The 144,179-nt window shown below is 44.9% G+C and overlaps 1 protein-coding gene and 2 long non-coding RNA genes across 4 annotated transcripts; all 3 read right to left on the bottom strand.

Annotated features, from left to right (window-relative positions):
* Positions 1 to 23,840: 23,840 nt before the first annotated feature.
* On the bottom strand, positions 23,841 to 24,967 carry LOC134141326 (uncharacterized). Its single transcript, XR_009958590.1, has 2 exons — positions 24,865 to 24,967; positions 23,841 to 24,360 (listed from the first exon to the last, which is right to left on the bottom strand). It is a non-coding gene; the product is annotated as an uncharacterized LOC134141326 (long non-coding RNA).
* A 19,796-nt stretch (positions 24,968 to 44,763) lies between these two features.
* On the bottom strand, positions 44,764 to 77,863 carry BMP4 (bone morphogenetic protein 4). 2 transcript variants are annotated; one of them, XM_062577785.1, is made up of 5 exons: positions 77,773 to 77,863; positions 74,286 to 74,409; positions 50,522 to 50,724; positions 46,726 to 47,102; positions 44,764 to 45,833 (listed from the first exon to the last, which is right to left on the bottom strand). In XM_062577785.1, exons 3-5 carry the CDS (start codon positions 50,527 to 50,529, stop codon positions 44,992 to 44,994), a joined length of 1,227 nt encoding a protein of 408 aa, XP_062433769.1. In that variant the 5' UTR covers positions 50,530 to 50,724; positions 74,286 to 74,409; positions 77,773 to 77,863; the 3' UTR covers positions 44,764 to 44,991. The 2 variants fall into 2 exon arrangements, with proteins under 2 accessions (XP_062433769.1, XP_062433770.1); XM_062577786.1 differs by lacking the exons at positions 50,522 to 50,724; positions 74,286 to 74,409; positions 77,773 to 77,863 and adding an exon at positions 47,577 to 47,712.
* Positions 77,864 to 85,299: 7,436 nt separating this feature from the next.
* On the bottom strand, positions 85,300 to 112,450 carry LOC134141518 (uncharacterized). Its single transcript, XR_009958628.1, has 4 exons — positions 112,312 to 112,450; positions 110,368 to 110,456; positions 105,070 to 105,152; positions 85,300 to 85,393 (listed from the first exon to the last, which is right to left on the bottom strand). It is a non-coding gene; the product is annotated as an uncharacterized LOC134141518 (long non-coding RNA).
* Between the last annotated feature and the right edge of the window lie 31,729 nt (positions 112,451 to 144,179).

The raw sequence follows: 144,179 nt of genomic DNA, 5'->3' as shown, positions 1-144,179 counted from the left end.
ATTTTATTGCCCGTGCTTTGTATTCATGCACTTTCCTTCTGCTGTCCTGTTTTCCCTGAGCTGCTTGATGAAATCTCTCTCTGCGCTAACTTTATTTAAGCTCAGCATTGACATGCGAGCTTGTTCACACAGCCCTTCCTACGCCCAGCGCAAACTCTCTGCTCGTTCTTCTCGGCTCCCACAAACCTATTCCAAATTAGTTCCTGTTTCAAGATGTGAGCACCACTCCAGTCAGCCATGTTGGGCTGCTGGGCAGTATATTAGCAAATTATTTCTCCAGACTCCTGATTGACATTGTTGAAAAGATACTTTTCATGCATGTCAGTCTTTGTGGGGTGAAAATGCCTTTAACATGCTTCTAGGATTTACATGGGCTTCCCTGGGCTGCTGCTGCCAAGTTCAGATGTGGTTGGAGCATGTGTCATTCTTTGTCCTACTCTTATTACATTTTCCTTTTTATCCAGCCCTGCTACATATTTCATATTTTTCATATTTTTGTCCTGTGATGTAAAGAACAGCCAACTGCTAAATTTGTCCTTGTCACGCCTGTCCACTCCAGCATGAGCATTTGAGATCCTGCTGCAATCACTGCTTTCTTCTTTCTGTTTTTTCTTTTTTTGGTCTTCATCATTTATCTCCTTTTTCAATATTTTAGGACTTAGACCTTCAAACAGCTAAGCAAGGTACTGCATGTCAGCCAAGCCATGGTAAGAAAGCACACGTGTGCTTGTAGCTGGAGACAAACCTGGAGTCACATACATCTGCTTCCACCACAGTTAGCAGAGGTCAGGCCTCATTTCTGGCACTGCCTTCAGCATTCGAGCCTGAGAGCTAGAACTGAGCTGTTTCCAGGCTGTTTTCCTTCCTTTGCAAATGTAAGCTTTTCTGCTCAAGCACATCCTGCAACCAGTGTTCCACATCACCGGATACACCACCATACCAACAGCATCCCTGCAACCTCATTAAAGCCACCTGCAGAAGTGTGGCTGAGGGCTGTGTGTCTCAGACCCAAGCAGGGGAGGAAGGGGAAGAGAGAAAGCCTGCAGAGGTGATTACCCAGGTAATAAAACATCATTGCACTTCAATGAGTGCATTTGGAACAGAATATTCTGGAAAAATTGCCATCTTTTGCACATAAGTTATTTCTCCAGGAGATGGTCTTCACATGGTCAAATGCCTTTGGAAATCAGCAAATGCCAGACTGGTTCTCTGAGAACCATGCCTGGGAACGGTGTAATACCTCCGAGACTGGTCAAGTGTATTGCCCAGCGTTTGCTACCTGCTAACGTAGCTCACTTGAGAAGTGATGTCTTAAATGAAAATGTGGTCTTCACACTTGAAATACATTTATCTTTAGGCTCCACAACATCCCCAATGACAGATTGCACAGTCTCGCCCATTTCCCTAGAGCGCACCAAAAAGCCTATCTGCAGATAGAAACCGAGGTTCAAGCCTCGAAGCACTTGAAAATAAGGGACAAACAAATCACAGAGCAGGAAGGAAAGTCATATGAAAAAACGTATTGAAACACAAGCATTTGAGTTGCAGTAATCCCCATGTTCACTTGCCAATCTCTCTCAAAAAAAAAAAAATCACCTGTTTCTTTGGCAGGCAGCAACTGGAGAGCTTTGTTAAATTTCCGGCGGTAGAGTCCACGCTCAAGTTGCTCTGCTGATGCAAAGCCAGCGATCTTCTCCGTCACTCTTGTGGGTAGAGGATGGGCCACCAATGGGAATAGTTTCACAATTGCTTTATTGGAAGCATCTGTAGAAACCATAAAACAACAACTACAACAACAGCAACACAGAGCCATGTTTTCTCACTTCTTTCTGAGCAAGGAGAGTGCCAGAGTGTTTTTTTTCCCCCCACTGCTTGGTGGTTTCCTTTGTTCACATTTCACTGCCTGAATCCAGCAAGGAGATTTATGTTCTGGTGCTGAGCTCGGGTCTCTCACAGTTCTGGCCTCCCAGAGCCTGGGCTCGACCATGCAGAATGGGGGTGCAGAAAGGTGCAGCTTTAGGGAGGAAGAAATTTGAGGGAGGAGGGTTATTTTGGGCCAGATTCCAGCACCTTCCACCAAGCAGCAGTTACTGAAAATCAAGCCAGAGACAATCAAGCTGATGAGAGTCTTATGGAGAAATGCTGTCACTCCCTGTCTGCTGGGTATCGCACTCAGGGACACAGTGCCTGGATCCGAACCGACATCCCTCATGCTCCTCTCAGATCTTGGTCACCATCCCAGTGGTGAGTCCCTTTATTTTAATGCCAGATTATTTTCCTACAATGAACTGTGCCAAGAGCACTTGTTAGTCCAGCTAAAGTGGCGTTTTGGTACCCTGAGCTCTGTTGGCACTTGGAGTGGGACTGGACAGAGCAGAGCCAAGCTGGGAGAGAGCTCAACATGTAGGAGGGATGGTCATGTGCAAGATCAGAACTTGAGATGCCTGGGTTCACTTCTTGGCTTAGGCACGCTTTTCTGGTGTGATTTTCAGTAAATTACTAAATCAGTCCTGAGTCACCATATCCCAGCAAACGGGGGACATTGAGCTTTCCTAATTTTTGGGCTCTTAAAAGGAAAAAGAGTTGCCTGATTGGTGAAGGCGGCCAGAGAAACAAAGTGGAGAAGGAGATAAAGAGCCAAAGCTGCTCGATTCTGCAAAAGCAAAGATGCTCTGAGCACGTAAGGCTGCACAAGGAGGAACATAAAGGTTCAGGGTCTGTCCAACACATCTCTGCCCAAACCCCAGTGGTGGCCAAACAGCACGTAGGAACTGAGCTCTAGTGCTTCTAAGCGAAAGCGAAGCTTCATGCCCTAAGTGAATTTTTTTCTCAAAATCTCTCAAAGTGTCTGAGGTAGAGCCTCTCTGCATCTCAGAGAACAGTAGAGTTAGCAGCTTTGTGGTAAAGCTAAAGTAGAGTTTACTATCTCAGACATGAGTCCAGGCAAGTACATCTGGTTCTCCCAGACCCCTCCTCCGAGGTGCAGGCCCAGGATGCCTCCAGAAGCTGGTTTAATTGTTGCACAACACCCAGCATCACCAGACTCAGAGCCAAAGTGGGGCCACATGCAAAAACAGTGATTTCTTAGACATCTTGTCCATGCACATTTTTGTGATGCATGTGCTCATGATAAACACATAAATAATACAGGTATTATAATAATACAAACTGAAGTAAAATACAGACTGGGAAAAATGTAACCTATTAAAGCCACGCAGAAAGTTTATTTCCTATTCTTGCTTTTTTGCAATTTGTCTAAATACACCTCCAGGCTCTTTCTCTTGGTTTAAGCATGCTCTTTTGTGAATAGTTTTCAATGTACGTTAAAGTCACTGGTTGCTGCCAGCTCAAATTTTGCACTATGCATCTAGGCTTTCTGTTCTATTAAGACAAAGTGCTGGCACTGCTCATCGGCCAAGTACATTGCTCATAGTACTGAGCAGTGATTTTCCATATCTGCCTTTGGGTTCACCCCAGGAGGAAGGGTGAGCCTGGCTTATTAAGTTTGCGTTTCTCAGAGAGCAGCAGCATCTGGAGCGCTGAGCAGTTTGCTGGCACATCTCAGCAGAAAGGAATTCTGCAAGGGGCAAGATTTGCCCAGCTCCAGAGGTGCCACTGCGATCAGTTCTGCTGACAGAGAAGTAACGAAGCCCCCAAATAAACAACATGAGAAGCACAGTTTGAGCTGTCTCATGCCATTCAGGGATTTTATTTCCCTTCAGAGGGAGTCAAGAGACCTGGGAACTGAAGCACTTCGCTCCCTGTTTTACATGATCCTAAGCTACGTTTTCTTCTTCTGCTACATGAGATTTTTCCATCCAACAAAAGCCCTGTTTTTCCTACGGTGCCTAACTCAACGGGTTAACAAAAATCAAGGCAATGTGGAGGATGAAGTCTAACACTTGATTTCAGTGCCACATTTGCAGCTCCCTCTGAGGCACTCCAGATAAGGCATTACCAGTGCAACATCCCCCTGCATGTCATCGTACAGAAGCCACCTTTGGCTGAAGACAGGCAGCACGTGCCACTGAGGATGCCTACATTGCTGGCCATGCCTCTGTTGGACACGGGTGCCTCTTCTGCATTGCTCTCAAGGGCGGAATATGGTGAGACGCTCTGAAATAAAGGCAATGGTCATTCTGTCTTTGCAGCTGATGTCTCACTTTGGGACATGGGACCCCCCAGATCTATACATGAAGCTCCTCGAATGCAGCACCTCCCAGAAATATCTTCCTTTTCTACACGCTTTTACACACTCCAGAGCTCATCTTTTCCTAGAATAGGCACCTTTTGCCTTTCAGTATTCCTGAAGGGCAAAGAGCACAAGATACCTCACTAGAGTGTGCTTTCCTAATGGATACTGTGAGAGCTGGTAACTGAACATCATCCCACTAAAATGTTTATGTCTTTGGGTCTTCACACGCTTTTGCAATTGTGCTTTCTGGAAAGCCAGTCCACCACCACAAGCTCTCCAACATGCAACTCCTAGAAGTTTATTTTGGCTGCCCAGCCAAATGTGGAGATAGTCTTTAATTAGAAGTGTTGCCTCTGCATCAGTGCAAAGCAATAACAACAACAACAACAGTGGAGCTTGTCTGAAGCATGTGCTCTCCTCACATGGCTATGGTGAATTAAGCAAAAATAGCAAACTCAGTCTGCAACCAGCAAATATATTCCACTTCCTTAAATGTTTATATCATACAGTAGCCTGACTATGAAGTATTGGTAAGAGCATGCATCTTAACAAGTTCTGGTGATACTCACGTTAATTTGAATTTAGACCTGGAGAGAGTGCCTCAGATGTTCCCCTCTCCATCTTTCCAGATTGCTGTGATAACAACTAAAAAAAAAAAAAAGAAAGAAAAAAAAAAAAGCAGACTCTGTAGCTAATGCCTGCCATCATTTGATTTTGGAAAGATATGCAAGACATTTTATCCAGAGAACCCCAAGTGCTGAAGAATTCCCAGTATGGGTAGTCCTCACTAACTGCAACATACAGTAGTTATTTAGAGCTGATTTATTCAAAGACCTTTATCCTTTGAAATATTCGGAAAAAAAATCAGTGTACTGACATAAAACATTTCTACTAAAACAAATTTTCTGTCTAATTTTATTCTTAAAGCTTCCGACCTTCCTGTAACGTACACAGAAATGCACAATGCAGTTTTCTAAGGTACCTGTCTATGTGCGTCCAGGAGTCACAGACACCACCCAACAGAATGCATGGTAGCACACTATCCCATCGCAAATATGCCACATTTCTTATGGAAAGAATAATATTTAAATGTTTTACGACGTTCTTGTTCAATCTACTATTATACATGCATGTAAGCCTCATGTAAAAAGTCCTTGAATTTTTGGAGCCAAAGAGTAGCACACCCCAATATCAGAAGAAAAAAACATTTAACTGGAGCCCTCCTGAAACTTTTTTAGAAACAACTTTTCCTTATAAAATGGCAATGTGATTTTAAGGTCAAAGGTTCTCAAGGCCTACCAGATCTAGAAAAAATGGCTCCATCAAATGGGGGTCTCCAGTTCAAAGCCTGGGGGACCAGGTCTGCTCTGAAGAGCGATGAAGCTATCGGTTTCCTCCTCTGTGCCAAAAGCTGTCAATACCCCCAGGCCAGAGCACATCGCCACACACCAGGCAGAAACGAAAACTAAGAGTGAAAACAAAACGGTCAAGGCCCCGAGGGCTCCGGCTGGAGCACCAGAGGGTCAACAGAGGCCAGGACATGCCTGGGCAATACATTTCTCTCCACCTGCAAGAATTAGTCCAATCAAATGAAAAAAAAAAAAAAAAACCTTCATGTGCATTTACTGCTACTTGCTTATAACTTTCTAGAAACCAAAGTGAGCCCGGTCCCCCACAAGTGACCGTGTCGGGTTACAAGCGGTAACTTCTATCTCAGCCTGGAAACCGCTGTGGAAATGTTGAAGCGCCGTATCTCCACCAGGAATTTCCCCTCTGGTAGTTAGCTCGGCTAACATGCGTTGAGAGCTGTGTCTGAAACACCTGACTACATCTGATTCTTCCCAGAAAAGCTCTGTGCGAGTAGAACAAACAATTTTCTTCCTAATAAAAGCAAGGCTTTCGAGACTGGCGGAGCCAACAAGTTAATCAAGTTTCCTACTAAACAGGAATTTGTGGGACTGTGGCAAGAGCAGCAGATCTGTATTTTGGCTAGAGAAAGAGCAGAGATGAATAATTAACTACTGTTGGGTTTTTTTTTTTGTTGTTTATTTGACAGGAAAAATACCCTGCAAATATGCCTGTTTGGGCAATGCACTGTTTGATAAGACAGGCAATAAAACGAGAGCAAGCTACAGTGGCTTCAGAAAAGGGAAGGGTAAAACACCACAAGCATGAGAACTACTCATAACTAAATCACAGTCCCACGATTACTGCTCCTTATGATTGCTGCCGTGATAGTGGTTATTGCTGTTAATGAGAACGGCAGCAATATTTGTCCTGCAGCAGCGTTTGGCATTTCTGTCCTGGAACAGAAGCCCACCGTGCTACCTGCTGCTCTAACGTGGAACAGAACAAATAGCCCCTGCCCCCAAGGAAGGTTTTTGTAATATAACATAGCCTTTTGCAGGAACTTATGAAGGAGGATAAACCCACCGCTTGCTCCATTCTCTTATGCGTAAGTCAGCTTTCAGTTTTAGGGACTTGCATGTTTTCCTGTTGTCTGCTGGCAATTAGTCCAGTGCATCTCACAGTGGTGGCAATAGACCAAATCAAGAGGAACAAAACAAAACAAAAAAAAATACAGAAAAAAAAAATACAATCGTGTAATTTCTGCAGAACATATGACCCCATTTTGCTCCTAGCTACTACGTAGTACTATGGGACATGTGATTTTAAGGGAAAATAAGCCCAACTAGTCATTGAGATATATACAAAATGCATGATTCATCATAATTATTACACTGGAATTACTTGACAAAAAGACAGAAGCTGCTGATTTCCAGGTACCTCAAGGAAGGTCACAGATAGAGATAAATTTTAAAGTCATTGTGAATGTGTGAATTTGCAGCTGCAGATTAACAGGTCTGTGAAAAGAAATGGAGAAAAACAAACTTATTGTCATTAGATTCAAAACACTGGAAAAAGTTGAGCATCTACCAGTTGAAAAAGGATGGAAGTCACCAAATCACAAACTGAGATCACTGCATAGGTCAATGACCAGCACTCATGTGTCCTTATGGGCACAGCCCCCTTTATAGCCTTGATCCTTTAAATCAATCAACTCCCAAGGCAGAAGGGACAACAGAGAAAACATATAGATCACATGCTAAGTATGATTCTTCAAATCTTTGTGATTTATCCTTACTCAGAAAAAGCAGTCTGATTGGATCCTCCATAGGCTGAGCAACTTGAAAGTGTAAGTATTTGTTGGATCAAAATATGCATTACTTAAAAAGCATGAAATGCCTAGATATTGAAGGCAATAAATCTTTCTCTGTAAAATATATGCATATATAATTTATATGATAAGCTTTATACTGAGATTTTTAGCTTGGCTTCCAAGAGACATGTGTACAATCATGTTCCCTAAGAGTCTGTCTGTCTGTCCCCTCTCAGTCCCAAAGAAAATAACTTCAGAGTCCATTAGCCAATTTCAACCAATTTTGGCAGAAGAATAGAGGTCTTGAGGGTATTAGGTTCCCATATGTTTTGTGATAATAGGTGGCCAGGTAGGAATGGCAGACTCATTAGCGCATGCCTTGAAGGAATGGCATCAGCACAGACACAGGCTCAGAGAATCCAGAAGGACCTCATGATGGACATGGAACAGCAACAACTTCAGTCAAAATTCAGTCTAACGAGGCACTGGCAAATCAAAGCACAAGACAAAAAGCAAACTTTGCTGTGTTGATGTCCTGCTCGTGAAACCACGTCTCTCCTTCTCTCTTAGTCCTGAAGGCAGCTACCTTGCCTTTAGAGCACCTTCACATCACCGTGGCAGCTAGCAGTTCTCCACTTAGTGCTTTTGTGTCTTTTCATTTAATGGGAGCCCCACTGCATTTTTATGCCTTAACTCTCTGCTCGTAACTGTCAGGCTATCTCCTAACATATGGAAACAATTCATTTTCTTTGTCATCGTTTGGATCTGAAACTAGGGTATTCTGAAATGTAACTATACATGAATTTCCCTGAACTAATTACATAATATTTATCCTATTTTCTTTAAAGTAATACTTGCTAGCTAAGAAATGAAGAACTGCATTGCTTATAATAAACTCTGCATGCTACATTGTAATCTAAACTGTACAGTTATATATGGTGAAGAACTAAAAGGTTTGAGTTATTCCCCTTGGCAAACATTTTTTTAAGGATTGCTTAAATAAGCAGTACAGAAACCAGATGTCATTTGGTAAGAGTATCTGAATGACCAAAAATTTGCTGTCTGGGTATTTTTTTTTTACTTTATAAAAACATGAGAAATTCTTTGGATTTATATCATATTTAGCAGCTGTGAAACAGTGCAAACATCTGTTTGTACCTATAGGGAGCTGACCTGCAGGGTCCTCATCTCTTAATCACCAAGCAACAAGCTAGTTTCATATACATAGTTTATTGTTTTCTTTTCAGCTGCCTCTTGCACTTCAAAGTTTTTACTCTCATGTTCTATTATCGCGGCAAGAGGGACAGTCCATTCATTATAAGCTCAGATCAGTGCAACAACTGATCAAAAATGCCATAAAGCACCACAGACCCAGAAGTGCCTTCAAACACAGCCATGACCAACTTTCAGTATGTCATAAAAAATTGTTGCTTCTTATTTTTTTTCTAGAATTTAAGACTTAAGGATCAGAAGAAAAGAAGCTGAAAAGAAGCAAAAGTCTTTTGTTATAGTCAATCCTGCTGTGCAAAGAGGCCCTGACAAGAGAACTCCATGAGGACTCATCCACTCTAGTTTTCCAGGCTTCTGTACTTGCCGCTTATGGTAAGATTTTTTTTTTTTTTTTTTTTTTTTACATCCACACAGCATCCCAGCGACTAGAAAAGTAGGCAAATAAAGCAATTTTGTTGAGCGTAGCTTGCTTTGAAATAAACTTTGAAATTGGTCTGAAGCACTCTGTTCATGGGTAGTCCTATGGAGACAGCATTTAGAAGCAGCTTCTGTTCCCCAACGACAGGAGAAGATCCAAATGGTCCTGCTCGCATGTCCTCTGTCCATCCAGGCTCTTCGATTAGAGATAATTCCCCTCCAAAGAGGTTCACCTGTTAGATATATCACATCTCCAGTCAAGACTTTTACTGTAATACAGGGGGAAAAAAAGAAAATTGCTCAAGAAGAGCATTTTGGCTTGCTCTTCACAGTGTTACACACACACAGGCACACCATCCTTTAGTGCTTCAGCCAGGAGCAAAATTTTTCAGCCTCTGTGATAATCTCTCCCCTTTTTTCCCTAATGTAATATTGACCTTGGGACCTCAATTTTTATGCACTGAGAGAAAGGTGCAAACAGCATGAAAGAAAAGATTTGTGGGCTTTGGACATGAGAGTGGAATCAGCACTCTTAAATATACTGTGAGAGCTTAAACTATATTCTGAACTAAGTTTGAAAACAAATGGGAAACACTGTATGATTCCATCCCATTACAGTACAAATAAATCATTTCTGGAAATCTAAAACAAATGGCCCAAGCTGAGCTCTATGGATGATCCAAATGCAAAAAAGCTGCTAATTCTAAAAGGCAGATACAAGTAACCAATTAAATAAGAATGCTGAAAAAAATAAGGCACATAACTTGTTTCGCAGGAAGATGTTAATGCCGTAGAAGTGGGTCTTCCAATCACCTTTTTTGGTATTCCTAAGCAAACATTCTTTTTTGCTTACGTTAATATGGAATGTATTATGACAACGTTCTTATGGATAACCATGCCTTTTGTCTATCAGTACTTGCAGATACATTCAAAACAGCTGCAAATATTTTTTAAATTATGTAAAAGTCCCAAACACTTTGAAAAGAATATTAATATCCCTTTAAAACAGCAGTGTATTATATTAAATTAAGGTTAGGAATTTAGAGAACAAAAAAATATGTTGTTAGCATTAACGTTTTCACTGCTCTCAAATGCAGTGATCTTAGATAAGGCTTAGAATTATTTTGCTTAAATTTGAAAGAGTTATGATGTTTGCACATTTAGACGACAACGCAGATAATCACACATATAGATTACAAGGAAAGGCTTGTGTGCACAAAGCTCAGCTGTTTTTTTTTTTTTTTTTTTTTTTTCCAAACTATCTGGGGAGGAAAAAATAGATGAAAATGCCTCTCCCTACATCTCTTGCCTCCTTTCTATCTGCAGACCATCATAGCTGCAACCTCACTCCTAGTGCACACAAAGAAGTTATTTCTCTCAGTGTTGCTTCCTCAGTCTTTGCGCAGCCCTAACAAATAATACCTTGGAGGGATTTTCATAAGCGATCCATCAGGGGAGGTAGCAGTAATTCTAACCAACCTCTCCACCATCTTGTTGCAATAGCCTTCTCACTTCTGTGACGAGGAGGCTGGGGCACATGGGGAAGCTAGGGGGCATGAGTAGCCCTCTGGGCCCCCTCCTCAGACTTTGGGGAGGTGAGAAAGTTACCTAAACTTCGACCTTGCCCAAAGCTCACTGCAGAGCTACCAAGGGGCAGTGCCAAACGTCGCTGGTGCTGAGGAGCGGTCTGCCTCCAAGCTCAGGCACGATTCCTTGCAAGTCTCGGCCAAGCAGAAACCTGCAGATGCAAAAGGGATTTCAACTTGGGAAAGTGCTTCCTGGCTTTCAGGCCAGTCACTGCTTTCACTTTTAAGAGACGCCCAATGTGCAACTCAGTGGTAGCATAAGCTCTGCAAGCTAATTCTTTCCTTCCTTTCTTTTGGCCGTTTCTTTTGCCACGGTGCGTGTAACGTCCGTTCACTTGGTCCAGTGCATGTGGATGTCCTATCACCGCTCTCCTCATATCGATAAACAGCTTCACAAGTAACCAGGAGGATGGGAAGAGAAGGAAGGAATAAAGCTGGTTCCCATGTGCTAACTGCTTTGCTGGGGACTTGTGGACTACTATAACTTCTCATTTTTTGCCAGGATTAAACAGCTAATAAATACAGACTTTGTGTCCCATAAATAACACTATGTTTGTCAGCTCACTCAAAGAATAATCAATAGTGTGTAAGACATTCCAGTACAATAAAATAAGCTCCGAGTTTACTTTTCGCAGTTGTTCTGATGAAATCTCTGCTTCATTTTGCCCCTACTAAAAATATAAGTTATACTCTCCCAACCCACCTCCACTGACTTAGCTGCAGGCAGCTGGGTGCCTTCAAAACTTTTGGATATCAGACTTAGGCCTGTCAGCCCCTGGGGTGTCTCTGAAAATTGTGCTCATTGAGTGCAGTTCCCACATGCGTGGAGGCTCTTGCCACAGGGTTGATGAAGGTACAAGCTGCAGTCACAAACTGCCTCCAGCCCTTGGCTGTCTCCTGGTGGTAAGTCACCGCCAGGACTTTGTCTTGTAGGAGCAGCACCGCTTTCAGATATGACCCTCTTGGCACTGTCAGCTCCTGCCAGAGACATGATCTGTCTGCCCGGGCCATGGAGTTACAAAAGCTGGCCCATGTTATTTCTTAATTATCTGGAGCATGTTATCTCTTAACTATCAGATAATTTTTTAATGCTTAAAACGACCAAATGTCGCTATGGGTTGGTGTTACTCTGGGAAAGGCTGGCGACTGGGGAGCTGGTACTGCCCAGTATCTTATCCTGAGAGCACGGAGCATTATTGGGAAAGTGTCTCAGGTCCATCTGCCATCTCTGGATGTCCTGTTTCAGAGCAGCTCAGAAGGTCACTGTGCACCACCCCAAACTCAGCATGCTTCTTCTAAATCAGTAGCACCTTTACGCCCTTCCTCACAGCTCTCTGCACCTCGCTCATCTTTTCTCCTTGACTTCTGAGTTTAGTCCCAAAACATTTTCAAGGAGCAATAAAAGACCTCATTCCTCGGGAGACAAAACCATTTACCTATATTAAAAGCTTAGTCGCCTCATTTTCCACACATCTAAATTTTAGTCAGAACCCCCCATTTTGCTCCACCTACTGCCTTGCAGGAACCAACAGAGGTTGAATGCTCTCTCACACCCTCTCCATAAACTACCTTTATAAGGCTCTAACCTCTCTCTCAATAGCCCCATCGGAGGACTTGCCTTGTCTCTCTGTGGCTCGGTGGTGGAAAGGTCTCTGCAGTGGACCCAAGCTGCAGTGGTTTTGGTGGAGCTGAACTTCTTTACCACCGGACAGGGAATCTTATATTCAGTTCTACAAATGAGCAAAGGAAGATTTAGTTTTAGTTTCCATTTTTTAACTACTCAAATATTTCACTACTTCTGATCTGCTTGCTTAGATAGAAGCAAAGCATCATATTCAATGCATTAGTTTGTTGCTTTTCATCTCTACCTTCTACCTCTTGGGTGGCACTTATCAAATCTGCTTTCACACCTGTATCTAATTTAAAGGTTATAGTCCATCCATTAACCCCCCACTTATACCACCCAAGAGGCAGAGCAGGAATATTAATTTAGTGGTATCTGGAACTCTGTCCTAAAAGTTAAATATTAAAGAAAAACATACTATTTGTAAATCAATAGAAAAAGCTTATAAACAGGGCTGCTAATTATATATCTCAGCCCAGAGGCACCATTTTTGGAGACCACAAACTCCTGTCCTGTGTTTCCCTCTAGCCGACCTTCTTCACATGTGTATAAAACCAGTCCATTAAGCTCAGCACTCTAGCATCAGGATGTTCTTTTGTGCTGCGCTCCCAGAGACCCCAGTAAGACCACTCTGGTCTTTCTCCCCCATCTGAATTATTTGCTCTTCTCTGGACATGCCACTTACAGTCCCCCTCCTCATCTAGGCACATTGTTCCCACGCCCAGCACAGAGTGCTGAGCTCTTCTCCCACCCCCACCAGTAACAACCAGTCCGCAGGCTCCTCTAGGGAGCCCAGCTGCAGGCAAGGTAGATCCACACCCCGCAGGATGCTAAGGCCTGATAGGACCCATTGCTGGCACCCAGCACACAGCCCACTGGAGAGAAGAGGTGGTCTACTGGGAGGACCTGAGGTTCGCTGTGTTTGCACATGGACAGAGCCCTGCTCTCTGTGCACATGGTTACCTGGCAATTCCAGCAGACACTTCTGGGATTATAATTCCATTACCAGCTCAGCTATCAGTGCTCACAACTGACAACTGCCTACAAAACTCCAGGAGAAACAAAATCTCTTGAAGCCCCTGCTCACAATGCTCCAACTCAGAGCTTGGCAGCTTCCTCCCTAAATTAAGTGATTAAAGCAGTGCTAACGAGATATTCATTACCTGCACCTTTTTACTTAAAATAAATATGCAGGGCTCTGCATTACAGGTGCATGTAAAATTGCTTAAATAGACAGCTTTGAAGCACAGTAAAAAAAAAAAAAAATCTGGCAAAATGTTCCCCAAATACTTGAAAATATAACTGAATAAATAACTCCTTTTTGGACTGAAATCTGCAGACCTTAGCAGATGTGTCCAAGCTAAACGAAATATCCAGGGAACTGGATCTCCTTTCTGATGAGAAATAATGAAGAGCACTGCACTGGCAAGGAGACAGGCTGGAGGAACCTACCGATCTTTTCCAATTCTGACTTCCGTGATAGCTAGGAGTTATCCTTAGGCATTGGCTTGATCCATCAATGAAGTTATTTATTGCAAACCCAGGCCCAAGGGCTGCCAAGCCTACATCCATACTGAACTGGAAGCATTCAAATAAACTCAATGAGTGAATAGGATTATTGGGTACTTACAGTCAAGCACGTGCCCATGTCTTTGCAGGAGTGGAAGCACTGTAAAGATGACTGTATATGGGGAGGGAGGAAAAATCCTCTTAGGAAAAAGTGGCTTTGGAAAAATATGGGGGGTCGTTTTTTCCAAGTTTCTTCCGATGTTTTAAAAATACAACCACAGAGGTGTCAGATTAAATTATTAGGCAAAATACTAAGGCACATAAAGAAATCACATTCCACAAACCTGCACAGAAGTGCAAAATGGATATTTTTCAAAATTTTTTTTAACACCAGGCTGTAACAGTACCTGCCATTGTATTTGCAAGGCAGGGTGTAAAATCTGCTTAGAGGATTTCTAGCTGCAGCGCTCTACTTTGCAGTCCTTTCTATTCCTGGGCTCTGCTGCTCCAACAGTGAAGTCCACAGCAAAACCCTTTTCATCAACAGCAATGGGAGCAGGAGCAGGCCTTGAGTTTGTAAATATTAACTTATTTCAAATGTCAGATTATTTACTCTCCGCTCCTATAACCACCCAGGCCAAATGGATGGGATCCAAGTTTGTTAACAATAGCTCTTGGCTAGGACAAGCTGTAGCAAAGGTTAAATCCTGTTTGCCTGACTCCGGCATGGAGCCCCACTGACTCGAGCGGCACGGGCAGCTTCGGGAGGGTAACGGGTGCTGGTGGCCAGGCCACATGCCACAGGGGGCTCCTGGGGGGACTTGCCCCTGTCCTGCAAAATGTTGGGCCCTCAGGGCATCCGCGATCTCCAGAAGAGCCCAGAGGTACCGGGGGGCTCAGTGCCAGGATGCAACCGATGCCTCCTGGCAGGACCAGTCATAGTACAGTGGCTTGGTCCTGGGGCTGAACTGCTGCCAGTCGGTGTTTGCTGCTGTGTGGACATATGTGTCTGCATGTGAGCGTGCATGTGTGATGCATTGGAGGTGGAAAAGTATGATATATAAACATGAACAAACTAGGCTCTTGTTTGTCAAGATAATGTTAATAAGATAAGTATATTTCGTTGCTATACACAGGAAAACTAAAAATGTGGCCATTGTCTTACAAAGGACCTTTCTGCATGGCATCTGTTTTGCATTCAGTGTGAGCTGCCACATACCCATCTCTGAAGGCCAGGGATAGCCCACAGCATCCGCACGGGAGGTTATTGCACTGGTACATGAATGCACAAGGGCCCTGCTGCATACTCGACCATCTGTAAAAAATCTCTCTCTGTCTGTCCCGCCATGGGATTTTTGTTTCAAGCTGTAACTTGTCGCATAACATCTGGATTGTTCTGTGTTACCTCCACTGCATTATATGGCCATTGCAAGGCCCTGTAAGGAAGGAAAACCAAAGAAAGATTTTCAGGGGGTCTATAAAGATCTAGGAGGGATGGACCTCCCTGCCCCCAAAATAGGAGCCATCCATCCCTGTTTGAGAGGTCTGGACTTGCTGGTCCAGACCGTGTTGCCTCCTTGCTGGCCTCACGTGCAACGGGCAGAGACAAGCAGCCACCAAGTGACTAAGAATCTCCAAATGTGCACCAGGAAACAAGTACTGGGTGGCAAGGATGCGGAGAACCATCCTGAAACACCCTTGGCATGGAAGAGGGAGCTGCTTGCTCTGGAAAAAGAGTGACTCCCTGCAGCAAGGTAGGACAGCAGAACAGTGTGTAGGAGCAAACGTTGATACCGACCCTGTGTGCCTTTCCCAGTCTGTGCAGCATCCTCCTTATCCTCTGGGATAAGAGGAATTCTGCCCTGCCCCACCAACACTGCTGTGACAAAACATGCTGAGCCATAAGGGCATGCAGTGTGCTTTGCCCGACGTGACCTGCACAGATGGCTTAGAAGGAAATGCTTGCAACAGAAAGCCAAGTGGCGCACAGTGCTGTTTAGCAGGGAGCGCTCATGTCCAGAAACATTCCTCCGTTGATTAGAAAGGTTGACCGAGTGCCAGGGGTGGGTCAGTGATCTCCTTCCTCCAGGCTTCAGCCATTCCCGCCACTACTTGAATCACACCTCACAGAGACACTCGGGTCGGGCACGGGAAGTTCGCAGCAGCAAACTTGCCCGGCGGGGAAGGGGGAAGAGAGAGGGGATGCAGGGGAAGTTCACTAAGGTTCAGCCTGAGCCAGGTCTGGAACAGCGAAGGCCTGATAAAAAGAGAGGATTTGCAATGGAAATGACCCTCAGGGACTCCACACCTCTTCTCCATCCAGGGCAGCTGCAAGGTGCTGCTCAAAGGGAGAACAAAGAGACAAGCTTTGCTCTGGTGAACTCAGCCTACACTAGTTTGAAAACTAATAAATACCTCCTGCTACACCTCGACTTGATCAAAAGTGAAGAATCAAGGTCAGAGCATGCCGTTTCTTACTCACCTCTTCTAGTACCTCTGCTGTACATCACCATGCTGGTCTCGGAGGGGTTTGCTTTGATGCACACACTGTGCACGCTGCAACGCAGGAAAGCCTAAACATATCTCTCCAGGCAGCCAGGGCCACGCCATATCATTTTTGTCCCTGAAGCCAAGAAAGAGAAGATTACACATTTTAGCAGGGAGAAAACCAAGGCGAAAAGAACAAGGGGAGCGTTACTCAAATTATCTCTGCAGCAAGCGGTGGGACCAGAGTCCAATGAACAAAGAGAACAGATGACCAGATGGGACAGATCAAGCCGACCACAAAGCCTCCATCCAATATTTTTTGACAACTGCCCGAGTCATATGTTCATGAGGATTTTGGAATTACTGAGAAGGGCGTGTGGTCTCAGAGTGAGCCTGACCGCCCTCAGAGCTGTGTGGCTGCAGGATCATTCGGACGCCCCAGATGTTAGCTGGAGTGCCTGTGGTGTGAGACCCAAATCACAGCCTCGTGCTCTGAAAAAAAAAAAAAAAAAAGGAGCTGATAGATCATTTAGCTCACCACCTTGCCCAATCAGACCTTCTCATACTTTTCATGGTGTTTGGTCCATCACTAATGAGCCATGGTCTAGGGGGAGTTCTTAGGTCATTTATTTTGCATCAGGGTTTATGCTAGCTGTTCATATCTGCTGGGAGAGGTAGCAAGACTATGGTTAATTAGGAAAACAGATAACGCAAAATAAAGGCAAGTACAGACAGAGCATGTTTGCATGAAGAAAAGGAACAACCTAGTCTGTCAGTTGTACCGTGAACTTTCGCATCCATGAAGGGCAGAAACAGCACATCCCAAATGGACCATCATGCTCTTTGTGCAACATCTTCATAAGAAAACACACTTTGCTCATTTATTTTGTCAGCTGCTCTCTTGATTATTTAGTACATTCCACAGCGTGCGAGGAAATATGACGGAAGGCGTTCTGTGAAAATAAGGGTGACAGTTTTCAAGAGTGAGTAGTAATGGCGGGTGCCACAGTAGAGATACGTGTGGACACCCAGCAGTCCCGAAAAAACATAGCCCCTCCTGGAAACATGCAGTTAATTCCCATTAACGAGTGGGGAGTTGCACCTCAGCTAGGCAGAGCTGGCCTCCTGCGGGGTGTTGCTGCAAGTGGTGATTTCAAGCTCCTCTTCAGCAGGGCCCAAGACTCAACCAACTTCAACTACAGCTAGTAGCTTTGGCCACTTAAAAGTGGAATGGGAAGAATTTAGCCCAATACTATTATTTCATTTTTCACCCAATAATATCTGTTTTAGCCTAGTATTGCTCTCCTTTCCCTTCTTTTGGTTACAAAATGTTGCCTGATCTTTAATCTTTATCTAGTAACAAGTCAAAATGTCTCCTTAACCAGGAGTGCTACTGAGTGAAACACTAAGCAGGGCTTTAGGAGACCTGGCACTTATTCACTCCTTTGTTTCTGGCCTTCCATGAAGAAATTCCGTCTTGTTTCCTTAAGGAGATAGACTCAAAAGTTGCCAGTATTACTGTCCTAATTTCACCAACTGCAACCAGACACAAAAGGGTCATTCAAGGAAGCCAGGTCTAAAGCATGGATTGCAACTCAAATTTTCCCTTTTTTCCAAATAGTTTTCTCTCAGTCTGCTCTTTCTGGCCCTACACTAGCTGTGCACATGAAGGAAGGTGTGAGGGGAGTTGCAGACACACAGTTCTGGGTCCTGGTATCTGTAGAGCACACCTGCCTTGCGTGGGGGCAGCAGGTATGCCCTCTGACAAGCAATCCCACATCAGATCTGCTCATCCCACCAGCTGGTCCAGAGCTAGGAAGTTGCCCTAGTGAAGCACAAATTCCAGATGGGCATCTAGCATCTCCTGGCGGTTTGCTCCCCAGGGCTCAGACTCACAATTACCTCCAGGAGCCAAAAAGCAACACATGTGGGCAGAGGTATAATCCTGTCTGCCCACAAAAGCTCATCCTCAAGCTGTTGGGTCTTTTGCCAACAGCAGAGCAACAGATTAATAGGAAACCTACCCCTACTCAGCAGCTGAAAATCGGAGCCCCCCCCCCCCAAGACCCTTCTATCTCTTCTTCCTCTACCACCTAGAAGCCCATAGAGATCCCACACCATTCCCTAGTCCCTTGGGTGGTCGAAATTTTACATACCCCTCCAAGAGCCCTGGACTCCTTCTCTATCAGCAGATCCTGCCTGTGCTCTGCACCTTGCTGTAGCTCCCAAAATACTTGCACGGAGAATACATCGCATATTGTTTCTCCTCCTGACAGGGCGGGGAGTTGCAGGGCAATGTCGCCTGAATTTATGATGTCCTACATACCGATGTTACACTGTGGTGGGCCCGATAGCTCTGTGAAGACACGTGAAGTCCTCAGCATTTAGCAGCCCTCCAGTGTCACGGTAACTTCAGCCCCTTGGTGACTTATGTGGTGCAGCAGAAAAAAGGGAAAACCCAATTTGCGGTGTGCAAGCAGGAGCTTTCACGCTGGGCTCTCCCACCCGAACCGCTGCAAAGGGCTCGGGCGCAGCGCGATAGCAGCAGGACCTGCAGGGAGGCAGCTCCCAGCACAATCCTGCCCGCTCTTCTCCCTCGCTGCCCCACGGGCTGGAGGCAGCTGGAAGCGGCAACCAGGTTAGCAAATGCCACCCGAGCCCACTCCCCGCCGACAAATGTAAACAGGGCTGTCGTGCCCTGCAAGTGCTGCGAGCCTTTGATCAAAGCCATCTGCGCGGCCGGCCAGGTCCGGCTGCTCCGCGCTGGCTGCCCCACGCGCTCCCGGCGCACCCCATTCCTCAGCGTTTTGGAAACTTTGGGGGGGGGGGGGTGATGAGCACAGACATAGCTCAGCACTGGTAAAGCCAGGGAGGCAGGTTAGCCTGTTCCCGTCTGCTCCCAGATGACTCCTTTCCCCTAGGGAAATGATCTAGGTTAAAAAAAAAATAACAACTGGGGGAGCGAAGGGATTTTCCCGGGGCTGGATCGCGCCGGGGTCTGGTCCACAACGCAGCCTGTAGAGAGCTTCATTGCCCAGCGAGGGCTGGCGGGATGGGGAGGGGGCACCGCACCCCAGCTTACATCCGTCTGCACTTTCGTACCCGTGAATTCAGCTGTCGCCTGGTACGGTGCTGCTCAGCCGCATTGCTTTGGCCGCGGGCCGCCAAGAGCGAAGCCGAGCAGAACCCCCAGAGCTTCCCTCCTGCCCACCCAGGGGTGCGAGGCATGCGCTGGACCTGAATTTCACAAGTAATCATTTTCAGATTGTATTTCCTGGCTTTTCTCATCTTGTCTTCCCTACAACATTATCAGGACCTTTTTTTGCCCCAGCTGGGGCAGCTGCATACAGCTCTGCTCTACCTTGTATGATTCCTGCAGGCCGATAGGAGCAAAAGAAAAAAGCGCCCAAGGCTGGAAAACACCAATATTTTCTGCAGAAACCCTTCTGAAAGTGGCAATAACTCAAAGAAGTGGTTAGGAGTTTAGAAGAGCTCGGAAAAAATTACCTCCTTTTAGTAACTGTTAATTATATGACTAATTAAATAGCGAGGAGGCTGAAACACTCTCCTAGTCATAACCTGTGTGCTTACCGGCTGGTCCTTGCGTGACAGAGAAAACAGGGAATGAATCCTGTTTGGCCTTCATGGCAGGAAGTGGCTACTAAACCAACTCTAACTTCTAATTTATTTATCTGGAAAGCTGTAAGGAACTGTTTTAAAATTGACCAACATCTCTGCTACTTAAAGAAAAAAAGAAACAAAACACCAGCCATTCAGTAAAACGTATTTGGAACAGCTCAGGTTTTAGGAAAGAGATATAAAAGGCCACTGTGTTTATGTTTTTCAGCAGTGGTATGCTGGCTTCTTTTTTTAAGTGACGACGAAGAAAAAAACATTATGTTAAATCTCTTATCTTCACACAAAGTGGTTACGGCTATCATAAAACACACACATTGTGTCATTTCCAAACACAAATGGGCTGGTTGTCAAACATTCTCCAGATTACCTCTTCTCTCGCTCTCATTTTTTTTTAATTTCAATAATTTTGTGGACATTAATAAAGTTTAGCGTATTAAAGCGAGGTGCTCTGCTTCTCCGGTCAGGTCTTAATGAGGTCCTTCTGGAGAAGTGCAGAGAAAAGTGCAGCTCCTGCAAAGTTCCCCACACCACGTGAGGGTACCTGGTTTGACCTGCCCCAACGCAACATCACGGCCATGGCGCTGCAGAAATGATGGCACATACAACGTGCTTGGTGCCACGATTCAAATAGCTGGGGCCGATGCAAGACAACTGATGAAGCACCTCTACTTGGCTGCAGGCTGCCTGTGGGACTTTTCCAACTTGGGTCAGTAAAACAGGCCAACAAACGTTCTTCTACCAGGGATCTTCTCCACTCTACTGGACTAGACTGTAAACGCTTCAGGCCAGGGTCCTCAGGAAATGGTCGAGTTTTACACAGTCCTGGGACAATCTGAGAAGGAGAATTCGCATGAACTCCCCGTGCTTTCATCTGCCCAGCTGCCATAACCAGGCTTGCAGGCTGGCTGCTTTCCATCCACCTGGGAAGGACCTGCCGTTCAAGGGTAGGGCATAACACACTGAGCCAATTCCAGTTAGAGAGTATTAGATGGGCCGAACACCAGAGAAGCCCTGCCAAAAATAAGCTCTAAATGTAACAAATACGTGGAGGGGGGGAGTGGAAAACAAACAGCGCCTGTGAAGGTGTGCTGTGTCTCCGTAGGTTACTTGGAAGAGAGGGCAACGCAGCTGCAGGCTGACTTGATCTGCTGCATATGCCACAATTCAAGAACAAAGTACTCCGAGCGCAGCCGGAGAGATGTTTTGGCGAGGCTAAGTCCTTCTGACAGGCGCTCTTAATGACGCCGGTGCCATCGGATACCTGCTGGCCACCTGACGAAAGGGAGGGACACACCATTTCCACAGAGCACCTAGCGCTTTGCCTTGGCACCGCCGCCATGGAAGAAAGCAGACGTTGGAGAGCAGAGGTTCACCTCCTGGTAAGCAAGGTCCCTGCCAAGAGGGCCAGTGTCGGACACGCAGCACTCTTCCAGCAAGTTTCCCTTGGAGAGATCATGCGCTCCAGAGACCTTGTCCATCCCGGATTCCTTCCCGGAGGAGCCGGAGAGCTGTTTGACTTTGAGGTTTCTGTGGTCTCTGGAGAGTTGTTCTTGCCCAAGGCGCGTGCTGTCGTCCCCTGTTGGTTTTTCCTCCCACATCCTGCCAAGCCGGACAAAGTAAATAGCAGAACGACTCAAACAACACCAAGATGTTTGATCTGAAGGATCATGTTGTACCTGTTGAAGCTACAGGTGGATTTTCCAGCCATCCCTTGCAGTGGTTTCCACCTCCTCCCCTTTCCCTCTCCCGCTTGTTACCTTTTAAGGCTCAGCAGCTCAAGGCGGCTGGGAAAAGGCCTTGGCAAGGGGCCGTGACAATGGGTATTGTTGAAAGGGGAAGTGTCGGAAGGGAAAGCAGCAACGCCATTACACGGGGCCCGTCGCGCTCGCCGCAGCGCGCGCCAACAGCAGCAGGTGCAGAGATGGGCTGTGTGGGGAAACCACAAAAATGGGGGGCCGATGAGGATGGATGAGTAGGGTCAAGATTGGAGAAAACAGGCTGTGCAGGGAGCTGCTTGCAGCCTGCATGAATATAATGAGCGGGGGAACGGGGTGAGAGCCACGGAGGGAGAATGGCCAAGTGTGGACAGCATGCATGTGCAGGTCTTTTTCGCCTGGCCATCCTGGACTGTGCTGGCCTTCATCTTCCAATCAGCACCAGGCAAACCTCTGATTAGAGGTGGGCAAAGCGCTAATGCATTAAGGAAGCCACAAATATTGGGCTCATAGCTTTTATTTTGAAGAAACCTGTCCGGAGTTGGCCAGATGAGAACATCCTGGACCAGGAATAGAGACCAGAGAAAGCCAGACACAGTTGCCAAACAGAGCTGGCCAGAGCATGTCCTGAGCAGTAGTGCCTGGTGGGCCTGCACACCCCGCCACAGACCACTGACACCTGCACCTCCCACCCTGGGAAGGACCATGGGAGAGAGCAGCCTAGGGTTGCGATCATGGGCATCGAGGACTCAAATCCAAGGCAGAGCAGGATCTGCATTTACACCACCATCTAACCAGCGTCCTGACTGCATCTTCAGGGTTGGGCTTAGCCACTGGGACACCTTAGGGATTCAAATGGAAACTGTGAAACCACATTTTGGTAGGGGAGAGGTACCTCTTCTCGCAGTGACGGGAGCTCAGAGGACACCGGTGCTGACCCTGAAGTCTGGACCCACCAGCCACTCGGCCCCCAGCAGCTGGGAGCTGGATGCTGCCGGGCTCAGCACGCCCCAGGCAAACTGCTGCCCCTCCGTTTCTCCTCCTGCCACGACTGTTTGTGCCGCCGCTCTTCCAAACCCCTCGATAAACACAAGACATTGAGCACCGGGGGCAGAAGGAGTAAATGAGTAATAGACGCTTGGATGTTGGACCTATAAAAGCTTTAAAATAACGTGGAGTCTAGAGCCGAGGGATTTCACTTCAAAACTGAATGCACAGTTTCAGGGGAACTTCAGAAAGTGATCATTACCCCTAGTGCACTGACACCGATGGGTTTAGCGAGCTCGTACCCCCAGCGTGCTGGAAACGGCCCTGGCCGGAGCCCGTGAGACACCCGCTCGGTGCGGGCACCAGCCCACGGCTCACGGCCCGGTGCCTTCCCCGCGTGCCAGCAGGCAAACAAATGCCCCAAACAAAACAAAACACCGATAAAACTTTCTCAAGGCAAAAAAGTAAGGACCTTTCAGCAGCTATAACTAATCTATTTCCACTGTCACGCTGTATTACTTCAGAGACAAAGTGCGACTTTTTTTTTTTTTTTTTTTTTTTTTGCTGTTAATTAACGTTTGTTCACACACAAAATGCAGAACTCGATGCCAACCGGACATACCTAGATAGAGCCTAATATTAGATTTCACAAAGGCATTCATCCTGTCTGAACAAATATCCTCCATACAATATTAACCTTAAAATCTGTGCACAGTCTACGCTAACAGATGTTCGTTCTCCTCGGCAGCGTTTCCCAGGGCGAAGCAAGCGCTCGACATCCATGACCGTACCCACACTCCGATGAGCCAGGGACACAGGCATTGACAGGAAAACACACTGCTATTTTAGGAGGCTCTACATAAAGCTCGGTTTTGAATTTAAAACCAGATCAGTCATCATTAGTCTGTACCGGAGACTTCATATAAGGTTTCTTCCTTCGGCTTTATTGTAATGCAAAGTTACTCACTTTTTGTTACAGCCAGAGACAAAGTCTGGCTTTTAATAGCTGAGAAAATTTGCTGGCAAATGATATATAATGTTGATTAACTAATAATACAGTTCAGGTCTGGTCGAACATGCAAGCAGCTGAAATAGGAAAGCAAGTTTTTTAACAATTTGTTATACACAGTAGCAAGAAAAACAGGAAGTAGGTGTTTATTAGCAGTTTCCAAATATACCAGCCAAAATAAAACTCCCCATGCAGTCTGAGGTATTCAAAATACAGCAACGACCAGAATTCCTAAGATTATAAAAGGGTAATTAATCACAAACAGTGTTCACAGACCAGTGATTTGGAAACTTCCTTTTTATTGAAGATCTGGATCAAGAGCAAACTTCAAAGCAAAACTAATTGATCTGAGATTCATTGCGTCTGGTCGATAAACCAAAAAAATAAAATATCATTCTACGAAGCCAGTTCTACGGTTTGCATTCATTATGCCCTGACAGCACATAAAGCACATTAAAAAGCCATTTTTCAACAAATGCTGTAGTGCTGACCTATTTCAACATAAAAGCTATTCATACACGGTAGACTGTTGCTTCCTCATAATCAGTGTATTGCACCCAAAAGCCAGCCGTGTTATTCCAGGCTTGTTTCTCAGGAATGTGAGCATATCTTGGAGACTGATTCATAAAAGGAAGAGAGCAGCCCACTTCTGGGACAGGCTCACATGCTTTCTTCAGGAGCAAAATTTCCGAATTTTGTTTGGACTTAAGAAAGCTGTTAACTCTACTGGAGCCGGATGGGCAACTTGCAATGAACAGCTCAGCCACCAAAGTAACCTTTTTTCTCCTCTTTCTGAAATTGCCTGAAAACAAAGAGTGATTTTTTTTTTAACCTATTTGTTTGCTAAAGGTTGTATGCAAGCAAATTCCAGCCAGGGGATGACCCATGTGCTGGCTGCCAGCCTGCTGCACAAGATTTGTGGTTTAACCTATGTAATTTGTCATCTCAGTTTTCTTCCACTGGAGGATCCACCATCCCCAAGACACGCTCATGAAATCACAAATCACAGCCCACCTTGGGCTTACTGAGCCCGTCCTTTCCAAGGATATTTGCTCCACGTTTCCCCCTTTCCATCCCAGATGCACGCTCCCGGCCTCGGCACCAGTGGGGACCAGGGAAGTCAACAGCAACATCCCAGTGGGATCCTACCGGCATCTTTCAGGGCCAAACCCAAGGCGCTGAGGCAGGGTGGGAAGGAAGGCTCAGGGAAAACTCTGGGCTCTTTGCAGGTTAATTTTCGTGGCTCGCTGGCATGGAGGGGTGTGGATTTTGGCAGAAACACAGAGCAATTTTCTGTTGTTTTCACCTGGCACAAGTCATCCCAGGCTGGATGTAAGATGGTCACTTGCACCTGCCAGAGCTTTTCGAGGTAGTCCATGCCTCGCTCCTTCTCCTCTTATTTGTTTTTTTGCAAAGCCTGAGGAGATGCAGACAAAAAGGTGGTAAAGTTATGCCCCCTCCAGCCCCCAGGTTGTGCAAGCAGGGCGATGCAGCCGGAGGACGTGAAGGGCACCTGCTAGCTCCTGCTGCAGAGTTGCACCTCGTGAGAGGTGGAAATTGCCCCATATCGAGAGAAGAAATTCATGTCTCGGCTACCCGCTCGGTGTGGAATTAGCCCTGGCTGTTCCTTCGCGGGAGCAGGGCAGGGTCTCCTGTGCTGTGACGAACGCAAAGCTCTCAGCTGGGCCAGGGGCCGGAGAGCGCCCGCATAGCGCACCAAACCCTCCCAGAGCCAATACTTCCCACCTCAAACCTGTCAAAACACGGACGGAGCGGACGCATCCAATTTATTCTCAGTGGATTTTGCAGAGTTGAATTTTGCTTTGCTTCTTTCCTGGAGCCAAAGGCAGGCATCTCCGAGCTGCCAGATTGCTCAAATCTCCAATAAAGATTTTGATCCTCACTGTAGGCTACGATTTTCTTTTTTTGACTATTGTCTGCTGATGTCTTCACCTGTGTCATCCACTTTCAGCAAGTAAGACTGTTGCTGTGAACAGGAAAGAACGCTGTGAACAAAACCTTTTACAAGGGATTAAATTTCATCTAAAAGCATGTAATTCTACATAGCCAGAAGCAGTTTCTAATCTTCATATATAGGAACTTACAGGGCAAGGAATTCAAAGCCACCGGATTAAATGAAAAATGTGAATGAAAAGCTACATGCTGATACTCAGCTGACCCAGGCAAGTTACTGTACATTTTTCAAAGTTTTAAATTACCGCTAATGGAAAACGTAGGGAGTAAGTGTGAGGTGGCTCTCTGCATCATTATTTTTTTTAAAAAAAAGGCCTAAACAATGAGTGAATACTTACAGAGAAGGCCACGATGCTCCCCAACGCAGCAGGCCTCACTGCTCTTACTGTATAGATCCGCAGGTACCATCTGATCAGATTAAGACCAGCTGTTTGTTTCCAGTAAAGGAATTTCTCAAAAAGGTAAAATATAATTCAGGCTTAGAAGCCTAGATACTTTGGGAGAATGAAACCTCTGCTTGTGACTGTAAAAAGTAGAGAAAAAGACATTATAAAGCATTTAAGAGCTTTGGTTTCAATTATTCTATATTAAAGGATAGGTAAGCCTAAATTGCTCAGACTCTTTAAAAAAATAAAAAGGGATTGTAAATAAAATTGGAAACAGATACACAACAGCCAGCTCCCCACAGGTGCATTTTCTTACCTTGGAAATACCCGTGTGACTTTCCAGGTTCCCATCATGTAAGGGGAGACAACGAATTCTGAAGTTACCCCTTTTGCGTTCGGACTTAGCCGCAGAAGAAGCAACCTCTTGTCTGTTTAGACTGTCTGAGTATCCCAACGTCCCTCCGCGCGTCTCACACCAAAGCGAGGGTCTGTGCCGCCCGCCGGGGCTTGCCACGAGATCAAAGCTTTGGGCCACTCACAATAAAACAAGAGGGTAAAGCCCAAAGAATCAAAGAAACAAAGGAAAGGTTTAAGAGATAAGGATCAGCCCTCAGATATGATATTTCATCCCGATCAGATCCGGTGCAGAAGTTCAATTCAAAGTTCATAGGACAAAAATACAAAGAGATCGGCCTTAGGGCTTTGTTGTGCTGTATCTCCCCGTGTTCCCAGCGTTATTCCCACCTTCCAGGCCACAAGAATTTCCCCCTTAGCTGGGTGCCACCGTATCATTTAGCTCATCTTTTCCTCAAGGCTTTGTATCCACTCAAATAAGCATTTCAGTATCTTCACTGAGCCCTGAACAAACCAGACGCATCTCTCAAACAAGGTGTGAAGCCGCGCTGGAACCAGCAGACATGCTCCCTTCCTCGGAAAAAGGGGCTTCTGCACGCTGAAGCTCATCAGAAACCAAGTGGGTTAAAGACAAAACCCAATCCAAGGTGCTGAAATGTGCACAGTTAAATCTTTTAAAGACAAGGAAAAATGCAAGGCAAAAATTCTCTGTCTTTACATTTCTCCGAAGTGCCAAGCTCTTCTGAAAATCTGGCGCGTGCTACGTTAGCTTTTAAGGACCCTGGTATAATTTTTCTTAGCTTACAGGCAGATTCTTTGGAATTATTTTGCTGAAAGAGTCTGTTTATCAACAATTTGGGGACAGGAGGGTGAATGCTGGGGATGTCTGTGGGTGTTTCAAGGCAGGGAATGCAACTGGGAACAGAAATACCATTACTCTCTGGCAAGATGTACACTTGGCATGGTCTCCCTTGGGAGCACCTCCTTTAAACGATGCAAAAACATTACCGCTGATTCTCAGAGAGCTCCAGACAAGATTACGGTGGTTGCAAGTGAACAGTTCTGCACTCCAAAAAACCCTATAGCCTTTTTTATATTTATAGGATTACGTATTATACAGTGTATTCCTTATAGCATTGCAGGCGCTTACCTTTCTTCAGCTCCGTTTTTGCCTCAGGCAGGTCTCCACCTCTTTATCACACGTGGTGAGATGTTCACCAAAGCACAGTCAGAGCCATCTTGTGTCCTGCAGATGGATGGATGCTTCGGGCACACGGTTCTCCCGTGACTTCCACGAACAGGAGAGCAGGGCTCTGAACTACCTTGCAGGTAAGAAGTTCAGGTGGGAACCTGAACTCAGCTCTAGCAAAGCCTAGGCTTGCAGCTTCCCTCCCCTGTGGTCATTTTCATCACCCGCCTGCTCCGACACAGTAACTTTGTATTTCACAAACACTCCTCCTGAAAGCCCTGGGCTCCCTGCCGAGCCTGGCTCTCCCAAGCAAGGATGGCACCAACCTGGTCTCTGGGAGAAAATAAGAGGGGATATGGATGTGAACCCATCAAGAAGTAGCTAAGAGAATTGAGTGCAGGAAGAGGGGATTTTCTTGCAATCGGACAAAACTTAAATGGTTGGATAATAAAGATGTAAGTGGAAAAAAACCAGCAGTCTAAGCCTAAGGTTGAAGGAAAACCTTCCTGTGCTGAACATGGTCTGAGCCCCTTCTCAGGTCAAAAGGAACCTAATCTCTGCAACGACCATAGCAGCAAGCAGGATCGTCAGGGAGACACCGACTTCCTCTCAGTCTGGTGGAGTCACCATCTGGCACGCAGGTGGTAAACATGGCATTTGCCACCTTGGGGGTGCCATGAATGGAGCCAAGCCCCTGTCCAGCCCACAGATTTCCCACCTGCATCACAGAGCCTGTGTCTCATCACCCCTTGAAACTCAAAGGGCTCCTGGAGGAAACACTGATACGGAGAGAATCCCTGGGTGGAGGGAGAAATGTTGGCCGAGTGAGTATGCATGGAGGCAGGCTACCTCGGAGAACCGTTCCCTTGGAGTCATGAGTGGGTCTTGAGGGGTGTAAAGAGGATATCTGTCCCCAGCAGGACTTCCTCAGCTCTAACTTCCACCCAGAAAGCAGCAGGCAGCCCCAAGCCTCCTCAGGGTGCAAGAGATGTGGCAGCCACCCTCCCAGTGCCTTAACAGTCTCTGCAAGTGCCAATGACCAGCAATTAAATTTAAGGGCATACATGGCACGCAGTAGAGACATGGCTAAATCCAGTCCCAGAAACCATGATTTTCGGTCCATACAGGTAACAAGAAGATCCTCAAACAGATTAAATGAGGAGCATGCCAAGCGGCAGCCTCTTTTGCAAGCCATCTTCGTGCAAATGCGTTTTGACTCACTGCAAATTCCCACTGCCAGATGCCCTGCGAGTCCAGAACGTGCAAAGCAGCCAAACTGCCAGATTTCACTGCCTTCTATGTTCTTTCCTTGCCAAGCATTATAAAAATGAAGTAATGGGTACCCTGCGTTCACTGTGCGAAGCTCTCAGACTTTCCTCTCTCCCCATCAGCAATGGAAAGTTGTTAGAAATCGACGGGCAAATCGCTTCCTTTTGAAAGCCCTTCCTTCTCCAAACACATTACTGCGCTACTGGAAACTGTTCAATTTAGCTAAGTCATTGAGTCATCTGAGCACATTTTTGCAGTAAGAGGAGACTGCGTGGTGGGCTGGTTTCGGAGAACGCTTGTGCATGAACCTCCCCAGGGGAAGCAGACGCTGAGGACACGCTGCTAGCTAGCTAGCTTTATGGCCCACGACTCAGCAGTCGGCACCGTTTTTAGGAGAGACAGGCCCGATTTGGCCATCAGGGCAGCATCAGGAACAGTATCAAGCGAGAGTGCCCGTAACTGAAGCGCGTCCCTCCGTTCTCCGTATGAAGTAATTCAAACTGGCATTAAATTATTGTCGTTTTGCAGAAAACCTGAAGCATCTTCCCTGCCAGAGGTTTGCAGCATGCATGAATGTGCTTGTGCTCCCTTACTCGATGCATACAAATATATCCAAGACAAGAGGCTCAGCAGAGTCAATATACCACAATCTAAATAGCAACCTTAATTAGCAGCTCACCTGCCCCCAAAGCAAGACTTCTCCAGCAATTCCTTGAATGTGTAATACAGCAATGTTTGTTGAATAAATAAACAGGAAACCCTTAGATCTGATGATGTTGCTCAAGAAAAGGACAAAAGCAAATTTCTACTTAATGGAGCAGCCTTCCCAAATTTGCTTCCCACACAACCTTTTGGGAGATCACGTTTGCATCAGTTTCTTCAATTACTGCTTCTATCACCGGGGTAATTCTTCAAGTGACCTCCCCCGAGTCCCACAGAGGAGAATCTTGGGGGTGGGAGGAAAGGGGGTGTAATAACACAGACCTTGATTTGTTGAGCAAATGCAAAGCAGCAGGCAGTGAGGTTTCAGCTTGTGGCACGATCTGACTGATTTTCCTGGAAAGTTGGTTGCTCATACTTTCATCCTACTCCTTCCTTCTAAACGCAACGTGATCGCATCTCTCTCCAGGCAGGGTCCTAGTACCCGGCTGTACGGCATGTAAGTCCTTAAAGCATGATATTCTCAAGTCTGAAATGGCAGGAGCAGGATTAATACAATGAGGACCAGAAAGGCTTTGTTTTACTTCTTGAACGGCTGGGGATGGTCAGTGTGACATTTATCTCTTCCAGGAGGTCTCTCAGGTTAACATAGAGAGGACTTCAGCTGTTTGGTGCTTTCTATAAAAACCATATTTCCTGGGGTCTTGTGATTATTTGGAATTTCCAGCTTTTTTGTAATGAGAAAGTCATTTTGCTTTTTTATTTAACTTCTGTCATTTAGAGGAAAAAAAAAAAGTAAATGCAACCAGACAAGCATCCTACAGACACAGAAGCTGGAAGCCAACAAATAAAAAAAACAAACTCCACATATGTTATGCTCATGTTTTCTAAACCTACCTTGTGATTCTAAAGGCCTGATTTCAAAAGCTTCAGATTAGCCACTTTTTATTTTTCACAGCATCTCAAACATTTCTTCCTTGTCCTGCATATTTGCAGGTAGGGGGGCAACACCTACCAGCACGATCAGGTCAAAAATATCCCTCAGCAACTCCAAAGGCACAATGAAAACAGGTGGAAGAGGAAACTTTGCATATAAAAGCTGAGCACAGAGGATGAAATCTCTGCTGCCCACTCCGTGCCAAGGTGTATGCACCACAGCAGGCCAGGCTGGATGCACCGGAGAGCTGCTGAAAGCCGAGTTTGCTCCTCGTTGTGCTAACAGCAGCAGCAAGACCCCAACTTTGGCTGGTGGAGAAGTGACAGCATGAAATGGGAGCAGAGGATGGAGAATCGCAGAGCACAGCCCTGGAAAAAGAACCAAGAGCTGGCAGGGCTGCAGGGAAGAGGCACAAGCATCAAAGAGGCTGAACATCCAGGTGCCCAGGAGCAGAGGAAATTTTCACAATCCCAACTGCAAGCAATTCAACTCTCCCCATAGCATCAATATCCAGCTCACCCAAGACTGCATCCCAGTGAGTTGTGGCAGCCCTGAAAGCTCCCACTCCTTCTCCTCTCCTGCACAATCGCTCCCTGGGCCCCAAAGCTGGAATGCAATCGCTGCAGGACTAACTCATGTCTGGAGCAGAGCACTTCAAAAGGGAGCTGCTCGGTCACTGGAAGGGACAAATTTGTACCTCGAGTCTGGCTGCCAGCCCCAAAGAGTTGCAGAGCATCTGCTCCGCTTCCCATCTGAAAGCCTCATGTGTGCCACGAAGCCAAGGAAATCAGAACATAAGGATGCAAGACTGCTGGAAAGCACTAACCGCTCTTTACTGAGCCTATTTAAAAATCCCAATATACGTATACACATACAACCCCAAACAACACATTCACCCCCAGCTAATGGCACTGAGTGGGAGCTGGACCAATCTAAAGGCTTCAGCGAACTCCCAGTCTTCCCTCGTTTGTACTTTTCCTGCACAGGCTCCTTCCGACCTCTTAAAATCCCACCCCAAATACAGCCTCCCACTTACCCTTCAATGTAAATAAATCCTGCATGGTGGGGATCACTGCTAAGAAGCGATGGTGTTGATGGAGGAAAGCACAACCTGCAGCAGATACCAGAGAAGAGTAAGAAAGCAAAGCACTCACGGGCTTCAAGAGGCTGAAGCGTGGAAGCAAGCGTGTCACCCATCAGGATGTCAGAGCCTGGGCACCAGCTTTGGTCACAGGGGCAGGGAATCTGCCCTATGGGTATTCCTCCCAGCACAGGGCAAAGGGAGGGAAAGAACCTGTTAAATCCATCCAGGCTCTTTGCTCCTCCTGAATCTGACCTCTAAACATATCTTCCTCCTGCGGGTGCCTGACCCACATCCAACCTCACCAGCAACCTGGCCCAAACAGGTTGCTTCCTACCACTGAAGCAGTTTGATGGCAAACCAAGTGGAGGCAGCAGTTTCCATGCGAGTCATCGCTGCCTTTTTGATTTCACACCATTGGGTGCAATAACAGGTGAGGCTGGTCTTGTTTTTCAGGATGCTGGAGTTTGGGGGTGGAGGAGAGGGATGGTTTGTTTGGGGTTTTGGATTTTTTTCTCAATTGTGGGTTTAATGCAGGGCTCATCTACTAATCATTAAATAATTGCCCTGTGGTTTGAAATTGTTTTTAGTGAGAAAGGACTAAATGATCTTATAATGTCCTGGAACTGTCAACATGATATATGGGGCTGTATTCAGCATAAATTATAGGCAGTTTCCATGCCACAAAAGCCGCACAAGTTCACAGATCGAGCCAAAATATTCAGCAGAAAGTTCTGCCAGGCCGCAGAGCCCATTTTGCCAAGACATGCAGGTGTACTCTGCTGAGAGCAGCCCCACCAGGGACCCTGGCAACTCCACATCTCTTCCCAGCCAGGCTCGCTTGTGCTGGGTCACCTGAGCCAAAACTTTATATGATCCCACCATCTATGGAGGGATTTTTAAAGTGTTTCCAGCTCCAAGATACCATGTTCTTTCATCTGCAGGTGCTGAGGCTGCGATGGAACCCTTTGCAGGCACTTTTGGAGAGGTGTCCACCACCTGCACACTGTGCTCACACGCAACCAGGTAGTTTGGCATAACACCCTGGACATTGTAGTGACCCAAGGGTGTTTCCTTCATGCTCTTGCGTGGTTGCTCACAAGGCAGCATCTGCCTTGCCAAGCGAGTAGGTAGTTTGGAGGTAGCAAGGGACAGTGGTCATGCGTTCAATCTTGGACAAGATTGTCCAGCTCATGTGCATGGCCAAGCCCAGGCCCAATCTGAGGCTCTATTTGCCTTCCTCAAAATACTGCTGCAGACTGAGGAAATCAGATCCACAATCCTGAACACTGCCAACTTCCCCAAGAGCTCAAGGACTGCAAATTGCCTGTGTGAGCCCACTCTACTCCTCCCAGAAATGAGGAGCCACCCCAAAGGGCATGCAGAGAAGTAACGGGTGACCATGGGCAGGTGATGCTGCCCCGTTGTGCTGCTTCTCAACACACTTACTTCAGACCAGTTTGGAGAAATGGTGACCAAGTACTTCATCATTTTGGGTGCACAAGGAGTGTTCGGTTCTCCTCGTGGCCCAGTGGGCACATGGTACAGCCTAAATGAGCACTACGGCTAGTGACTAGGCCTCCCTGGAGCCCAGGGCAGCTGACAGTCTGTGGGATGTCATCTCCTGCTCCACAGACCCTCCAGGACAGTATGAGATCTAGAACCCAGCTCAGGGAGGACCAAAGACATGCTCTAGATGGGTTAAGGGAGGTCCATGGGGCAGTCATGCTTGTGGAGAAGGCTTTTCCTCTCCCATTTGCTACTGATTTTAGTACCACAAGTTGAGTTCCATTTCCCATCACAGCCCAGTCCATTTCAGTACCTTCCCTGCCCCTCCCCCCGCAGTGGGCTCAAACCCAGCCAACTTACTACATCTCTTACTCAGCTGGGAGCTCCCTAAACCCCCTTAGCCACTGGCCACACTGTGGGGCTCTGCACCCTGCTGCACACACATGCACCCCTCCTCCAAGTCCCCCTCCAGACCAAACCTATCTGCTGTTCTATCACTTCCCTCTTCTGAGCGTATTGCAGGGATGGTGGACTCCAAAGCTGGACTGAAGCCCCATGATTTGGAGATGTGTCTCACCATAAGTGCCCAGTAGATGGGGAAAGCGGTCCTGCAAACGTTGAGCCTCAGGGGCCACAGGGGTGCATTGGAGTCCCACCAGTCTTTCATGGCCAACTTGTCTGCTGAGTGGTAGGTCCTCCAGGTGGAGATGGAGGATTTACCATGTGACAGGACAAGAGGCAATGGGCAGAAATTGAAGCACAGGAAGTTCCACCTGAACGTGAGGGGGAATTTCTTCACTGTGAGAGTGACGGAGCACTGGCACAGGTTGCCCAGAGAGGTTGTGGAGTCTCCTTCTCTGGAGATCTTCAAGGCCCGCCTGGATGCAACGCTGTCTAACATGCTCTAGGTGATCCTGCTGAGCAGGGAAGTTGGACTAGATGATCTCCAGAGGTCCCTTCCAACCTTACTGATTCTATGATTGAGGAGCATGTTGTAGGCAATTTCTGCACTGCTTTATCTGTCTGTGCTTTTTCCAGGGGCAAAAGGAAGGCTTCCATGTCATCACACATGAACAAGGCCAGGAAATACTTATTCCATCCGTGCTCTTGGTTTTGCTGAGTCTGAACAGAGTTGTTCAGAACAAGATAAGAAACCATCAGCAACGGATGTGTGCACAAGGCCTTGGGCTCCATGCAAAACATCCTGTCGGCCTCTTGTTGTGCAGTAATAGGGCACAAACACACAGCAGGACAGAGTGGAAGCTGAGCAAACGCCATCCCATTTCTGCAGCCGCCACGTGCGACCTCTTTTAGGATGTAGAGCTCTTTGTCCTGCAATCTCTTTGGGTCCCCACAGCCTTAATCACTGGACAAGCTGAGTGAGTATCTGGAGTCTTTTGCAAAAATTAACCCTGAAATAGAGACAACCCTCCTACTGCAGGACCAGCGACAGGGCTGAGAGATCAGGGAGGGGAGGACCCAATCCCGAAGGCTCAGGGATGCAGTAGGCTCTTGTAGATGTCCCGTTTTGCTGCACAGATGACACTTTCCTACAGAAAACACTTGCCGGCCCTTCGCTTCAGCACTGCGAGTCGTCAGGAGCCGTTTCCATTTACTCTCCCAGCCTCTGGATCAGGCCCAAACCAATCACATCTGCGCCCAAAGAGAACACGTCCGCTTGCGTTTCATTTACTTTTATGGAAGCGTTAACGCATTTCGGTCACATAAAACCTCCATCTTCAAAAGCGAAAGGGGAAAGGCAGAAAGAAAAGCCAGCCACGTAAAGCACGCGGCTTAGCCCCAACCACGCAGCAAGCGACGCCGACCGCGGAGGAACGGAGCCGGCGCGGGACGATTTCTTCGCCTGGGGCTTCAAAGCGCCGGGAGCGAGCTGGGGGACACCGAGCGGCGCAACGAAGGGCCGTGGGAGCAACGCCAGAGCCGTTGCACCCGGCTGGGCTCTCCGGGGACGCCGCTACCGCCGCGGCCACGAACGTCACCGCGAGCCTGCAGCTGCGGAGAGGCGCCAGACTCCTCCGTGGGGTCTGTCTTTGGCCGTTTGGGGTTTATTTTTGCCTTTTTTTTTTTCTTTTTCCTCCCAGAAGATGCTCCTAACCAGCACCAGATTTGATTCCCAAATAGCCCCCGAACTCCTTTAAAGTTTACAAATCTTCTACACCTGTGTTTGCGCATTCCTGCTACTCGGCCCTGCCCTGGGAAGGACAATGTTTATTCTGCTCCTCCACAGTTATTTACAGTGGGGTTTTCGGATGGAGATGGAGCGCATATTTGTCTAATGGCAACCGGGCAGTGAATTTAATTCTCCTCATTAACAGTCATCAGCTTAATGGGAAGCCATAAAAGATTTTTTTAAATAGCGGGTGCTCCAGAGAGGTTATTTATCACTGCACCATTACTGTCAGCACAGTTAGTGCATTCCTGGCCTGCAAGCGGGGAAACTGAGGCACAAGGCCACTTACCAACATGCCCAGGACCACACAGACAGAGGCGGGAGCAAAAGGCAGCCGCCCCCAGGCAACAGGAGCTGTGTTGTTACCATAAGCCATCATCCACCCCACCACGAGCACGCGGCTCGCGAAGCGTGCCGTACAGCGCCAGCTATTACCGGTACCCAAAGGAGTCACCGCAGGGCCACCTCATCCCCTTCCTTCCTCCATCAGCGACCTCCAAGCTTCTCTGCCTGGTTGGGGACAGCAAACAGCCCCGTCCCGTGTCCCTTTGCTTCTGGAAGGGGTGTTTCTACCACTGTTCTGCTCGTCAGAACTGCTTTAGCAGGGGAGTCGTTGCCCCTCTCCTGCATCGGCAGCAGGAGCAAAGCCAGTCTTCTTTTGATCACAGCTAGTGACAGCTTTGGAGGCATCTGGGAATTAAGGTCCTCCCCTAGCGTGTCTAGGTGCTCGCAAGGCGTTCACCTGAGATCTGCCCTTGAAAGCTGCAGGGACCCTCTCTGCGGCAAGACAGCCTGATCTCTGCTGTCCTGATGGCTGTGTTGCACTGTGCCGCTGGCAAACAAGTGTCACCTTCAAACAAGGACAGATTCTGCCCACACCGCTCCCATTGAAAGGGGCCATGCGGGATCTTGCTCCTCTGAGAGCCAAAAATCTTCTCCTAAATTGCCAGATTAGCTACAAGCAACCTTCCCTCTCCATAGGATTTACTCTGAGCCACACACACATTCCCTTTTAGTCTTCAATTTGCCTGGCAAAGCAAGACAAGGCTCTTCTCAAAGATCACTTGATCCTCCCAGTGGCCCAGGAAGGTCTGAACCAACTCATCATGAATGAAATAATCAGAAACCTACACAATATTTTAGCCCTGCCTTTAACATCTCTAGGGAAAGTCATGGCTTTGACCCCGATTCTGTCACTTGGGCTGAGTTGTTTTGTGATCAGCAAGTACTCCAGGTCTTTATTTTTTGCCATGTCCAGGAGAAGAGCCACTCAGCTCACCAAACAACCCTTCTCACTGTGCTTTGTTGCTTGTACCATCAGCTTTTGTCCCAGATTGCATCCTGTCACCAAGACATATATTGGTCTGTCTTGACTGATAGCATTAGTTAACTAAATTAAAAATATTAGCTTTGCAAATGATCCTTGGGGACTGCCGTTTACCAGGAAACTGCCTAACTGTATCCACTTCCTTTCAAAGAACACTGCAGTGATTATTTCTAATACCTTTAAATAGCAAAACAAAAAGCAACTATTTAATCTGTATATCATAAATCTCTCAAAATGATATCAAAAAATACCTGCTACTGCTCCCCCAACTCCAGAAGCAGAGAGGCTTGGCATGTTGCATGGGATGTCTTGCTCAGCCTCTCCCCCAGACCAGTTTGTGATTTAAAGGCCCTTGGATAAGGGCTTCCGTGATAAAGACCACGAACACCATGCCATTCTGGGATTGAGACATTTTACTGAGATGTCCAAGTGGAGACCAATCACCATCTCATCACTACAGACAAAAGATGTTCACGTTGGCTCCTAGGTCTGTGGGATACGGAGCAGGAATAAGGGCAGACAGAATAGAAGGGCTCAGGGCTTGGGTCTTCTAGGAATATCTCGGCCTGAGGATGCCGAGACAAGCACTGCCTGGAAGACACAGTGTCTCCAAGACCTTATACCCCAGCAAGAAACTCTCCTCCGTGACCAACCCATCAACATGGGATCCCTCCATAGCAGTTCCAGTTCACAGTCTCCCACCAACCCCCAGCCACATGAGCAGTCAGTGCAGCATCGATGGATCCATGGGGTCTCCACCAACCTCACACCCGACCCATGGCTTCAACCATTCTCCCCCACCCCCACTGCAAACCTCCAGAGATTTCCCAGCCTGAGAAACTTTTCACCTCTTCTTACCCCTTATCCCACTGTGAAAGTGCAGACTCTTTTTGTGGCTCCCTCAGACAGAAAACTGCAGTTCTTCCAGCGTGGTTGAGTTCGAAGCTGCAGCGGGCGATAGCACAGCTGCTGGGCTGCCGTACAGCATCTTCACTCCGTTGTGAAGGACCCAGGTGACACAAGGTGCAAGGCAAAGGGCTGAGCTGCAGCTCTGTCCCCCTTGTCTGCCGCTCACTGCAGGTTTCCACACCACATGGGTGTTCAGCACATTTTAAGTACATACAGCACTGCAACCAGGTCCCTGCCACATACACAAGACTGAAAGAGGATTTAGAAGGAGACAGATTCCAAAACACAGGAAAAAAACAGTATACAAATGGCTCCTCATTGAGATCCCCAGACCTTCCTCCACCAAGCTAATGGCTTGGTGAGACATTTGAGCAGAGTGTTGGCTTCCACTTAGTGCACTGGTAAAAGCTATGTGCCCAGTGTCTCCCTTGGTGGGAAGAGGGTCTCAGCCTGGGGAGTGCTGGAGAGCAGAAGCAGCCCCTCTGCATGCCCTCGTGTACGTGCCTGGGCTGTCCAGCACTCAGCTGCCTTCGCACAGGCCTCCCTCAGCGAGGTGTATAATCAATTTAGCATGTCTTAGCTAATCTTGGCATGGAGGATTTTACTTATTCTGGTATTAAATAGCAGGTGTGCATTACAGTGCAGACAAAATGAACAAAGCCAGTAAAAGCAATGCAAAATGCCTACCGTCTTCCATATAATGTAATATGTAAAACAGTGCAGCCTGTTTCAAGCTATTACTTCATAACATCTAATCTCCCATTACTGGCGGGAGAGGTGAGGGACAGGTGGATTATTTGGAAAAGCACTTGCTGTGGGACTCAGACTGAGCTGAGCCTTCAGTTTTCAGTGACAAGAATTCTGTGGTCTCCATTCAACCGTGGCGTAACTCACGTTACCGAACGCATTCACGAGGTGTGAGATTATCTAATCAGGAAAGGCCACAGCTAAAACATGCAGGAGCTCAGAAGAGCTTTAAATCCCTGCCATAAAACCAACACAAAGGGAATTATCTGAGGCAGGTGCGGAAAGTCCTGCCCTAGCCAGAACCCACCCCATACCATCACCTCTGCGTGTCTCTGACATGGACGTTGACCCTGGCTGGAGAGTGGAGCCTTTATAGACACATTTTTGCAGTTGCTGCCTTCCTCAGTAGGACAACTAACTTGCTAAGGAGTCCTAACAGCACCCTCCATCCTCTACCTCTGTTGCGTGAGCCCTGCTAGGCTCCTGAGGATGGCACAGCTAGAAATGACACCAAGAAGGATGAGCACCAGCAAGGAATAGCTTCCACAAAAAGAAAGATAGTTGAAGTCCTCTTCAGCCTGGCAAGAGACAGAGGAGGAATGCGATAGATGTGGGGGAGCAGTGGAGATGTGGTCCCTCGTGGGGCGAAGGAGAGTAGGAAGTAACTGTTCACCATGGCCAAAAAGAGCTGCTGGGTAAGCAATTAGGTGGTAACTTCAAAACAGATAAAAAGAAATAGTTAAAAAGGAATAGGTAGTTAAGCTGTGGAACTCACTGGCATAGGGCACTGGTGGTGTGAAAATTTTTATAAGGTTTATAAAGTAATTCATGAAATTTATAGAAGTAAAATTCATGTTGGCCTATTAAATACAATGACACTAAATCTGGCTCAGGAAGCTCTGATCTGTAAAAAGCTGGAGGTTGGTGGGACACTCTGAAAAAGATCATTAAATGCTTGCCCTACTCCTACATTCTCCCTGCAGCACCCTTGGAGACAGGATACAGTACTAGAGGGACCTTTGGAGGAAATTAATAAAAATGTTTTTATGAATATAGAATATCATCAACATTTTGCCAATCCATACTATGCTAAAACAGTGAGCCAACTTCTTCTCTGGGAACTGCGGTCTCCCTGGATCTGCACCCTGTCGGCATCTGTGAGTTCCAGGAAAAGGGGGGATCGGATCAAGAGTGATAAGGAAAATCTGCGTTTATAAACATGCCACATGCCAGCACCTGAGTGAAAGGACACCTGGAAGCAGTGCTGAAGGCGCGAATACAGCCAGCCTGCTCAAGAGAACCAAAGGCTGGTGGTCACATCTGAAAGGGTCCAGATCCATCCGTAGCACAAGAAGCGATCACAAACACCGGGGTGGATGTGAACAAAGCTCCCCTTGCCTCTCTGACGTTACCAGAGAGCTGACACATCATGGCCCCTTTCGAGGGTGAAACCTCACTGGCGATGGCCTTCGGCTGCTCAAAGCTTCCAGGCAGCCCTTGTGGTTTCCCCTCCAAGCACATGTCCAGGGCTGGCGGATGGTGCCTCCCTTAGATGTGGACCAGCATCTCTGCCCTCAACTCTGCTCATACAGCTCAGGCACTAGCATCAGAGCAGCAGCTCCCCAAAGTGTCGAAGGGTCCTGGGAGGCCACGAGAATGGTCTGTAGGGTCGGTGGAGCCATGACCTCCTCAAAGCTCTTGTTGTGTAAAACACGGCATCAAAACATGGGCGTGATGCAGTGCATGAAAAATGCTAAGTGCTGACAACATGCAGGACAGCATGGGACTCCAAATTAGGTCAAATTTTGGAAAGACCTTGCAGAACCCAAGTCCCAGATCATTCATTCATCCGCTGGGTGGAATGAACAACTCATTCCAGAAGCAGCTCATCCAACATAGCCAGCGCTTGCAGTGGCCTTGTGCCTCCTTCAGCTCTGCTAAGGTGCAAGCTCTGATTGAAAGTTTTGCCCTTCACAACTCCTTTTTATCTAGATGGATCCTCTGGTGTCAAGTAAGAAGCAGGTCTGAGGTGTTTTCTGCCAACAGAGTTTTTACCTTATTTGTACAGGTAGAGGTTTGCATGTTTTCAACATACTTTTGAAAGAGCTTCATGTCTTTGCGACTGCAAACCCTCAGTTGCTTTCAGATAAAACCAGTCAGCTAGGTCTGAAAGTGAGGCAGAGGGAAAGGAGAACACAGACAGACACACTGAGTCATCACGCAAGTCTCACAGCATTAAGAAGCCAGGTAAATATTATATATTAGAAATCCTATTTAACCCTTCCAAACTAGGCTATGGGTTCCATAAACGGAAGGAAACACCCACTTTTGGACCATTTCTGATACTCCCTGCCATTATCCTGCCTGCTCGGAGAATGACTGGGACACGGAAACCTCCTATGTCTTTATATTACACAAGAATCCACCACTGTTTTGAGGTTAAGCGATGGATCTTCAGCAGGACAGACCCAAGAGCAAAGGACAGTTTTGTGGCTAAGCCACAGGACAGGGACTTAGGCAGATGGACAGCACCTCTGGCTCTGCCAGCTCTCCGTATGTGACTGTGACCAAGTCCCAGTACCTCTCTGGGCCCAAGAGGCTCATCTAGAGGAAGGCAATGATATCTCCTCGTACTTGCCTAGGTCCTGCTATTCCAGCTAGGGTTTTATTTTATTACCTAGCATGGTGGGGAACCCTCAGGCCTGCTACTGTGCAATGAAACCCCAGAACAGGGAGAACAAAGCATCTCTCAATGCCAAGATCCAACAGTTTTTCAAGTCATTACAGCTAGGCTGTGCTGATCATTATTGTAGTGGGAGAGACGTTTGCCGGAGGTGTCCTAGCACTGCTGTCAACACAAGGGCCTCCATCTTCCTTTGCTGGCTCTGTAGCAAAGCCTCTGTGTTCCTCCCAGAATAGCTGCGTGCAAACCTCGGTGCTTCTCTTCCAAACCAATTTGCATTTTTAGAAACTAATTTGCAAAGCCTCGGACCCTGCGGCTACGAGCAAAGCCTGGCTGTCTGAGTAACGCTCCTCAATTACTGCATCTCCAGGGCAGCAGCGTTTCTCAAAATGATGCTGTAAGCTTCGACTTGGGAGTGAATTTTCACCTGCAAGAAAAAAGTCCTGCCAGAAGACTCCTAGGATCCTACAAGCCACAAGAATGTGATCTGAGGAGGTGTCACAGGTGGAATCACTGGTTTCCTGTGGGAGCTGCTGACACACAGCAGAGCCTGAAACCCTGGAGCGAACACCTCCACTGGCTGGACGTTTCGTCCCATCTCCCCAAAGCCAGGCTGGGCCGAGTGGGGGGTCCTCAGCACGCCTTCCCCCAGGCCCTCGCCGGCTCTTCAGGGCGATGTCACTGCACAATGTCCCGCAGATCTCATGGACGAGCACTGCTAGCAATTCAGCTGGAACCACCAAGGGTTATTAAAGCCTGCTGGGCATATTCTCCTTGCTTCCCATATTCATAAGCTGCACAGCCTGCTGTGATGAAGATCGGTATCACAACAGCACTTTTTAGATACCACAAGTCACAGCCTTCCAGTGGTGGGCACAGAGATGAAGCAGCATCACGGTGAGCCACGGGGCAGCGGTGGTCAGGCTGTCACGTCTTCACGCGCAACATGGAGCACTCTGCCCACCAGAAGCACCCCGAGACGGTCCCGAAGCAGCAGCACGCCTTCAGCCTGCTCCCCTTCCTTCCACAATTCAGACTGAACCAGCCAAGCAGGGGCATTAAATTGATATGCCTTATCTCAAACCATCACGGTCTCCTCATCTCGGATTTAAGCGCGCTAGCGGTCCAGGACTTTCTGCGCCAGCCGCCACAAAGCATTCACTCCCTCTGAAATAAGTAACATTCACAAATAATACGTTCCACAGTCGGAGGAATTATTGCACTTCAAACAGATATATTTGTCATACTTTTCAACAAAGTTAAACACGGTTATCTGACACTAAAATAACACTGCAGCTCTCTCTGCTCTGTGAGCAAGGTAGTTTCTAATACAGATAAGCCAGGAGGAAACCGAATCAGCACGTCTACAACAAGCAGCGCTCCTGGTCGCAGTCCTGGTCATCCCGCTGATTTCAGAGCGCGTCATTAAACCACACAACCGCTGCAACACACGCACAAAACGACAGCCACAAACGCGCCGGTCTTTTTGCACCAGAGCTTAACTCACGGCTTTGCGAAGCAGCTCCGCTGCCCTCAGCCAGGCAGCCTCCTTGGGCAGCGAAGAGCATCCCGACCAGCAGCAGCAAAGCTCAGACCGGACTGAAGCGACGGGGGAAACACCACTGGTCCGCGGCTGTCTCAGACGGAAACCGGAAAGGGAGCTGATTCTGCTGTGATTTCTCTGACAGTTTTGCCTTATTTTCCTCTTTTTCCAAGCACCTTTCGCTGTCTGCGGCTCCGGGAAGCCATGCAGCAACCCACCGGCCGCGCGGCACCACGGGAGACGCACGCAGAACGGGCAACCCACGGCCCCACAGCTCTGTTTCCTGCTAAATACTAACATTTAGATACGCTCCGCTGAAAAAACTGCCTAACGCATCCACAGATATTTCATAAGATACATCACTTTCACTGTCAGATGGTTTACAGCCACAGTTTAGACTCTTATCAAATTTACAAATTTGAAATGTTCTGATTTAAAAAAAAAAAAAAACGAACAAACAGCAACAGTCGGGTCTTTTCCTACAGTTTCTGGGTAGAACAGCCTGCTGCAGGATCTCACCGCTGTGCAGCCAGAGGCCAGCGCTGGGGCAGGAAAAGGCCAAGGCAAGGCTCCCAAGGGCCGCGGGGCGCATCGGGAGAACGTCCCCTCGCAGCGCCCACGGACGAGCAGGTGCCTCTGCCCCCGTAGGGCTAAAGCCGGCCAAGCGACGCGCGAGTCCCGTCCTTTAGCTGCAACGCGAAGCGAAGCACCCGAACAGGCAGAGCCCACGAGCAGCACGAGACTTTTTCCTCGCGCTGTTGCAACAAGAACGACCCAAACGCAAGAGCCGTCAGCGCACGCGCTGCTCGGCTCGGGAGCGCCGTCCCAGCCTTCAGGATACACCGAAGGGCAGGCAAATGGACGAGGAGAAGCCTCTTCATTTAATTCAATTTTTTTTCTCTCTCTCTTTTAAGGCACAGTGGGTTGTTTCGTTTTTTGCTTTTTTTTCTTTTTTTTTTAAGGCACCCACCCTCCGGCGGCCGCGCCGCGGGGCCCGAGCTCCCCTCGGCCGGCTCCGCCGCCGGGGCTGTCGGCGGCACGGCGGGCCGGTGCCCCTTCCGAACGGAATTCTTTCTTTGGCACGGCTATGTCTGATATGCAGGCATCAAAGCGGGAGGCAGCGGGTCGCCGCTGCCCCGGGCCACGCATTTCCCTTCCAAAGGCAGGAATGAGCCGGGGGGCCGAGGGGGAGCCCGGAGCGGCAAGGACGGCGGCGGCCCCCCCCCTTCCCCGTCCCCCCTTGCATGCGGGCACCGGGGCGAACGCCCCCGGCGCTGCCGCGGGGGGCACAAACCGCGCCGGCTCGGCGGGACGGAGCGGGGGAAAAGCCCCTGCGGCGCAGCCGAGCTCGGCGGTTGGGGTCCTCGGTGGTTGGTTTGTTTGCGAGAGAAACGCAGGGCCGCGCTCGCCTTCTCCCCCCCTCGCCACCGCCGTCCCCATCTCCTCTCTCCACCTGCGCTCTTCAGGGAGCCAAGGCTTTTGGCAACCTTTCCGCTCGGATTTTTATTGGTTTCAACTAAGCTGCCTCTTTCGGAGAGTTGGAGAGCTTCAATCTTTTTAAAAAAAAAAAAAAAAAAAAAAAAAACAAGAAATCCCCCAAAACACCTCGCCTCTGCCTCCCCTGGTCGCCCTCCCTTCCCATGGGGGCGGCCGCTGGCGACGCGAGCCCCCCACGCGCCCCGTCCCGCCGCCCAGCCCAGCTCCCTGTTTTCCAAGCCAAACACGGTCGGGCCAAGGCGCCGGAGCCAAGAACCGCAGGCTCCCACCGCCTGCGACTGTACCTGTTTAGCTCTGCTCACCTTCCTGCTCAGAAGCAATTTGGAAAGGACAGGTAGCACAGGTAGCTATTAGCTAACACATATTTAACTGCTGCAGATACCTTTTTTTTTGGCATTGTAATGGGGCAATTTGATCTTCAAAGGACCCATGCAAACCTTTGAAGCTTCCCAAAGAAGCCAATCTCCAGTTTGAGGTGGGGGGAGAGGGGGGGAAGGAGGGAAAAATGTTAATAGTTTTTAAAACCTGGGGAATCCTGAAGACCGACGAAGGGTATAAAACCCAGTGGGTTTAGCATAAAGCCCTCAGGTAAATCTTCACCTTCTTTTCAAATGCATTTTTGGTGGGTTGCTTTGCAAACGCTTGGGCTGGGTTAGCAAGGCCGGCTCTATTCCCGTCGGCGGGGAGAAGCAGCTCTTAAACTCTCCAGGGAGCCTCATCTCCCGCGTGGTGCAGCCCCAGCACACGGGGATCCGCGGTACCTCGGCGAGAAATAGAAAGACTAAGATTTGCGAAGCGTTTTGGGGGGAAAAGAGGGGGAGGGAAAAGGGGAGGGGGGCAGGAAAGCAGAGGCAGGGGAAGAGGAGGAGGAGGAGCGGGTCGTATTCCCAGCCGCGCTCCCGGCTAACGCAGCCTCGGCAGCACCCCAGGAGGTGAGACACAAAATGCGTTTACCTTTAAAATAATGACTCATTTTATTTTTTTCTTTTAATATGTAGTTATAAATATATTTTGTCAAAATATATGATCATTATTGTCAAAAACATTTGCACATAAAGTCATAAATAAGGTCAAGGTGAACGTTTAGTTTAGAGAAGAGTCCAGCTATAGCAAGCAGTTTGGGGGGGTGGGACGGGAGGGAGAGAGAAGGGGTAGGAGAGGGCGGTGGGGAAGGGGGTCAGCGGCACCCGCACCCCTCCACCACCATCTCCTGGTAGTTTTTCAGGACCACCTTGTCATACTCATCCAGGTAGAGCATGGAGATGGCGCTCAGCTCCGTGGGCACGCAGCACGCCTTGGGGATGCTGGAGTTCACGGAGTTCACCAGCGTCTGCACGATGGCGTGGTTGGTGGAGTTGAGGTGGTCGGCCAGAGGGAAGGGGCAGTCCCCGTGGCAGTAAAACGCCTGGTACCCCGGCGGCGCCACGATCCAGTCGTTCCAGCCCACGTCGCTGAAATCCACATAGAGGGCATGGCGGCGGCAGTTTTTTTTGTTCTTGCGGGAACGCTGGTGCTTGGGGCTCCGGCGGGCTCTGCGGGTCAGCGCGTGGCCTCGCCCGTCGTGCCCAAAAGTGACCAGGAGCGGCCTGAGCTGAGCCCAGTCCCCGCGCCCTTGAGGTAAAGATCGGCTAATCCTGACGTGTTTGCCCTGATGAGTCTGTGCGTGGTGGAGGTGGGTCACCTCGATCACCAGCCCGTGGTTCGGCTGCTTGTCCTTGGTCCACCGGATCACGGCCGGGCTCACATCAAAGGTCTCCCAGCGCGTCACATTGTGGTGCACCAGACGCGTGTCCAACAGGCGCGTAATGGCCTGAGCGCGCTCCGACAGCGGCTTCATCACTTCGTAAATGTTTATCCGGTGGAAGCCCCTCTCCCACGCCGTGCTCGGCTCCTCCACCTGCTCCCGGTACAGGCGCAGCTCCGCCGAGGAGATCACCTCGTTCTCCGGCACGCTGCTGAGGTTGAAGACGAAACGGATCCAAGGCGCCTCGCTGGGGCCCGGCACCGTCTCCAGGTGCTCTGGAGCGGAGGAGCGGGAGGAAGATGGGGGGGGGGAGGAAGCGGTACGAAAAGAAAGAGCGCGTCAACCTCAGCGCAGCCAGCCACGAGCCCCGGCGCGGCCGCAGCGCGCACACCTGCCCGGCACCCGCGGGTGCCGCTCTGGCGCACCCCTCCCCTGCGCCGGCCGCCGCAGGCGGGGACCCCGACGGGGTCGCCCCCTTCGCCCGACCCCAGCGGCATCTCCCCAGCGAGGTGCGGCGCCGGGGAGCACAGAGGTGCCTTGTTAACCGGCGCGGGGGGCAGAGGGAGAAAGAGAAGCAAATTCCAACACAGTAATGATGCAGCCGGATTAATAATTCAGATTTACTTTGGAAAAGAAACATCCGCTAGGAAACATTTGGATCAGATTACAAGGGCCTATTGAATAAACCTTATAAACACACAGCTGTAAGTATTAAATTCGAGTAGTTTTTTTTTTGTTGTTTTTTTTTTTTTTTTTTAAGGAGCAAAACCAGGCAGCAATCGCTTTGATAGTTCAAAAGGAACACACCAGGGGCGAGATCCCGCCCTCAACTTTACTCCCGCATCCGATCCAGAGCCAGTAAATCCACATGAGCCCAGGGAGCGACCCCGCGGCAGAGGGACTGAAGGGAACTTGCTGGTGTCAACAGAAGCAAAAGCACCTCAAAAATACGGTCAAGCTCGGGTTAAGCATAGGATGCTGGAAAAAAAAAACTGAGCAGCATGCCTGTCACCCACACACGGCGGTCTTGGGGCAGGGGGGGCCGTTTTCCTCCCATAAATTTAGGGGGCTGGGCACATCCCGCTTCTAATGCGATCACGAGCCTTCAAACACGCCAAAATCCCCATCGCTACCGCGGCTGGGAATCTACCTCCTCCCATCACTGACCTTCATGGTGGAAGCTCCTCACGGTGTTTGCCCGGCTGGTCGATCGCTCCGGGTATTGCAGGCTAATTTCCTGGAGACTTTCCTCCTCTTCTCCGGACTGGAGCCGATAGAGATCCAGCATGTAACCAGGAATGACGGCTGACTTGCTGGGCTGAGGCCGCCTTCGCAGCCCGAACATCTGGAGCAGAGTTGTTTCGAAACCCCGCAAGAGTTCATGGCTTTGGGCAGAGCGGCGTCCGGATCCGGCTTGTCCCTGAAGCTCTGCGACTTTCTTCCTGCCGGTCTCGGGTATCAGGCTAGCATGGTTAGTACCTCCTAGCAGGACTTGGCATAGTAGGATGACCATCAGCATTCGGTTACCAGGAATCATGGTGTCTCTGGGGTGTAAGAAACGCAACAACAAACAACAAGGAAAGTCAGGATGAAAAGCAACCCCCCTCCTCCTTCTCCGAGGAAATTTAAAAGTAATAGTAATAAATGGCAAAACGAAGTCAGAAGCAGCCCCCGAGCGGCAGCAGGCGCGTCCCGAGGGCAGGGACCAGCCGCTCGCAGCCCGGCGGCCGCCACGGCGGCCAGGCGGGTCCCCGCCGCATCCCGGCCCCGCTTGCCCCGCCGGGCCGGCCCGGCGCGAAGCTGCGGCGCGGCCGCGGCGCCCGGCGGGGACGGCGAAGGGGCGCCCGGCGCGGCGGGACGCGCGGCCGCGAGTTCGCGTCCCGCCGCCGCCGCGCCCCGCCGGGGGAACGGGCTGCGGGGGGGAAAGGTGGGGGAAAAAAAGGTTAAAAAAAGAAAAATCATATTTAAAAAAATAATAATAAAAAAGCGGCGCCGAGGAAGAAGAGGGCTGTACTCACTGACAGCAAGCAAGGCATATCAGCACAGTCCATGATTCTGGAGAGCCCGCCCGGACCCAGCGCGCCGAAAGCCTCGGGGCAGCGGCTGCCGAGCGCCTCCCGCGATCGCCGCCCGGGCGCAGTGCGGCCGCCGCCGCCGCCGGCCCCGGTTTTCTCCCGGCCGCGCAGTCACGTGGAGCCGCGCACCCCGCCGGCCCCGGCCCCGGCCCCGGCCCGCCGCCCCCGGCCCGCCCCCGGCCGGCGCGGCCCGGCCCCGCGGGGGCGGCCCGGCCCGCCCCGCCGCGCCGCGCCAGGCTCGCGGGCCGCGGCGGCCGCCGCCCCGGGGGGCGCTCAGGTGGGTTTGGCCGGCGGGAGGTGGAGGAGGGCGAGGTGCCCTCGGGGGGGGGGGGGTCGCCCCCCTCTCTCTCTCCCCTCCTCCCCCGCTGCTCCGCTCAGGTGCATCCCCCGGGGTCCCGCCGGGGAGAGCGCCGGTCCCGCGAAGACCCCGGTGCCGCCGCACGGCCCCGCCGAGCAGCCTGGCGGGAGCCGCTGCGCCGGGTCCGAGCGGCCCCTCCGAGCGGACCCCTCTGCGCGGCCGGCTTGGGAGGGGAAGCTCGGGAAGCGCCTCTCCCTTTACGAGAGGGGAGGGAGCGCTGGGGAATGAAGAGCAGCTGCGTGGAGAAGGGGATGGGGAGGGAGACCTGGTTCCCTCCCTGCTCACACCGCGCACCGGCGGCCGAGCCCACGCTGCTGGCTGCTCCCCCACACGCCGCCGCAGACCGGGAGGCCGGTGCCGGGCCTGGGTTCCCACCCACCCGCAGGATTTGCTCTCTCTTCTCATCCCCCTTCCCACTGCGGCAGCCAGGATAACTCTCGCTCGCCCTTCCTGCCCGGCCGGGTTTCCAGACTCCTCCTGGAGGTGAGGCAAGCACCACCAGAGCCAGGCTGGGCTGCACACGGCCCAGTCTGGTTGCACCAGAGGGGTACAAGCAGAGGTTGCCTGGAGGAAGGATGCTCCTATCTGCCCCAGCATCCTCCAAGGTTGCCCTGCTCATGTGGCAGGGCCAGCTCTGGGGTTGGGAGCGAGAGCCAGGCTTTCCAGGCTCTTCCCTGGGGGGCTGCTCTGGCACTAACTCACAGCTCCAGCCAGGCACACTGGGGGTGACGTACAAACCCAGCAGGAAGAAAGCAGCTCCTGGTAGATGACCCTTCATGAAGAGCTGTGAGATGTCCCCGTGGTGATGGGACACAAAGTAGACTGAACAACCTCACACTCCCACTGAACAACAACAACAAGGAGAACTCCAGCAGGTCTTCAAAACACTGTCCCTTTGCCCTGCTGGGGTGTCCCTTTGTGTTGGGCAAAGTAACACCCAAGGGGAGAAAAGTTTGTTAATTTATGAGACTGGAAGATGCAGTCAGAGGAGTGTACAGCATTTCCAGATCCCTTGGTCTAAAAGAGCCATCACTGAAACTGTTTTACTGTCTTCTAGGTTTCATACACACGCCTCTTTGGCTGCAATCGGGAAGGATTTTGCTGACTTACAGCATGAATCTATAGGTTTAGCCGCCTAGAAGAACCCAGATGTGCCCCACCTTCCTAAATCTTTATGCCAGGCTTTGCTTTTTGCTGAAATTTTGATGTGCAGGGTTAAAGTTCATAAATTAACCACAACCAACAGCAAGCTCAGAAATGACGACTATAAACCAGCAGATTCCCACAAACCACCAGGCTGCTGTGCCCAAGGAGAGAGCAGGCCCAAGGGAGCACGCGCCAGCTCCCCTACAGACCTGAAGTACTGCCCCAAAACTCAAAACCAGCTATGACTTCTCTTACTGTTTAAACTTTTTTAGCTCAGACCTGACCCATGCATTAAAAAAGCCTAGGGATGTCACTGAAAGGACACGTACAGATAAAAGGCAGTGCTGACACTGTAATATCTCTGAGTTATTCCTATAGCACTCCGAGTTTAAAAGAAACATCTGTTAGCAAGGTATCTGGACTATGAATCCATCAAAATTTGTGAAATATTGCTATCACCATTTCAAATGTATCACACTGTGTGTTATTCTTAACAAGGGAAAACAATTTTTGGAGTAGCTGCTGTGCAACTTTTTAAAGTTAAATAACATTTTCATTGAAAATATTCCAGTCTATAAACAAAGTTTATGCAAGTGCCTGTATAGCACAGCTCTTAAAACAGACCTCTGGAATAGAAAAAGCAACTCGCACTCTCGTTGTGGGAGAAGTAGCAAGATGTTCCTCTCTTGGTCTACAGACCTCGCTGAGATTTTGCTAGGATCAGACAGTGTCCATGTTTAAAAATGCTTGCTGCTGAGGAATGCAGTCCCGCACTATCCAGTACCTTCTCTAGTAAGCCGGCCTATTAAATTCAGATCCAAAGCTACTTATGTAATGCTGGTTAACCATGCCTCTGTGCAAGGAGGTGGCCAGCTGGGGACAGAAACCCAGTGGAGAACAGTGTGGTTTAGGCTCTTGTAGGAGGCAATGGTGTATTTGAGTAGCTTATTGGTTACTAAGAAGTGTTAGTCATGGGGAAAGCTGTAGTATTTATTCCGTAAAATGTAAATACATAACCCAAACCACAAAGGAATAGCCATGGATGGAAATAGTGTAGCATTTACAGAGGGAGCTGACATGCATTTCTACAGAAGCTGTATTTCCTTAGCCCCATAGAGAGTAATTCACCTTGAACGTAGCTTCTGCTAAAGCCCACGGAGTTACACATACGCTGAATTCGGTCCAGGCAGGCTAAATAACTGTGTGTGTTATATATTCCAACCAAAAGAGTGAATGCCAAAATGGAGCTAAAAATACAAATGTGGAAGGTTTGAAAAGCAAACACTGCTTAATTCAGCGGTAGATACACCATTGGGTATTTTAAAGATCCAGCAAATCAAAAATAGAGAATATTATGTCTACGCTCTACACAAGACATGCTTACCCCTGCATCACAGCTCGCGTGGATGAGAGCGGACATTGCTTAGGTTCTCGCCTGTGGTTCAATCCCAGCTGTATTTGGTGCTCTGCAGCCAGGATTTTTCCTCTTTGACCTCCTTGAAAAGCCTTCCTGGGGGCTCTGCACCTGGACAGCAATACTGTGGGCCTCCTCTTGAAGCTAAACACCAGGTCACTGGGGACATCACCCTGAAAAGACCAGGCAGACAAAGAGGTGATTCATGCACATACAGACCTTGACTGTGACAAACGTCTTGTTCTGGCGGTGTAGCAAGAAGCCCAAGAGCTGGCAGATCTCCTGGAGTCCGTGTGCCCAACTCTGCTTGCAGAGGATACTGGCTGAGGGGCAGTTATTTGCTCTCTTTGGTTGCACCCTTTACCCTGCTAATGGTGAATTTGCTCAGGTGTGTTTCTGATAAAATGCCAGCTACTGACATTTGTCCTGCTTCCAGGTTTTGCATATTCAGGACCTACCAGTAACCACTGCAGGTCCATGTTCAGCACCTCTAGAAATTAGGCCAGCTCTGTTTACCAGGCAAGCTTTTCCCCTAATGGCAGCATTTCAGGAGATGCCTCTGGACTCAGGCAGAGAGAGACCTTCCCAAACCAGTTCTTGCATCCTGTGTTAATTTTTAGAGCAGCTGCACCTTTTGGGCTCCAAAGTTTGCAAACAACCTGCCCTATGAAAAAAACTCGTCTCACTAGATTCATGCTTGAGCAGAAGCAAGCCTAAAACCATAAATAAATAAATAAAATCGTATGTCAGAGACATTTTAATTACAGGAATTACAGGAGGAGATGCCCATAAGTGTGCTAAGACCAATTCCCTCCTACTCTTTCTTTTAACTGCCTAAACTAGTCAATTAAAACAAAGGGAACTGAGCAAACAACTCCAAGGGATTACTTTTTCCAAAGTAGCTCCTCACTAAAAAGCCAGACTACAGCTGGTGAAAACAAGTGCAGCTGCTTGAATGGCAAAAGGAACTTTTTTTACAGCCACACTGAGATTTTCATTATTCCTCTAACGTCTTCAGAGCTGGCCTGTTCTACCAGCATTTTCTATGTTCTCTTGAAAAAGGAAATACATACTTCTCCTGAAATACAGCATTGGGCCCAGCTTGGATCTTACTTTGGCTTTACATTAAAGTAGCTCTGCTGAGGTACTAGGACCACTTCTAGCACCACTTCTGAGTTAACAAGAGAATCAGTCTCAAGATTGCAGTTTTATTTCAAACAGGCTTTTTACAAATAAAAATAAAAAAGCACTGTGCAGGTACATTTAAAAAATGCAGTTATAAAAAGCCAGACTTTGGCAATCAGATACACAGTAGCTGAATAGTGTGATTGTTTGCTTTTTCCCCTTTTTAAAGTTTTTAAAGTTATAATTATTATTGTTTTGCAAATCCTAGCAGAAGGTTGACTGTATCACGCACAGAGAATTTTAGCTGCTTTTGCCTGACTTGCTTACTTTACCACTTCCCAGAGATCCTACTTTGGGCTGAGCATGCCTAGAAGTTTCCTGCGTTGTCCATCTTCTCCAGGTAGAGTGTAAGGTCTCTGCTGCTAAAGATTGTCCCTTAAGAGATTCTTTTGTAGTGCACCAAAACTACGAGGCCTGCGACTTGGGGAAGTGCTTCAGCAATACAGCTCCTGAAATAAAGCTAAAGCCATTTTAATGATCTGTTTTTTAAATTCCCCTGAACTGTGTTACAAACACCTCTTTAAGCTATCTGTTGTAAAATAATTTATACATCATTTGGTTTCCTTGATCAATGTTACAAGAGGAATATGCACGGATCTCATGCAGCTTTTTGAAAGAATGTTGCTTTCAACACACACTCGCTTCCGCACTGCATTAGTCCCCGCTCAGCCAAAGCCTCATCTCAGAGAAGTGAGAAGGACCTCCAGAAGATGAAGAACACGTTCCTCATATTCTGAAACAGAAGCTGGTACTAATAAAGATCATTATTCTTCTAACAAACACCATAAGACCATATGGCTATCTAAGATAAGCAGATTCATTTTGGATGTGTTGAGTCATGAATACTTTTTAAGAATCCCACAAGCACTGGCAGCTCCTTTCGCGTACATACCACTTCAGTGCGCCTCAAGCACTGATACGCGGCTGTGTCAGCGTTCGGCTCCAACTCTGGTATTTCACATGCTTTGCTCTTCCTCACTGTCTAGCAACACTGCCAAAGTTACCGTTCCACGCAACTACATGGCACCTCCAGGGTGCTGACATTTGTCTTTGTCCTTTAATTGTATCTTGAGATCTGCTATCATCAAAAGCTCTAATGATTTCAGACACTAGAACAAGGCATAAATAAGCAGAGCAGACAACTGCTGCAAATATAGTTAGATGAGAACATGCTTGAATTCCCTGAACAAGTCTGTTCTGAGCATGTTCTCAGCAACTCTTATTTGATTTTCAGCAATAGCAAAGGAGTTCACTGGAAAGCATTTTCACAAGTGTCAGGAAACATGAGCATGTGAATGAATTTTGAATTCATTAATGTGAACATCCACACCCAAAAGCAGAGAAGAATTTGTGTTAGGGATTCAAGTATGGTCCCAGTCAGGAAACACGGACGTACCGTGTTGCCTCCACCTCCAGTGAAAGCCAGCTGGCAGGGCTCATTTGCACCAGGTGCTTGGTGGCAAACTGCACACACACGACCAGCTGACAGACCAAGAACTCATCTTAGAAACTGTTCACTGAATAATCTTACATAGTGAATGTATAGGATGAACGCGGGAGTTTCCCATAGATGGGAAGAAGAGATCACTTCTGAGGGAAGGGCTGCTCCTCCACACAAGCAAATATGAGGCTGCAGGTGGAATGGGCTCCGTAGGTATTCCTTTCCAGGCTGCTGTCCTACTTACCACCCAGCGTTACACGTGCTTTTATAAACAGGTATGTGCATATAAGATCCTGTACACACAATCACACAGACACACACACATATCCATCACACTAGGTTACAACATACACGACAAAATCCATGTTAGTACTACCCAATTCACCGCAAATATCCTATGGCATTACTCCTTGTGTAAGGGGTACTGCTCTGTACACCAGGAGGAAGGAGCTAAGAGAAGTTGCGGTGCTTCCAGATGAGCTTACCATAGGACCTAGTTCACTGTACTGCAGTGAGGATCTCTGTTCTATTATTGATAAAGGGAGCTAAAGAGTGAGCATTTGTTGGGTTTATTTTCAAGGTACAGACACTCTTGCTCACCGTTTCCTGCTCTGCTCGGGGGCCATGAAAGACTGGAAAGCAGAATCAAAACCCACCTCCTCCATCCAACAGCTATGATCAAAAAGGATCTGAGCAGGGGCACAGCTTGCGGACTGCAGAGAAACTTGGTGTCATTTTTCGCTTTTTCCTACAAGAGCAACTATCTATTTTGCCACTCACTGTTTCTATCATAGCCAGTCACTGACTGAGAAGTCTAAAGCAAACCCTTACCTATCTGGGGAGATCAAAGGCAATAGTTCAGTGCAGTGCTGCAAGGACTGGGATGCCTAGAGGAAAGTTGGCTTTATGCTTAAGGAGTTGATTTGGACTTCGGAAGGTGTAGGTCCAGCTTTGTGTTTGTGTGACACTGGCTGAAACACCAGGAACCTGCTTTATTCAAGTGTCTAAGCATATGCTTAACAGGGAAAAGTAATTAAAAACAAAACAATACAAAGGGGAAAGGAAGTACTCCAAATTAAAGGTACATCAGAACCTCCACTCTGGAAGAACAAGAGCACTTTGAACAATTCTCAGAAATAAAGCAAAAATAACCGTAAGTTCCCAAAAGGTCCCAAACTCCCAACACAGCAAATAGAAAGTCTTCCAACCATTTCAGCTGGGCTCATGGCCCTGGAAACATGACACAGGGATGCAGTATGAGCTCCCATTTAAGCCCATTTAACAAAAGTTGTGCTGCTGTCACAGCACATACTGCCCCAAACATCAATTCACCATCATGGAGGACAGACCAGGGATGCTGGTCTCAGCTGTAGCAGATAGAAGCTGACTCTCACCACTCTCTCTGGTGTCACACCAGCTTGAGAGGAATGGCAGATGGGAAACACTGTTGTGGGACATTTCGAAAATTCCAAAAGCAAAATCTCTCCTCCATAGGAAAGAAGAGATACTGAATATGCCTAGAAAGGAGGAATTTAACACATAGTAGTGAGAGGTGGGTTTCCAGATTTTCCAGTACTCTTCAGAGCTTTAGATTACTGGCTGGCAACCACAAGGCCCATGAACTGAAGGGAGGCAGATTTCTTGACCTGCAGATTTCAATGCGGGACAGCCTGTGCTCTCTGTCACCCCATCCAAACGATGGGTGCAGACCAGTGCTGTACACGTGTACTGCGCATGCGTACATCCCACAGGCAAACTAGACTTCCTCCATTTCCTGTACCTACTTATTTTACTTTCTAAAAAATAGTCATGAAACAGCTTACAGTGGGATAAAACTGTGCAACTGTCTTATAGGAAAGGGAAAGGAGAGACTTGTAGAGAAGAGAGGAGAATATCTAGAAAGCAGTTTGAAGAAGAAAAGAAACTGCAAAAAGTGAGTAAGCCTGAAGACATCCTGTGTCTCATTCTTCCTTACATATGAAGTGACTTTGAAGGTCGGAGGTTGCTTACCCAAAAGGAGGTCCACCTAGGCAGAAGGGTTTACAGAGTCAGACTCCAGAGGATAAGCAGGAAGACAGAACAGGAGAGAAAACTGATATGGGAAAGAAGTGAAAACCAAGAAGGCAAATTTAGTCTGGGCAGAGGGCCAAAGCAAGGCCAGGTGCAATTCTAGAAAACGGGACCAAAGCCAAAGGCACCAAGGTGTCACAACAGGCTAGCGCTGGTCTATGAAGACAACCCAGAATGACACAACTGGCAGGTGCAGAGCATCATCTGTAAGTGAAAAGAAATAGGCTTAAAACTAGGGGTTTTTGAACAACAGGCTCAAGATGAAGGGTCAGAGCCAATCGTATTTGTGTAGTATTTAGGGTTAGGTTTTTTCTTGGTACTATTTTTCTTGGTACAAGCCCCCTGGGCCCACTGCTGTTACACTTTGAGTCACAGAAAGCAGAATACCCAAGTTGCAGCAATTTCCCTGAAGACCTCCTTGTTCCCCTGGTCGCACCTTGCATTCTGGCTTGTTCCATCTCCCTCTGCCGATTCTGCTGCCTTTTCCCACCCTCTGTACACATACCCGATAAGGCAACAAGTCTCAGAACCAAGTACTGTATGCATATGACACCACACCCAAATTCAAAGAAATATTGCAGAGAGCAACTGTGCAACACCATTTATGTAAGCGGTACCAGCTTATAAACATGCTGCACAAAAACTGAGCACCAAGCTAACTCCACGGCTTCCAAAAGCACAGAAAGTCATCCATGGCATCCCAAGAGTCTCTCAGGAAGTTGCTTCACCTCCTATCACTCTTTCCTCACATAAGAGTTAGGTGCAAAGAGAAAGCAGAACAGGAAATCAGTGATGCTTCCGCTGCCTGTCCACTTCTGACTAGGCTGAGCATGGGAAGGACAGAGGAGAAACCACGTAGGTTTGGGGCTTGAGATACTGCAAGGAGAAGATGATGTGGATTAAGAGTCAGATGGCCAGAGAGAGGAATATAAAATGAGAAGGCCAAGTGGAACTAGAGCCAGCGAGTATTGACCTGAGTCAGGGATAGTGGAGACAAACCTCTGATCCAAAGTAGGACAGTGACTGTCCAAGGTGACCCTGATAAGATCCGTCTCACAGTGTGATACCACGAAGACAGCTCAGATTTGCAAGCTATTGTGTTGTTCATTTCTCTCTTGGGACCACTGGCAGCCACCACTCCTTTCTCAGAGTCTCTGTCAGTGAGCCACCAAGAGCCCATGATGGCACAACCACAGAAGAGGTACAATGGAACGGGATAGCAAAACTAGACCTTCTCCATCGTGTTTTCTGGCAAGTAGACGTACTTAAAACAGTTGCCTGAATGTATCTACGGTGTTGGGAATGGTTATGGCCTGGGTGTTTAGCAACAGTCAACAGAAAATTGTATGTATGCTTGCAATAGATGCACAGCCCTGTGGGCTAAGAGGCAGATCCCAACCCACTCCCATCACTCTTCAGGATATAGAAAATTTATCTCACCTAGCATCATCCATTTCCTGTCCACAGAGGGTTACTTTGCCTGCTGGACAAAAACTCCTTTCATTCAAGCCAGCAAATTTCCTAAGTTCAGTATGTAAAAAACAACAACAACAACAGAAAAATACAGGAACTGGCTGAAAAATGAAGGCATTTTTAAATTAAAAAATAAATAATCGCTGGGCTCTGTCCTGTGGATGGAGGCATATAAATGCTATGTTCATACATTTCAGACTCTTCCTAGCTACAGAGCTCCCAAAGGACTTTGTCTGCACAGGGTGAGCAGCTCCATGTCTCTCATGGCAGAGGGCACACATGGTGATCTGGCTCACATTACTGAGTAGGATCAGATGATAAGAGAAGATCCATGATGCTGAGCAGCAGGCACCATTGGTCAGCAGCTCACAGGTCAAAGTCTTTTCCTTCTTCTATCTGAAAATCCTCCTGCACCTTTTTTTCCCTAGGTAAGTACTGAGGTCCTCCTTTCCCCAAAGACTTTGTCACTGCCAAGCTTTATGCAGTTAGACATCTCCGCATGGGCAAGATCTTAGCACAAGAGTATTTGCACAGTATGTTTCAGCTCAATTGCATTTGTAATAATCAATCATTCTGCAAAATCGCTCTTTTCACTGCCCCATGACAGATGAATAGTAAATCCAACAAAACTGCCCCACAGCTCTGAGTCTGCGGAGCTGTAGATTTGTCACCCTTCACTCACTTTTCATGCTGTTAGATTTTCTCCAAGTAATTTTATGCTGCTAGACATCTAATAACCTAAGTGGTCCCAGGAAAGAGGAATTGGTTTCCTCTGTAAAAAGCCTGGTGTTTATTTGCAATTTAGCTTACCTGGCTTGTTTAAAGTCTTATCAGCATGCATCCACCTACTTTCTTTTATTCATTTTCACTTGATATCCAAGATTTGCTTGAATTGAGAATGTCAAAGCCTCAGGCATGATCCTGGGTGTTCTCAAGACTTAAATGCCACTGCTTAAAGAGTTAAAGATCTAGATGGCTGCACTAAGAGGATGATAAACTAATCACTCAGTCACTGCTGGTGAGCCTGGTGTCATTTACTGAAACATGGAATGCATTTAACAATGTAAAAGAAACTCCATGCAGTGCAAAAGCCAAAGATGATTGTTAGATTGTCAAGGTTTACTTTGGAGAAAGTCCTCAATCTAATTACCTACTTTTAAGCAACAGAAGTATTTTTCCACGCATTCAAGAAGTTAACATTTTCCTTTCAAACCAATGGAAATTCTTTTAATGTGACTAAGGACTGCAGATTCTGTTCAGAGGACTACAGAAATTTAAGACATGGGCTGGGCTGAAAAAATAACTCTTCTAGGGGACAAGTTAGAAATGTGTCCTATCATCATAGCCATAAGAAAAGTAGATTTAATAAAATAATTACTGCACTACTACTGCACACTTTTTTATTTATTCGTAGCTTCCAGTTCAAAATGGTTCAAAAGTCAAGGATGGATCTCAGCACTCTACAGAAGTAATCTTATTTTTATTAAAAAGCCAGGCTCTATTTAGGTGTTAGAAGAATGAAATGCTTCAAATCATTTTCCCTATAATCTCTGAACCACGAAGGAAGTGAAAGACTAGGTGCATTTTGTTTTCACATTTTAGAATCTGGAAAATACTGGTATATTTCTTTGTCTTTAAAATGGGGTCTGAATTAAAGTGAAGGTATCAAGGTATTGAATAAGAATAAAACATCAAAGGAATTTTGTTGGGCTCGCCCAATGAGTGGCCAAGCTGCAAATAATATCATTTTATTATCTATTATTCTATTAAGCCTTAATCAGAACGGTATATTAATTGTGAGTCTAATTCACTGCAGCTTGTATAAGACCCTCTCCATATTAACCCCAGAGCCAGTGGATACCACCACAAGTGACAGAAATGAATTATTATTGTCATCACCGACTTGTTCGTTGATGGGGAAGCAAGGCCCAGAGAGGCAGACAGTATCCCTCCAAAGCAAAATGAAGGTGTGACCATAGCTCGTCCTTGCAGATCGGTGCCAATTTGACCTAGCAAACATACTCAATAACAGGCAACGCAGTGGCATGGGTTTAGCACATCTTAACAGCTTAACAATTCTCCAGAGGCTCGGGATGGGTAGCCTGGTGTGGCGATAGCACATCCTTGCAGACCAGTGTCAATCTGACCTAGCAAACATAGGTAATAATAGAGGATGAAGCAATATCAGTTTAGCAAGTGCTAACTGCTTGCCAGTTCTCTGGAGACTCTAGACGGGCACTCCGCTGGCTAGCTTGGACAAAGTTTGGCTCCGGTACTGCAACACAAAAGACTTCCTCTGAAAAGGCAGAATCACATGTTTTACAGTCACACCTACCTTCTTGACATGCCTGACAAGACAGTACACGATCACCTTCCCTGCTGGGTGACAGCTGATGGCTCGGGCAGCTGTGCTGATTTTGGGGACAGTGTCTTGCAGAAGTAAGGAAAGCTTCAGCCTGAACCAGGAGATCAAATCCAGCTCTACGGGTGGAAATTCAGCTGATCAAATGGAGAAATCTACAGCATTCCCTCATCAAAATAGATCAAATCACTCCTTAAAAGTGGCTATTTCCCTCCACACCTATGAAAGGGAAACTAAATGAGTAACTCAGCTGTTGACGTCTACACCTGGAGATCTATAGGCAAAAAAGATGAATGCTCTTCAAAGGAACTTGCTGTTCCTGTTGTGTAAACATTTCCATCTACAAAGAAGCAACACTTTCCCAAGGAACGGTCTCACTTCACTGCATGAAAGAGAGCACTTTAAGATCAGTAGGACCAAGAAATGGTTCTACCAACAAAAACTAAGGAACTTCTGAAATGCTCCATAGTCCTTAATCACTACTGCAGAGCAAACTGCTTTCTACCTCATCTATATGTGCATGTATTTCAAGAGTTGAAAAACTGCTGTGCTCATACTTCTCAGCAGCTAATAAAAATCCTTGTTAGCAACATCTGGATACAAGATAAGGGAACCTTGCAAAGAAAGATGAGGTATTCAACAAGTTTCTCCAGCAAGTTCATCATCTGTCCTCCGAGGACTTTGCTCCAAAGTCTGCTGAGGTGTTGGGGTGTTTTTCCATTGACTTCATTGGGCTCTGAACCAAGCCCTAAAGCCTCCCTGCTGTGCTTCAACATTTATTTGTGTTTGATCTGTAATGAGATCTTTCATTTCTCTTATTACTGTAAAAATAAATAAAGCCATAGTACAAGAAAGCAACTAAACACATGCTTATCTTTAAGCATATCCCTAAACCCATTCACTTAAAGTCCTTAAATCCTATGGACTCCTGGGAGAGAAAAGCACATGCTTAAAATTAAACACGTGCTCAGGGTCTTTGCTAATTAGTGATGGCCCTATATCTTGCAGGGCCTTAAACATACCTTCCAGCATCTGGGGTTTTAGGGGCCATATGGGAGAAATTACATGGAAACCATCACAGAAGTGTAACTTTTAGTATTGTATCTAATGCTGGAAGCCTATCTTTAGTGAAAGATGAATCTGCTTTATGAGTGATTGTTACTGTACCATTTACAGCTGGTTAAGACAAATACAGTTTCTTAGATATATGTAAAGATAAGAATCTCTAAAACCAGAACATTTTCTTGGCTATTGCTATAATATAGCTCCATCATGATGACCAGACTCACCAGAGCTAAATTGCCTTTTGGAATACACATTTTAATAGTATCTCAAGAGCAAACATGTCTCATTTCAGCCACAACATTGTCTCTGCCCTCTTTGACTTTGCTTAGAGGAAGCACTCATGCATCCTCCTAGGATCTGGTTCTTCGGAGATAAGCAAGTTTTTACCATTGGATCAGACAGCAAAAGGAAGAGCATTCAGAAGAATCTACACCAAGTGAAGAGCATTTGTTTTCAACATACGTTGTTTCTTCTGGACCTCTGCTAAAAAATTTAGAAAAACTCTCAGCTATCTTGATCACAGACAGGGCTTCAAATTTAACGGTGTTTGACAGCTCAGCTCAGTGTTGTCTCTGGTGAGAGACCATTTGGAAGTTTCTTTGCAAAACAGTCCTTCAATAAATAGGTTTTTGCCCATCTGAGAACTATGTGTTCTTTCCAGTGATTTTTTCTCATTCACAGAGGTACTACAAATGCCTGCTTACATGAAACCTCCCACCTTTTCAGCATTGCCTGTGCAAAGACAGAGGACTCCATCTCTTTTTCTTTAACTTCCTTTTCAAGGTACATTATTGCACACCACCTCAAGATGATCTTGGCCCTCCAGCTCCCTCTATAAAATTTCATGCTGTCCCATGTTTATCGGTTCATGGTTCTGCAGGGTGAACAATGAGGCCATGTTTCCATATCCATTAATGAGGAATCTGGATCAGATGTTAGCACACAACTGTATTTTTCTCAAGTTAGCCAAAGCACGCAGTCTGGTGCTCCTGCTGGCTTTACTATTTATACAGACTGTGGACAGACAGGTGATATCTGAACCCAGCATAAAGCCTTCAGAAGAATCTTTTTTTTTTTTTTTTTTTTTTAAGAAATGTGATTGTTTCAGTGCTTTATATCATGTCGCTTGCAGTGCCTTTGATCTGAAACCAGATTTACCATAGCTTCACACTTACCTTTGAGTAAACGAGAAGTTCCAAGTCAATGCATCGCTCATCTGAGCCACCAGAACTGTGGAATAGATCCAAGTTAGTGTCTGTTTCCAGGACAATTTTTTGCTTCCATCCTTGCAGGCAACGAATGTCTCAAGACACAAGGGAAACTGTTGCTTTTAAAGTGATGTCACCAAGTTTTCTGAGCAATTTCTTTCTGAAGCACAGACATACCTTCTTGTCCCATACAGCTAGACAGTACCCAGGGCCCCAGTGAGCTGTGTTTGTTAAAAATGACTCTGTTCAAATGAATCGAGTATTTGCCTTTCCAGTAGTCTTGGCATTTTCCCACTCCAGTTGAATTCCATTTGGGCACTGGAATTGCACTGATCTCTCCTAGGCCCCTGGCCATTCTCCTGTTGATGGATATTTGAAGGTGAACCCCCAAGATCAGTCTTTGTGCTCTATTCACCTCTGTTCTGAAAATCAACATAGACACATTAGGAGCATCTCCAGGCCTTCTTCTTAGCTTCTTACTTCAATATATTAGATGACTACAGGGGATCTTAACAGAGTTAACATTAGAAAAAGCATCTAATTAGGACAAGCAGGCCCCACCAGTAGATATTTTGATACTTTAGTTCTCCTCCTAGTTTTGTGCTGTGCATCCAGAGTCAAAAATGTTTTTTTACCAGCTTGTCATCTCAGGGTGACCATCTTGCTTTGAGGAAAGACATGCTCCTCCTACTGCTCCACAACATCACACTAGAAGCAAAAGGATGCTGCAGGCTCCACTTGCCTGGAAGCATTAGCAGCATAGACCTCCACAGTCCAGGATCTAGAAAAACATCCAAAATAGCTTCACACCAGCTCAGATGCTTTTGAGGGTATAAAGGAGTATAAGCACAGCAGATTTTCTTTGGACCCAATGCCTTCTTCAGCCCCAGCATTTTTTTTAAGCTAACTTTTTTTCTAAAAAGGATTGGAAACCATGGGTCTGAAGTCTAAAAGCCAGCCCCATATCCAAAAGCCAGCTCCATATCCAAGCAATGGCCTTGCTGTGGCACATTGCGCATGCGATCCGGATGCAGCAGTCTCCTTGGCTTCTGATTCTTCTATGCAAAAGAAGAAGAAATTCTCTGTAGAAGAAATTAAACTTTTGCAAGAAGCATTAGATCCACCTTCTCTGAATCTCAGACTAGTAGAGCCAAAGCAAAAGAGCACAGGAGGTCCATTTAACAATAATCTGTTTTTGGACATTGGCTCTAAACTGTGAGGCACTGACCTGATCACAGAATCACTGAGTTTGGCAGGGACCTCTGGAGATCATCTAGTCCAATCCCATTGCTCGAAACAGGTTCAGCTAAGTAGGTGGCTCAGGATCTTGTCCAGTCAGACTGTGAATATCTTGATCCAAAACCTTCATACATACTGTATCTGGGATAGTTATTGTCTCTTCCCTCAGGTTCAAGACCAGATCAGTGGTCAGGGTGGTGCATAGAGCTAAATCTTTAAGAAGACCTGATCTAAGCCACTCTGTAAAGAATGGGATATGATAACTATATAAGGCTGATGAAAAAAGCAGGATTATACTTCTGGGCTGTGGTGGATGGCTGAACATAGGAACAGCAAAATTCTCCTTCTTCTCTTCAGCAAAATCACCTTTACAAGGAGAAACATGGTGACAATTCTTCTGGCATTTCTTTCTACAACATGGATTTCCAGATGGACTATAGCTTTGGCTGGTATATGTTTCGGAGGCTGAAACAGTTGTGCTAGTATTTCCAATGTTCTCTCTGCAGCTCTTGTAATAAATATTACTGCCAAAACAGAAGGTAAATACTTGTCAGCATCTTCTGTGTGGAGTCTCAAATTGCATTAAATGTCCAAGAGCTGTGATCTAGTTTTAAACTGCTTTTTGAAGACCATCTACCTCACCTTGTTGGAGAGCAAGTATTGGTATCACTGAAGGCAAGTGGATTTTAGAAGTTTGCATGCTAGACATCCAATACAATTGAAGACTCCCTCTCTCTAGTACCCTTTCCAGTGCTTTCCAGGGATCATTCTCTATACAATCTGTTAAGATGAAATACAGTCTTCCTTTTGGGGATATATATGTAGAAGAGCTTCCCAAGCAAATTCAAGCAAAGAAAATCTTGTTCGATGAATTTCCTAATCCCAAAGAAGAATAGAAGTCTGTACTCTCATTAGACTTCAGAAAACTTACTTCTTTCACCACCAGATTCCTGTTCCCAATGCTAACTCTAACCTCTCTGTTTCCCTTCCTTTCTACACAAGATTGATTCACAGAACTTGATTTAAAGGATGTTTATTTCCATAACAAAAATGATCAGGGGTCTAGAAAACATGACCTATGAGGAAAGATTGAAAGAATTGGGTTTGTTTAGTCTAGAGAAGAAAAGACTGAGGGGGAGACATGATAACAGCCTTCAACTATGTAAAAGGTTGTTGCAGATAGGAAGGTAATAAATTGTTCTCCATGTCCACTGGGTATAAGACAAGAAATAATGGGTTTAAATTGCAGCAAGGAGGATTTAGGTCAAACATTAGGCATGTTTCCTACGCGTAAGGACAGGTGAGCACTGGAGCAAATTAACCAGAGAACTGCAGAATGTCACTGCTGAGGCAAAGATTTGCCAGAAATGGCTCAGACCTGGCAAATTTTGCCTTAGGGTAGAGGGATAAATGACCTCCCAAGGTCTTCTCAGGCTCTTTTCCTACTATTTATCTTAGTTAAACTCCTCACAAGTATCTTTGTTCCACAGTAGTAAGAGCAAAAATCTTCCTTGAACAGTCCCAGAGATTTTTGCTGCTAGTTTTATCTGCAGTAGCAGTGCATTTGAAAGCATCTATGTTTACTTATACAGTCTATAAGGCAATACCTTAGCAATGTTGAATATACACAAACAGGGAGATGGTTCTCCACATACTCTCCGGTTCTAGAGAATCATCCTCCTGGGCGTACACCTAGAGGAGCAAATAGCCAACCTGTCAAACTAGTGAAGAAGAGACAAATATAATTGTTCAGTCATACAAGAAATCTCCACCTTATGACCTTAAGTAACCAAGATTGCTTCACAACCTAACAGAACACAACAAGGTTAAAAATTTAGCTCCAAAGCAGAAGACATTCTTTCATTTTCAGGTCTTTCTTTACTCCTTCCTTCCACTTCTACTCTTTCAGAGAGCTGGGCTGAGGCTAGGCACACCAAAGGAAACATTCTGGGTGGGTACTAAACCTTAGAGAAGCCAAATGGTTCTGGCCCCACTTGTTACTTTGTCCTGTACACCTTAAGAAAGCTTTTGTCATTTCACTAGGGTGATTTCCTTTCAAGTGATGTCAAAATTAATTTACCTGGCGAGTTTGAGTTGCTTTCTTATTTGAGGACAAGACAACCATCACAATTTGGTCTGATTAAAATGTTTCAAATAGCTAACCCTCCCAACAGAAAGCTTAGTTTCAGACTAGTCAGACCTAGATGTCTACTTGGGTGATGCCCAGTGACAGTTTTCCCTGTATCAGAAAAAGTCAAGAATGGTCTGTGAATTTTTTTTTAAATGTTCCAACTTTTCCTCGGAAATAAAGCCTTTAAACTGCTAGTACAACTGATCTTTTTTTAGTTGAAAAGCAATGCATGCACACAAATGTATATATATCACATACATTCCTTCCAAAAATGAAACTTTGTATTTCAGGTAAAATGAAACATCTGGTAGAATACTAAGCTTTTCTTTTTTTTTTTAAATTGAGAACCTCCTTTACCCCTAAGTTCATGCTATTAAGCATGTCCAGACATTAATGGCACAAAACATCTCACATAAGGTGTTCTTCTTTCAGGTTTTCAGTTCAGCTTCCTAGGAGAAAAGCAGTGATCCTCCAGGTCTTGTTAAACTGGGCCAGTCTGATAACAGGGTTTGTCTCCCTCTGCTGGTGTTGTTTTCTCCTTTAGCACCTTGAATGGCTGGAAAATACTAGTATTTTCTAAAAGATTTGAGAAATCAAGGAGATATTCCTAATTCAATTCTCTTACCAAATTCCTAATTATTATTACTGAGACCAAATAGTGGCTGTAGGGCTAGGTACAATTAAATAAAAATCACAATGATATATTGATGCTGGTTAGAAATGATTTTTCTCCATTTGTACTGGTTTAAGATTCTTTTCCTGCAAGCGTTTAACCTTCTTCCTGAATCAGATCCAGTGGGGCGGCTAACGGGGCTATACCTTGGGGTACACCCTCTCCGTTATCACCTCCCAGGTCACTGAGTCACCTACCGCTCACGCCATCGCATGTGTGCGCACGGCTCTGCTTAAATCAGGGCCTCATTGCGCGAGGGCCTGAACTCAAGTTTTTCCCTTCAAGTTTTTTCCCACTCCCTCTATAACATTGAACTCAGCTCTCAGTTACGCATGACGGATGATGCCGTGGAACTTGCAGTCTTGGTTAGGTAGCACAACCAGCAAAATACAGACCAGCAAGGAAACTCTGAGCAGTTTAGTATAGGTTATTCATGATCATTAAGGTGGTCAGCTATGCGGGTAATCCTGCTGAATGTAGGGGAACAGCTCTCGTAGCCAGGAAGCACAGGCATTCAAATTCAAGACTTGCTCCTCTGACTTTGGACCAATAACATCATCAGGAAGAAGTCTTTAGACAGGACCATTTCCCTCCAACGGTGACAAAGTGTGACAAGTGCAGGCATAGGTATCTACCACTGTACCTTCTAAAGCTAGGAAAGGTGAATCTTATCCTATATTTCAGAGATATTAATTGCACCCCATGTGCCTGTACCCTCAGAGTCTCCCAGTCCTGGTTTTCTCCAGGGGTACTTAGCAGGCAAAGGAGTTATCGCGAAGTATCATGAGCAGAGCCCCAGGCATTTACAGTGATCTGGTAACACATCTGGAAGTCAGGGGAAGCTGATACACAATACTGTGTATACATCACAGGGTAGGATTCATCTTACCTAACTTTATCCATCTGAAAGGCAAGCACCAAGTCTAAGCTAGTCATTTCAGCTCCCTGAACAGTCAACAGAGACGTGCATTTCCAGAGGGCAACTTATTCCATGACTTTAAGACACCTGTCCTTGGTGAGATAAACCCAGCCTTAAGAAAACATTATCACCTACATTTTTCACTTCAGAATAAAAGATCACTGTCAGCCTTCTTGCCTGGCAAACAACAGACCAGATCTGTGCTCATTCATCTGATGGATGAGCGAGGCTCTGGAGAAGTCAGTGGAAGTGACCTGATTTACTTCAGCTGAAAAAAACAGTCCTTTGCCCATGTCAGAACAACTACCAATGGTCCCCTGGCTGCGTCCTGCAAAACCTTATTCACTCAAATACCTTCACCAAAAATATTTTAAGGAAAAATAACCTGCGCAAAGCTTTGATGGTTCAAACCTCTTGTTTTCAGTGTGCGGAGAGAGTCTTCCTTGGAGCAGCTCCAGCTAAATCTCCTTTGTGGGAAATGAAACATTACAGTTGCACATTAAAGAAAGTAATCATTAGGATGTTCCTTTCCTGGGTGTAGGAAATAAGCTTTTATGTACAGGATCCTGTCGTTCGAGAAGTCCTCTTGTTACTTGCTTCACTAGCCGTTCTAAAGATGATAATGACCATTTAGGTCATGTGTCAGATCATAATATAGGCTGCATTTACTTCTGTATTTAAATGCACACGTGCGCGCGCACACACACACACACATAAAAGCAGCCATCAGAGTACCATTACATCAAGAATATACCATTACATCAAGATTTATTTAACTGAATCCCCCATAATTAGGTCATAACATATGATTAAGCAGTTGTTAACTGTGTCGTAAGGAAGTCTACAAAGGGAATGAAATATTTAAAACAGTAATCACATACCTATCCTGCTTGGCTATTTATGCACAGTTAAACACATAAAAACAAAGGAGCAGCTCTTAATTACAAGGACAATTTATTTTCCTGACCTTCTTATTGGGACACATGCCAAAGCCCCTATGCACTGGGGGATTGTTTGGTTGGTTGGTTTGGTTGATTTTGCAGCAAAAATGCTGCAGTTGTCTGCCTGGAGAAAGCAGAGCGATTCGCGGTGCTAATTTACAGCCATCACAACTGGTCAAGGGCAGCAGTGAAGTATACAAATTACAGTTAAAAATAGAGATGGCTTGCTGGAATCTCGTCCTGGTGGCTCTCAGAGGTGAGGGGCCGGAACACATACATCTCATTCCACGCTGCCTCTAAGTCCATTTTCATCTTTTTACTTTTCCCCTCGGATCCTGAGCTCCACTTCAGTTTTGAGCTTACATAGGAAGGCAGGAGGTTAAACCAAACTGCTAACTGTGTCTCTTCAAAACTGACATTTAATACAGGGTATAAATCACTGTGGGAGCCTGTTATTCCTTCAGGAATGCAATTACATAGGGTCAAATAAAACATGAAAGAACCCAACAAGTTTTAAAATGTAGTATGTTCTCAAAGCAGGCAAGAAGGAATGCAAAGCAGTCCAAATATGCTAACATCCACATGTTGTCCTGTATGAGGGGGATTAGAAGGAAAGGTTTCTGTTCTTTAATGATTATGTTGTTAAGCGTAGGTATGTATGCAGGTTCGGGGCTCTTGCCGAATACCACTCCATTCAGGGAGCTTTGGGCAGATTACTGTATTTATTTAAAGCAGGTGTCTTTTATGTATCTCATTATTTTAATTGCCACTGTAGCCGTATTTAAGATACCGCTGCCATTTAGCACACAAACGGGACATGCAAAACGGACATTCACCTTTCCCTTCGGGGCTCCGGGCTCCGACCCCCACCCACCCCCTTAACCTCTACTGGAGCGAGCACCGCGGGCTGGAGAGAGACCACAGCGCTGTTTGATAAACCACCACGTACCTCGCTCTGAATTCGGCCCCCTGCACCGCTCTCAGTCCCAGCGATCCGTTTTCAAGAGAACGCCAGGGAGCGACGGGCAAATACGTACCCAAAACTTCCCGCAGCCGGTCGAAAGCTGAACAAAAGAGAGACGGAGCAGGTTCAGCAGCTCCCGTGTGAGCACTCGCGGTCCCCATCCGCGTTTCCCTCGCATTTCCCGGACCGCGCAGAGGAAAAACGCTTCTGCTTGCACGCTTCAGCTATGTCTTTAAATAGGCCAGGAGGGAAAGCTGCGTGGCCGGGGAGTCTAGCAAACTTTCAAGGGGCAAATGTTGCCACCCCGAGCTGCGCTGAGCAGTAGTCTACACCTTGAAGAGTTCAGCTAGGCAAACTTTCATGTTTCTCGATTGAATATCTGGGGTTTATCGAAGGCAACGGTTCTATCTGAAAGTTGTTTTTTCAGCCAAGTGTGATCTTTTTAATTCAAAATGGAAAGCTTTTTGGAAGAATAAAATTTGGGGCATCTCAATTTGAAAATTGTTGGAAGCGCTGTCTTTTCTCATTTGAAAAAACTGACTCCTCCCGCCCAAAAATTATGTTTAAAAAATACATGAGAGAGAACACTTTGCTTTTAAAAAGTCTTAAACTTTTTAATTTTCTCTAACTTTATTTTTTAAAGTTTTGCTTTTCACTTTTAAAAGTAAAGCTTTCACATGATAACCCTTTCATTCTCTATTAAAATAACACAAATAATACTTTGAGTTTTTTTTATTTTGCTGGAAAACACTTAGAAACCAAAAAAGAAAACTACAAAATGCTCTCTTTTCTTTTTCTCTTTTTTAATCAATCAGAAAAATTCTGAAAAGCTTAAGAAAACTGGGAGAAAAATAGGGTTTTCCTCTAGACCTTTTAAAAACTTATTTTTTTACAGACTTTTTCCTATTAGAGAAATTACAAGTTGGGAGTTTTCCTACAAAGGATTCACAGCTGTAGCTAGCTCTGCTGAGCAGACTCACCTCCACTAAGATTGCCAAAATAAAACCCCAAATTTCTCTTATTTTTTATGGCAATCCATTGCACTGCGGTTATATGGGTCACCAGTTCTGCCAACAGTTGCATATAGTCTCAAAATGAAGCCTGTGAACAAGGTTTAGCAAAACAAAAGTTTTGTTAGAGGTGGAGCTGGCACTACTGTCTACTGTAAAGATTATTAAATACTTCCTGTTGTAAGAACATGGCTTTGGTTGCTTAAAATTTTGCCATACTCCAGCCATGTGGGTGAAATAATTCATGCTAATCATGTGCCTCAGGGTTGGTTTGCGTGTGGGGAGAGTTTATTTTTTAATACCAGCCAGAATGACTCACCTGTTTCAGAGAATGAGGTCTGGGGAAGAAAACACTGCTCAAGGGTTTTCTCAAATAATCCCTCAGCCTTAGGTTTGAAATGTTCTAGTGTCCTAATCCTTTGCGACAAGGGCTTAAAAACTGCTAGCAAGGGAGCCTTTGGATAAAAATTAGACCTTTCACTTGTCTTGAGAAAATGTCCCCAAACACAACCAAATTACAAGCATTTGCAAAGCTGCAGTTTGCACTTGCATGCAAATTGAACGGTGAGACTGCACTGAGCCAGCGATTTAGAGAACCACTTCCTAGACAGGGAAAAGATTTGCAAGGAGTATGTCTAGAGGAGAAAGGGAGAACTAAAAAAGCAGAGAGCGAAAGTTGAATTTCACTTCCTTTTTGATATGTTTCCTGTTTAGAGAATGCCCTTTTTTTAGTATTGTATTCTGGAAAAATTACAGTGAGGACAACCACACCGTCACGGAAAACACCCAAAGGAGCTGAGGACAGGCCCTGTTTGTGGCCATCGCTGTGCCAGGCGTTGGGCTGCAGCGGTGCCAACGGACTCAAGCCCCGCTCTAGCACCTGTTCCTCTGGCACACGTGGAGCCTGCCACTCCGTCCCGCTTCAAGTGAAATTAGCCCACAAGGTGCTTAACAATGTGGCAATGTTTTACATATTGTTTACCTTCTTCAGAAAGTCATCATTCCTTCAGCCAAGAAGGTTATCTCCTTCACATCTGGTTTTTTTGAGCTTTCCTCTGGCTTTGGCGGAAGCCCTGTGAGTCTTGGCCAAAGCTTCCTCCAAACAGATCCCGTTGCCCATACCTTTGGTAGAGTCAAATGCTGCCTCCTGTTCTGCTGCCTTCTCTGCTTCAGTGCAAATAGCACTGGCCAACTTTCACAACCCAGTAACATGTTTAATAAGCAATAGCAGCTTATCTGAGAGACAATAATGGCCTTAAGACACCACTGTCACAGAATTCACAGCTCCTATATCCAAGAAAAAGGCTATTTTCTAAGACATCAGAGTGTTCTATTCAGAGGGAGCTGAACACATCTCAGCCCACTGGGAAGCATTCAAAAGCAGCTTTTATCCCTTGGGCAGTTCAGAGCTGGATACATCTAGGAAATAAAGATTCCTACCTGCAGGAGCTGACAATGTTCAGCTGCTTTGTTAGACACTGGTTAACATGATACAGAGGAAAACTAAACCTACATACAAAGCTGCAACGGTTAAGTAGGGATAACATCCCTGCACTTCTGTGCTAACTCCTGCATACTCATCCTGGGTACAAATCCTCTTCACGTCTGCTGAAGGGTGCCCTGGATCTCAGCCATTCTGTCTGCTAGTTCACGACAAGTTCCTTCTCTCACAGCATGAAATGGTGACGCTTCCCACCCTACCATCCTGCAGACATAAGCCTATTTGAGTCACACCTTCAGTTAAGGTTTCCCCTCCTCATGCAGTATATACTGAAAAAGTAATGATCTCTTCACATACTTGACTTGCTATATATGAAAACCCCAGATATTAAAACCTCTCTTTAGCTGGGAAGTGAAAGGATTCCTCCTTTAATCATGCAGCTAACAGAATGGTGTTTTGTCCATTTTATGTATACCTGAACCTGATCTAGCAAAAACTCCACACACAAGCTTAGTGCCTGGACAAGTTGCTCAGATGCTATCTAATTACAAAAATACCCATACTCATGGCATTCCTGTATAGTCAAGAAAGGAGTCAAAAGCTGCATCACTATAAAATTCCATTTTTCAACTGCATTTAGTACATCTCAGAACACAAAACATGCAGTAGCATTCAAGGAGAAATACAGAAGTCGCTTACCCAAGCAAAACCTAAATGCTGAATGTGCTTGAGTTGGGAGGAAGCAATAATGTCAATGTAGTTCTGAATACTGAGAGAAGCAGCACACAAAACTGCAAATCTGGTAATAAGATTTGTTATACTGAATGTGGTACCTTACAGAAAAGAAAACACAGTGTCTTTACTTAAGGAGGGAAAATATAGGCTCATAACACCAATACGAATATTATAGAAAGTTTCAGGACAAACATTGGCTAAAGAAAACCATGGCAAAGAGTGACATGTGGGACAAACCAGTTTTGGTTTAACAACGGCAAGCTATTGTGTCAGGCTGTTCTATCTGAACCTCAGGTAAACTCTTGATATGTTGCCACACAAAATTATTAAACTGGAGAAGGTACAGATAAGACAAGTGTTGTAAGGAGGATAATAAATTGGCTAAACTGGAGATGATAGCAGGTTGTACTGAGAGAACAACTGAACCGAAGGGAGGTTACTAGAGGAATTCTCAGTATCAGCCGTGGGATGACTGCATTTAACACTGCCTCTACCAATGTTGCTACAAAATGTAGAAGTTTTTCAAGTTAAATCTGCTGAGCCACAGAGTTAAATGCCATCATCAATATCAGGAAGATCAGAATGCCATACATAAGGAAACGATAAAAAATACAAACCACAAGATCACTAAGGGACTAACACAAGCTTTCTCTACGATTGCAATAGTCTTCCAGTACAACAACGAGGGGGCAGAGCCACACTGGGTAGACACAGACAAAGACACACCAGTAAACCAGAAGGGACCTTTGCATCACCAATTTGACAACACCATATAATGTAAATGCAATACAAAGACACACGAGTGAGGAACTCGCAGGAGAAACAAGAAGGGTCACTGCCGTCACACACGGCATTGGTGATTCCCCCTCAAGACTTCTCTGCTCATTCATATTCAGGTGAGACTAATTCAAACTGAGACAAGAGTGGAAAGCAGATGAAAAGGCTGATCCAGGAACAGGAGAACCAATCAGGCAAAGTCCAGCTACTGTAACCTGGCTTGGGGAATCATGTGAATCAAAGACTTGGAGGAGTAACCTCAGGGGATAGCACTGGGACGGTAGAGGAACAGTGTGAAAGAAAGGACAATACTGGCAAGTGTGAGTAGGAATAAGGAGAGGAAGATTTCTAAGGTTCGTGGTAGCAGAGATCACAAACAGTACCCCAGAGGTGCACCAAAAGTTTGAAGCTACACTCTGATTAGGCTAGGACAGGGCTATGAAATGAAGTTGCCTGCTCCTTATTTATGGGGAGCTCAGCTTGTATAAAGGCAGAGGGATTTAATCTCAAAAAAATGATAAAAGCAACATTAGATATGGGTTATTCAGCAGGAGGAGGAGAGTGTTGAAAGAAGGAACACAACTCAGCAAGCATGCAGAGCTGAATATCTATGCTCTTTGCTGATAAAGTAATGGCTCAAATTCTGTTGCCTATTTCTCAAACACCTTGAGTGAGCATACATTTCAGAATAACAATCAGATGGAAAACGTACAACACATTAGATAGGATTTCCATCCCGAGAAACCTTTGAACTGGAACTGCCCCTGAGATCAGCAATAGCATGAATTACTAGGCACTGTTATCTTAAGATTTAAAATAAAGTTCGGATTTGGAAAATCCCAGATCAAATTCAGGATCTTCAGAATAAATTACATATCATTTGCATTGGCAGTTACGGTGTTTGCCATAAACACAACATCTGAGCTGTAGGGTCAGATTCTGAGGATTGTATTCAGTTGGTGCTTGACCTGTTTTATTCAACTAGTGATACTGGATTTTGACTGAGTATTACAGTAGAGATCTTCATTCCATTACACACACACACACATGCATTCAGACAGGCAGTCTCATAAACTTTAACTACATGCAGAAATTCCCATACTGCCTCTTGGATATGATCCAATGCATGAAGGGGTGCACTGGTGGATGATCAGTACCCGTCAAGTACAAAGACTTCTCTATCTTCTCTGGGTTGAGCGCTGTCATGATCTGCTCCATCGTCTTTGCAATAAAACTCATCAAATTCCACCAGTATAAAGTAACGAGCTGTAACCCTTCTACCAGCTTATATCTGCTATTTAAGACAGGCCAAGAAAACAACCAAGGATGTCAACTCTTCACTCTGTTCCTCAGATCAGCAGCTCTCTGAAAATAACAAAGCCTGAAAGGCATATGGACCGTCTCATAAAAACAAATGCGCAAACAAACCCTCAGATGAGTCTTCCAAGTCAGCAGGATTTGTCTGCTAATTATTACTGTGCAGAGGGCTCAGATATCTCATAGCCAGAAATCACCTATCAAGAGGGCTTAGCACTTCTCAACCGCTCCACAGCAGATCTTCCTAGCAGGGCTGTTTGGACAGATAGAACTCCTTCACCTCTGAGGACTTTGCAGCAGATTCCTTCACCTCTAAGGACTATGTAGCCCCTGAGATCAGCACAGCCACAAGGACCTGGAAGACGAGCAGGGATCTTGTAGTGGCCAGTGGGGCTGGCTTTTACCCTTACTTTCCTGCCAATTCTTCTCACACATAGATAGCATGGGCTCTGCAGAGTCAGGGAACCCCACGCTAGCTCAGGAGTCCTACTGACAAGTGGATTTGACACAGGGAGAAATACAGATAGATGGAGGTACCAAGTCTGGAAAAAAAAGATAATTCTGTAGATACAGGCTTCTTGGGCCTTGAAGTGCTCTCCCCCTCACCAACCCCCTCAGTCAGCCTCAACGCCCCCAGGGAAAGGCTTCCATAGGGGACAGGGGAACGAAGACAGCAGCAACGCAGGGACACAACATATCACACGAACACGACCTTCCACACAACCCCACCAAAGCCTGGTCTCTCCTCTTTGCAAAGGGCAGAATGGAACAGTGTGAACCAACCTGAGAGGTAACTTCAGCGGACAGGCCCTCATACAGCCCCCATGCCTCAGCTCAGAGCTGCTGCTCGCCGTGCCTTCCAGAGAGAGGATACAGCTCACCTCCCCATCCAGAAACAAAGTAGCATCTGTGGGAGAAAGACATATGTCTGGCCTCCACGGTGAACCCAGTGCCTGGCAGGAGAACACGATGCTGATTCCAGCCCCAGCTTTTCATTCCTGTTGTAACAGTCATAAACGCCTGCTGAAATCTAAGAAGAACAAGACTGTAATCCTAATAAAACCACATTCTGGAACCCTGAAAACTAGATGGAGGCTTCTCAGGCCAACTTTAGAATTATATTCTTCTTTCCAAAAGCTGCACATTCTGTGTGCCGGCTGGACAGACGCTGTCAGGCTGACCCCAGGAAGCACTGTGATATGATCCTTTGGCAGGAGAGGCACAGAAGGCAACCTCTGCAGCACAGCAGCCATCCTCTCCCCATCAGAGAGAGAATCTCCAGAGCCCAGGCTCTCAATATCACCTCTTAAAAGCTAGCTGAGCTCTTGAGTCTCCAAAGCCAGTTTTTTTTCCAGGTGCCCTGAAAGCTTGACTCAAAAGAGCAGGCACTGCCTTTGCCTGTTTGAATGCAAAAGTTGGTGGAAAGGCACAAGTTTTCCATGCTGAACTTTTTTCCTCCTTCTTTGGACTGCTCTGTCAAACAGAAGCCCCAGGACTTCCCTCTGTGTACCAGCTGCACCTAAAGTGAAGAAGGGCAGGGAGAAGGAGGATTCAGCCTCCCCTTCTTCCCAATATGCAGAGGGCAGCTCCCCGAGGAGACCATTAACGGCAGCATTTTCTAGCTAGCATGTGTCTCTAGCAAGGCACCAAATCAGCCCGTGCTTCTCTGTGGTCCTCAGAACACCAGCAATGAGCCTGAGGATGGCAGATCCTCAGCAGCTGTAAATTCACATCCTGCCCCTGGCATCAGTGGAGCTGGAGCTGCACCAGTGAAGGAGCTGCTCTCTGGAACGTCTGCATGTCGAGCTGTGCCAGCCCTTGCATAAGGAAAATGCTTCTGCTGCCAGCTCTTGTGATTTTACAGCGAATCTTCCCTGATGTTACGTGAAACCATAGCTCCTGATGGTCTGCTCTATCCCACACTTTCATCTTAAGAAAAGAATCTGTGGTCCTTATGATCTTAAAGAAGAAACTTCTGAGGAGATGGCCTGAACACATGCTAAAGGTTGAAAGTAGTATTAAAATAATAAAACCATCTCACAATTTTTAAAAGACTCTGGCAATTCTGGAGGCCTGACTTGCGATCTGGGGCCTGGCAACACAGAACCCAATAACTGGCTGCGAAAGTGCATCATCTGATAGCGAGTTGTGTTTTTTGGCGGGGAGAAAGCATCTGACAGCCGTCTAAGGAGTGCTACAGCAACAACACTACTGCTGCAGGGGAATGGTGCATTTGAACTGCAGATGCCCACAGAGTGCTAGTAATATTTAGCTGGCAAATAGCATTTTCAATCTTCACATTGTCTTAAAATCATCAGTTAACTAACTCACCTAATTCCCCTGTGAAATAGGATTTTGTTTTTGCAGATGGTGGCTGGAGAAGCTCTGAAGCTGTGAAGAGGCTCCACGACCAACCCCAGGCTGGAGAGGCGCTCAGAGTCAGGGCTGCCCTCCCAAGAGCTCGGCGCTTAGGCAGTGGGCCAGCTTCCCCAACTAACTCCGTTCCCACTGAGACACCACAGAAAGCGGCAACGTTTTCAGAACAGCTCAGCATGCCCGTGCGCACTGAGCTCTTGAAAATCTGATCACAACTGTCCCAGTGGGAAAAGAGGGCTTGAACATCTACTGCCAAGTCTGAGTGCCGGGCTCTTGAAACCATACTCTGAAATGCTAATCTTGGTGCCGGCACCCAGTGCCTCTTCGGCCTTGGGTGAATCATTTAACACCCACATAGACATACACACGTACATGGCTCCTCCCCATGCCACAAGCTCTTACCTATTCATTACATTAAGATCACTCTTGTCTTCCTTATTTGGCCCTGACTGTGGGTGCTGAATTCTTAGAAATCTGGCCCTGAGCTATTTCGGATCAGCCCTGCAGAGCAGGAAAGACAAACCTCAGCTCGTGTGTGCAGTTAGCAGCGCACCAAAGGGAGCAGATCCCGACTGACTTACACGAGCCTCAATGGTGGAAGAAAAGGGAAAAGACCTGCTTGCATTAATGCACTGTTTCTGGTTCATTTTGAATCTTTGCTGACTGAAGCCTTTAATCTCTGCTGAGTGGAGCTTTTGTGAAGGGGGTCTTAAAGATTTGGAAAGGAATCAACAGGCACAGGCAACATCACAGATCAAAATAATAGCATGTATTATTGCTGGCTATAAAAACTGAGCATTTCTGAGTGTGATACTCAGATGGAGGAGATTCAGCTATCAGTGCCTTTAACACACTACATTCTTCCCACTTTAGCCAATATAGGCATCTCCCCTGTGCTGCTTTCTCAGGAACTCTTCTGCAACAGAAAATAAGCCGTTTAAGTCACATTTCCCTTATTGATTTAAATAACTGAGTAGAATGTTGTGTGATAGTCCACAGAGAGGGAAGAGAGAATGAACAATTTACACTTAAATAACTAAAAGCTTCTAGAGTGACACAAAGGCAAACTTCACTAACCTTTAATTTTCCCCACTTCTTAACTGTACACAGATCCAATGAAATCAAATTAGATAATCCCAGCCTGGTGCAGCCTGGAAGCAGAGGTGAAAACCTCCCAGAGCTCATGCAATCAGGCTGGAGCTCGGACGTTGTCAACTTTCCCCTCAACTATTTCCAAATAAAACACTTTTGTTGCTTGGCTGCTCCTGCCAAATGAGCTAACAATAAAAGAAGGAACTTGCAAACTTCTATCCACAGGAAAAAAATTAAAAAAAAAAAAAGGAAAGAAAAGGAAAAAAAAAGGAAAAAAAAAAGAGTTAAGTATCTTTAGGGAAAAACAAAAGGACAAAAACCCCAAAACCTATAGGCCAGATCCTCTGGCTGGAGTAATTCAGCATAGGCCCAGCTCTGTTGCTTTACCCCAGGCAAATTGCAGGCCTGGTGCTATTCTGCATTTCTCAGGGGTAGGGGGTGGTCTCCACTGGAAGATTGCAACACTGCAGGATACTTTTCCATATTAAAAAGGCGCTTTTTAGTGTTTTGTCTATTGCCAGGTTTTGGGTTTATTGAGGACTCATTTGGCAGAGCCATCCTGGAAGAACAATACAGATGTTTTTATGGAGAAATAAACTGGGACTTGGGCTAGATTCTTTCAGTGCTGGATTCTACCTAATTTGGAGAGAGGAACAGCTCTTTTAATGTAGGGCACAATCAAAACCTGACAAGCCAATATGCCCTGGGCAAAGGGAGCAGTAGATATACTGCCCCTCTCAGCTTCAGAGAGCCAGTAAATCCTCGTCCCTTTAGCAAAGCAAAAGCCTCCCTTCTCACATACCTCCACACAGGGGGAATCGGAGAGTTGCCGCATCCCCTCTGTACCCTCGACTGAGTCTCCTGGAGGGAAGCAGCAGCCTCTCAGCAATGAAGGATCTTTACAGATTAGATCTGCCACATCTTTATAAGGGGCTGCTCCAGTGACCTGCAGAGACAACAGGCCTTTGTGAGTTCTCCCCCAACAGGGACCCCCAGTCATCATCTTAATTAGCAGCATTTTTCCCACAGCAGCTCTTGGAGCACATAGGGATGATGCAGGACCTTTCTTCACGAGAGATGGTAAGGGAAGGGTTGAAAAACTTTGACTCCTCCTCACAGCCAACTGCGGCTGGCCAAGCTGGGCTCACTCCCTTGCAAGCAAGGCAATGCTAGATCAGTGAAAAAGCCAGGTTTCTCTCTGTTTGTCGTCAGCTACTCCATTTCACTACTTCTGCCATGAATGCTTAATGAAAGCATCCAGCATGATACACCATGTAATGTATTTTGTTTAGTCATCATTCGACATGCACTGAAAGGAACATAGTGTGAGCACCCACTAAGCTATGGCAGTCGCTTCCTACAACAAGAAGTGTTTGACTATCTCGACAGTAACGCTAGGTACTCATTGCACTTTAGGAAAGATCAAGCGAGAGGAAAACTGTAGGTTAAGAAACCTTCTTTGGCTTTTACTTGGCTTCCTCCTTCCTTCATATTAAGCAAACTTTGCTCTTTGCAGCAACTATCCCTTCAGATCTTTTTGTGGAACTCAACACTTTGGTTAGCGAAGCAAAGCAAGAGAGAAATGAGTGTTAAGCAGACGTGCTTTCCCCAGGGTTATTAAAAATGGCCAGATGTGCTGGGCTATGTTATAGAAACATCCACAGTGGAGGACTCCCAGAGTGGAATATTGGAACAGAATTTACACAAGCTCCTAATCACAGTCTTACAGGAAACTACAAAGTACCAGAAAATAACATACAAACTAAGCAGCTCCAAGTCGTTGATAGTTTACAAGTCAAGGAGTTGGCTGATGTATAGAAGTTTTCAGGAATCACTTGGAGCCAGTGTCTTGCAAGGTAGAGTAGGCTGGCTCTGACCCAGCAAAGCCCTCAAGCACATGCTTAACCTTAACCCTGCCAGAGCTACGAACTCAATGGAAGAGTTCAGCACCAAGATGCACAGATATTCAAGTGCCTGCTGATCCAGGACACACTTGTTTTGGCTCTTTGTAAGACTGAGCCACAGTGGTGAAATGAGCCCAGCTTACCAGGCAAAAGTTTCCACGCCCAGAATCTGCACAGGATGCAGAGTCTGTGGATAAGACTGCATGCTGGACATCAGTCTCCTTTTCTGAAACTTTTCTATCTTCTCATTTATTTTTCACTCTTTGGAAGTCAACAGCCATTTTTTTCAAAAGCATGGGTGACATTCACCCCTGCTAGAGATGTTCCTGCTGGCCCCTCTAGAGCCTGGATTTCACCAATATCTGTTTCAGTTTCTGTTCTGATTTGGTTTTTTGGACAGTATGGGGTTTTTTGACCCATCTTAGAAAATTCAGTTTAGAGGACAGACACTGGGTTTTTTAAAGCTGGAGTTTCCCAGCTCTGGAATAGAAAAAGCTACATTTAAAGCAAGAGTGGAAGATCCCTTGGGCCCTCTGGAAAACCAGCTGCACACTGCTTAAGGGATACAAAATTCCTAAGGGTTGCCTTTGCCTAGCTGCTGAAAACATCAATACTGTTATCTGTTATTGCTACTCCAGACCAAAATACTTATTTTTTAGCCACCAATGACAAGATTAACAAGTGCACTCATTACTGGCTTAATATATTTAGTTTCCTATTTATCTAATGAACACAGTGATAGCCAGTTATATGCCGTGCAATATGCAAGTTTTTGGCCAGGCATTCTCTTGTGGTCTCTGTTTTCATTTGCATTAACCTGGGAGTATTAATCAGGTCATGTAGACACCCAGGAACATAAACCAACTCAAACATCCAAAAGATACACACCACACTCAGAATCAACACACACAAACCACAGAACAGAGTGCAGCATCCATTAACTGAACAAGATTAATCTCATACAGGCTAAGGGAGTCCAAACACAAAAAATCTGATTCCCACCAACCTCTAACTATGCAAACCTGAGTAAATACTAAAGCACCCTGAGATGTGACCGGCTTACTGCCCCTACCAAACCTGGTGAGCCTTTTGCCCCTTGAAAATGAGGTCCTGTCCAGGTAGAGAAATAAATAGCTGTGAAAAGACTTGTGGTTATGATCATTGGTCTGAATTTCACTAAAAGCCCAGTCATCTTCAAGATTCAGCACTCCTCAGGAAACAACCTCCAAACTCAGTATCCTCCAAGCCAAGGTGTCATAATCCTTTCCACAAACATGCCAAGTTTGTTCTTATAACAAGATGTTACTTGCCTCCAGCTCCAACTGGGAGGCTTCCTCCTCCGCCTGGTTAGAAAGCTTCCTCTGATTCGAGCCCAGTGTATTCACAACCAGTTTGCACCCATTTAGTCTTCTCTTCTGTAATTTAAATAGCTCATTTCCCTCTGTGATGTTTACCATCCTGATGTCTACATCAGTAGCAATCACCCTTCTTCTCAGCTTTCGTTTCCCTATGTCAGAATCTCAGCTCTCTCATGTTCTCTCAAAATACAAGATCTCCATCCTCCCAGCAGCCTCACCGTCCGCACACAGCCCAGGTCAAACCCACACTTCGAGAACGTGGGGACTAGAATTTTTCTTGGATGCCACATGAGGCTTTACCAGTTCCTAGGAAATGCAGACCTACCTTCTCCAGGACGAAATGACTCCCAGGAGGTATTTGAAGTTGTACATACCCTTTTCAGTGCCACATCCTGTGACTAAATAATCCACACATGTATTTCTTCTCCTTTGTTATCTACAGCTGACGAGCCTCCAGTTTATAGTGGAAAGTCTTAGTACTCCTTAAACTCATGACTTTGCATTCTGCACTACTGGATTTCGTCTCATTTCTATTACTCCAGTCTTCAAGGTCATCCAGTTCTTTCTGTATGGCATGCCTCCCAAGCTTGTGTCATCAGCAGACTTCAGCAACACGCTCCTATGTTTTGTACCAAGGTCATTCATGAAAATATTAAATAAGATCCATCCCCAAGACAAATCTTTGAAGAACTCTGCTCATATACCTAGCCAGATACTTTCCCTTTTTATGTTACTTGCTGTTGTCTCTCAGTCAGTTCTTCAGGTGTCTTAGTGCACATGTTCTAATCTCCAGTTTATCTGATAAACATACAAACAGCACAACATCAAACGTTTTACTAATATCCAGATAGGTGAGGCCCACTGCATTCCTCTTACCTAGAAAACTCAGCTATCTAATCAAAGAAAGCTGCCAGGTTTGGCACCATTTCTCCCTGGACTCATGCAAACTATTCAGGTTGCCGCCTCATTCTCTGATTGTAACTCCTCTTGAGGTCTACTTTCCTCCGCAATGACAGGTCTGCTAGTCTCGGGTGAGAGTAGTCCCCTATGCAGGAGAGGTGGTGCCTTCCTGCCAGCTTTCCCATGGCTGCAGAGCTTGTTTCCAGCAGGAACGGAAGAACTATGAACCTTGCTGCATGAAAGAAACACAAAATTCAAATAAAGCCTGGCCCTAACACAGAAAGCCCTCTCCCAGATCAATGCTCCCAAGCAAACCATCTAAAAGTTGGCCATCTAAAAGTTCCTGTATGGTACTGAGATACGATAAGGATGGCTTCAGTGAAGGCTGGTAGACAAGATCTTACACCTGTCTAACCTATTGCATAGTGCTAGGTTTCAAGCAACCATCATAACTACATGCATTAAAATTAACACGGTTGAATTAATGTTGTTATAGGGTGAAGCAAGTACCACTAATGAAAGAGGTGTTGGCTGAGTTACTGCAATTGTACCCACTACAATAATTTTGTTACAAAGGATGCATGTGGTTTGGTGCTTATACACATAGCTGGCTTTACATACTAGCATTTTATTATTGATAAAATCCATCAGCTGCAGTACAAACATGCACCTATTTTGGTCTCATGGAGACATCTCGAGCAGCGAGAAAAAGCAAATGACATCAAACCAAAGGGAATAAAAACAGAGTGGAAGGTTATGCTACATTCCTTTGATAACACTGGAAAATAAGCAGCTTGCCATTCAGGGATTCATTGGTATTCGCTGTAATAAACACACTTCCTGATGTATGGATGTGATTATAATGAGCACTGTACAAAAATGACACTGTAATTTAGGAATGAGACAAACACAAGTGATGTAGTTCAAAGCTCTGCTGCACTCCCTGGATTTTTGATGCTTTTCAATTTTTGTTTTTAACTGACTCTCCATGCCCACAAAAGCAAGGATAGCCTCAAGGGTTACCCCAGCCGAAAAGCATCTGAAGTGATCCCCGCTGACCTTTCTTTCTGATAGCACCCCGCCTGCCTTTTAATGGAGGTCTGAACCAAGTCAGAGGTGAAACAGATAAATGACTGAAGATCCAAATGTTTTCTCAGCGGGCAAGTTCCCACATGCTCAATTTTCTTTTCCTCCATGAAGAACAAGAAGGGAAAAAATTGCAAGTGATTAGCTAATGAACATCTGGTTTGCTTTATTTGTGCTTCCTTGCAGCCAGGGGTTGCATTCACTAATTTTTATTTCCTATTAAAAATGAAAAAAGAGCACTTTTTTTTCCCAAAGCATGTAGAGAAGCAGGGCTCAGGAGTGTGGCCATTCTTTCCACCACTGCGATTACCTGGCCCACATGCCACGTACTGTGTGGTTACCTCGTGTCCTGAACTTTTCATGTGGCTTGACGTGTCTTTAACTTAGACAATCAGACAACGTCTACCCGGCAACAAAAACACTCTTTGGAGATCCTGAACCCTTTTGGAATTCTGCAGATGTCAACCCAGTGGGATGCAATGTCAAACTGTTAATTATAAGTGTAAACAGGGTCAATGGTAACTACATACTAAACAGAAATATTATCTAATGTAAATAAAGACTGATTGTGCTCTTGCACTACTGACTGTTAAAAATAGCTCATCTAAGGCCAAGGTTTGCACTGACTTCAGGTTTGGGCAATGCCGTTGATTCACGTTGGCTTGTGTAAACTCACTTCAGATCCTGAATTTACCTCTCTGCTTGTTTATTTTTAGGGTTTTTTTTTGCAGAACTGAATATTTGACTTCACAGAGGAATAATCGCAGCTGGCATTTATGAACTCAGAAGCGCCTCAGAAGGGAACAATAATTTGGAGATCTGCTCTCCCTCCACCTCACAGACACCCAGTTTTCTAAGAGGGCCCCAGCATTCACCTGAACCTCCTCTTCAGAATGTTTCAAGCGGGTTCCCAAAATCATTTGCCGCTTTGGGGAATTACAGCTTTTCTTCGCAAGGTCAGTTCAATTTCAGATGCAACCTTGGCTCCTTTATTTTTAACTGTTTCCCAACATCAAACTAGGAGTTAAGGGAATAAATTGCTAGCCACAAAATCTTTAAAAACATGTTTTAGTTTCTTCTCCCCTAGATTTAACTCCCACTTACTTTGCTTTTGAGCAACTCACTCCAGTCTGTCCTCACTCCAGTCAACAAGGCATCCAACTCTTGATGAAACATTTGTATTCAACAAACTAAGCTCCAGTGACACTGAAATCATGGCCATACATGGTCAATCTTGGAGCCAGATCCAGAACAAAGTTGCAGCACCATAAATCTGGAGGGACACCCATTTGACACTTGTAACTGATATCATACTCTGCCCTATTTTATCACCTCCGTCTTTCTTTATCATCAGACTGTCCAGCCAGCTTGCTCTCTAGAGAAGGATCATAAACCCACAGGTAATTGCAAGATGGCCACACAGACAGTAAAAAGAAAAAGCCTGCAGATGGCAGTTCAAAGAGAGATTTCTCAAAAAGCACTAAACCACCAAAAAGAGCCAAGCTTTGTCTGATTTGTGGATTTGCTAAGCATCTATAACTTTATTTAAAATCCGCAATAGCTGCACTACACAGTGCCTACCAGAATCAAGCATTTACCTACAACTGTGGCTTTTAGAACACATGATTTACATCAGACCTGAAGAAAAAATAGTAGGGCTTTTAGACAGGCTAATAAATGTATAGTCCAAAAACTTTTCCAGTAGCATATTTATTGTCTAAGGCCTCCAGTCAGCAGCACACTTAATTTTAAGCACATGCTTAAGTGCTTTACAGAACAAAGCCTAGAAATGGACCTACCTGGTAACTCAAGGAAAACACTTTCACACTAATTATCCTTCACGAGCAATGATCAGCAAATGCATTTTTTACCATTACATAGGCAATCCAAGCTTAGGACCAGCTTTGCTCCTTGGAGCTGAAGACTGGCAGAGAAAGCAGCAATCTTGGAAGTGAGGAGGGTCTTCCTTCCTCTGGGGCAACCCCATGTAGCCACTAGAGGATTCAGCATGGAGCCCTGGAAAAGCATCATCCAGCCTTGCATGGGACAAGTGGCTGGTGCCAAGCTTTCAGAGCAGACAGCAGTACTGACTTACACAAAGGTGAAGGAGGGAGGATGACTATGGTATTTGCACTGCTAAGCGTGATGCCATGTCCCTGGCAGTGTTAATACACATGTGGCTATGTTAGAGGCCCACTAAAAACTGAATGTTGCTTAGCTTTCCGCCCACCCTGCCTGTTTAGGTTGGGAGTCAAGGAAAGGACCCAGAAGAGTCTGCACAATGGTGGATAACTACTGGCATGAGGAGTCCCACAGACTTGATATCAGCCCGATTTTGCTGGGATTACCTATACAGGAATGGCTTGCTCTGCTATGTATGGAGATTCCCAGAGCAGCCCTCAGAGACTGTAAACTGCCTCTGTTCATGTGAGGTGCCACCCCTGAGCAGCCCCGTGAGCCCTGGGACACACAAAGCCGAGGCCCTTTTAGATTTGTTCTTTGTGGACTACTGACTGTTTACCTGAATCTCACTCGCAGTATGAGCTGCCCCTCCATCAGACACTAGAGGGTCCTCACGGAGAGGGATAAGTGCTCCAGCTGAAAGAAAATCATCACCCAGTGTGTATCATATTCAATACTAGAGAATGCACACAAAATTACCTTTTTAATTCAAGACATTCCTTTCAGACATTCATCCATTCAAGAACTCTCTGGTGCCTGCTTACATTGCACTGTGATCACTGTGTTTGGGCTGACTGCTCTCTTCCATGTAAGTTTTCTGATGCTTAATAAAGGTTGAACATAGCCTTCCCAAGGTCCAATGCCTGACCACATCATCACATAAAACTTGTTAAAACGGAGTGTTTTTGAGACTCTCTCAAATTGGAGTAAAATCAGCCTATGGGTAGAAAGTAATGGGAGCAAGGAGAGACCCACATACCCAGTCACATAATTGCATAAACTGTTTTTTCCCCCTTAAGAAATCAGATTAGAAACCATTCCCACAAATGCAGATGAAGCCAGTGCCACCTTGCAAACCCTCATTCCTTTAACACAAGACTCTGTGACATACCTGAACTGTGGTCGTGCTTGGAGGATTCGGCTGAGACAAAGTTCAGGCCAGGTCTGTGCGTATGCCCTGAGAAACCAATTCTTACTCTCACAGATCTTTAGTCTAAATAAATTAGACAGACAGAAAATTGAAGAAATACTGCCTCCATTTTCAGGACAGGTACAGGTTTAGATTCAAAGAAAAGGTGATTAGACTCTTCTTTCCTATTTCTTCCAATAGGAATTCAGCTACAAAATATTGTGCTTAAGTAATTTCTCCAGTGCTGTTCAAGAAGTCTGACTGGCTCAGCCCATGTGCATGTTAGTTCAGCGCCTTAACTGCAAGAGCAGATCACCTTTTCTCTGGGCAAGTAATGTTCAGCTTACCAGAACTGCAGAAACCCTACAAATCTTCAGTGTTAGCACAGACTCCTGCAGAGTGAATGTAAGCCTTCGGACAATTTTCTCCATTAACTTTTAGAGACCCTTTAGAAGCAGTTTGTGAGTCCCAAAAGAGCCCCCAGTTATAAAACACTGTTCTTTATGCTCCAGAGCCCCTTTACAGCTGCTTTTGGTCTGCCCTGGTTTTCAAAAGCCTCGCAGGACTCGCCGGCTGCTCGGTCTACCAGGGAGGCACCAGGCTCAAACACTTCTGACTGAGTTGACTTTCAAGCCTTCTTCTCACAGGTGAGCAGCTATCACGGGGAATAAATTTGCGAGGGTAGTCGTGCATGGGACAACGGGATGGTGAGGTTTGGCCTTTCCAGCCTACCTGGGTTTGCACACTGTCCCTGTCCTCCCTTTCCTCGCTGCACTAAGCCAAGGAGCTCGTAGCTCCAGTCCCCCACTCCCCTAGAGCTGCCGTGAAAGGCAAGGAGAAAGCTGGTGTTTCCAGCAGCCATATAAAACATCACGAACCAGTGTCAGTACCCACTTTGCTTCCAGGCAGAACTAGGACAGCCCAAATGGAGGTAAATGCACAGGTTTCATAAGGCAATTGCCCAGATAAATGCAGCGGAAATGGGATTACTATTAAAGGCAACAAGATAACTCAATTTTCATTTGTTATTTACTTGAAGATCCTCCCTCCCCTCCCCAGTGTACATGGGCCAGACCTCCACTGTGCTGGTGCTGAAGAACATAGGACTAAAACCCAAATATTTCCATTCAAATCTTACAGCCTAAGTAATCTTTCCCTAGGAAAGAAAATTACCATTCGCAGAGGCCTTTATTTTCCTTGTCTGCACTGGGGAAAACCTGTTTCTGTCTAATTTTCCTTGGCATTTTTCTGTGCTCCCCAGACACCTCTGAAGCACGCAGAAAGGCTCTGAGAAGCACTGAGCTCCACAGACCTCTCTCCCAGAACCAAGGAGATGGCTATTGACTCAGGGAGCCAACAAAACCCCAGGCACAGGAGTTTCCGGACTGATCCAAAGCAAAGTAAATAAAAATCTTCCTGTTGGTTCTGATATCTTGTGGACCAGACCCTTACGGCGCTACCCCGGCGCCTCCACTCCCGGACAGTGGGGCCGAGGAGGGAACCCAGAACTCCTAGTCTCCATTAATGCCTGCAAAACTTAAAGATTTGCAGAGTTTACTTGCAAAGCCTTTTAGAAGCACAGATGAGTAAACAAGAGTGAAAAGTTAAACAAAGGAAATACATTTATGCTTGTACTGTTTTCAAGTTTATGCAAACAATCCATTTCTAAAGCTGTCACTGACACTCCTGGCACGTTCTCGTTCCCCAGCTCAGAGTCATGTTGGAAACCGAAATCACAAGCATTTCTGAGATGCTTTGGGCGAAATACCTCCCTCAGCTCCACCAGCCGAAAACTGGGGACTGTGCTGCAGCCACGGAGCCACTGCAACATCCTCGTGCACTGATCAGCCCTGGAACAAACAGGGAAAAAATCTGAGCTTCTCTATCCACAGCAGCCACGGGCTGAATAGGTACAGAGCAAGTCGAATTATGAAAATCAGTTGAGGAAATAACAGCAGGAAATAATCATCAGGTTATGCAGGAATTACTAGATTTTACTTTCTAGCTGCTCAGGTAAGTAAGTAAGTGGATCTGCCATAAACGTAGCCTTTTGCTCAGGAATTGAGCCGGGGAAGAGAGATGTGGATGGTCTGTGCTCCGCCAGCAGAGCTCACAGTGCTCCAGGTGGGAAGGGAGAGCACCCTGCTGCGCCCAAGCGCTACAGCAAGAGCCAGTGCAGTGCGTTCACTTTTCTGGTAGTCATTAAGAGTCATTTTCCTGCTCTCATTAATTCACCTCTGGGTGTTGGCTTCTGCAAATTGCCCAGCACCCAGGACAGGGGGTGTTGAGCGCTGGCCTTCCCTTGGCAAGGCGGAGTCCCTCCCGCAGCAACCCCAAGTGCCGCAGGGGAGCCGTGTTTCTGCCCTTCCACGGCAGGACTGGCAGTGGGTGGCCCAGGGGAGCAGCCGGGGCCCAGCTCCTCCCCAGCTCCCCCACACAACCTGAGGAAGTAAAGAAGAAGCCTCCTCCTGGCAGATTTCACAGCAAAAATACGGGTTCCCGGTCTGCAGTGTCCACTGAGGTCAGCGAAGCCTCGATCTTTTCAAAGGAATTCCCCAATCTGCACCTCAAAAAGTGGCATCAGTTTTATTCAAAGCAAACACATGCACGTTCACGACAGGCAGGCAGCACCAGCAGCACAAGCTCCGCTTCAGCGGCAAGACAGCACAGTTGTCCTTTCAGCTGCACAAGACAGCACGTTTAACAGTTGATCCATCTGGAGGGGAGCCTACAAAGTTAATTTCTAGCTTTGAGATGGTTACTGGTAATTGTAGGTAATTTCAAATATAATTGCAATCGAGTCGAAAAAGCTCTGTTTGCAATGTTTATGCTCATCACTCTAATTTAAGATCTAGACTGTTGGATATGCTGCTCTTCAATACACACCCATTTTTCATCTTCCTGATTTTACCACTAGCGATTATAAAAACAGCAAACCACAGTCTGCAATGCAAGACAAATGTTTGAAAAGTTGCATCTAAAGTTTCAAGCAAAGCTGCTTGAAGGTTAACGACAGAACATGTTAATGATTATCAAATAGACAAGGCAAGCCGCAAAGCGATTCGAACATAGAAACGCAAGAGCCCCTCAAAATAAGTGGTGGCTAACCTTGTTTAGGATAATACTTCTCTTCAAAGAAATGGAACTGTTGCATGTCGCAAATACGTCCACATGTCGTTTTAATACAGGAATAATTACCCATGGCATGTTTGTTAGTGGAAAAAAGCAAAGGTCTCCTATTACTTACACATAATAAAACCTGCATTGTTTACCATGAATGAGTTATATGAGGCCGGTAATAAATAAGTGTTGTAACAAACTTCGGTGCCCAGGCCCACAAACTGCTCTTAATATCTCCAGTTTGGTAGCACCTAGAGGCCCCTTGTAAGATCAGGGCACTGCGATGCTGGGCCTGCTGCCGAGCACGAAACTGTCTTTGTTCTGAAACACTTAAAACAGAGTACGGCTAGAGGAGAAAGAGTAAAGCCCCAAAGGAGGATGACTCAAGATCTGCAAGTGCTTCCAATGAGCACGGCAGTGAGGGCCACGCTGCAGCAAAGCTACGGGCTGCACTTCCAGCACCATGAACGTATTACCAAAGAGACTGTGATATGCAGAGTTATTCAAAAAAGTGCAGCTACTCACAGCTTTGGGACTCTAATGCGACCATTTTAAAAGTTAGTCTACACCCTTGAAGCTAAAATCAACAGTTATGCGCTGGCTTATGCATGTTTAAAATACCTGATTTTAAAGAAATGCATTTGGCTTTCTACAGTTAACAAAACTGCTTTGTAGTTTTAAACTCTTTCACGGATGAAGTTGCATCTGCCAAATCTGTGCATCTATCAGAGTGTCCCTATCCATATCTCTATCCATAGCTAATCTCTGTGAATACGTGCCTGCTTAAAAAACAAAACCAAACCAAAAACGTTAGCTCACTATATTCTTGACTCAACAAACCAAGACAGTTAAAGGAACTATTTAAAGCTGGAGCTACTCAGGAAATGATTTGTTTTTCCATAAAAAAATTAGAGAAAAACAAAAAAAATCTTTTCCTCAACATTTTCCTACTTTTTGTTTTAAAATGAAAAACTGTCTTTTTTTCAGCTGTTTTTGCTGGGTTTTGGCAACCATTGAAACACTTGAAAACTGTTGCAACAGAAAGTTATCCAGCCAACTCTACTGAGAGCATCAATTCTGCAAAGATTTGAGTACTCGGTTATTTCAATGCAACCCACAAAGGTACGCCCTTTGTAGAACTAGAGCAGAAACGCAGTACTTTACATATAGTTTTTAAAGTATCTGAAGCAAGCTCTAAAAACCCTGTTTTAGTTTGGGTCAGACTCATTTTAATTTTTCATTAGGTTGCTTCATACATGGAGGCTGCTCACGGTGGGTGTTGTAGCTCGGCACCGCTAGACCCAAGACAGACATCACTGCAAGTGGTGTTACTGCTCCTCCACCCACCCCGGGAAACGCAGGCCTATTTTACTACGAACTTCTATTTCTTCACCTGAAGAGTAAGGAATTTAAGACAGACCAGAAACAGGCCAAAATGAACAGAAGGGGCCAGAGACTCATCTGAGTCTCTCCAATAGTCTCAGTAATTCCTTGCTGGGTGGGAGTTTATGGCTTTTTTTGCTGGGGCTCCTTCCTTTATAGGACTTTGTCCTCAGGGTGGTGACATTTTTCAGCCCTGAAGTGCCACTGACCCTGAGAGTCCCAAAATCACTCATCAGGCTTTAGAAGAGAGTATTTGGTTTCACTGAGATAATTCATCTCAGTTCTTTCTATTACTTCATTTTCTCTTCTCGGGTTCATAGAATTTTCAAGCTTTTATGCATGAAAACTGAAGTTTTCTGGCAGGGTCTCCTAAGGCTGAGGGGTTTAAGGAAATACAAATGAGTGAATGCAAGGAGAAAAAAATCAGACAAACAAGCTTCATGCTAACCTTGCAAGTCTTCTTCAGCTTTATGCCATGGAAAGTCCAAATGAGAGCTCCTAAATGAGGCAGCAATCTCACAGGGTCAAACCTGCCCCAGCTCATTCCCTGAGCATGAGACTCACCTCTGCCTCCAGCACGTCCCCGCTCTCCTCACTGCCACTCCACGACCCTGTGCACCCAACGCAGCTCTTCAGCCAGCCCACACTCTGCAGACCAGCCGCATCCGGCACTGGGGTCTCCGAGCGGGCAAGAGAGGCTGTGGAGCCGCGGGGAGGCGGGTAAATGTTGGATACTGCCAGAAAGCTCCAATGCCTCCTCTACACAAGCTACAGGCTGGCAGGCAGCATCCACGCGACCAAGGACTGCAGCCTCCAGCTTCCGACGATCATTCCCCCTCTGTTCTTCCAGACTTACGTGGTTTTTGCAGTGCTATCTGTGACTATAACAGCATATAAGGCTCTACTGCGGAGACAAAATAGTAGAGGGGCCTCAGAAACATGGTAATGAAAGGCAGCTGCATGCATAAGATTATGTTCTAGCTCTACAAACAACCATTAATTGTTTCCATGGGTCCAAAAAATTAGCTCTCATTAAAAATGAATATCAATTGATGTCTAATGAGAGTCTGGTTGAACAGAGCAGAGAAATAATAAGGCAGGAAAATCCAGGTCCCTGGTTCTGAGTGCCTGCAGTAACCAAAATTGATGGTGAAACTGTCTGAGACAATGAAGTCTGATCATCAGGAACTCAGTTAATTCTGTTTATTAGTTCAATCTGTGGGTCACCTTCAAATCTAGCACGTTATTTGAGGGTGTCTGAAAACCCTGCAGCATTATTCAAGTAAGAAAGGACACAAGCTCCACTGAGGTAAGTGAGTTTTTCCTTGGGATTGCAGAGGACTTTGGAATAGGTGAGAAAAAATACGGAAAAGAAATTTCCTTGCCAACGTTGTGTGTCCTAAGTGTCCCAGAAATATCCCTTTGAGAACACAGAGAGTAGTAGTGCTTTGAGCCATCAGAAAAGTGTCTTCAGCTCACTGATTTGTCTTCCCCCCTTTATAGTACAGGCAGTCATCCCATCCAAACACCACTTCTGCATAACCTAGAGATCCAAAGAACAACCTTTCTTCAGCCACAAGGGTCTAAGTAAGGCTGAGCAAAAACAGCTAGAGCTAACCCACCACCTCTGTTCGTGTATTGGCCCTGGCTGGCATTGTGTTTAGTTCAGAATGATAAACTGCAGAATTTAGTCACCACAAATTTGAAGATAATTTGCTGCCACATCCCAGCCAGCTAAGGGCTCATAAATACATCAGAAAGACAAAAGGGATCAAAATCAGAAGCATAAAATGCACCCACTCAAATGGGAAACACTTCCTCCACTTCCAAGCTACGGCAGCACACCAAAACACAGGGCAAATACATCTCCCCATCACCTGTGCAGACAGAAACCACTGCTACTTCTGCCAAAGGCTGGTTACATCAGCAAATAAAAGCCTGCGACTCTTGTTCGATGAGTAGCAATCAGCCCTGAAAGTTATTCTCATGTCATGCCCTTTACCATCACAGCACCGTTCAGACAGCTACAGAAGCCCAATGTGCCTTGCTGAGCAGCAGTTTGCTTTAGTCTGAGGATGGTGACAGCACCACGGTACCACCGGACAGGCAGTGGTCTCCCGTATTGCTGCTTAAGTCAACATCAGCTAGCCATATGCCTGGGAGGAAGACAGCAGACGAAAATCTGATATCAAACAGCACTTGAGCAAAATGTTACTGTTTCTCAATGGAGAAGCATGAAAACATGCTCTTCTCATGAAACCTTCCCATTTCAATTCTGCCATTTGGTCTTTAAAAAGAGGGAATGGGTAATGGATGGGTAATCCCCGAAGAGCAGCAGCCAAGTTCCCAGACTTATTTTTCAAATGCTTTGCATTTCACTGTGCAAATTGGAATACCAGGAAAACGACCTTTCTTGGTAGCTGTTCTTCTATTCCTGGAACTTGGCAAAGACACACTCAGTGATGCTAGAGATGCTCTAGTGTTCCAGAAGCTAATAGGCAATGCAAAATATTTGGAAAAAATGCAGCAAATGCAGGGCCAAGGAAAAATATTTCTGGCCACGAAAATCAACCCTAACCTTTGTAAAATGCATGTCAACAACAGCTTTGTTTATTATTACCAACTATAGTCCTGCTGATAGTTTCAAGCTAAGAGCTTCTTCTGATTCATGTCTCTTCTATGTCGTTCTGCATTATAAACCTCTGTCCTCTTGCCTACTGCTCCAGTGAGAAAACTTAGTCAAAGTATTTAACAATTAATCCATTGTATTTAGGATCCTCTATTTGTCTTGAAAAGAAAAAAAAACCTTAATCTCGTTAGCTTGCACTCAGATTTTTCAGTTTATGAAATACTGGAATTATCTAGTATACTGCATAAATACCCTTGAATAGATTTGATTTTAGCTGATCCCTTTATTTATTAATCCAAATACTTGTATATTTTTAGGTTCTGAGTCACCTGATTCAGTTATAGAAATTACACAAATAGAAGGCTTTTCCCCAAATTCCTACAACTTGGTTCTTTCTCTGAAGCCATACTAGCACCTATATGGGCAAGCATTTCACTGCTGATTCTCTCTAAGAATTCATTCATTTAAAAGACTGAAAAGCAAAAAGAGATGCAATTCCTGGCTAATCAAGTTAAAGACCTTTATCGGAACAAAAGCTTTCTGTCCTGAGGAACTACATTTAAAATGACATTTTAAAACATCTGCATTATTTAAGTTTCAAAATCAAACACCACAAATTCAGGAAAACGAATATCTCACTATAGGTTCCTTGTGCTTATATCTCATGATGTGGTCTTTAATTACAGCATCATTACAGACCATTTTTACTTAATCTTATGCACTCACAGAGAACAGTGATGAATGAACGAACACCTATTCAATATTTTGCTTCTCTCTCACTAAGCACTGTATCTCTCTATACCTTCTTTTGCAACCCAAACCCTGTTCTGGCAGGAGAGTTAATAATGTCTCTCTAGGTTTTTCTAAAGAGCATTTCAGTGTAATATGTGAGCCCTTGCCCAGTATTAATCAATTACTCTTCACCCTGCCAAATGAGAAAGTGGTACACTTCCCATTTTATGGGCAATGAGCTGAGGCATAGAAGGGAGGTCAAAAGTGCCCATTAATTTTGAGAGCCCAATTCGATATGCCTTGGACATGATTATTCGCGGTACTTAGCACTCTATACCATTTTACACATTCAACATACTGCTCGAGTTGCATAAAGCTACTGCTGGCAGTCCTTCACACTTCTGCGTATCGAATCTGCAGGATCCTCTGACAGGCACCTCGAAGGCGAGCAGCGTACGAAGAGTGACCCCCCTGGAAACGGCCGGTGAAGGGATGGCATAACCTGGGAACAGAGGAGCCCCCTCTCCCAGGCACCATCCCAGCACTATAATTTTGGAAACATCCAGGCCCTCGTTCCTCGCACAGCTCCCACTTGTTGCACCAGCAGAGAAAGGAGTCTCACAGACAATAACCGCATTCGGAGGAGAACAGGAATAGTTCATGCAGATAGTTCTCCCATATACAAAACAAGGTAGTGGTCCAAGGGCAAAATAGCACTTAGTGACACAATAAAAAATCTCTATGCCAGTGGACATGGACAAGGGGGTTGCATCAAGGTGCTGTGGGAGCTTTATGCTGGTATTTCCTCTACAGTCTGGAGGAGCTGACACAAGGGAAGACTTGGTCAGGCCCCTCAGGTCTGCAGTAAGACATTCTCAGCTTCTCTGTGGGGAAAAGTCTGTGTGTTCTGCACTGCACAGTGCTGAGACCTTTGAGCAATTACGTATCCAGGCTTGTGCCAGTGACTACGAAGTACAAACCAAGTGCGCAATGATATTTTTCCATAAGTTTGTAATATGGACAAGTGTTCATAAACTTTTCCAGGAAAATAAAGCTTCCCTCCTTCTTAACCTTCCCAAGCCAAATTTGAAGGATGTTCTCTGAAGTGTGGGTGTTTTAAAGCCTTATGAAAGTTAGAAACAGTAACAGTGAAATGATAAATGTCAGGTAATGCCACTCTGGACACCGTGCTCCAAGATAAGGCCTGACAAGCTCAGTTCATCCAATTCACATGGAAATACTAGATGGCACCGCCAGTGTAGGGCATGAGGGTTAAAAGTCCACAGCAACATTTACATTTATTTCCTGCAGCACCACAAAGAATCACAGACGTGTCGGTTACAGGGGGGCTCCAGCTCAGGGCAAGCCCATTGCCAACACTAGATCAGGTCAGCTCATCTTTGTTTGGCTGAGTCTTAGAAATCTCCAGGGATGAAGATTTCCCTGCTCTTCTGCTCCACCAGCAACCTGTTGCTGTGCTCCTCTCCTAGGGAAAAAGTTTTCCCTAGTGTCCAACTTGAACCTCCCAAGCTGCAATTTTTGGCCATTGCCCCTTGTTATATCATCTGCCACTACTAGGAAGAGTTTGGCCTCATCCTCTTTATAACTAACCTTCAGCAGTTGTTGGACCTATTAGATCTCCCCTTAGCTTCCTCCTCATTGGGCTAAACGAGCCCTGCTCCTTCAACTTTTTCATATAAGATATGTAGTCTGGGTCCCAAGCAGAAGGTCTTGCTTCTTTCAGGGTCAAGACCAAGTACCTTTAGGACCATCCCAGAGCTCCCATCTCAGCTGCACTAAGGAAAATTTGCACTAAGGATCTCTTTGATAGCAAAGAGAAAAAAAAAAAAAAAAAAAAGGCAGAAGTAGTTTCTGATCTGTAATTTAAGTGCATTCCTGTGCTGTAGGACATTTCAGGCTCCAGCATGCAGGCAGAGCAGCGGAGACCCACAGAGGGTTTCCAAGACCACAAACAGACATAGATACCACCCTCACCATCCTGTTAACCTTTGAAAAACTTGAAAGGACCGAAGAAGCTCCTTTTTTCAGGTACCGTTACATTCTGGGGAACATAACAAGAGGTATCCAAGCAGGCAGGGAGCTGAGACCAGGTACAAGGGAAAAGGCTGAGCTGGCTGTGGCACTTAACCCCTGACAGACAGTCTGTAATATACCTGACACGGAAAACAAACCAGGTGGTGCCACTGCTCAGCAAATACAGACGCGCAGCGGGGGGACGGGGAGCCGAAGAGGGGGAGAGAGGGAAAACATGAGCAGGGGAAAACAGAGAGGGCAAGAGTCGTTAACCCCTGATAGCAAATATAAAGTATTTTCCTCCCCATCTCATTCATTAGGCTGCGTCAACTCCAGAAGGACTACATCCATTCCCGCACATAAATCTAGCAAGTTTCTCTTTTAAAAAGGCCAGACACTGTCTTTGCCATGGCAATCCAGCTGTCTGGCCGGCTGCCTGCCCTGCAAACACGACCACGAAAGCTCGTTTTCTAAGAGGCGGGCAGCCCTCTCCCAGAGGCTCCCCGAGCCCTCTGCTCACTGCTGACGCTCGCTCGCTGCCTGCTCCCTCTGGGCAGCCCTGGGCAGCCGTATGTCCCACAGGGCTGGTGTGGTCCTCTCGGTCCGGTTGGTGATGCCAGCCCAAAGGCCTGGCTGTCATCTCCACGCAGCAGAGCTATCGGTGAGGCAGATGCATACAGCAGGCTCTGCAGCAGGAGCAAAGCCCTAATTCACAGCAGCTCGGGAGAGCTCCGAAGCTCCTTTTGGACAACCGTTTCACCAGTTGTCTGCTATCAGGAGTCCAGCATGGTCCTCTCCAGCATCTGATCACAGTGGACAAGGACAAAATGTCCTATAGAGCCACGTTCTTAACACCCCACAGAACAAATCACATTTTTAACCCACACTTAAAGGTACGCCATTCAGAGCAAGAAATTGGGCTGAGCAGCTTGCATCTGCTATGGGTTTGGAGCTGACAGTCATGTCTGGGCTCCCAGCTCCGAGGACTCGCAAACACAGTCACTGAGGGCTTCCGTCCTGTCCCGTGTTTAAAAGTTAAGCAAATCAACAACTACCTTAGCAAAGCTTTGAAAAAATGTAGAAAACAGTTCTGCCCTCAAACTCTGATCTGAATTTAAATTGAAAAGCTAATGATTCCAATAAAAGAACAAGGGCACAAAATCTGGTCATTTTTAACAATTTTGTCCATGGTTCAACAACATTATTTTTCTCTGTGAGGTCTCGGCAACATCAGGAAAGTTCGAAGGCCTTCCTCGAGCTGAGGTAGTACAAGGCTTTTTGTATACCTTGGCATTGTGTGGCTTTCCAGGACATCATTTTAACACTTCACAAATCAGGCTTTATGGGCATTCTTCTATCATAAACCCAGGGCAAAGCAAACAGCAAAATTACCAGTTATACACAGCCAGGTAAACTGCACGAAAGATCACCAGTAAGTGCTTTTTTTTTTTTTTTTAGTATGAACCATAAAGCATTTGCAGTGTTTTATGATGGCAACATTTCTTGTAGGGCCTGATCCAGTCCTCTTTGAAGTCAAAAGGTGTCTTTCCATTGACATCAGAGGGTGTGGGATTTGTCTCACAGCAACTTGTACCAATGAGAACAATATTTTGCTCTGAAGTCATTCCTTTCTGCCATAGATGTTTTGAAAACAGCCTGTCACCTGACAATACACCCTCAAGGTACTGACAGTCTATGTGTTTTCATTATTTTAAAATGAGACTTGGTAACGGGCTCAGCTGTTCAGGGAAGGTAATATTTTTCTTAAGTACGCCTACTATAAAGTAAATTAGCAAAATCTTCTTTGAGCTGTAACTAAAACATAAGGGCACAGCTGCCCTGGAGGAGTACAAGGGCTCCCAATGTAAACTCCACTGATATCATCACCATCAGAAGGTCATAAAATTGATTGATTATAAATACAGTCCTCATTTGTTTACAGCTTGCATTTTTGGGTCCTGGGTAATTAGCACATTAGCAATCTCTCAAAGTGAGCGCTTACAGGTGCCGCTCCGAGATAGCCAAAGCCGAAAAGCAGCGCAAGAGGAGTCTAATTTTCCTTAAACAATTGCAGGATGGATGCATTAACGTCGAGGGGAGAAACGTCAGTTATGTAACTGTTTAGCTACTTGATCGCACCTACCCGGGAGCCAAGGGCATAAGAGGGCATTAAAATGACCTGTTAATTTCCTTCAACGGTAAGGTAGCACCCAAAAAATGAGAGACATGTCAGCAATGCGCGGGAGATATCCTCTTTGTGAAGCCTGCGGCTGCCTAAGTCTTTTAAGATTCTTTCCCCTCCAAGCCAACAAAGGAAGATAAAGATCACCCTGTTTGTGGTAACTGGTACTTAGTTCCTTTTAGTTACACTTAAAATAAACTCTCTTTCAGTTCTCCAAAAGTTTCAGCCTTCAGACACGCAACTCCTGAGCTGTAAGCCAGCCACCTTCCCCTCAGCCAGCCTTGGCTCCAAGTTCACGGCTACTCGGTGTTTGCAGGACGTGAAGCTTTAAAGTCACATTTTATTTGTACAGCTGCATGCATCAGGTTTATGCTTATTCTCTAAATGTCTAACTAAACCACTTTCAAAAGGATTTTAATTCTTTACCCATAGTGAATGTGTGTTGAAATGCTAATGGAGACCAAGAATCCCTCTTTGGTAAGTATTTAGAGTATTTTGGTCACATCTCACAGGCCAAATCTTCAGCTGCTATGGCTTTGCTCAAGTGGATCAACCTGTTCCCCATTACAGACGATGAAGGACTCTTGAAATTTAAAAGGATACTAGAGAAGCTATTCACTGATGTTCTCATTTTAGGACATTTAAAACTCCATGGACAACTTCCAGATTTTTGCTACCTTCCACAAAGGTAGAAATGCCTCCTACGGTTAGAGCAAGATAACTGCTACAAGATTCACCAACCCATTAACTCATAAATCAAGCATGCAATGAATGCCCTGGCATTAATACGATTTTACAGATTGTTTAATTCCTTCAAAACAGTTCTGTCAGCATTACTTCCTGTAGAAGTAATTTAGAAATTTCATACCAGCATTTTTTTTCATGCAGGAAACAGGAGTGGCAAGTGAACATTAGGTTAAGTCACTGGCATATCCTGAGTAGCTGCTAGTAGCTGTTCATTAGAAAAAGATCTTGCTTTACTTTTTGGGGTATTTCTGTTACGATAACAGTGTTCTTAAAAAGAAAACATTTCAGAGAAGAACTGTCTCTTCTTAAGTATTTATATAAGCTATAGCAAAATGCAACTCGAGAAGGGCCTCTAAACATTACTACAACACTGGTAATAAATAATGCTAATCCCACTTAACTATGTGCCTTATTTAATTCCTGTTTCCAAGTGTCGTGAATATGACAAGCTAAATCATAGCAAATTAGCTTTAAAAAGTTAATAGAAAATCGCTTAGTGCTGAAGGATATTCTTTGCCCCTGACAGGAGAGAAACTTCTCCGTTAAGATTAATCTGCAGCCCAACTGAATCCAAAGACTAGTTGTTCACTTTCCAGACGTGCACACCTCCACGCACCCAGAAAGCACCACTGCCCATTTTTACTGTAATACAATGACATTTTAGTTGCTTTGCCCTTCAGACTTGTTTCATCTGGATGGCTGAATCTCCCTTAGAGATTTGCGTGACTTAGTACTAACTCTATATCCATTAGTATTAACATCACCTGAGCTGGGCTTGGTTCATTTCAAATCTGCTTTGAGGGCAAGGAGGTATGATTTCCCCACGATGTTTATCTGAAGACCAATATGACAAATTAAAGAACAATAGCAGCACTATGTAGAAGCAGAATACTACACAATATCCAATTGGTCTGAAGATTTTACTTTTTTGTAGTGTTCCCACCTTGGGCAAAATGCCTCCTTACACATTTGTTTAACAACCAAATCAGAGAAGACAAGATCAAGCAAATGATTCAACTCCAAACATTTGAATTTGCTGGGATTTTTACATTCCAGCATTGCCAAGCCCACAAACACAACTTTTGTGGAAAATCTAATACATTTGATCAAATAATGTTCCTGTAACTGTGATGATCCAGCAACATGAGCACAGCAACATTGTAGCTGGTGTAGCACCAAGCAAAACAGGAGATAAGAGATAAGAAAGATAAAAACCGATCTTTGCCAGAAATCAAGCCATACCTACAATTTATCACAGAAACCTTTCTGGCCATTCTGAAATGTTTTGCTACTATTCCCCCTCATTTGTTTTTTTCACACTGATGTCTTGCTGCACTTTTGGGGCTGAACGATCACTTAATGTAAATTGTCACCTCCTCACTGAAGTCAATAAGATGAGTTCATTTACAGCAGTTAAGGATCTAGTTCCTGACAGCTAGACTTTGGCAAAGAAAGGGCTGAACTGTGTTTGCCAAATAAGCAATCCAGTGAAATTCATTCTTTTTTTTTTTGTTTCATGAACCAACACTGGTTCGGTAAAATATATTTGTTATTCAAGTCCTTGCTGGACAGCCCGGATCAGCAAGGCTCATCCAGAAACAGTTCGTTTCAGTTTCTTGCTGCTCACAGGGTGAGAACTGTCACCTAAATCAGATGGAGCTGATCCTAATCTTTGAGGAGATGAGTAAGACTTTTAAAAACAGGAGAACAAAGGCTGTTGAGGAACAAATATTCACATGTAAATACAAGTACACATATAAAGACCAACCACTTCTCAAACTATCATGCAAATAAAAGTCTGTCCAGGCATACACAGATGGAGAATTATCAGCGACCTCAACAAGATCAGTCTGGCCAGCCTAGCTGAAATAAAAAATATCAACAGTAGTAGGGGTTGTTATAACCTCTCTGATCCCACCGCTGTCCCAATGGTAATGGGATTTCAACCTCTAATTCCTTCACTTATACCACTAAACTGTGGCTGAGTTACAGTATCCTCCCTAAAAGGATATAAAGGTTTTCACTGACTACACATTCAAAGCATCCCTTAGTCGAATGCATCAATGTTTAATTATCCTGTGTTGGTTTTTGCTTACATTATCCTGCTCAGAAATGTCTATCTTCATGTTCCTGCCTACTGTTTCCTGTTATTTCTTCAGCTTCTAGATGAAAAATTCCTGTTGGTATCCTTTTGTGACGGGCACTCTGCAATCAAGTTCACACTTGACTTCCTTTTTCAATGCTTACAGTTACTGTCTTGTAATACTTGACTGGCACACACTTATAAACCTGGGATAATTCAGATAAATTATCAAATAAGGCTTGAATTTCCTCTGAACTTCTTAGGGAACATCAGGAGGAATCTAAGAGTGTCCCCAGACTGTATAGTGTTGTGTGCAGTGTCTTCTTAGATGTTTTCAAGTATGTACACACAGGCAGAAAACCAAGGACTTTCACATAGTTCTGCCACTTTAACTGCCTTTTTAAAACGGCACTGCAGATCCTGCGACCTCATTTACTACTATGTATTGCTTCTCTGCTTGCACCACTCTCAGGACAGTCTCCTTGGCTTGAGCATCTGAATGGTGAGCCAAACCAAACTGCCTTCAGAACATTTTATGAAAATGTTAATATTGCTTTGTTGCATTACCAGGCAGATGTGAAGTCCTTCCCACTTCAATTTCGACATCATGGTATTGGCGTGTCAGTGCATACGGCCACATGGAGCCGTACGGCGCTCCTCATAGGAACGCGTGGTTAGAATCATGTTACTGCAAACAAGCGTTCCTACGTGCCATCACCGCAACTCTCACCTCATCAAGAGTCAAATGAAGAAACAAGGAAAAATAGTAAAAGAAGAAACTAAATGTAACCTGGGATTAATTTCACTGAAATAAACATTGATTTTGTAAAATCAGCTGCCCAAGCTTAACTGTTACTACATCTTCCAGGAATGAAGATATACTTGTTCAAGCTGCAGGTCATTTCTGTGGATTTTTCTGAACTGATCATCATACTGCAGCTTTACTACACTTTCTCTTTGAAATAAGGTGTAAGATAAAAAACTTATCTTACAGCTGAGGTCAGGTACAAAAACTCCTGAGCACTGGGTCATGCAAAATTAGAAATCAAAGTTCAGAAATGGTTTATCAGACTTAAAAACTAAACTTTAACTCCAGATAACCACAAGATGCTCAAAATCCCTTTTTAATCCAACAGCAGGTACTTTCCTTAAAATTCACATGATCAAGACAACATTTCACTAGCAACTGAGACCAAGTCTGCTCCTAGAACAGACCCTTTAGCTAGTATGAATCAGCTTATCTGCACAGACTGCAAAGGGCCACATCAGTTTATAGCACTGGAGGATCTGTCCTGCCCAGGCACAAGCACCCCTAGTGCAGAGCTCCTGTGCTGCACTGTAAAATACAGCTTTCAGGAAGCCATCTGGGAATTCCCCACTGCGCCCCTCAACCACGAGGGCTGCCCTGTCTTGGCTTTATTTAGCCAATTGTGGTCTCCTCCATGCACAGAGAGGACATCCTTCTAAATATATTAGTGACTCACCCCCCAGTCATTACTTACCATTGTAGAGAAAATGGGTTGTTTATGTCTAGGGAAGCCGGAAAAGTTTTGCCAAGTGCTTCCTTTGGTAACATCTTATACATTTTAACGTCCAGCTGTTGCCAAGCCACGGGCCCTAGTGTCTCTGTAGTGCCGTATCGCTCGCTAAGCGCATCCAAATCACAAGAGTGCCACTGAACAGTCCCAAGGAGCTGCTGCCTCACTGTCCCTTCTGCAAGGAAACAAGTCCTCTGCGCCCTTCCCCACATGCACCCACCACTGATCACATGCTGCCACATGTATTCAGCATCTGACAAATGCATCCCAGCAAGTGGCAGGACCAAGCTCTTCGCAGTAGAAAGCTCAGGAGAGCCTAGAGGCTCTGGCAATTGTAATTGTCAGATGTGTTTCTTCCTACACTTTTCTTTTTAAATAGAACCGAAAATAATTAATGGTTTCAAGACAAAGAGGAAAGAAATGATATTTCCCTGGACATATATTATCACAACCTCACAGGAGAGCTAAATAAACAAAATGTACCATGCACTGCTGTGGAAGTGAGAGCACCCAGGCTTGCTTGTGTGAGAAGCAAACAACACCAAGGTCTGTTTCTCCCAGAGCCCCTTCTCTCCCGGGGCTGCTGTTTACACAGGGCATGTTCGCATAACTCGGCACTGCTCAGGAAGTGTGAGACTTGGCTGCATTCAATCACTCACCTGCGCTGAGGCTGAAGCACGAAGAAAGAGCGCAATTTTGCAAAGTTGCTAAGAGTAACAGATCTTTAACTGATCTAGTCTGCTACAGAGTCCCAGTCAGCCCGTCACGGTGGAACGCAGCCACCGGGGATAACCACGCGTATAACTCACTTTCTCCCTAAAGAGTGTGCATTTGACATTTCTCTGCGCCTGAACAATTGTCCCATCCTCTGAAAAAAGGGAGTGCCACTGTTCTGCACTTCAGTCTGGCCACCACAAGTCATCTTAATCATCTCAAAGTGAATGATCCCGCCTGAGGTTCGCAACCCAGAGGAACCATAGCTCTGCCTCTCAAATCACCCACTAGAGCACCTAACATCAGCATCACCACAGCTTCTCTGTGCCTGGGCCTGGGGGGCACTAGTGGGCCTTAATGGCTCTGATCAGTCTCACCTGGGGCTTCCTCCCAGCCCTGCTCATAGGTCCAGGAGCATATTTTAGCTTATCAGGGGGCCTTCAGTCCCAGCCTGAGTCTGTCATCAAGGTTCAAACCACCCTAAACAGAAGAGAGGCCACAACGCTCCTGACACTGCTGAACTGAGCACTGGAGCACTCGTGACACCCCTAGCAGGCAGCTGGAAGAAGGTGCTCAGAAGAGACAGCTCAGACAGCAACTCAGTTCATCCACCCTTTGTAAAACATAATTCTCAGTGAGGAGAAAGTTATGTATGGAGCTTTGAGAGCAAGACATTTTCCAGGTGGCATCTTCCATATAGCAGAAAAAATAATTGTAGAAAAACTTACTCTAAGTTAAAAACATTTCTGACTTCTAGTGACGTATCTCCCAGGCATGCCTTCTAAAGCCACTTTCCCAGAAAGCTCTCCGCTGATAGCTCTCACACGTGAGAAACTGCTTCTTAGAACAATCTCATTCTGATAACTTTAGAAAGGCAATCACAATTATAGAAAAATAATCACAGCCAGAGTTTCCCTGACTTGAACATACACCATTCACAACTTGCTTTGACATTAGACTTGAGTTTCTCAGAAGTAATCACCAGTGTCCCAGGTTTCTATTCTTCATCGCCCAGTTTGGGGCCTGACTTTCAAAGAACAAAGAACTTCCTGAAAATCAGTTCCTGATATTATCGGCTAGTTGTTAATTAGGGATGCAGGTGCCTACATGATGCATCCAATCTGAACATTTTTGCTTCAACACACTGAGCTATCAACTTCCTCCTTGCTAATCAGCTGCATAATAGAGAAAACTAACATGTTAATCACCCCATAGTTAAAAGTAGTTTCCCAAATGAAAATAAAACTTAGGAAATGATCCTCTGGCAAGTGCAGCGAAAGCAGGCCTGCTACTGATGCAGACAAGTTTTATTTTATTTTTTGGTGGGCAAGATGAGTTCTGAAAGAGCAACTCTTATTAAAATCGCATTGGCATTTAAGTGATGTTTTGGCAAAACACCATGGAAACATTTGGTCACATCCTCTCAACCCTTAATTTCTTCCTTAAATGTGCTTTTTAATATGTCACAGTTGTTAAATTTGTAACAATAATTCCCTTGAGACTAAACAACAGTGCTTGGTATGTGAAAAATGAACAATACATTTACATCAGTAAACCAAGAGGAAATTTTAAATAAACGTTTAATTGAGCACAAATATTCCAAATGTTACTTTTATGAAATTTGACCATTCTGTAGGCCAATTTTAGCAGCAGGATGTTCTAAATAAACCCAACTAAAACATATGCTGTCATATTCTTTTTCAGTTGTGACATAACTAACCAGATTCACTTCTAATGGCTTTATTGCTGTTAGACAAACATTGCTGTACTGAAAGGCAAGTAAGCAGCACTTAAATTATTTTTGAAAACTTTCATTTTTAAAATGACCATCAAAATCCTGGGAACAAATCTCATAACACATTTGGCACTTTCAGATTTTTTTTATGGGAGAGAAGAAGACTCGAGATTTGTATACAAAAAGACTCACACAAATTCCTGCTAAAACTGGTATGGAATTGCACTGCACAGACATTGTGTAAAATCAGTGCCCTAGGAGCAAGGGGCTGGACTGGGTAGGAACAACACAAAGCTGGTGTGTTCCCTGGCATAATTGCCCTCATAGGCTCTGGAATCAAAGCTGCTCTTCTTGCTGTCCCAACTTCACTAACGCTGCATTATATAAATCTTCAGGACAAGTAATTAACAACTTTTTTATTTGTTGTGTAAAGCATTGAGGACATCGCTGGGTCTTGTGTAAATGCTAAAACTGCTATTAACCTGAATATTTCTTAGCCAATATAAACAGCTTTCAGTATGTCTGCATCTCCCAACTCAGGCTTAGGCCTGCAGTCCTTCTCCTGTTAATGAGATTTCGCCTTTCCTTACAGAGCACTCAGTGTGCATTTTGGTGGCAGCAGGGCCATTCAGAATAGGCTCTGATCCATTTGCTTTTTTCTTTAAGGAATAAAATCAATCCATTTTGGATTCTGGTTTCTAGGGCAGCAATCCCATGGTGCTTTGAGTCTTGAGCATTTACTCAGACCTCCTTTTGGCTTCATTATGAGCTCAACAGCAGTACGATTTAATGGACACATCACTGCACTGGCATTCAGAAGTTCAGCAATGAGCTTTGCTGCTAACCACTGCCACCTGCTTTACCTCTCAGTGCTCTTGCTCCTCTCCTGCTCTGTGTCTGCCTTCTCTATTTGAACTGTAGGCTTCTTAATGCAAACACCATCTTCCTGGAAAAGGAAGGGAAAAGAGAGAATGACTTATTTGGGGATTGTCAAACTTCCTATTACAGAAAATAAGAACACAAAGACTGCCTTTCCCTTTGGACTTTACTAATAAACACAAGTGTTTCAGCCATGATGGATCAGCCCTGGGCTCTCCACTTCTGTCATCTTTAATTACTTATCTGCTGAAGTTCTTCCTTTCTGAACAGCATAAACCTTCTCTGCCTGCTTAACCTGCTGCTCTTTACTATTGACCAAGACTATGTTCAGGGAATGGTACTACAGTTGTGAAGTCAATCATCCTAGACTTAGAAAATGTGCAGATCAAGACTGCCTATGCCTCGCATTTGTGGACTATAAGCAATGATGTACAGGCCTTCTCTCTATGCTCCACCCATTTTTTTCTCCATCAACTTCAGGCATTCTCCACTATGGATAACACTTTATTCCTGGGCATCTATTCATCGTTTTGTTCTCCTTACTCTTCCACATTTTGTAAATTCTTCCAGCACACCTGGCTTCAAGTGGCACTTTCTAGATTTCTGAATAAGTCCACTGAAAAATAAAATGTCCATCACATTGATAACATAGGGTTCATGAACACACAAATCTTCTGTCACCTGCATACCTCACTGCTTTGAGCAAACAGAGCACTGATTCTCACAGCTGCTTGCCATCCTCTGTGCAGAACAGCAGCAGAGGCTTTGGAAAGACATATTTCACTTTCAGAGGTTGAAGGAATTCAGATATATTTGCTAACAGTGATGGGATGGTGTGCCCCTGGCTCCAGGTTTCATTCCAGCTCAGAGACAAACAGACACTGGTGTCCCAAAGCTTGGCTGGTTCAACACATCCTTTTCAAATTGATCTCGTTTGAGATCCACCTCTAGATTTTGTGCCAGCACTGGTATCCTCCCAGGGTCATCTCCTTGCAGTCCCTATTTCACACCCAGTCTCACTTCTCCTCATAACACTTTGCCTCCATTTTGCCAGCTAGCCTGGCCAGTCTATTTCCTACTTATATATTTCTCCCATAATCATTGGTTCTCTGTCTCTGCTTTTCCTTCTACATTCAGCCTCCTCTACTTCCCTTCTCTGATACAGACAACTCTTTCAGTCCAATGCATTCCTGGTTTTATTACTCCCACCCAGTTTCCTGTCTCCACCTTCCTGTGTCCTTTCTCAGGTAACTGGGTCCATCTTGTTACCCTTACCCAGTTTTAATTCCCCACAGCTTTTTAGCCTCCATCTCTCTGCAAGTCCTGCTCACAGTTTCTTCACCCTACTTCTTCGGACATAATCTTGGAAGACTCCTTGCTCCTATCTTTTCCTTCCTTCATCCTTTCTTCTATTTCTAGTCTCCTCTGAACAAATCAGACATTCCTTCTCCACATTTTCTGACTTTTGGTGAGGTGGGAAAGAAGGGCACGGAAGCTCTAAAGCCATCCTCCATCTCCCTCCCAGAGCAACCATCTCTACAGTCCTGCTCTCAGACCCCTTCAGACCCCATAGAGGAAGCTGTGGCAACAGCCTGTGCAGCAGTAACACTTGGGACAGGCCAACATCTTGAGGATTTCAGCTAAATCTCCACTGATTACATATAAACTGAGATTTTTCAAAGTCTTGTGATTTGCCTAGGTGCAGGCAGATTTCCACTGGCAGAGTAAAAATACAATGTCCCTGGAAGCAACAGCGAATATACACCATGAAGAAATGATGTAAGAAAAGCTTTTTGCATGCCAATCTTCTGAATGAAATTCTTGTGCTCAGTCGCCAAAACAGGACCTGCTGCTTTTGGGCAGATATTTTTAAGGCGCTTGATTCATTAATTGCACTTCACCTGATAAATTTCTGGGATAGTACCAAAAATAACTGTATTAGCAACTCAGACATATTCTGGGTAGTCATATGACAGTACGGGGAAGGGAGAATATGCAATCACATCGCCTTCAAAGCTCACAGTTTTCATTAACCTACAATAAATGTCAGTCAAAGTCCTTCTAGTTGAACCTGGCAAAGTTATCAAGAGAGTTTCATACTAGGATTCATACAAACACACCTAACTTTTGCCCATATCACCTCTGCTGCCATGTACATCATTTCTGTAAATGTAATAAAAAGCAGTGCATCCTCCAAATAAAGCAGCATTTTTCATGACTGCATGGATTTCCAATATTCCACAATTACATGGCAGCTAATAACCTAATCAGATTCTACCTCATTTCCCCAGACAGAAACACACCAGCCCCTTTTCCTCACTTTGCCTGTTCACAAGACGGTGGATAACATCTCTAGAAAGTAATGCATCAAAAGAAATCCAGCTGCAACAGCCCAGCCCAACAACTATGCAGGTAGCAAATTCCCCCAGGAGTCAGTCAGACAATGCTACTGCTCATTAAGGCTGGGTGGGACAGCAGAAATGGGAATACAAATTTCCCTTCATTCATCAAACTGGAACAAGAATGAGAGTTCAGAAAAAAACAAGCACTTGGCAGAGTCAATGACTGGGGACAAATCAGGAGAAAAAGAGACTTTGATCATTAAAACTGCAAAGAATGAAGGTTAAAAAAAGTTGTTACATACAGAGAAGTCTTTAGTTATAGGAATGTTTGATCCAATTCAGAGTTAAGGATGTGTACCCACTTTAAATGGAAAATCCTTTAGCTTTGGTATGAATTTATCTAGCCTGCCAGACAAATTGCTCATATCAAACTGTCATTTGGATGTTCAGCCACTGAAAACATAGTTAAAGCATGTCCCTTAATTAGAAATCCCATGGAAATGAAAACAATCCTGTCTGGCATCTCATTCCCCTGGATGGTAACGTGGACTTATCATCTGGCACAAACCCCTTCCTGTTTGCGTGGGTGGACCCAGGCAGACGTGGATTTCTGCTCCCCTTCCAGCCGCTCTAGGAGACAGGGAACTTCCTATGCCAAGGTTTTGTCTCCCGCAAGCGGCTCACTACAAACAGATCGGGTAGATGCAACAAGCTTCTCGAATTAGAGGTGGATGGTACTGTCGTCTTCTGCCCATTAAGGACCAAGAGAAGCTTCGGGCAATATTGTGATGGATAAATAGATTTTAAAGCTGTTTCATTTCACTAGATAGGAGTCTCTTTGATCAGGCTACATTCATTTTCCAGAGAACTGTAAGAGATAATCTTCAGTTATCTGCTAGTAAAAACAATAAAACTCAGTTATTACCTACTCCTATCGGGAGGACTAGCTAATTTGGCAGGATTGGTCTTTCTAGCTCTATCTATTATATCATTAGTCTTGTATTATTAAATATTTTGTTCAAAGGCCATTTCCTAACAGTTTGTTATTATATAAGAATTCCAGGCTCATTAAAAATTAAAAAAGGTCTAAAATGCTCACAGATATGAAGAAAATTTTAAAAGATTAATCCCAAAGGCTAAAAAGCAAAAGATGTATTTTTAGCAGCAAAGAGTGTTAACCACTAAACAATTTGTTTGGGGATATGGTAAGTTCTTTCTCATTTGAAGTCTGTATACATCTTCTCATTTGAAGGCAGGGATGCACGCCATCTCTGTCAAGATGGGACAATGCTTCCTCTTTTAACAGGTACAGTCTGACACATAAGCTTTTGAACAATATTCTGGAATGACCCAGTGAAATTCTCTGGCTCATGTTTTGCTGATGAGATGAGAGAGGCACAACCACTCCCTGGGACCTTAAAGACTGATGGGGAAGAGAATCCAGACTGTGCTGGTTTCGTGCTTGTGAAGACCAATTCATGAGCTTTGAGTGTTAGGCTCTGACAGCGTTGAAACACTGCGTTTGATTTGTTTAAAATTAGTATTTTGTTTACAGCACCTGTTTACAGAAGGCCTGGGACGTTGCTCACATGTAGGCGATAGATTCTCAGTTGTCAGCCAACATAGCCTGGTTGATTTGAGTAAACTGCATCAGTTTTCCACTAAATGAAGATCTAGCCTTTTCTCCCCTGCTTCAGGAGTAATCCCAGAAATGGTTACTAGATCCAAGCATGTTTGCTAGATCAGGAGTCCCAGCTTTTTTGTAGGTGCCAGAACAGCTCCCCAGAGACTTGACAGGAGTTTCCTCTTATCCCACAAAGGAGACTGCAGAAGTGACATTATCTTGTCCCACATATACTCCACATAAGTGGAATAGGGATGGGAAGAGAATGAGGGGAACTTGCCCTGTGCCCTTTTCCCCCACTTTCCCCACCAAGACATTCCCTGCTACTTTGCTAAGCCTCTCAGGACACAGGCTGAAGAGAGGAGAATGACTGCAACAAGTAATAAAAACAAAAGTAGGGCACTAAATAGGACATTGCTGTAGAACATTAGGAAGAGAGAAAAAGAATGGGCTTATACATATGACAGTCCTATAAAAGAAAAAGAATTTTTAAATTAGTATTAAAGAGGGCTAACTGTTACAGCATGAGAAAATCAGTTTAATCAACTATTGTGCAGCTGTAGTTAATTTTGTACAGCTTTTACTGACCTCCCAGCTATCATGTAATGCTCCATATAATCACTGTGGGTGACACTGCACTTTTATCAAGGGTGCTGTTAATGATGCTATTACTTGGACAAATCTTCCATCAACCTCAGTAAGACATTTCCTTAAGTAGGACCTGAGGTCAGATAACACCTGACAAATATACATGGAAGGAGAATGAAACTACTTCCTGGCTGCATGGAAAAGAAACACATGGTATATGGGGATACATAAACACACACACACATCTTTCCACCTAGGCAACATCAGTGTGATTAGCTCCAAGTCTCTTGGCAACAAACCTTTAAAGATCCTACAGTGAGAGATGTCTCCCTGGGAAAGTCATATACTAGCCATAAATTGCTTAGACTCCTAGTCCTTATCTGGAGAACCCGAACTATTTTCTACATATTAGGTTTGAAAATATGCTACCAAAGTGCATTTGGTAATTCACTTCAACATATATCCAAATCCCATCTGAGGGATCATAAGGTTGATTACTTCAGGTGGTCATTTGAGCATCTAACAGATAAGTAACCGCCTGGTCAAATAAGCAATTGGCAGCCAGATTAGATAATTAGTTATCTATTAGCTCAGGTGCTGATGTTCATCAGACAACCAAAAGACTAGCAACAAGCTAATTGGTAAATTGTCCTTAAACACTTAAAAGCTTGTTGAATCACTGGTAGTCAAACAACCTCAACAAGTTGTCCCTTAAATCCTAAACTCACCTGATTTCTTTTCACAATGCTTTTAAATTTCCTGAAGTCCATGTGAAGTGTGTATTAAATCATTTCTCTTTATATCCTCAGAGAGGCATCTCCAGAATGAGCAGGAATGAAAAAAAAAGGATAAAAGTCATATTTAGTGTGACTCACTGCAGTGATTATTTTCACATGTAAAACCTATTTGGCCAGACAGTTCACCCCCTTAGATACAATCCTCAGAAAACTCATGTGCCCAGATCACCTGTTACAGGCTCATCAGCACAGAGGGTTATCCAGGAGCAGAAAGAATATGCAGAACCTCTGGCAGAACAAATATATGTACATCTTGGGTAACGTGGATTTGTGCTATCTCCTGCCTAAAGGGAGAGGAGGGAGAGGATGAGAGTTTCCCATGAGACTGCAGAGACTGGCAGAGGAGTAGCCCAATGCTCTGGCTCACACCGGAAGTGGGAGCTGCAGCGAATGAGGACATGGGCTAAGCTGTACCCTCCCCAGCAACCCACATCTATCTGTCCTTCCCATTACCCACATTGGGATATAACCCACACAAATAAATTGCAGGTTATGTGCTTAAAAATACAATCATTCCTGCTTAATTTGGAGCCAACCATCAACAGTTCTTGTGTAACAAATATTACTGCAATACACCCTTTGCTTTCTGTTGAAATAAACAATGTGAAATAAAAGACAATCAGACTCTGGTATAGGCTAAGCATTCTGGTAGCTCCTGCAACTTTAATGTTTAGTAACAGTACTAGCGCTGCAGTGTCTTGGAGCCTTTGCTGTCCCAGGACCTCAGCACGTGCTACCAAAGGAAGGCCAGCCCTGTCCCTGGGGCACTGGTGGGAAACTGTAAGAGGAATCACTGATGTCACCGCTGCTGATGTGGGAGCCTACCATAAACATGCTCCCTTGCAAACGCAACGTTCTCCAGAAGAAGAAAGGAAATTCTGCTGTTCAGAAAAAAAATGTTAGATGACTTAAGATACAATACTTAATTTTCCTCATGGCTATAGGAAAAACAGTTCCTAATTCGAGCTGGCTTGACTGGAATTGTCCATGTGAGTTCACGCCTGTGATTTAATCCTAAATCACTGATCGGTTTAGCCTCCCCTGATAACCTGGAGTAACAGTGGAAGCTATTTTGACTCTTTCTTTGATTTCATTGACGTTCTTGTATGACTTGCTCTAAATGTTTCACACATAGAGCTAGGCCTTTACTACACTGCAGATACATCACAGTAACTACTACTTTTCACCAATTTCTTAAGACTTAGGAAGAAAATACCTAAGATTTAGAAGCAATGGTAGTTGCAGTATCTCTGTATACTTTCTCCTGGGCTCCTGGTTACCCGTGCCTTTTGTTTATGTGACCTTTGATCTGCTGAGTAAATATTTGTCAAATGAATGGTATTTCAGTCCCTGTGTGGTTGAAGTGCCCCAGTCCTGACAGTTGTGCAGCCAATGGGTTAAGCAACACAACAATGTGCTGCAACCTCTAAAGAAATGAAAATACCAATTTTATTTTACATCAAAATGAGAAAAAAATCACCTGAAAATAATTAAACACAAGCTCTTGCAGCTATTCTGCAAGAGAGAAACTTTTCAGGACTCAAGACCTTGTCTGTGTTCCTGGGTAAAAGCTCCCCCTAGCAAACGACAAGTACTCTCGATGTCAGGTTTTATGTTCTTATTCCATCGTTCCATGATAGTCCCCCTCACCCTTGTGATGAGATTCCCAAACATATATAACTGATTAAGGATCACATGTTTGTTGATGCAACACATACTTCTAATCTGATAGGTACTTCTAAAATGCTAGTTTGCGTAGTTAATTTTCACTCATTCTTCCAGTCACTATTTCCTCTCCTTTTCTCTTCCTTAACTATATGTGGCATTCTGTATTTAAGAACTGCAGTGATCACAGCCTCTTGGGCTGATACTTACAGACTCCGTTTCTGTCCTTCAGCAAGTTTTTTCAGCCTGTTCAACGGTGGAGTGGAAAAGTAGCAAGATATGGTTTGCTTGGCTTTAGCAATCTTCTAGCCTTTGGGATTTATTTAAGTGGCGACAGTACAGCTGTATCACAGAGCTGCAAACATGGACAGGAAGCAGTTAGACAATTTTGTAAGTAAGATTTGGACAATGAACCAAAAATATCTGGTGAGCAGTTAAAACAAGACCCAGGAGATCAGCTGATTCCATTGTGTCTTTGGAAAGCCTCCTAAACAGAGGGATTAGCCTCCTAAATTTTATCATTACCATTACACTGAGATAAATACAAATTAATAAATTAAAGTCAATCTTAGGAATCATGGGATTTCTCCTCAGTAATTAGAGAAACAGGAGAGACTCCTTAAAAAGGATTTTTTTTATTATGTTAACAATGAAAGAGTAAGAAAAATGTACAAAAAGTTAACTTTCATATATCCAATAAGCATGCCACAAAAAACCTCACAGATCTTTTCTGTCCACTGAAAAAAAGACCTAGATGAAATTTGTTCACACTCCAGAAGTATGAAAACACCAAGATCATCGTAACTGAACCTTCTTGCTCCCAGACTCAGTGTCTTGAAATTCCCACCTACCTGTGTTATTAATAACTATTACTTACTAAAGCTGCATGTAGAATTTCCCATGAAACTTTAGAGTTGTTCTAATCACGATACAAACATGGAACAACCCCAAAAATATCTAGCACAATGACCTACAGATCCACAGCAAGTGCTCTCAAGCGCCAAGGTAACATACATAGAGAAGATGATAGCTCCCATGCCCCACCTTTCCTCTGAGACCTCATGATCATGTAGGTGTAGGTGAGCAGCGCAGATGCCATATAGTTTGATTTGTTCAATATTACACATGTAAAATCAGGAGGAGCTCTGTTTGTCCCTTCCTCTTTCCTTCTCACTCCTCCATTAAAGATTGACTTCAGTTTCCAGTCTGAATGGTCACAGGACAATGTTGTGCTGAATCGAAATGAGCAGAACCAACAGAGCAGCTCTGACATCTCTATAACAATCCAACACTGGAAGAGAAAAGAGACCTTAAAGTTTGACTGATACTAAAGGTTGTCATTTCATCGTTCCAAATGAGAAACCAATGAGAAAAAAAGGAAGAGAGAAGGAAAACATTGATACACCTGGACTAGGCTCTCTGCAAACACATGGCCAGAGAAAACTATCCAGAGACAGATGAGATGTGACTTGAGTTACCTGGGGACAAGACCACTTTACTCAGTAGTAAACATTTGCTGACGCCTAAAGAAGTACAGGCCCTCTCTATCCCTGCCCCCTGCTACTACCATCCTATACAGAGCCAACCTGAGCTAGTAAAGTTCTCCAGGCAATGAAGACCCAGCCAACCTCCATCACTCACCAGGATCAGGCTGTAGCTAGCTGGGAAGCCCATTATGTGTGTGGTCAGGCTTGCAAGTATAATATTGCAGTAAGACTATAAAAGACATATTGAACTAAATTTTTCCAAGGATGATGTAACTGGGTGGGGGCACTACCAGGCTCACGATAAGCTAAGTATAATGATAGCTGAAATAAAACATTTGCATATAAATTTTAGCTCCTAGAATTTACTAGCAGCAAAGAGATAATGGTGCAACAAGTTGATGAAGAGTTGCTATGAGATCATATTTAAATCAACCTGAAGCATTCAGAGTTTGTTTCTTGGAGGAAGTACTCATTGTGTGTAGTACAGTAAAAGCTGTATTTTAAAACAAAGAGATAAAATAGTTGCCTCAACACAGCAGCAGCATTGTTGTAAATCTGCTGTGCCACATATTTTATTACATTTTCATAGCAGAAGAGGGGAATTTACGATGTAATACTACAAGCTCAGCCAGCCTTCTTCTGTCAGTGGGGTACCTCTCTTAACTCATATCTAAAATATTTGCTGATACTGAATCGTGACTGTGAGATACAAAAACAGTCTTTTACAACTGAAGAGAACATTATATTCATCTAGCTCAGAGCAAGAAAAAGAAGAAAAAACAAATAGCCTGAGCATGTGTTTCTGCAAAAAGTGGACGCTATTCTGCGAACACTTCTGTAATATGGAAAAACAGAGAGAGAGACGACCACTGCTGAGCCTAGGCTGCTTTTGTGGATGGAGTAGTAACACAAAGATGTTACTACTGTTATTACCACATATGAAATTGAGGTGAAGGTATATGTCACATCCTTACCTTCAATCCTTACCTTTTGAGACAGGATTCAACCAAAGTAATATTACACAGTCTTTGGACTGGAGCTCCTGTAGTCAAGTATTAACAACGATGGAGACAGGGCATGACATTCATTTTTTCTTTGGCTTATACTAAGCAGCAACTTTCTCCACACAATCAAGGATTGATCAAATATTTTACTTTCTTTTCAAGGACCAATTACAATATATTTAGAATACACTCGCCTAGATACTGCTGTTACTAAAGTAGGACAGAATCAAAACCATTCTAAACTCAAGCATAAGTGTTTATATGATAAAGAATTCAGGATGAAGAACTGCTATTGACATATTAGAAGACGGTAAAGGTCACAATGTAAATTTAATTTGACTGAAGTATTTGGCAGATTTCTATTCACTTCAGTTGATACAGAACTTGGTGTCACAAAAATTCTCTGTGGGCAAAATGGGCAAAAGAACTAAGAAAAAGAGCAGCTTGGTGCATAGCTTAAGAATAAGACAACAGCAACAAAAACCTAGTAGATTGGTTTAAATCAAGAGGGAAATAATAGGAAAAAGAACTTCAAAAGCATTCACAGGGAGGAACATTCCACCAAGACAAAGTCATCTGTCCTTACTTTCCCAAAAGCAGCATGATCAAAGCTGATACAGGATTTGAAGCCTGACTGTTTCTTTGTATTGCCCAAGCAGAGAGTGAAAATGCTTTATGATACCAAAAGGAAGATACTCAGATATTACAAAGCAGGGAGCAGGATTTAATGTCTTTACAAACACCAGTGTCTCCATCTCATCCATATGATGACGTGAGACACTCTCCATCAGAGTTTTGATTGGCTGTGCAGTTTTAGGTAATACGCTGATATAATACTAAACAACAACATATGCATTGCGTTTGTAATGAGGTTGGACTTTTAACCCCCTGAAGCAGCGGGAATCAATGGGGCTTTTAAAAATACCAGCTCAGAGGTAAGGAGAGGGTCAGCCCAATACAATTTATAAATATAAAACCAGTTGCATAGCTGAGTTGCACTTTAAAAAATTATTTGAAAGAGTAAGAGGAAGTTAGAGGAGGAGGGAGAAAAAGAAAGCTGGTGCAGGGAAAAGAAGTAGGAGACAAGGCAAAAGATGGGAGAGGAGGAATATAAAGCCTCACCTCAAACTATTCCAACTCCCTAGGGAACTATATTCCTCTGGGGCTCAGTCTCACCACCGACATCAGTGACTGCTTGTCCGTTTGTCTGAGCAGCAACCTCTGAACACCCAAATTTGAAGGCCAATTTGTTCTCCACACACACACGGAAAAGCAAGCAAATATTTATTCCTTCTAAAGGCTTCAGCTCAAGGTACCAGGCAATAACAGCTCTGTCTGGATTAATGAACCGAAAGATAGAGACTGAAGCAAAACCCTTAACTGCTATAAACGTGGCTAGAGTGGATCCAAGTGATTTACACTAATTTAATGCACTTGGTGAACTTGATGACGGATAATGAACTTAAAGCTCTGAATGCACACAGTACCACTGGGGAAAAAAACAAAACAAAACAAATCACGATCTTTTGCCAAGGCAGGCCATATTATGGGCACACCTAAGGGCTGCACAGCCCTGTCAGTGGTCATGGCCAACATCACATGCTCCTGCCATGTCACCAGCACAAAGACATTTTCCATCAGGCGGTGGGTAAATCACAGGATAGGATGAGTAAACAGCTTCCATCCTGCGACTCAGAGCACGCACATTCCTCTCAGGGGACTGATCATTCTCTCTTTAAATGACCTGCATTTTGGTTACATGATGGGCCATATTTTGAACCTTATACATACCATCGGCCTTTGGAGACCATGCAGAAAATGTCAGCAGGTAGTGAACCATTATGACAGCTGATACAGTCTTATACTCACTTTCCTGCCCCAAAGAACCCTAGGGAAAAAGGAGGGCAGGGAGCAAGACTCGTAGTAGAAGTTCAGTAGTTTGGGCCTGAGAGGTGGGCCATGCTTCAGCACTAGTGCAGGCAAAACAAGAGCTCCCTTTGGGGCAAAGAGACAGCAGTCAACTCTTCCCTTCTAACCCTTCCCTTCCCCTTGTGCTCTTACTCTGTCCGCCTGCCCTGAGTCCCTCTCTCCTATTCAGTCCAGTATAATCCTGAGATTAGTTGGTTTAAGTGAAAGCCATTGCCTTTGATAGTGTTTTCACTCATTAGCCTAGGAAGGTTTTTGCCATGTTTCTCTCACACCAGATCAGACCAGGTTCAAGTAGTGGCCAAACTGAGGATGGCTAAAGAAAAGGACTACTTTTGGACATGAGGGCACAAGATTGCCATATTCTGGCACCATTTTTGGTAGAAACACGGGGCTAGACAGGACCACATTGAGCACAGATCGCCATAATCTCAGCCAACCACAGAGCACTATTTCAGGAGGACACACAAAACATCTTCTCCACACATTATCATACATTACAGGCCACTCAACATCACTACTCAGTACCCTACTAAACCTATTTCAGTCCTTTAGGAAAAAAACTATAGTTACAACTCTGATCTGCTGCAGGAAGAGTAGAGATCAGCAATGCCCCAGGGTACCGCAGTCATGGGAATCTGCTACATCAAGGAACCCAGGAAACAAACAACCTCTCATTCCACAGGGGACAGCAAAAAGAAACAAAGTCTCCTGTCCAGGAAAGGGAAGGGGGCCTAGGGAAGGCCAGCTTCTCCAGTCCCCATACAAGAACTCCTGTGTATTCTCAGTAGTATGATATGTACAGCCCTGCTGTTCTCCTACAATGCCACATTGCTTAATCAATTACAGACAAATCTAGTACCTTTGCTACAAGGATATTAGACAGTGGGGGAAAGGATAGTTGGTTTGTAGTAGCAACCAGGTTTCCTAGCTGTCAGCTTTGCCACATCAAAGATATTTCCATCTTCGAGCTGTCTCAGAAGTTGGTGGTTTTACTCAGGAGAGCTCCAGTTCTCCAAGACTTACCCATTCATTTCAGGATACACATTCAGAAGTGTCTTTTCTTCCACTAGGCCTGATTCAGCACTTTGCTCAGATGCTCCACTACCCTTTCTTAGGCCTGATTTTAAAGGCCCTTTCCTTCATCCACGTCACCTGCCATGGACCTTTGGCAGGCAATGTGCCTCTAGCTCTCCACCAAGAAATTATCCATGTCACTGCTAGGGAACTCAGCAGACGGCACTCAGAGATGGCTCACAAGGCCATGTGGCACTGGGAGTAGCAAGGCACCTCATCAATCAGAATGACTCAAGGAGAATTTGGCAGGAGAAGAGCTGTAAAATGCCACCTGAATCAAATGCAGCTCCACAAAAAGTTCCTTTTCACTTCCAAGCTACACACAGGCTTGAATGACTTACCAAGAGCCTTCTACAAGGCAACATAAGAAAGAAGCCTGTCACCCAGTGACGTTTTTGAACAATACTTCACATCCTCTTTTACTGTCTTCTTTTTAAGCCAATTCCAAGCTCCATTCCCTTTGCTCCCAACTCAGATCAGACTAATAAGAACATCACCTCAGGGAAAAGACTTGTACACAGACAGACTTCCTCTTCAGAGGATCAAACAGACCAGACTGTTCCTTTTCAAGTTTTATTAATCCTGGTTCATAATTTCCACCACATCATTAGTCATTTCCTATTATTGAATAGCTGGTAGCAGCATCATCACACAGTAAACAGCAAGATAACCATGCCACCTGCAATTTCTTGGCTGATACCTACCCACAACCACATCTGGGTAAAAGACGAAGAGGTAAAATTAAAAGCCAAACCATGTAGACGTTTTTGATCTGTGGCTCATTTCTTTTATTCAGATCATCTGCTCAGCTGGCTACATAAGCTGCTGCAGACCTTGTTTAAAAACAACTCCAGAAGATTAGCACTAAAACTAGAAAAGTTTGGAAATGTGGTGATTTTTACTGGAATTCCCCTTCATGAGGAGGGTAGGGTCTTAGGGAGCTCGCTGGTTATCATGGTTTATTATTTGTTTGGTTTCTAAGCTTTTCTTAGTTTGTCAACATCCTTTAGGTAATTTTGCCACCAAAAATGGGCAGAGAATTCAAGTGCCTTGAAGCAATTTTCAGTTTTTCTTGGCCCACCTTATAAGGCTTATTTTTCTAATAATATCTTTTTCCTTCTACCATCTAGCTCAAGAGAGTAATTGGGAGAGAGTACACTGGTCTTTTCTGTTCTAGTGTAATATCTATATACCTGAATTTCTGGAGTGTCCTCTTGGACACTTCGTTCTTCCCACGCCAAAAGGGTTCCCACACACAGGGTCTGGGTAAGAGTTTCTATTTGGTTCACTTTGTTCTGTGGAGCAGGACACAGCCTCAAAAACCTGAGTCAGAAGTGTGTCAGCTGTGATGCCTGAGGGGGAGCTGTTAGAGGAACAGCAAGTGCTGTTCTCAACCTAAACTGCAATGCTTCCCCCTTTCCTTCTTTCCCATTATCTCAGCAAATTTTCCTGAGAAATTTCCTGAGGGTGCTCCCTCTGGCCTGGAGTTTCCACACGCGCTCTGCAGGAGCACCTCACGCAGGCTCCACGCCAACTTCACAGAAGACAATGAATCTTTCCACCATCTCCAAAGAAAGGGCAGTGGATGGAGCCCACAGTTCCCAGGACTGGGAAAGGATTTCCTCCTTTTCACTTGCCTTCATAAATGCAGATTGGTAAACGGAGCATAATCACTTGGGCCGGAGCGTGACTCTAGCAGGAAGAAATGGCTTTGGGTTTATGGCAGAGGAGGTTTCTGCCACAGACTTCCTGCATGACCTTAGGCAAGAAGTCACTTGCTATTAGACTTCCTAGTGCTTGTTTCAATCCATCCCCAAACACAAATATTGTTCATTAGAGGTCAGTTGAGTCCTAGGTAAAAAGAGGTAATTAAACGCCTAATGACTAATGTGTTTAACAGCCTTTCAGCGAGCACAGTGCTGTGCCTGCAGCAGGACTGCTTTTATCAGGGGTCTCTAAAAATGCGATCTGCAAACCCTGTGCAGGAGAGCGCTCAGGCCTGCAGACTACTTCCTCTGCAATCCCTGTGGCACTTCCAGGTGGAGCAGGATTATGTGACTTGGCTGCACAAGGCTGTAGTAACACTTGCTACAACAGACAACCTTCCCAAGTATCTTCTGCCACTCTCCTGGCAATTTTCAGGTCCCTGACTGTTGTTCACTACCACTTACGTTTGTTGCTTCCATCTGCCACCAAAAGTTGCATGAGCTGGGGATGCCTGGCCACACTTGCCCCTAGTTTGTCCTCCTTCCTCAGGGCATCCAGGGCAGTTGCTTCTTTACTCAGATTTTGCAATGACTGAGTTTGCCTGCAAGATAAGAGAACTGGATTTCAGACTCCAAGAGGTCCCCACCAGGCATATGCTGCTGTACACTTTCATATGTTTTTGTATATATTCTATATATATACTTATCTCTTTAATTTTCCTATTCATAAATGTATATTTGAAATATACACACATATGAATGTATTTTATATAGTAGATGCATATAGGTGTATGTGTACCTATGCATGTGTATTTTTATATATATACACACATACACACACACACACACACACACACACATATATATATAAAACACACCTTTTTTATAAAGAAAATAAGGTTAAAAGATAATTTCCCACAACCAGCTTTCAGCTCTTTTGTCTGTATGTATGCATAGTCTTTAATTACCAATTCTGTTTTCTCCTGTAACAGACAGAGCACAGGAATTGCTCAATGTCTTTGATATCCTCATCAATGAGCATGTGGTTCCGTACTTATTGCAAACCTCTCAAAAGCTCATTTTCTTTTTTTCTGACCCATCATCCTAATTCCAAATGTGTTTTTTGTGCCTCTGTATCTACCACGGCGTAAGCAGATAGAATTATTCCCCTTTTGAAAAGAGAGAGGATGACATCACCACAAGTCAAAAATATTGCATATTCAAAGTATTTTGCACTTTACAGCATTGTTCATGTACACAGTTTGGAGCACTAAGTCTACCTGCAATTCAGATGAAGAGCAGGTGAGTACCCAGAAACAGAAAGCCACAGCTCTAGGGCTTCCTGCCAAAAGATTGATAAAAGCATTTCACCTCTTACAAGACCACTGTGGCAGCATAAATGATGCATCTCACTGCCTAAACCCCAGGACTACCTTTTCCTTCTCACCCTGGCAAGTCTCACTCAAACTCCCTTGCCCACGCTCAACTTGGGCAGTGCATCCCCACCCCAGGTCACTCTTCCCCTCACCTCTCACAGGTCCCTCACAGCTAGGAAAGCAGGTTTGGGGTGAGCTGGCTATGGCTCAGATACACCCCATCAAACTTTAGGAACTTGACAGCAGCACCTTATTTAGGGGCCCCAAAGATTCCTTTTAGTGAGTGGAGGTGTGGATGTTTAGTAAGCTGAATTGCCGTCTGGAGATGGTGCTAATCAGGGCACCTTAAATAAGTCAAAATGGGGTGAACCAGGCAACAAAACCAAGCAGGAGTCCCCTGACTTCACAGCAGTCACAACAGACTTTTCAGCATTATACAGGCGAGCTACTTCACTCCCTCCTCCCATCCTAGTGAATGCTGCGCTGCACAATAATACCCGCTTGCATTTCAGGAGTGCCGAGAAGCTCTAATTAGTGTTCAGGACGTATCTTGAGACCTCAGACTATAAAAGTGTAAATCACTTATCTTCTTAATAATAGTAATGAAAACCTGGAATCAGTAATAACCATAATTGCTACATGGGTATAATAAACTGCTTTTGCCTCCTCAAAATGAATTTGCATGAATCAGACCCTGCTGATCTTCATATTCTGTAGAGGTGACAGAGCCTTTACCTCAGGACCCGATAATCCTAGCAGCTGGCCAAAGGAGGAATTGTTTCCAATTATGTTTAAGGAACAGGAAACTGAGGCAGCAAGTAACTGATCAAAACTCATGCCAGGAGTCTGGGGAGGACTGGACACTGAGCCAATTTTCCTGAGACCCAGATCACGGTTTGAACTACAAGACCCCCTTTTCTTTAATCCCCAAGGCAATCTCTGCCTTTGCCAGGATCCCAGGCACAAGGATGCTCAGCGACTCCTCCACGACGCTGAGCCTGCGCACAGCACCAGCATCGCAGGGTCTGACCCCTTCCTTGGACATTCAGCACTTTGCAGGATCAAGCCCTGACATCCCAGTTTTGGAAGCCCAACATTTCACATTCTCGCAGAGATACTAACAACAGCGTGTCTTAATTCAAGGGAAGGTCAAGCTGTAGCTCTGCACAAAAAACAGGGGGAAGGGAAAGGTTTACAAAGGAACATCGTTATTTGTCAGCGCATTGAAAAGTTGCCTGGCATAGCCCACCCTTGCAGACGGCGCTTCCTCCTCTAATAACTACCCTGACAACTGGAGCTGTCCTGACTTTTATCAGCAGGGCAGCCTTGCACTCTGCTCGGGCCCAAATGATCAAGTGGCCTTCACAGCTGCCACCGCTTCCTATTAAAAGACTAGAAGAGGCCTGTGTGATTAGGGAAAGGATAAAAACAAGTACTTATCGTTTGGGAAGTAATGTCGCTGGTTATCTAAAGCAATGTAATTATATCATACGCTTTATCTGTGAGTGGCTTTTCCCTTCCAGGGGGTAGGAATAGAAAAACTTTTCACTTCATAATGAGTCCTGTAGAAATTCCATTTTGCCCTTGGCAAAAGGCCATTATCCAGCAGAAACGTGTAATCATCCTAAAAATGCATAATGGCATGGAAAACGGACAAGTAGTTTCTTGAAATATTGTTTGTAAAAGGCCTAATTTATAATGGGGATTGTTTGTGTTAGGGCCTTTTGGCATGTATGGTTAACAAGAACTTGCTGTTCTGCTGCCAGTGCGTTTAATCAAGAGGGCCTTGTGCAGGCCTCCGTCGATATGGCCCGGGAAACAACGGAGGCTTTTTCCCCGAAACTGCCCCATCGTGACAGAGAGAGCACCCAGCTATTTAATCTGTCATTGTCCTTCCTGATCGACATTGCCGCCGTCGGTGCACCACGTCCAAACATACGCACTAAATCAGATTCACTGCGCTGCCGGGGCTGTCTGAAAAAATATTAGCAATGACCGGTACGAGGAGTTGGATCGCGTGCGCGAGAAGGCATTCCCCAAAGGGAAACGAGAGAAGCTGCGGGGAATACTCTTCACCCACATGGTTACCAGGGTCACAGCACACCTTGATTGCATGTTGCATTCACACGGGTAGAAATGGCCCCATTAAATCTGGTTTTATTTTTTTCAGGGGAATTCATGTATACTTCTTCCCTTCTGTTAGGGGTAACCTGTGGTCAAATTCAACGAGCACACCGTGGAGGGCAAGAGCAAATCGTGGATTTTAGCATTTAAAGTGCCTGGATCTAGACCTGCAAAAACTGCATTTTGTTACTCTAACCAGCCGTTTACTGTACGTATGGCAGTTGTGCCTCACGGCCTTAAGCACATGTGAGGCCTGCTGTGCCTGGCACAGTATATAAGTTTATTTTAAAAGACAGCCTTTGCTACAGAGTGCTTAGAATTGACACAAAATGGTATTTTTAACAAAAGCTCAGTAACTGCTATAACTAAAATGAAAACAAAGCTATAATTTGGATAGCTCAACAGTATATGAAACCCTCATGTAGACAGATATAATTCAAAGGATTTTTGTCTTTTTGGGGGAGCTATGCTGAATCTATGTATATCTCCCTAACATATAGAAATAAGAGCCCTTCTTTATTTGCTCCAAAGCTGTGTTTGTACAGTAACTGCTGTTACTGAAGAAAGACTTCTTCCTTCCATAACCAAATAAAATGATCCCTTTGGTTATTTATAGTCCTCATGGCCCAAAGACATCACCTGGCTCTCTACCACAAGCCTGGCCGTGTGTTACTATATTAAAAAATGTGAAAATGTAATTATGGGGTACTCAAGCCAGTGTCTGCAGACAAAACCTGCCAGAAGTGAAGAGACAGGAAACGTGCGCTCTTCGGAGCTGCGTTCGGCCTTCCCAGCTTCAGCGTGCCACCCGAGCGGGGAGAGCAGACGTCGGGGCGGCTTCGCAGGACAGCTCAGTCAAATCTGCCTTTCAGCGCGCTGCAGTTTGCTGCAAAGGGCAAGTGCAATCCTGACAGTAAAATAAAAAAGCATCCTCCCTGCCAGTTCCCATTTACGCACCATTTACGCTCGGTCACACTGCGAGCTGCCCTGTCTGCCCGCAGAGGGGAAAAGGGAGCACGGGGCAGGGTGCAGCAGCACTTACCTCCCTGGCACAAACCTTCCAAGTGTCTGGTCGGGGAGCTTCGCCCACTGTGGCAGAGCTATTCCTTAGGCGTTCACGGGGAGGGCAGAGCACAGAGCTGGGTTATGTCCCCCTTGCAGCAGAGCCAAGGCCAAAACTCTAATCCTCATGCCTTTGCCCAGCTTTCGTGCATCTTCTTTTCCCATTTTGCAAGTCACTTCCCTCCAACTGCTTATTACTGCACCTGGGCTGGCAGCTACCACCCACCGCAGGCTGGCAGAAGGAAAACCCACTGCCCTTCATGGTTTAATCCAGTCAGTCCCTATGGGGCTGCGAGCTCTGAGCATCTCCATGCCACCTCTGCTCTGCTCCTGGGCCAGGCCCTGTCCCTAGGCACAAATCCTGAACTCAGCCCAGGGTGACTGTTCCCAGGGTTAGCTGGCTCAGGACCCAGAGATCCTCATCTCCCTGTCACTTGTATCCGCGTCTGCAGGCAGCAGCGGAGGGGGGAGAGCAGCTGAGAGATGCTGTGGAGAAGGCTAAAGCCCCTGATCCAGCAGATGTGTCCAGTAAGTCTGTCCGTGAGCACATCACCATTGACTTTAGTAGGGTGACTCCAGATTCACACGAGGGTGGGTGAAAGTGGAGTGGAGCTAAAGAAGCAAATCTGTTCACAGCACTACTTTCCCTAGGACCTCAGGCCAGCCACACAAGTAGCTAGTGAGAAGCGAAGGAATGAAAAAAAAAAAAAACTATTCCTCAGGGCACATGAGCTCTGACAGGAATCTTTGGAGAAACTTTGAGGGAGGGATAAGTCATTCAGATGACAAATCGCCCACCAACCTTCCAGAATCCTTTTCAATCAAATTGTCTTTAAGTGGGTTCTCCTTTGAGCCCAGTAAAAAATCCTCTTCAAAATACACAAAGAGCCTCAGGGTGAAGACACCAGGCATCTGACCGCGCAGGCGGGCTCCGTACCAGTCAACAATTCACAGCAAGTTGTTCACCTGCTCCTTCCTTGTGATGTCTGTCTCCTATTTTAGCAACCAAAGTCCATCAGTCTGTCCCTCACTACTGAGCATTCATTGACAAAGCTGATTTTTTTGCTGACAGAAAGAAATGCAAGAGCTAGGAGTGGTCCTCCTGACCCAGCACTGCTACGTCAGCCACAGAACGGCTGAAAAGCAGAAGTCTTGCCCCTTGTCAGCTCGTAACGACCATCCTCCATTCTGTCCAGTCAAAGCCAAGAGCCCCTCTGCAATGCTCAGCCTACCAAAGCTCATGCACTCTGGGAGCCTGCAGTAGAACTACAAGTTTCAACATTTTGCACAGTTTGATTCTGCGACTAATAGGAGAAAAGCCTCACAAGTGCAAGATTAGATACAAGCAGGTCCCCTGTACCCACATTCATGCGTGAATGGCAACCACTCCTTTGCCCATTCTCGCTGCTTGCTTTAAGCTCTCTCAGACCCCTGCTACCCTTCCACATAAACCGGCTTTGAGTGTCTTATTACTGCAGTATTTCCCCCATTTTTGTCTTTGGCTGGGAGCAGATGGGACCTCTCCAACGCAGTATCCGCAGTGCCACCTTCTGGCCTGCGACACGAATCCCAGCCACCCGGCCGAGGCCCCGCTACCGAAAGGGTTGCCGGTGCGTCTGTCCCCAACGTGGCTTGCTCTCATGGCCGCACGCATTTCAACCGGCAGTGCACAGTGTGAGTTCACCACACTGAAGAGCTCTGGCCATTTTGGTCCTTACATCATGCCCAACGCAACGTGGGCCACTCCTCCTCCAGCACCCTCCACTCCTCCCTGCAGCGTAAGCAAGTGCCACCCTCTTCTCCAGCTCCGCACAGACCAGCTTGGGAATCCTCACTGTTTTCTTCCACAGGAAGATACATAAGCGGAGGAGTAACTGCTAATTCCTTGCTCTCTTCTCTTGGCCTGGAGTCCCGGGATCTAGAAATACGACGCTTCCGTTCCTCTAAGCAGCAGTATGTGAATTATGCTGTAGCGTCAGTTCACTGTATCCTGCAAGTAGCAACCACTCTGCAAACAGCAATGGCTTCGCAGTCATTTTAAATGCTTAAGGTTATCTCACAGCTTGCACGAGATCTTCAAGTGCTTCACGCACTTCGTGGACCAACAGGTGCAGTTTCTACTGAGGAGAATCTCAGATTTGTATCCTGAAGTGCTGCAAGAACCGTTATATAGCAAGGCAAAAACACATTGTCAAAAACATACATGTAAGGTGTTCTCTAGGCTTCCATCTTAACTTTCTACAATATTATTTACAGCCATACTGAAAAATTAAGTGTTTCATGGAGCTTCTCTGTGGATTTTAGCCACATGGAACAAATGCGATTTCCTGATGCTTGTATCACATTGGCAGCATTTCAGCAATTTCACTGCATCTCTCTAAATAAAGACTTATTTCTCATTTATTATAGGCCCCTTTACACTGCTGTCAGTGGCCAAAGGGCCCTTGATTTTTGGCAGAAATGTAATTTACACTCACCTTAAGTCCTTTATACAGCATTCTGATCTGGTATAAAAGAGAAAGAGGCGGTTAGTACACTGTACAGCTCCAGTTTGCATCCTGGAAGTCAGCAGTTTTTACTACCATCGACTCTGGTAAAACTGGGAAGATATTTCAAATCAAGAGCCTCAGTTCTACTAATATACCTAGTTCTCACTTCGTGGCTTCTATTAAGCCCCTTATAACGTTACATTAGCATAACAGGGGAAAGCGATCCAGCACCAGCAGAACTGTGGCTCGGAGTGACTATGCGCATCCTCTGCCCGGGGGACTTGCAGCTCCAGCAGCTTGAGGAGGGCTGGGGGACTCCAGCCGTTCGGAGGGCTGTCGCCCCTGCGCAGCCCGTCCAGGGCAGCTGGGGGATGCAGCTGGGAAATCCTGCCTGGAGAAATGCTGCTCAAGGACAAGCACTTCTCCATCCGTGGAACTACATTAGGAAGGTAAAGCGTGCAAAAATCCTACGTGCAGATAGGATTGCTTCCTATCATACCGGCCCAGTGGGCTCTGGTCTCGGCTGGCCGCTACTGCAGTACGCAGCAACATCTGGATGAGAAGACTTCACATGCATGGGAAGTCCCACTGGCTTCTCAAATAAGTCTCTCAGCTTAGCCTGGGAACTACGATTGGGAGATGTAATCACAACAAAACACAGCCTTTATCTCTCAGTGGGAATTCTTCCAACTTCCATTTTTCTTAAACCTTATCCATCCCTTTGTAAAATACATATAATTAAAAAATGAAGAACTTTTCAAATGAATGCACATTGCTAAAAATTATTTTAAAATTTGTATACTATTTTGGGGGCAAATTGGCAAAATTCCAATCAGCCTATCACCACTGCAATTAAAGTGATTTTTCCATCTGAATATATCCCTGACATGGAAAGAAATTACACTATCACTGGATAAAGCTGTTTTGATAGATCAGTTCCCTCACTGAGCATATTTGATACTCATCAAAACTATTTATACATCCTCACATATCAGAGCTATTCCAGGAATTTCAAATCTGAAAAATAATATCAGTCACTCTTGAAAGAACAAATATATGTGGTATCCTTATTAATGCAAAGTACAAATACCTAAGAAGAAACAGATTCCCTCTTTTTGCCTGCTCTTGTATACACATGCACATACACACGTGTATGCATGGATCGAACATCCCAGTGTAACAGAAGACTGTACTAAGCCTAATTAAACAACAACAAAAGGAAGCAGTTTTAGTCTATTTTTAAACTAATATGCTTTAAACATAACCAAACCAAAACTCCTTAACATATGCTCTTAAGAGCTTTTGTAAAATCCAGCTTAAGGGAATTGGGCGCTCAGATCTAATTCAATTTCAGTGGGATACACATGCCTAAGTCCTTGAAGGTCCTTTGGAAACCCCTGTCTTATCCAATATATGGTTCACTTTCCAGCTGAGAAATACCTTAGTAATGGTACACTTAACACTCAACAGTGATTTGACCTATTTTACCCATGTGTTTGGGAAGGGGGTTAATTAACAATGGATAGCTATATCCTTAAGCTTAATTTTTCCAACAACCCTGCTCATAAAAGGAAAAACTGAGTACATATTAAAGGAAGCAAGCAATTAAGTTGCACAAATAGTGAGCTCATTGAACTGCAGCTGACTTCTATCATGTCAAAGAACAACTAAACACAGAAGCAATGAAAAGATTGTTGCCACGACCACCACTGAGAACTGCCTGGCAATAAAGATGAATAACTTCCTACTCGAAGATTACTGATTAAAGCTCTTCGAAACCAAAAGGTTAGACATAGGCATATCTGGAGCAAAATAAAATTTTAATGCATGTTTGGCAGATTTTGTAATGTATTTACAGTAGATTTAAAGCAAGGATTTATACAACTCTGGTAAACTCTGCTTTAAGAAGACTTTAAAATCACTGCGGCTCCAAATATCACAAGGACAGGGGTAACTGGTTTATTCTGATGCTTTAGCAAAGGAGCTACCCCTATCGTTTCCTAAAGACAGAGGTGGGAAACAGAAGGCTGAGTACTCACAGGCCTTGAGCTCACGGTGGGAGAGTGGGTGAACGGGCTCCATAAAAAGCCCGGCCAGCACTGCCCGATGCCCAGGCAGCCCCACACGGGACCGCGCGGCAGCTTCACACGGAGCAGCCGGGAAGGTTGTCTCGCGGCAGAGCTCGCCACTGTGTACGTTGGAAAATATCACCACCGGATGGGGGGCGATCGGAGCATTGCAGAGGCGACGCAACACTCTCGTGCTGATCCGGGGCGGGCACAGTGACTGCGGGTACGTTGGTCCCGGAGCAGTCAGGAGCTGCAAGGGCCCTTTCGGACAGCCAGAGCGACCTAACGGTCCGTGAAACGGCCGGGCGTACGACTGAGGGCTGAACGAGCAGGTGCAGGGATGCCGCACATCAGTGTTTTGCCTTGTGTATTTGCAAAGCAGGAGCGGAGCCCCCAGCCAAAAGATAAGGAGACTTCTCCGGAGATCACTCTCTTAGCTGTTGAAAATTCAGCTCCAAAATATATATAAATACAGTTAAGCAAGATCAGCAGGGGGTGTTCTCACTCCCCTCTTATCTATACCAATAAGATCAGCAACTTGGAGAGCAAATTTCTCCCGAGCACTATTTCAGAGCCAAATTTTTTCTACTTCTTGTTACGCTCCTATTTCGTGCAGCATTTGCCTGGAAAGAAAGGCTGGTCATTTGAAAGTAAATGTTGTTTTTAATGCTAACATTCCACAGTGATAGAAACGTTTAGCCACATGTCTCCACATCACCTGGCCCACGAGGGCTGGGGCTCACCGGCACGAGCTGTAACAGCCAGCAGAGACGGCAAACTCGGTGCCCCACAGCGACCGCCCTGACAGCTGTGTTAGTACATTAGCACATTTGCCATCTTGGTAATTCCTAAGTGAAAAATGAACAAAACAGCCACCTGAGGAGGAAGTCTGACACAGTACTTTGGTCGGGAGGAGCGTGTCTCCACATCCCGGAAGGGCTCTTCGGGGGAAGTGCCCCTGGGGCAGAAGCCATGCAGCACTGCTTTTTGGATTTCCAGCCCTTTGAAGATTTCATACGGGAGTGCAGGCCACGCACTAGCAAATCTAAACTTAATGACAATAACTGTGCTTTCATAGTGGCGTCTCATGGATCCTTAGAGGTAAACTATGGCAATCTCTTCCTCCCACGCACTAAGACGCCCTGTATCACACTTTGAAAGCCACTGGCCTAAACAGATGTGCAAGAGAAAAAGAAAGACACTGAATAAAAATTGTCAAGCTCCAGTGGTGGAATCAGGGCAATAGACTAGACAGAAGTGTAGGGAAAGGAACTGGAAAGGCAGTTTGGCTGGGAACAGACAGTGAGAACATTCAGGCAGAAGAGTCAGGAAAATTTTATTCAGATAAATTCTCATTATTTGCAGTCTGCAGCTAAATAGGAGGCACCTGCAAATGTAATAGAGCAAAAATCTACAAAGCAGAAAGCAGCTTCATCCAGTGTCCAGGGAACAACTGCATTTGTCCAACAAAAGACAGTTTAGGTACACCAGGTAGAGAAACTATATGCAGTCATATGACTAATTAAATTAAATGTGACTGTTACTTTCTTAGTCCTTACCTCTCTTAGTAAAATTTTTCTGTGCATTAACATGAATATTGAGCTCACACTTTTACCACCAGATCCAAGCAGCCAGAAAGAAATGTGTGCACTCAGACAACAATTAGCCCCATCGGCATTTAAGTGCTTGACCTCTATTTCTCTCACGCACACCTCCCCCTGCAAACTCCTGGAAGTCAACTGGCATCTTCTGAGTTTAGGGGACTTTTGATACCTCCCCAAGAGCAAATATCTTATCACTGCCAATCACTGCATGATTAGGAAGGCAAGGTTTGCTCTTGTAGTTCTTTGAGATGTGGCTTGGCAATAAATTATTTGGAATAAGACCTCCATTTCTACCTATTTGCTCCTCTGATTTCTATCTTTTCTCCCTGCAAAATCTTCTGGATCCGCTCTCTCTGCAGTGAACCACACGAGGAAGCAAAAATCTTAACTGTAATGTATCAATTAAACAGCAAGCCATAACTTCATTACAGTAGAGATAAAAGGGCAAGGGATTGCTGGCATTTCCACCTCATCTCAGCTCACGGGGCTTCTTGGGATTAATACAATACAAGCACATGTGAGTGCAGAGAACGGGGTTTTTTTTAATGCTTTTATCTGCTTTGTGCACTCTTAGTGCCCTTCCCTGTCTCGCCCTCCTCAGCTGGAAGCCTGCGCTTTGCAAGCACATGGTAACAGTCCCACTAAGATAATAACACACAGCACAGAACTGAAATGGCATGTTAATCAGGATGGGTAAGACTGAGCTATGTATCCAACGTGCCCACTTACCTGTACTAAGGTAACAAGTGTTTAAGTGGCCAAGTACTGCTGCGTTAGCGGGAAGGTGACAGGGAGACATGGAAACATGAAAGAGGCAAGATAAAAGGACAGCAGTGGGAAATGGATGGACTCTGATTACATTAGCAGCAGGAAAAAGAAACCCGCGAGTGGTTTGCAGTGACCGTGTAACTCACTGGCGCGCACGTGTTACATGTTCCCGTCTCCGTCCAGTCCAGGCAGTGGACTGTAGTCGTGCCACTGCCCATCCAGCTCGAGGCACAGGTTTGCCTGTGTCTAATTTCAGAAATCCCCAGGACTGGACAACACGCTACACTTTAGAAAAAGCACACTCCCTGACTGCTCCTTCTGGCCTTATGATCTATGAATCCTTCCTACATTTATAGGGAGGAAGCAGTTTTTCAATAGTTAAGACTTTCTCTGATAAGGCTAATTTACAATCTCCTCCCACGAAATTCATTAAATTTGTTTGAAAAATTTCTGCTTTGCATTTAGTGGCCAGTGGGATATTTTAGACAAAATAAAAGCTAACCTATACAAGGAATTTTCATACCTGTGAACTTTTTTTTTTAAGTAGTATATGTATTTCACATAGCTTTTACATTTTCTCTTCCATAAATAATTTAGTCTAGAAACTTCAAATATGCGTTATCTTTGTGGGGTTTTTTGCACAGTATCAAGGCTCATATCTTCAGATGGTGCATACCAACAATTTTCAAGTCTATTCATATTTGTCCACATATTAGACTGCATTTGTCTACGCAGTACTCAGCTACGCTGCAACAATTCACTCAGCATGTTCTTGCAAAACTATTGGAGCAAACCGATGCCCTGGGATAAACCTACTGCAGCAAGGAGAGCTGGGAGGCACTCAGCTCATGCATGCGTACACACTCGCACACACAAAGGCACCATTTCCAGGTTCTTCCAGGAAAATTCACGACATCTCAGACCTATGGATACTTTTCACTTTGAGTTGTAAGGGTCTGCATAGCCCCTATAGTGCAGAACCTTCTGATTTTATAATGTCCTACTTTTATAGAAAGAAGGCAGAAAAGCCAAAAAGACATATTGGAGAGTACTTCCAAGTGAGGTGTTGAAGCTACTTAAATCATGCAGGCATTCAAATCTACTTGGGTAGGCTCAGTTTTTCATAGCATACTAGTTTAATAATGTCATGAAATCCACTTGGGCCAGAGAAAAATTCAGGACAGAACCATAAAAAGTTGACAGATACTGTAACGAATGAAATTAAAAACACCACATACTACCGTGACCAACTGTGTTGACACAAACAGCATTTCTGGAGACACTGCCCGATGATGGAAATTCTGCCAAGTCAGACCAGGACAGATCTCAGTCACTTTCAATTTAGCAACAGGTTATTATTTGTGCTGAAGTTTCAACTAAAGGTTCCAGCCAAGGATCAAGGTTCGAGGGCTAAAGTACAAGCTGGTTCATCCAGCACAGTGCTGCAACAATTTGAAGAAAGACAGAAAGACAGACAGAAAGACAGAAAGACAGACAGACAGAAAGGTTTCCCAGCAGACTAGATTTCTACTAGAAAAATTGGGAAGGTATGGCAGAGACATACGCAGAGATAGAGGGCCTTCTGCTACTGGTACTGAGTGTTTGCTTTACCCAGAGTAATGCTTCAGATGAAAGATTTGGATTTCTCTGAGAGACTTGTGCTAGATCTTGGGTTTTTTCCCTGTAATAGTCTTCTCATCATGGAACAGAAAAGGGTGAAAGTACATAGGCTAGCATATGGGAAGAAAATGATACCCTCCTGAAAACTCTCTGACCCTTTGGCATGCAAAATTCAATGGCAACAGCTCAGCTTACTGAGCAAGCCCAGCTCGTTATCAAGCTAATTCAGGTAGAATCTGAGACAGTAGATGCAATTTTTTAAGATGGAATTTAAACAGTTATTGTATAGTCATCCTCTTCATCAACCTTACTGGCAAACAACGACCACTAATCCTGCCTTCTTCACCAACTCACTCTTGGAGAGGGATGAGAGAGGAGAGGGCTCTCCACGCTGGTGCTTCTCACCTCCAGGAGAACGGAACGGAAAGAAACGCACAGTACCTCCTCATCACATTAGAAATGGGAGGGAAAAATCAAACTCAGGAGATTACTGAAAAATAATTCTTTTTGGTATAGGCATTAGTTCTGGGCTCATTATGAGAAACTATGAACTCAGTTTGACCATTGTGTTGGCGGGAGTTTCTGCAGGAATTGGGGAAGCTGAAGGGGAAAAAGGATATTAAATATACAGGATTATGATAATAAACAATAGGCTTTTTAATGCTTTTCTAGGATGTTTTTTCAAGTAATTTTAAAATTCATATGAAAAATACATGCACATAAGGAATTTGGAGTTCTCCTTCCTCCACCCCCTGCCTGCAGCTACTCAGCATCTCCTAGCCTGCACTGTTTGCCGAGCAATGTTAGTTGTAAGTAGTTTATCTTCATAGATGTTTTGCTAGTTTGTTTGTGTTTAGCTAAAGTTTTGATCCTTTCTGGTTAGCGTCTTTCACTGGTAATTACAGGCAGTGTACCGTGAAAAGGTTAGTTTGGTCAGTGGAGCAGAGGGTTGGGCGGGGGGAGAGGGTTAAGAGAGTTTATCAAATGATCAGAGATGCCTTGTTGGCGCTCATCCTTTGTAAACAATAAGAAATGTCAGCGTTGCTGGTTGCTGTCACTGCTGACAGTATAAAGAGCAGAGAGTGTAGCATTCTTTTGGAAAGCTGGTTTACTGGGAGAGGAAACAAGGCTATGGGATGAAGGCACTTCGTGGATATCCGAGTACCTTGGGAAAAGAGAGGAGTTTGGGCTTCTCACTCAGCAACCTAATGAAAACTAGACAAATAGTCTTGCATTTAATATATAGTTTCCACCAATTCATGCTTCTTTTGTTAGGAACAATTCTGGTCTGTATTGGAAAGAGACAGTTAAATATAAAGAAATCATTTCCCATTGACAAGCAAGTTTCAGATTAAGAAGCCGAAGGAAGTTTATGAAAGAAAAGAGAGCTGCATGTGGATAGGTGAATTTCCATTCCCTGACCTTGCATTCCTTCAATTTTGCAACAGAAAAAAAAAAACAATATCTGAACAAATAAGCAAATGGTAATCAGGAAAACTAAATAAGCCATCTGAGATATGAAATGTTGTGATGTAAACAGCTATGAGTAAACCAGAAACTTTTAAATCTTTGTGAAAGGGAAACTGCAGCAGAAATAGATCCAATATGAAACTATTTACAAACACAAAGCTATACCTGCAGGCAAACAATTAACAATTATCTAAAGAAACAGAATGTTCTGCTATTTAGGATACTGTAAGAGAACGTGTCCTATAAAAACACAGATACATTTCCAAGATTTGACTGGATCAGCAAACCCAACCCACCGTATTATGCAGCATTTTTAATACATGGCTGATGTTCTTAAACTAAAAAAAAAAAAAAAGTAAAATAAAGGCAGATTTCCTCCAAGAAAACCAATTACACATGTTGAATTGTAATAAACAACATACTGTCAAAGCAGCATTATTTAAAACAACTGACAACACACTATATTCACTGTTGACTTGACACACAAAGTACTGAATGGATTTTGAGAGTTATCAGTCACCCTGGGAGATTTATTGCACTCAAGTCAAATAAAGCTCATGGAACTGTTTAACTCTTGATCTTCTAGACTCTGCAGAAGGAAAAGGAGAATGAAATTAGTCTGGGAAAACAGGCAGAGTCTCTGAAGCAGAACGCTAGCGGGTGTTAACTGTCACAGCTCCGCCGCGCTCCGCTCATTACACATCCATCTGCCCTAGAGACGGCACTGATACATACACGTGCGTATAAAGCCATGTAGTAAATACATTTGTATAGCTCAAATACACACGCACATATTTCGAGATACAGACAGAGGAAACAACCTTTTCAAGTTTGGTGAATCTGAACCCCAAGCTTGGGAAACCGAAACCAGAAAGGAAGAGACACTCTCCTCTGAAAATCACAATTCTTTCCCGCGCCGTCCTCGACACCACTTGTCACTAGGGAAATGATGGGCTTGTGTGTGCAACATGCAAGGGACCCGGGCGCAGGGCCCCACACATCCCCACAGCCCGAGGTATTCCCCTTTTATTAAGAAATGCTGCCCTGAATCACCGTGGGGGGAGAGCACTTTAATGCAGGCACCAGTGAGGCCTCTGAGCTTCCACTTACGCTGTTTTAGAGTACAGCTGAAGTCAGCGAGCACACCGTGGACTTCCCTAAGCGAAGGATCATGCCCACACCTCACAGAGCGAAAACTGCTTTTTTCATATGAAATCCTATAACCACAGAAATCGACAGGAGTTTTGCCTAAAACCTTTAACAGCTCATTTTAGAACTTTTATTCCTCCATGATAATCTCAAAACAAAGCAAGTATTAGCAATGATCTAGCACTGCACAGGGGTAAGTGGAACTCCTGAAATATTTCTTTTCCCGTTCTTTACCTGCTCTTTTTCCATTGTAAAATAACTAAAGGGACTCTCGCTGTTTGGATCACTTTCATGAAAAGCAGTAAATTGACAGACCCAGTCTTAAGAAATATTGTTCTCGAGCTGCTTTCTAAAACTAACAAATAGTAAAAATAAAATAAAATAAAAAAGATTTGCCTGTCATGGGAGCTGGTCAATAAAATGCAACAGTGTTTATTACAACATTTAAAGTCTGTGATTAAGAACACCAAAAGGCCTAAACTAGAAAGGGTTTTAGCCTGTAATTTCCCTACAGTCCTGGCCTGTGCTTCCTTATGAGCTAGCTCAGCAGGGCTTTTCTTCCATGTCCATCATCAGCTTGTAATTATTGCCATTCTCAAAGCTATGCCAGATGGGCTCTTTAGAAGCCGGCATGCAGCTTGTTTATGAGAGAGCGAGCTGTAATATTACTCTACACAGAGGCCTATCTGGTCCTAGTCAAAGAACCATCGCTTTCCCCCCTCCCCATCCCTCCTCGCTCTGCCTGCTCCTCTAGACAAGCCACTCGGTTTCAGCTTGCTTCCCGCATTGAACAGCGCTGGGGTCGGCATGGGGGATGCTGCCACCCCAACCACGGCGGCTGATCTCCACCTCTCACTGTATTCAATCCTCCAAAACGTTGCATGGAAACGGTGCAAACCAGACAGCCAGGCAAGCTACTAACTTTGGGGAGGTTTCCTTCTTTCTCTGACTTCCTTCCCTCCTCCCTGAGCTTGTGTTTCCTTCTTTGAGCACTGAAGTTTAGAGGCTGAAGCTCCCATTGCTGCGCCTAGCGGAGAGGATAAACATTTGCGGAGAAGCTGAGGTTAAGCAGTTGTGCACAGCAACACAGCGAACAGCAAGAGGGAATAACCCAGAGTTCATCTTGTTTTAGGCAGTCAGCGTTAGATATCTTGGAAGGCCAAGACAGTGCTTCTATCAGTAGTTAATGAGGCAGGACTTGCAACAGATAGCCACTTTTAACTTACAAAAGCTTTTAGATGTCTCTGTTTACTTTGATCCATTTCAGTTCATTTGAGCCTTTTTTCTTTTCCTTTTTTTAAACTTTCCCCCCTCCCCACAGCCACCCCAGACAAACTGCCTTCCCTCTTTCTTCCCCTCCAGCCTCAACTCGAACAATAGTATCATTTACCAACTTTTATACTTAACAAGTTTGAAGATCTTTGGTCAACTTCTGCTACAATGACATAAAGAAAAAATATGGCTCTTGAGAACACCATCCTAAAGAGAGAAGGAGGGGAATCTGGCTGCAGAAACATAATTAAAAATCCGACTGCCGAAAGATAAATGAAAGGAAGAGGGGGGGGGGAATAACAGGAAGGCTGCATTTTCAGGAGAGATTTAAAGTTATTTGTTCCTGATTGGGGGAACTGCTCATTCTTTTATCCCTTGTTATTTTATCCATGTGATGCCAAAAGAACTTTCTTTGTTAAAATGTTCTCAGAACGGATAAAACTAATTTGCTGGAATGTGAAATAATCCAGAAAGTAAGAGGACTGTGCCTAATGTTCACAGACTGAGAATGGCAAATTAACCGGCCACGGTTTCCAGTCCCTGGGGCACAGGACTGGAATTTAAAGCTTCCGAAGAGAGCCCTGGTGCTAATGGATTTGCATGAAACTTGGCATGCTAAGGGAGATTGTCTCTTGTAATGAGCTTTTAATTAGGTCTGCTTGGTGCTTGACCTTCTTGTAATATGGGGCCACTCCTCAGATGACAGCATTTCCAACCCGCAGGTGTGCATAAACAGAGCTTGTAAACACACCGGACTTCCCCTGGATTCTCCAAATGTAGCCACTTCTTTCTCTCAAATTATCTGCCTCTTCATAGGTTCATTCCCCCCCTCCTGCAAACATCCTTGCTTCCTTTATTATTTTTAAAGAGAATTTTGGTCAGCTGTTTTTTTTCTTGCCATCTAAAGATAATATTACCATCTGATTAAAAAAAAAAAAGAAAAAAAAAAAGCAACAGTACCCTAACATTTTATATACACATGGGCAGCCCCAGCATGGCACAAGCATAGCACGGATCACAGGCTTTAACAGTTCTTCTCATTCCCACTGTCCTTCCAGAGGATAAAAGGAGCAGGGGGAACCTCCTTTGCTAAACTGGCAGCCAAAAGCCATTTCTAGACACACACACATCATGAGGGTGGCACCTCCCCTGCTATTCTGAATAGCCTTTAACCCAAGCAGTATACGTTCTCGTACTCCACCAGGAAGGGTTTCTTTCTTCTCACTGTGGCTCTCTGAAACCGTTGCTTCTGCCTTTCATCCTTGCAGGGTGCTGCCAAGCCGCGGCACCCTGCTGGAAGGCAGTGCCCTCTGGGAGCCATATGAGTTATCTTTCTCCTGGCACCAATTTCTCACAGCAGAGGCTATCAGAAACCAGGCTCTTCCAGATGTTCCAGCTCCTCTGACAGAACATCACAGGAAAAAAAAAAAGAAGAAAAAGAAAAAAAACAAGAAAGGAAAGAAGCTGGGTGTGAACCATATGAATATGTAGCTAAAGAACAATGGAGACCAGTAAATAAATTTAAATTCTTCTTTCAAAGTAGCCTCTGCCTATTCCCCCTTTTAGAAATATAATTAGCAGTCAACCTCAGAGGATACATATTCATAGATTCATAGGGTGTGAGGCCAGAAGAAACCATTAGATCATCTAGTGTGATTTCCTATATATCACAGGTCATTAACTTTCACTGGGTTACCCTTGGGCTGAACCCAATAATTTGTGTTTGACTGCAGTGTCACTTGTAGCTGGCTGACACATGCCTTTCACAAAGGCAACCAATCTTGATGTGAAGACATCAAGAGAAGGAGAATCCATCAGGTCTTTTGCTACAATCTTAGGATTGACTTAATCATTAAGTGCCCCTTTTGTTAAATAATGTCTCATTTTTAGTTCAAATTTATCTGTCTTTGGCTTCTAGCCAGCATGTCTCAGTATATATTTCTGCAGTAGATTAAAAAAACACTACCTCATTAAGTATTTTATACCTGTGGGGGAATTCATACTTTTAGACAATTTACCTATCAATTTTCTTTTGACACACTAAACTAATTGAAATAAGGAAGTCTTTCACAGGAAGGTATAAATTAAACAAGGACTGCAGAACTATACTCCCAGCAATGAAAGTGAAGAGGCTCTGTTGAACAAGACCTACATAACGGACAAAGATCACTAAAGTCACTTTAGATGTCTATGTTGGAGACATCTCCCTCTGAGCTGGTCAGCCATGGCTCCTTTCATAGGAAAAATAATAAAATAGACATTCTAGGGAGCAAATTGCCTGAGCTGTTTTAGGTGACCATTATGGGAAGAGACCGATGAATCCTATTTCTCTTCACTGACTATTGGGAATTCTAGGTAAGTAGCTCAGATGCAGACAACTGTGCTGTTAACATCTGCATCTGGTGAGATGGGCCCCACTCATCACTAAGATGCAAGTCAAAAATATATCTCTTCATGCAGAAGCTAATTCTTATCAAATTGAAAATGAATTAACATTCTTTCCCCTTTAAACCTTATGCACAAAGGTACAAAAAACCCGAAGTGCCTTCCTAAATACCTTGGCTCTACCCAAAATAACTCTCAAAGCCCTATTATTGCCAAGACATGATGCTTTCCTTCTCTTTCTGGAGTCAAAGGCTTAAAGATGGAAAATTTGAAAATGAGTATTATAATTTAAATAGAACTCAGACACTCCTCTTGGAAAATGCTTTGGATGAAGATAAAGGAGAAGGGTATAAGACAAGTTTGTCTTTGTGGAATGAGTCATGGGAAGATCAGCTGTCAAGGCCTAAAACCCATTCAGTTCTTTTCCCAGATGTTTTTACAATTAAGAAAAGTGACTTGAGTGTCAAGTGGGAAAAAGAGTATTCCCCCAAGACTCATCCGTTAACTCTGTCAGCAATATCCTAAGCTTCCACATCAGAGCAGGTTCCTTGACTGTTGACAAGACAATAAAGAATGAGTATATACCACCTGGTAATTATAGTTCAAGATGTGTTGTCCACATAGATTCTACTTTTGCTTCTCATGTATCCATGCAGGCAGTTGAGTACTCTTGAACAGCAGTGCCTATGGAGACATCGTTTGTGGCTGGATCTATATTTCTTGTCTCCTCAGATGAGCTACCATGACCACAAAATTCTTGGTGAATGCCCCAGGGCTGTGAAAAGGTCAAAGAGGAAAACCCATAGTAGAATCCAAGTAAGATATCCTTACAAAGAACTTGAAGTACTTTCTGTAAAGTAAATCAATGAGTGGATGAAAGAAAGTATCTTGCCACCAACTATGTAATGAGGTATTGGGGAGGAGTGTTGAAAAGACATGGAAAGTTGTTGAGATATTCATAGCCCAGAAGGGGGTAAATCTTCTTTCTCTGGATGAAAAAAATAGCGGGAACAAAAATAAATAGTGGCTTGAGCCTAAATTCCATAGGCACCTCCTGTAGATCTGTAAATTATAGTAGAATCTACAGTGGAGAGAATTGAGAGCAAGCTACAGAGTGATTTTGCCCAGCACATTGCTAAGAGTCATAGTAAGGAATTGTTTCTTCTTTTTCCAGTGCTTATAAATCAGAACTATATTCCTCTCCATACTCCCACATGTTACAATGGCTGTAAAACTTTCTTCTCACATCTGTAGCAGCTTGAATGTTTTGATGATGATAGGACATGCACAAATATATTAATGTTGACAAATGATCAAAATTAGAATTTTCTTCACGAATTTTTCTCCTGAGATGGCTTAAGACCTCCTAGTGAAACAAGCAGCAATTTTCTCTGACTGTCTGGAGATCTGACAGGTGATACCCACTCTACATACACATATAAGTCAAAATTAAGATTCTTAGTACTGAAAAGGCTTGACCTCTCTTATTTTCCAATAAACAGTAAGGAGAGGATCTAAACGGCTTAACCTAGTCAATGAAAAGGGATGGTGTCCCACACAAATCCAGTTTACAGAACTTGTTCCTGTCCTTGGTGTTGCCTAGGTCCAGCCAAAATAACTGATATCTGTATTATTTCAATACTTAGATGCAAATGTGCTAACTTCTTGTATGGGAATTCAGAATGTGTCTTAATAAAATATCTTCCTTGTAAAAAAGTGTACACCAGAGATCTGCCAGTACTGATTGCCCCTCCATCCTAACCATCGATGGTTATTGCTTATAAGAAATTAACAATGCTGGACAACTGCAAAAGAGAATAGAAGGCGAAGAGATAAAGAAGGGTCTCCAGAGTATTGTCAGAAGTCAATTAAGGCTCAGAAAAGAACAATCCATTTGTAGGTGGTAAGTCCTTGTAAGCCTTTCACTGACCTTTCTGCTACTGGGTATGAGAATACTAAGCATTTCTCAAGGAGTTGCCAGATGAAACCATACTAAATTCACCAAAAGATCGTGACAGTTCAGCAGGTATTCTCAAATATTTTGAATCTGTGTTCTAGGAGACAGCAGACACAACAGACCCAGGCAGAAAATTTCTTCCATTTACCATCAAGGTACACTGTTCTAATCTTTCCAGTTAAGGAGGACATTTTCTGCACTTCAAAAGCAGGCTCACTTTCTCTAATGAAATTAGCCACTTACAGGCTAAACGGTGAGGCAGAAACAGTGCAAAGGGGGATGTAAAGTGCAGCTGTGCTATGATAGTATCACATCCTGAATCAGCAGCACTGTCATTAGATGGACCACCACTTCTTGCAGATCAGAAAACCAATACTGCTTTGGCCAACAGGGACTTTCCTAATCTACTTAGCATGTTCTTGTGCCAGCTTTCTGATGACCTTAGGAATTAAGAGGGGAATGAAGGAAATGTAGATATCATTTCCAGTCTCTAGAGGGAGAAGATATAGACTAGTGTAAGTGGCCAGGATACAACTTGCTACAAGTTTAGTCCTGAAACAAAAGCAGTGGTATTTTCTGTCAACTCCAATCGCAAATAAAGGTGTATCAAGAAATCTTGACTTCAGAGGACCATACTCTCTAGATTCTAAGGGACAATATCCTTTAAACTTCTTTCTGAGGTGATCTCAAGAGAGATCTTCTACCCTGAAAAGCTGGAAAACTTAAGAGATTAAGCGGTTTCAAATTTAATATGATGAGCTAAACTGCCTTCTCACAAAAGAGATTAGACTTTGCTCTACCTAGATGACTGAAGTAAAACACTATATGTGAACCTGAATAGCCACTGGATGTTTGATAAATTCCAGCACATGTAGGTGAGAATGAGAAGCATCATACTGGGTCAAAGCAAGCATCTATCCAGTTCAGTACCTTGTTTCCAATAATGCTACTAAGGAGACATCTAAGAAAGAATAAGAACAGAACAATCATTTATGATGCTTGCCCAAATACTCTTCCAGCTTAGCTTAGCTCCAGATTTCATGGTTGGCTCTTCTGTTTAGAAACACCTCACAGATCTCTCTTCCAAGTATTTATCCACTCTCCCTTAAAGCCTATGCAATTTTTTTGCATCCATCTATAAATCCTTTAACAAGGAGCTGCAGAGTTGAGTTACCAAACTCTTTTGTCTTGTTTGAACATGACTCCCATTAGCTGAATTAGCTCCCATTAGCCCCTGCTTCTTACACTGATACATAAACAGCTGATTTATGTCAATACCCTCCAGATAAATCTTCACAGCTTTTCCTGACTAATGAGTCCCAACTTTGTAACCACTCCTCATATGGAAACCATCCCACACATTCATCAGCCCTGCTGTCCTTCTCAGAAGCATTTTTAGTTCAAGAATATACTTTTTGAGATGAGGGTATCAGAACAACATACCATGCTCAAAAGTAGGCAAAAAATGGATTTATATAATGGTATAAGGGTATTTTCTGTTTTGTCTCTACTCCTTTCCTAATAATTCCTTACATAGGATTTGGTTTTTTGAGTGCTACTGAGCACTGAACTGACATTTTCATGAAACTATCCCAGAAAACTAGTCATTATAATACCTTTCTCCTGAGTGGTAATGGTTAGCTTAAAGGTCCTCATTTTAAATGTGAAGCCTAAATCACCTTTCCGAATGTGCATCTGTTCATATTTATGTCTGCTGAATTTCACCTTCCATTTTGTTGACCAGGCAGTCAATCTCACAAACTCTTTTACATTCCTTCACTGTCTGCCACCTACCTTATTCCCCTGAAAAACTTATGCATCATCACCAGATTCTCCCACTGCTTGTTCTTTCCTCCCAAGACTACTTACAAATATGCTCAACAGCATAGGCCTCAGCTGAGGACTTCCCTCATTGCAAGAAGAATCATTTACTTCTACTCCCCGTATCCTGTTGTTTTAAGCTCATTATTTATCCATGCAGGGAGCTTCCCTCTTGCCCCATGGCTGTTAAGTTTCCTTAAAAGCCTTTGGTGAGGGATTTTGTGTAAAGCCTTTTGGAAAGCCCAAGCAGATTATACCAGTCAGATTACTCTTATTCACAGGTTTATTGATCCCTTCAAAGAACTCCCAAGACATCTGTAACATAGGACTTCCCTTTTCAGGAACTATGTTGACTCGTCCCAAGGTCATATTTATGCACCTGCCAACTATTTTTTACTAGTTTGCCCATACAGACATTTGTATTACTCTTCTGTAGTTCCCTAGATCCCAGCTAGAGTCATTTTGAAAGACTCTCTCTGTTGGAAAAGACAACTGAAGTTGCAAGCTGCATCGTACAAGTGATCCATGGAGCACTTGGTAACAGGCTGTCTTGTCTTTACAGCCCAAAGAGATGGCCAGAGTTCAGCCATACTGCTCAGTCCAAGCACTGGAGGACTTAACCGACACGATTGCTATCTGCATCTGTATTTACAAACACTGCACAGCATTCAAAACTGTAAACCCACTGCTCTAGATGGACACTGCCAGATTAAGTCCCAAAATATTCAGACTTTGTAAAACCAGACAATTAGGACTTTCCTCAGGAAAAATGCAAATGAACCAATGAATAAATGAGACAAAGAGAGACTCCAGTGACAAACAGGCTACTTTGGGAAGTTTACAGCATCATTTCAGTTTATGAGTTCGAGTGTCCTGATGGGGCAGGGCAGAATGGCTTCCTGCAGTCACCTTGGGTATACAGAGGGCAGCCACCAAGCCCAGAGCACCCTACTCTTCTTCACAGGTTTCTGGCTCAGGAGCTTAAAACAGCATTCTTAAGTGACGCAGTTTCTTCTCAAGAAACTCCACTGCTGGGTTTTTCTTGGGGATCCCTCATATCTCCCACTATCCCAGTCATTGCCCTTCTCACAGCTCCAGCTCCAACACCTTCATATGCCTTCTGTCTCTTCCAAATCTTTTTCAGCACCTTTGTCTATCTCCCCCTTTCATCTCCAAATCCATTCTAACTCCCTCATCCACCTAGCTCAGTTGTTCTCATCCAGTTCATCTCCTGAGGGTAGATATTCCTCTCACCTGGGCCCTCAATATTATGATGTCTGACACCTATGTTTCTTAATTCATTATCTTGTGCATGCATTTGTGATGAAAGGCCAGGCTATTACCACCATTTTACGCATGATTCTGAATTACATAGGGGCTGAGCAACTTACTGAAGTTCCCACCTGCAACAGAGGAGAAAATTGAACCAACGTCTCCCAAGTCCAAAGGACGCGTTCTTATCACAGAACCTGCCCTGCCTCAGGCGGTGACCCCGTTGTAGAAGTGGTAGTGCTACATGACAAAAAGAACTGCATCATTCTAAATTCACAGACTTCACCTCTGCAGCACCCTCGTCCACATTCAGACCTCTGTAGATAGTGGTCAAATCCCAGACCTCTTCAGGCAAGCAAAAAAGTAGCAAAAATGGAGAGGCTGCAGTACCATCCTGAGACAAGCAGCTCCTGGTACTCTGTAGCTCAGCTAAATTAAGG

The sequence above is a fragment of the Rhea pennata genome, chromosome 5 (assembly GCF_028389875.1).
Source record: "Rhea pennata isolate bPtePen1 chromosome 5, bPtePen1.pri, whole genome shotgun sequence".
Classification (NCBI taxonomy): Eukaryota; Metazoa; Chordata; class Aves; order Rheiformes; family Rheidae; genus Rhea; species Rhea pennata.
Note: the sequence above shows the minus strand (reverse complement) of the source record. Positions and strands in the feature narration are given on the sequence as shown.

Bases quoted from the DNA above. Each gene is read 5' to 3' on its own strand.
- BMP4 (XM_062577785.1), bottom strand. The intron at 45,834-46,725 runs GTCAGTGATGGG...CCTCCGCTCCAG, and splicing joins GAGGAGCTTCCACCATGAAG to AGCACCTGGAGACGGTGCCG.